A 144,179-nucleotide genomic window follows, 5' to 3' on the forward strand; every position below is an offset into this window, starting at 1 on the left:
ATGGAAGGTGCTTGAAAAGAGATGATTGCTTATCAATTCCCCTGTCTTTTGGCAGTACCTCACCCTGGTACTTTACTAGGCCTGGTTAACTGAGCCTAGAGCTGCTGCTTTTTTTTTTTTTTTTGAGACGGAGTCTTGCTCTGTTGCCCAGGCTGGAGTGCAATGGCGCGATCTCAGCTGACTGCAACCTCCACTTCCCAAGTTCAAGAGATTCTCCTGCCTCAGTTTCCCAAGTAGCTGGGATTACAGGTGCCTGCCACCACGCCCGACTAATTTTTTTTTTTTTTTTTTTTTTTTTTTTTTTTTTGAGGCAGAGTCTCGCTCTGTCGCCCAGGCTGGAGTGCAGTGGCCGGATCTCAGCTCACTGCAAGCTCCGCCTCCCGGGTTCACGCCATTCTCCTGCCTTAGTCCTCCCCAAGTAGCTGGGACTACAGGCGCTCGCCACCTTGCCCGGCTAGTTTTATTTTGTTATTTTTTAGTTAGAGACGGGGTTTCACCGTGTTAGCCAGGATGGTCTCGATCTCCTGACCTCGTGATCCGCCCGTCTCGGCCTCCCAAAGTGCTGGGATTACAGGCTTGAGCCACCGCGCCCGGCCACCCGACTAATTTTTGTATTTTTATTAAGGGTTTCACCATGCCAGCCAGGCTGGTCTCAAGCTCCCGACCTCAGGCGATCCGCCACCCTTGGCCTTACAAAGTGCTGGGATTATAGTCGTAAGCCACCGCACCCGGCCGCCGAGAGCTTCTTGTATTCAGTTTCACCATAGAAAGGGATGGGTTTAAAATGCTATTCATACAGTTGTTGATACAATTCTCTTGTTTTCGTCCTTGTTTTACCCCTACCTTATGTGGTACCTGGTATTTCACATTCCTGAGCAGAATTTCTGCAGTTCTGCTTAGTTGATTGACTTGCTTCTTGTTACTTCATCTTTCAGTAAGCACTTTACATGTTCTGTTTAGTCAGTTACCATTGCTCTATCTTTGTCTCCCATCTTAAAATATTATGGCTCTGGGTTAGAGATGTCAAACCCAGAGTTTGCATTGTAATTTCTTTTTTCTGGTTTTGGAATGGTTTCAGAAGGAGAAGAAGACAGAACATCTTTATCTTCCTAAAACCGGAAGTTTGTTCGTTTTCCCTGTGATGTTGTGGCTTATAATGTCACTCGATAGTTTGAGCTACAATTTCTGTAATTATTTCGATATCTTTTGATTTTATGTAAAATGAAGTCCCAATTACTTTGTATTAATTGAAAAGCCGAAGAAATGTTCACAGAAAGATATTTTCTCTTGGCTTCTTTGGCAAGTTACAGTTTGGCTGTGCAGTCTGTTGGTATTTCAGTGCAAACAGTGTTGGTCTCACTTTTCTGTCCTAAGATGCTCTGTTCTTTATATAAACAGCAGTAGAGGCAGTTGTTCTCTTCTACTCTGAGAGTGATTATCACTTAGTTAGCAGGTGGAGTGATTCATTTGCTTGTACATCTTAGAGAAGACTTTATTATTTGTGGGGGATAGAGTGTGGGGAGAGGAGAGCTCCAGCAATGTGTCAGATTTTATACATTCTGGACTAGCATAAAAAGAAGCAAGTTCTTCCCCCACTGCAATTTCAAAGCCTGGAAGTAACACCTCACTTACAAGGCTCTGAGAAATCACATTATTCATAACGGGGACCATGATTCACATGAACAGAACAAAATGGAATTATCAAAAATAGATTCTGTAGATCAATCTGTAGCAAAAATATCTTTTGACTTAGCTATTCATTGGCTATAATTACAGAAAGGAGCATTCCATTTAAGTTCTACCACCTTCTCCACTTTGACTGAATAATCTTTATTCTCCAATGACATGTCCTTATAGGAAAAAGTATTTGGAAAACAGGTTTTAACGTGACTCCTCTCCACCTTTATTTTTTGTGGTCTTTTAAAAATGAGACTTACTTCAACATATCTTGTGTTAATTGTACTCATTTTATTGGTCACCTTGAATTACTGAGCATTTGTCATTTTTATGCTTTGTATATTGACCCACTATTATTTTTAGTAGCAATGATTATAATACCCTGCAGTGTGGGTTAGAAGGGCTTTGCATTTGATGGAATTTGAATTCCTGCCAGAGCTATTATTTGTTTCAAATGTGAGCAATATGATTTCAGTCCTTTTACCTGGACAGTTTTTCTCCTTCTATTGATTTCCTGCCTCTCCAACAGTAATAAATCCCTTTTTAGGGAGTACTAAACAGAAAAAGGCAGTTCCCATTTGATAACTACTACTTTATATATGCACATACGATATTGAGTGCCTAATAGTCAAGCAACTATGCAAGGTGTTTTAAGGGATCTAAAGATGAGAATGTCAGCTCCCAGTAACAATAACAAAGAAGTACAAAGACACATAAAGGCATTATTAAATACAAAGACATTTATTATGTTACTAAAAAGAAATCCAGAAGAAGGCCAGTTCCAGGGTTGGTACAGTGGCTTCCTGCTTAGCCATCATCAGTGATTGGCTTTTTTCATTAGAATTATATATTAATGTTCAGAAGAGCTATCTTAGCTCTAAATATCATGTCCTTACACAGCCACATCAATGACAGAAAAAAGGCGGTTTTTTCTTATTTATTCCTTTTCATCAAGGAAGAAAATATGTCTGTCTATATCTCTTCTCTTAGAATAAAAAAGGCTCTAGCACATTTCCTTCATCTCCCACTGGCTCAGATGGACTCATGTGCCTATACCTTAGCTGAAGGGAGGCTAGAAACACATCTGTCATCTCTAGTATATATGATGGATGTGTGTGTGTTATGTGTGCATTGCTGGATATGCAACCAATAGTGTCTGTCGCTAAGAATAAGATGAAATTGACCGGGCGCAGTGGCTCACTGCCTGTAATCTCAGCACTTTGGGAGGCCAAGGCAGGCGGATCACTTGAGGTCAGGAGTGTGAGACCAGCCTGGCCACCATGGTGAAACCCCGTCTCTACTAAAAATACAAAAATTAGCTGGACATGGTGGCACACTTCTGTAATCCCAACTACTCAGGAGGCTGAGGCAGGAGAATCGCTTGAACCAGGAAGTGGAGGTTGCAGCGAGCCGAGATCGCACCACTGCACTCCAGCCTGGAGAGAGTAAGACTCTGTCTCCAAAAAAAAGAAAAAAAAGAAATTTCAGCCGAGCGCAATGGCTCACGCCTGTAGTCCCAGCACTTTGGGAGAACAAGGCAGGCGGATCATCTGAGGTTGGGAGTTCGAGACTAACCTGACCGACATGGAGAAACCCCATCTCTAGTAAAAATACAAAATTAGCCGGGTGTGATGGCACATGCCTATAATCAGGAGGCTGAGGTAGGAGAATCGCTTGAACCCGAAAGGCGGAGGTTGCTGTGAGCCGAGATCATGCCATTGCATTCCAGCCTGGGCAACAAGAGCAAAACTCCGTCTCAAAAAAAAAAAAAAAAAAAAAAAATCAGTCCTCCTGCAAGAAGCTTTGTGTCTCTCAGGGCAGAAGATAAGCTATAATTTTATTACAATTTCTGTGTGATAGATTCCCTACATACTCCTGGGCTTCAATTTAGATATCACCTTTAAATTGATAATGAAAGCTGCTTTAGGTACTGTGAATTTGGAGCTGTGAAGCCTGTCCTCTCCCATTGTTGCTAATTTTTAGTTACAAGATCTGTTCTCAGCATCTTTTTCATAAGTAATGGTTTAGGAAAGAAGTATCAAATTACATGACATATTTTTGGGTAATGTTCTCTTTCTCCAAAATGCTCTTAACTTTCCTTCTCTGCATGCCCAAATCCCATTCATCCTTTGAAGATTGTGAAAAATAATTCCTCTTTTATTTCATTTTGTCAGCAAACATCTGCTGCATGCTTACTATGTACTAAGCACTCTTCAAGCACTGGGGATACAAGATGACATCTGACCTCATGGAGGTTACAGTCAAGTAGGGAACATTGACAATGAACAACAATTAAGAATAGGGTACAATAGGACAGGCAAAGGTACTTATAGTGTTGGTGGGGATGGGAGCAGATGGGAGTAAGACTTGTGCAACAGACTGAATGTTTGTGTCTCCCCAAGGACCTCAGGGAGGTGATTAGGTCATGAGGGTGGAGTACTCATAAATGGGATTAGTTCCCTCATAAGAGGGACCCCAGAGAACTTTCTTGCTCTCTTTCTGCCATGTGAGGGTACAGTGAGAAGATGGTTGTCTATGAACCAGGAAGTGGGCCTTCACCAGACACCATATCTTCTGGTACCTTGCTCTTGGACTTTCCAGTCTCTGGCTGTAAGAAATAAATGTTTGTTGTTGAAGCCACCCAGTCATGGTATTCTGTTATAGCAGCCTGAATGGACAAAGACAGCTTCTTTAAGTGGTAAGCAATTTAAAATTAAAAAAAAAAAGACAATTTCTTTAACTGAAGGATGAGTAGGAATTGGGGAAGAGTGGGGAAGGGAGGGGAAGAGTGTTTGCGGTAAAGAGAAGTGAGTGTAGGAAATCATGAAGGTGAAAATATTGGTGAAAATACTCTTGAAAAGGGCCTAATTCCTCTTTCTCCTGAGTAATTTTTCCATTTGCTATACACTACAGCACTTAATATGCAATGTTTAGGCCATAAAGTCTCTGAAGACAAAACTTACGCAGAGTACTTGGTAAATACGAAGGCAGCTTCAGAGGATAATGAGGCTCTACATGTGTCAATGCAAAATGAAAGCTTAAAACATTAAAACATTTTAGGTAAGAGGTGGACTATACCATGAGGCCCTTCAAAATGACAGGGAATAGTACCACCTTTCTAGGTGACTACAGAGACCAAAGCAGCAGGGAGGACTGATTCATAAAGTTCTGTAGGAAGTACAAAATAATTATAGTTCCAGTCCTCAGATGTTACTTTACAGTCTATTTCAGGAAGCATAATGAAAACTTGGTACTCATCAGAAATAAAATAGCTACTCACTTCTGTTTGCATAATCTTTTTAAAAAGTTTCTTGATTTAAGCTGCTCTTTGTATGTGCCAGGGTTCTGGGTTAATGGTGGAGAGGACCCTATTAGACCTGACAAACTACTTGTAAAATCAAATGTCCATGCCACAAGCCATGGACATTTTTTACCATTTTATTTTAGATGCATGTTCTACCTGCACGTGGTTGGGAGAGGAACCAGAAGGGAGTAAATTTTGATAGAGATGGTTTGAGGATATAGCTGTTGTCTTGATAAGCCAGACTAGATGACATTTTAAGAACTCCCTGTAATTTATTCTAGGTCAGCAATTCATCCCTAGGCCTGAGAAGGCACTTTTTCGATCCTGTCATTTCTACAGCTAAGCAAATAACTCCTCAATAATGAGAAAATGTACATAAATGTTTTTGTGAATGATATAAGATACTATACACAAATGTAAGGACTTTTTTTATTATTAACTTAGAAAGTTTTTTTTTTTTTTTTTAAGACAGGGACTTGTTCTGTCGCCCAGATTTCAGTGCAGTGGTGCCATACTTCAGCTTCCAACTCCTGGACTCAAGCAATTCTTCTGCCTCAGGCTCCTGAGTAGCTGGAACTACAGGGGCACACCACGACATTCGGCTAATTATTTTATTTTTTATAGACCAGGCTTTGTTGCCCAGCCTGGTTTCAAACTCTTGGGCTCAAGTGATTCTACCGCCTCGGCCTCTGAAAGTGCTGGGATTACAGGTGTGAGCCACCGCGCCCAGCCGCTTTATGGACTTTTTTTTTGTTTGTTTTTTGACAGAGTCTGGCTCTTGTTGCCCAGGCTGGAGTGCAATGGTGTGACCTTGGCTCACTGCAACCTCCGCCTTCCGGGTTCAAGGATTCTCCTGCCTCAGCCTTCCAAGTAGCTGGGATTACAGGCACCCACCACCACACCACGTTAATTTTTTGTATTTTTAGTAGAGATGGGGTTTCATCATGTTGGCCAAGGCTGGTCTGGAACTCTTGACGTCAGGTGATCCACCCAACTCAGCCTTCAAAGTGCTGGGATTACAGGCATGAGCCATCACGCCTGGCTTTTTTTTTTTTGAGATGGATTCTCGCTCTGTCGCCAGGCTGGAGTGCCGTGGTGCGATCTCGACTCACTGCAACCTCTGCCTCCCAGGTTCAAGGTATTCTCCTGCCTCAGACTCCCGAGTAGCTGGGGCTACAGGCGCGCGCCACCACGCCCAGCTAATTTTTCTACTTTTGGTAGAGACAGGGTTTCACCACATTGGCCAGGATGTTCTTGATCTCTTGACCTCGTGATCCACTCGCCTCCGCCTCCCAAAGTGCTGGGATTACAGTCATGGGCCACCGCGCCCGGCCCGCTTTACGGATTTGGCAAGTCATTTTCTCCCTCTAGGCTTCAGTTTCCTCATGTGCAAAATTGGGAGGCCCTGATTCTGACAGTTATACAATTCCTGGGAGCAATGGAAGATAATGTTATTTAGTAAGATGCCGTGAAAGGAATTATGATGAGAGGATGAAAAAGGTGAGGTGGGTGCACGGGTGAAGAACGGATCTGAGGACTGTGAGGCACGGTTGAGGGCTCAGGAAAGAGGCTCCTCTTACAAATTTTAAGGCTATAGGACCACCCACACTTTTTGGGGGATCATATTCCACCTTTGTCCAGGCCCCGCCTCCGCCCCACCCTTCCTTCCCCCTCCTCTCCGCCCCACCCTTCCTTCCCCTCCTCTCCCGTAAGACTAAGAAGCGCCACACTTCCTATGGCCGCCACAGTGGTCCGCTTTCCACTGCTCTAGGGTTGCGCGCGCGCTCTCACGCTGCCACCTCACTCGCGTGTCTGCTCGCCCTCGGCCCCTTCCGATTGGCTCATTGTGTAAGTGACGTAAGGGCTCTAGCCTCCCCCCCCCCCCCCCAACTTATCCCTGGCTTGCCCCGCCTCCTCCTGGCTTCGTCTGGCGCGAGTGGAAACCTAACCTGCCCCGTCGCCGCCATGCGGGAGGAGCCAGTAGAGGTGTCCAAACCAGGAAGGCGCTGGCGATGGCGGTGGCGCGCACGCACGCACGCACGCACGCCAACGGCCGGCGGGGCCCCAGGCTCGCGCCCGGGCTCGCCCCGCGCAGCGCCAGAGGCTCGCGCACTCAGCAGGTTGGGCTGCGGCGGCGGCGGCAGCTGGAGAAGCTGAGGCGCTGCGCGTGAGAGGTCCCAGATACATCTGCGGTTCCGGCTCCGCCACCCTCCGCCTCTCTCCCCCAGGTGTCGGAGTCGAGTGCGGAAGGAGGGTACTGCCCTAGCCTAGGGAAGCCAGAGCACACCCCTGGCTCCTGCCGACACCGCCCTCCCCTTCCCAGCCGCGGGCCTCGCTCGGTGGTAGGCTACTCTGCCGGGAGGCGGCGGCGGCTGCCAGTCTGTGGAGAGTCCTGCAGCCCTCCAGCCGGGCTTCTCCACCGGGCCTTGCAGGGGCCGAGAGAGCTCGGGGCTCGCCCTTCCGCTTGCCTTTTTCGTCAGCCGGCTGGAGCAGCATCGGTCCGGGAGGTCTCTGGGCTGAGGCGGCGGCAGCTCCTCTAGTTCCACCATGTCCGCGGGCGGAGACTTCGGGAATCCGCTGAGGAAATTCAAGCTAGTGTTCCTGGGGGAGCAAAGCGGTGAGTGCGTGGCTCCCCCACTCCTAGCAGCTGGCCGCAGCGTCTCCGCACCGCCCCCGGTGCGGCCCTTCCGTCCGCGGAGGCTCCCAGCCCGCCTAGCGTCCGCGCTCGTTGCCACCGCAGCCCTTCCCGCTGTGCCCCCCCCCCCCGGTGCCATTGGCTCTCCGCCTGAATCTGTCGGCCGAGATTTTACCCTGTTCCCCGGGTTCTTCAATCCTTGACTCGCCGTCTCCGTTCCCTGCAGTCCGGCCATCTCCGGTCGATCTGCCCCCCCTCCTCAGCCCTCACCCCGCCCAGCCTCTTGTCCATCCCTTTCTTCCTCCGGTCTCCGTCGTTTCCCCTACCCCGGCTCCCTTTCTTGAGCCCCACCCTTATTCCTTGCTCTTTTCCCAGTTCCTCAGCTCTCTGAGGCCCACTCAGGGAAGCCCCACTCCTGAGAACGGGCCCTCTTCAACCTTGGCCAAGGAGGGTGGGATCTGGGCGTTGTTTTCCCCAGAGGCTTGGCCCTGAGAAGTGCTGATGTCGTCGAAGGTGGGAAGGGGTGGTCGTAGAAAAAATTATTAAATGGTTTTCACCTGGGTGGGAAATGATCGGGCCATAGAGGAAACATCTGAATTTGAGACGACTTGAGCATGGGGTGGTTGGGGGTGAAAGGGGTAGCGTCGGCAGTGGAGATTTTTGCCTCTTAGGTTAGATGGGGCTGTGGCTTGTCGGAAAACCTCATTTTGTTCTGTTGACTTCCATCACTGACAATTCTTTTGGCAGTGTTGATGATTTTTCAATCTCTGCCAGATGCTATGTCATGATCATTTTACTTGGAATATTTCTCATCTCACCTACCCTTTTTCTCGTTTCAACATGAAGCAGCGTCTGAGTTTCATGGTGGTACAAACGGGAATTACTGGGGAAATGTTAATTATTCATTTCTTGAGTATTTTCCAATGATATGTTGAGGATTCATGTGAGAGAAGGCTTGGAATAACAAACATCTTTGTTTTGTCGGATTTCCTTTGGAAAATGGAGTAGAGTAGGAATAGACTCAACTAGTTATCTAAATTAGATTTAAATACCATTTGGGCTAAATAATTCTTTTATGCTTCATATTCCGTACTATCTGATGAGTGAAATTGTTATGTCATTCACCTGGTCAGGTTCTGCTGTCACTGTACTTCTGTATTAGATACAAGATCCTAATTTTGTGATGGTCGTTTCTACGATTACTTCTTGTAGTAATTTCAGTTTTATGCTGTATTATACAAACTTGACACTCGACAATTCAGGGACGATTACCCTCCTTTGTTTTTCTCACACTTTGCATGACCGTCTTTAAAATTCAGACATTGAGAGATTAGTTCTGAGTCATCAAACATTGAGTACCTACTAGGTGTTTTAGGTGAGGTTATAGAAAACATGAATTATTTGTTTTGACTGGAGGGCATATAAGTGACACAAACTCATAGCTTTTATTACTACTTTGAACTATTTATACTAACTTGTATGCCATTGCAGAGGTTAATAATCTTGCAAAATTGCCTCCCGTTAGAACTGGGAAATCATTTTTCTCCTTTCATATGTAGATTATCTTCCCCTCCTCCCTTTTGGGGGTAAAAATACGATCTCCTTGCATTTTGCTTACATATTTTCCTGAGGTAAGTATAAACTTGTGTCTTTAGGTGAGTAACTTGGTAGAACCTATGGAGTTGATCCTGGTCCAGCTTTTATATGTCAATTTCAGGATCGTTCCCAAACATAAAATAAAGCTTATTGATCATTATTGGTAAAAAGGATCCAAAGTACTTATTGTGCATCTCGCTCTGTCACCCAGGCTGGAGTGCAGTGGCCAGATCTCAGCTCACTACAAGCTCTGCCTCCCGGGTTCACGCCATTCTCCCGCCTCAGCCTCCTGAGTAGCTGGGACCACAGGCGCCCGCCACCTCGCCCGGCTAGTTTTTTGTATTTTTAGTAGAGACGGGGTTTCACCGTGTTAGCCAGGATGGTCTCGATCTCCTGACCTTGTCATCTGCCCGTCTCGGCCTCCCAAAGTGCTGGGATTACAGGCTTGAGCCACCGCGCCCGGCCGTTGCCTTTCTTATGTTGTGATGCACAGCTATTTAGTTTGCATGAAAAAACTCATTCATCTCCCTGTCTAAAAATATTTTAGCATGAATGGAGTGCTTAACTTCCTAAGTATCTTCAGGTTTCCTTTGAATTTCTTGAGTATTTGTATATGTTCTAATTCATAATGGAGAGTTTTATGGCTTCTAATTTCGTACCTTGTTTAAGCCTCTACTACCCTCCCCCGTCCATTACTGAAGCCTGGTTAGATTTTTTTTGTAATAGACTTCATTTTTTAGAACAGTTTTAGACTTGCAGAAAAATCGAAAAGATAGTGCAGAGTTCCCATATATCCACACATCTAGTTTCCCTTGTTATTAACATCTTGTATTAGTGTGGCACATTTGTTACAATTAATGAACTAATATTGATATGTTGTTATTAACTGAAGTCCATAGTTTATTTAGATTTTTAGTTTTTGGTTTTTTTTTTGAGACGGAGTCTCGCTCTGTCGCCCAGGCTGGAGTGCAGTGGCCGGATCTTGGCTCACTGCAAGCTCCGCCTCCTGGGTTTATGCCATTCTCCTGCCTCAGCCTCCCCAGTAGCTGGGACTACAGGCACCTGCCACCTCGCGTGGCTAGTTTTTGTGTATTTTTTAGTATAGACGGGGTTTCACCGGGTTAGCCAGGATGGTCTCGATCTCCTGACCTCGTGATCCGCCCGTCTCGGCCTCCCAAAGTGCTGGGATTACAGGCATGAGCCACCGTGCCCGCCTAGATTTTTAGTTTTAACCTAATGTCCTTTTTCTGTTTCAGCATTCAATTCAGGATGTCAAGTTAATTATCTTTTGAAGTTACTATATTGCCAAGTAATGGCATTCAGTAGCCTTGACCATGAAAGATTGATCTCTGTTTTCATGGTCAGTGTCTATAGTTTTCTTATGCATTAGTAGAGGTCTGTAGACTCCATGTCGTTTTGATGTAACGCTTCATGAATTATTTATTTTTAGGTCTGGTAGAATTCCACAATTCAGCTTTCAAAGAGTGTAATTTGTGGCAAGTCTTGTTTTTTCCTTAATAGCATTTACCACATTTATAATTATCTTATTTTTTGTGTGTGTGTTTTTATTTCCCACAGAAGAATGCAACTCCCATGAAGATGAAAACTGTTATCTTTTTTGTTCAGTGTATCCCCATTGCCTAGCATAGAGCCAGGCTCATAGTAGCTGCTCAGACATGTTGGGTGAATGAATGGTGGATGAATCTAATAGTAACGAAAGCTAGTAGCCTATATTACACTCTTTGACATGGTGAAGTTCACATTTTTTCCTTATGCAGTTGATAGTTTAACAATAACACTTAAAATTTACATCATTTGATTGTATACAGGAATGTATCAGATACTTAAGTGGATAGAGAAACCAATCATTTAAAGGCCCAAGCATTTCATTCAAAAAATAGGACTGACCTGAATTTTGTACTTTTTTGTTTTTGAGTTGAGCAGAATTAGTCTTCCTTTGTTAAAGTTGTTGTTAAATTATTAATATAACACATGAAAAGTATTCAAATTATACTAATGATGTGCTCATGTGCTTATGGAACTGATCTGAAATTAGGTTTTATTTGGCTTGTCAAAAATTTAAGATACTAGGGTGGGTGCGGTGGTTCATGCCTGTAATCCCAGCACTTTGGGAGGCTGAGATGGGTGAATCATCTGAGGTCAGCAGTTCAAGACCAGCCTGGCCAACATGGTGGAGGCTCACCACCCTACCCCCGGCCCGGTCTCTACAAAAATACAAAAATTAGCCAGGCATGATGGTGGGTGCCTATAATCCCAGCTACTCAGGAGGCTGAGGCAGGAGAATCGCTTGAACTCAGGAGGCGGAGGGTGCAGTGAGCCGAGATCATGCCATTGCACTCCAGCCTGGGCGACAGAGCGAGACTCTGCCTCAAGGAAAAGAAATATATATGTATATATATTTAAAATACTATGCTCTATGATGAAAATGAATTACGTCAGTACATGAAGCAGATTGAGTTAATGACATCAATCTTAACCTTGGATAAATTCTTACAGTTTAATAAGGGAATGTTTGGCCAGGCGTGGTGGCTCACACCTGTAATCCCAGCACTTTAGGAGGCCCAGATGCATGGATCACCTGAGGTCAGGAGTTCAAGACCAGCCTGGCCAACATGGCAAAATCCCATCTCTGCTAAAAATACAAAAATTAGCTGGGTGTGGTGGCGTGTGCCTGTAATCCCAGCTACTCAGGAGGCTGAGGCAGAAGAATCACTTGAACACCCAGAAGGTGGAGATTGCAGTGAACTGAGATCGCCCCACTGCACTCCACCCTGGGCCTCAGAGTGAGACTTCGTCTCTGAATGAATGAATGAATGTGGGAATACACAGTTGGAAGTTTCCTTGAGGAGTCTGTTTTGTTACTACCTCTGGCTATTGTCTTGAGATGCGGAGGCACTTTTAGTAATGTCACTGAGTGATTTACAGTAGAAGATTTTACTATGTATACATGTTACCAATTATAAATTAGGAGAGGTAGTGACAGAGAGAAGCGCACACTCAGCCTACTACTGCTTTTTTCATTTTATATTGCCTTTTCTTTTTTACATCAATGTTGACTGAATTGCAGTATGTTAGATAAGGAAAAATGTCTTACTGTCAGAGACTAGCAGTACTGACCAGGTTGTTGTTGTTTTTCTTTTGAGACAGGGTCTAACTCTGTCACTCAGACTGGAGTGCAGTAGTGCGATCTCAGCTCACTGCACCCTCTATCTCCCAGGCTCAAGTGATCCTCCCACCTCAGCCTCCCAAGTAGCTGAGACAGCAGGCATGCACCACCACGCCTGGCTAATTTTTGTATTTTTTTGTAAAAATGGGATTTTACCATGTTGCCCAGGCTGGTCTCAGACTTTTGAGCTGATCCTCTGGCTTCAGCCTCCCAAAGTGCTGGGAGGCAGGTGTGAGCCACCATGCCTGGCCAGTATTGAACATTTTATATTGGCTAGATCAGTGGTTTTTAAACTTTTTTTTCCCAAAACCTCTTTCTGCTCTTACAGATTTTTGAGGATCCTAATGAGCTCTGTTAATGTGGTTGTTATTGTTCTTCCTCTTCTTCCTCCTCTTCTTCTTTCTCCTCTTTGTCCTTCTCCTCCTTGTCCTTCTCCTCTTGTTCTTTTTCTTCCTCCTCCTCCTCCTCTTCCTCTCACCTTCCTTCCCCCTTCCTCCCCCTTCCCCCTTCCTTCTTCCCCTTTCCTTCCCCCTTCTCCTTGGATGCAGTGACTGTTCACAGGGGCTATTATGGCCAACTACAGCCTTGTCTCAAGCTCTCCTCCTGCCTCAGCGTCCCTGGTAGCTGAGACTATAGGCACATGCCACTGTGCCTGACTTTTGTTTATGTTTGTTATGTTATGTATTTTATATCAACATTTACTGTACTGAAAAAAATTAAAAAATATTTAATATGTTAAAAATAATAGGGCCAAGCATGGTGGCTCATGCTTGTAATCCCAGCATTTTGGGAGGCCGAGGCAAGCAGATCACTTGAGGCCAGAAGTTTGAGACCAGCCTGGCCAACATGGTGAAACCCCGTCTCTACTAAAAATACAAAGAAATTAGCCTGGCATGGTGGCAGACGGTCCCAGTGGTAGTCCCAGCTACTCAGGAGGCTAAGGCAGGAGAATCGCTTGAACCCGGGAGGCGGAGGTTGCAGTAAGCCAGGATCACGCCATTGCACTCCAGCCTGGGCAACAAGAGCAAAACTCCGTCTCAAAAAATAATAATAATAATAAACCCATTGCATGTTAACACCTTTTTTTTTTTTTTTTTGACAGCCTCCCTCAGTTGCCCAGGATGGAGTGAGTGCCTCCCGGGTTCCAGTGATTTTCATGCCTCAGCCTCCTGAGTAGCTGGGACCACAGGCACATGCCACCATGCCTGGCTAATTTTTCGTCTTTTTAGTAGAGACAGGGTTTTGCTATATTGGCCAGGCTGGTCTCAAACTCCTGGCCTCAAGTGACCTGCTTGCCTTGGTTTCCCAAAGTCCTGAGATTACAGGCATGAGCCACCGTGCCTAGCCTTCATGTTAACATCATTTCTGAAATGAAAAAGAATTATTTTCCAAACAGAGATTTAGTGAGAGTGACATTGTTTTACATATTTGCAAGTCTCTTTAATGTCTGACTTGATAGAGGACAATTGGATTTGCATAGCTGTTTATGCATTCAATCCTGTAATATTACACATCATATAGGCCCTGGGGAACTCCACAATACATTTCAAGAGAGTAAGAGTGAAAAATTCAAATAACATCTTAATATTACAAAAATGATTTTGACATCCAGGAGTTTGTGGACCTCCCCAAGGGTCTTGGGAGATCCCAAGGGGTCAGTGGATCACTTTTTGTAAACTGCTGGGTTAGGTAATACCTAGCCAATTGTATTTCCTGTTACAATGTTGCCAGTTTTTCATGTCTTGTTCTGAGGCCTTAAAACTAAATGGTAGAGTTAATGATTTAGAGCATTAAAGGACTGGTAGAGATGGAGACTAGATTGCATGTTTCAGCAGTGGCTACTGACCTTTGGCAGATTGTTCAACATCTCTTTATGCTCCATTTTTCCTTATGTATAACATAAAGATAATAGACCTACCATGGAGTTATTGTGACGTTTAAACTAGTCAAATAATGCAAAACATTGAGAAGAGTGCTGGCCACATGAGAAGGGCTCAGAAAGTGTTTTAATTTAACAAATGTTTATTGAAAATTGCTACAGTGTCAGGTGGTTTGTTAGTGCCTACTTTTAAGGAATTTATATTTTATCAGGGAAGAAATATACAATACCTAATACAATATAGTATGATGAGTGCAGCTGCTTTTAAAAGTAGAGCTAAGGCTGGGTGTGGTGGCTCACACCTGTAATCCCAGCACTTTGGGAGGCCTAGGTGGGCAGATCACTTGAGGTCTGGAGTTGGAGACCAGCCTGGCCAACATGGTGAAACCCTGGCTCTACTAAAATACAAAAAATTAGCTAGGCATGATGGTGCATGTCTGTAATCCCATCTACTCAGGAGGCTGAGGCAGGAGAGTCACTTGAACCCAGGAAGTGGAGGTTGCAGTGAGTGGCCATGTTGGCCAGGTTGGTCTTGAACTCCTTGCTCTCTCACCCAGGCTGCAGTACAGGGGTGCTATTATAGCTCACTGCAGCCACGAGCTCCTGGGCTCAAGTGATCCTCCCACCTCAGCCTCTGGAGCTGTTGATATTAGAGGCATGTGCCATTGTGCTTAGCTGATTAAAAAAATTTTTTTAGCAAATGAGGTCTTGCTGTGTTGCCAGGCTGGTTTCCAACTCCCGGCCTCAAGTGATTCTCCCGCCTCAAGCTCCTGACTCTGGAATTACAGGCTTGCACCACCTCACCTGGCTTGGACTTTTTATTAGACTTCCTAATTTTATTTCATCTGGTCTCTTCCGTTTCCTTATGCTTCTGTTTTAATTCTTATAAGATTTTTCTCAACTTTCTTCCATTCTATTATTTTTTTCTGCTGTCATTTTAATTTCTTTTTTTTTTTTTGAGGTGGAGTCTTACTCTGTCACCCAGGCTTGAGTGCAGTGGTGCAATCTCAGCTTACTGCAACCTCCGCCTTCCAGGCTCAAGTGATCCCTCCCATGTCAGCCTCCGGAGTAGCTGGGACCACAGGTAGCTGGGACCACAAGCATGCGCCACCAAGCCCGGCTGTTTTTTGTATTTTTGGTAGAGATGGTGTTTCACCATGTTGCCCAGGCTTGTCTTGAATTCCTGAGCTCACATGATCTGCCTGGCCTCGGACTCCCAGAGTGCTAGGATTACAGGCATGAGCCACTGTGCCAGCCCTTATCATTTTAATTTCAAAGAGCGTTTTTGTTCATTTTCTGAATGTTCCTTTTCTGTAGCATCTGTTTTTTGTTTTTTGAGACAGAATCTCGCCCTGTCACCCAGGCTGGAGTGCCGTGGCACAATCTTGGCTTATTGCAACCTCCACCTCCTGGGTTCAAACGATTCTCATACCTCAGTCTCCTGAGTAGCTGAGATTACAGGCATCCGCCACCATGCCTGGCTAATTTTTGTATTTTTAGTAGAGATGTGATTTCACTTTGTTGGGCAGACTGGTTATGAACTCCTGACCTTCAGTGATCTGCCCACCTTGGCCTCCCAAAGTGCTGGGATTACAGGTGTGAGTCACCACACCCAGCCTTCTGTAACATCTTTTTAATTCCCATTTTTACCTTTTCTTGTCATTTTAAAGATATTAATAAGCTATATGACTTTTCTTCCTGCATATTTAGTTTTTGTACATTGTTTTTCGTCTCTGCTTGTTTTAGTTTCTCTATTTCCTGTTTGATGTGGTCCTCAAAAAACTCGTGTTTCTTGGCTATTTGCTTCTATTTAAGAGTTGAGCAGTAATTTTTTTTTTTTTTTAAGCTCTTGTGTGGGTTTGTGGGTCTTTACTGCAGAATGATCTTGCTGAGTTCCTTTTTGGGAGTCTCTAATGTTAGGTCTTTAAGTCTTTTTGCTGGTCAGATTCCCTGAAGAATTACTCAGTGCACTGCTGGAGAGAAACTTGGTTGTCAGTGTTCTTGGAAGTGAATGGAGAGAGGGTTTGAAGTCATAACATACAGTAAATGCATTTAGTTTCTTTGCTTTTAATATTGTTTATACTCTATCCCTCAGCTGTACCTTGTAATCCCTAGTACAGAAACCCTGTTTTTCTTTCTCAGCAGCATTATCTTCTAATTTTCTGATGAAATGGAGGAGGGACCCAGCTGTGTTGAACCAAAGAGGGAATATAAGAGAGTGTTAATCTACTTGTTAAATAGACTTTCATCCCTTCCTTCTGTTTTTAGTTCCATCTTCACCTTTATTTCTAGATGTACTTGGCCCAGACAATTCCTAAATCAATGGGCGTTCTGTGGTCCAAATCAGCTTTCTCAGCTTTCCCCATTGTCGGTTTAAAATTGATCATTATTGAGTCTGTTAGGTCAATTACTACTTTTCCATTTGCTTTCTACCTTCTAACTTGGGTGATTTAGATTTTCTGAGAACCAACACTTAATACTTGCTTAATACTTGTTTAGGGTTGGTTGGTTGGTTTTTTGAGACAGGGTCTCTCTGCGTTGCCCAGGCTGGAGTGCAGTCTGTTCATAGGTATGATGATAGCACACTACAGCCCTGAACTCCTGGGCTCAAGTGATCCTGCTGCCTCAGCCTCCTGAGTAGCTGTGACTATGGACTCAGGCTACTGAGCCTGGCTCTCTTCTTTTTTTTTTTTTTTTTTATTGAGACGGAGTCTTGCTCTGTCGCCCGGGCTAAAGTGCAGTGGCCGGATCTCAGCTCACTGCAAGCTCCGCCTCCCGGGTTCAGGCCATTCTCCTGCTTCAGCCTCCTGAGTAGCTGGGACTACAGGCGCCCGCCACCTCGCCCGGCTAGTTTTTTTTTTGTATTTTTGTATTTTGTATTTTTTTTTTTTGTATTTTGTATTTTGTATTTTTGTATTTTTAGTAGGGTTTCACCGGGTTAGCCAGGATGGTCTTGATCTCCTGACCTCGTGATCCGCCCGTCTCGGCCTCCCAAAGTGCTGGGATTACAGGCTTGAGCCACCGCACCCGGCCTCTCTTCTTTTTTAAAAGTACATTTTGGCTGGGGGGCATGGACTCACACCTGTAATCCCAGCATTTTGGGAGACTGAGGCGGGAGGATTGCTTGAGGCCAGAGGTTTGAGACCAGCCTGGGCAATATAGTGAGACCCTTTTTTTTTTTTTTTTTTTGAGACGGAGTCTCGCTCTGTCGCCCAGGCTGGAGTGCAGTGGCCGGATCTCAGCTCACTGCAACCTCCGCCTCCCGGGTTCACGCCATTCTCCTGCCTCAGCCTCCCGAGTAGCTGGGACTACAGGCGCCCGCCATCTCGCCCGGCTAGTTTTTTGTATTTTTTAGTAGAGACGGGGTTTCACCGTGTAGACCAGGATGGTCGTGAGACCCTATTTTTACAAAAAAATTTAAAAAATGAGCCAGGTGAGGTGGCACATGCCTATAGTCCCAGTTACTTGGGAGGCTGGCTTGAGCATAGAAGATTGAGGCTGCTGTGAGTCTTGATTGTGTCACCTCACTCTAGCCTGAGAGACAGAGCAAGACCTTGTCTCAAAAAAAAAAGTACATTTTATAAAATTAAAACTAACTTATTTTGCCCCCATATTCATAGTAGCATTATTCATAGTAGCCAAAAGGTAGAGGCAAACAAGTATCCATCCACAGATGAATGTATAAACAAAATGTGACACATGCATACAATGGAATATTAGCCTTAAAAAGGAAGGAAATCTTGGCCTGGTGCGGGGGGCTCACGCCTGTACTCCCAACAGTTTGGGAAGCCAAGGTGTGAGGATCATTTGAGGCCAGGAGTTTGTGACCAGCTTGGCCAACATGGAGAAACCCCGCCTCTACTAAAAATACAAACATTACCTGGGCGTGGTGGCACATGCCTGTAATCCCAGCTACCCTGGAGACTGAGGCACGAGAATTGCTTGAATCTTGAACCTGGAAGGTGGAGGTTGCAGTGAGCTGACATCATGCCACTGTACTGCAGCCTGGGCGACAGAGTGTGACTCTGTCTCAAAAAAAAAAAAAAAAGGAAGGAAATCTGACACATGCTACAACGTGGATGAACCTTGAGGACGTTATGCTAAATGAAATAAGGCAGTCACAGGCCGGGCGCGGTGGCTCAAGCCTGTAATCCCAGCACTTTGGGAGGCCGAGACGGGCGGATCACGAGGTCAGGAGATCGAGACCATCCTGGCTAACATGGTGAAGCCCCGTCTCTACTAAAAACTACAAAAAACTAGCCGGGGGACGTGGCGGCGCCTGTAGTCCCAGCTACTCGGGAGGCTGAGGCAGGAGAATGGCGTGAACCCGGGAGGCGGAGCTTGCAGTGAGCTGAGATCCGGCCACTGCTATCCAGCCTGGGTGACAGAGCGAGACTCCGTCTCAAAAAAAAAAAAAAAAAAAAAAAAAAAAAAAAAAAAAGAAATAAGGCAGTCACAAAAGGACAAATATTTTATGATTTTTTAAATTAATAAGTACTAAATAAACCTCTTTGTTATCCTGTCCATTGTGAGATTGACTAAACCTTGCCAAAACATCCCAGCAGACTTCACTTTTGAGATGAAATCCAAACTCTCTTCTCTAAGTTAAAGGCTTTCATAGTCTGGCTTCTACCTTTGTATCGCTTATTTCTAACACTCGTCTTTACCAGGCCAAGATTTCCTTCCTTTTTAAGGCTAATACTCCATTGTATGCATGTGTTACATTTTGTTTATTCATTCATCTGTGGATGGATACTTGTTTGCCTCTACCTTTTGGCTACTATGAATAATGCTACTATGAATATGGGGGCAAAATAAGTTGGTTTTAATTTTATAAAATGTACTTTTTTTTTTGAGACAAGGTCTTGCTCTGTCTCTCAGGCTAGAGTGAGGTGACACAATCAAGATTCACAGCAGCCTCAATAAGGCAGACTTTTTAAAAAACATTTTTTTTAATTCTTGTTTTAAAATGTTGTAATTAGAGATAAGATCTCGCTATATTGCCCAGGCTGGCCTTGAACTCCTGAACTCAAGTGATTCTCCTGCCTCAGCCTGCCGAGTAGGTGGGACTACAGGCATATGCCACCACACCCTGCCAGTTTGTTTTTTCCTTACAGTCAGGGTCTTGCTCTGTTGCCCAGGCTGGCGTGTAGTGGTGTGATCATAGCTCACTGCATCCACAAGCTCCTGGGCTTAAGCAGTCTACCTGGCTTAGCCTCCCGAGTAGCTAGGACTATAGGCACATACCACCACAGCTGGCTAATTTTTAAGTTTTTTCATAGAGACAGATCTTGCTTTGTTGACCAGGATGGTCTCAAACTCCTGCCCTTGAGTGATCCTCTGGCCTCAGCCTCCCAAAAGGCTGAGATTACAGTCATGAGCCACTGAGCCCAGCCTAGTTTGGTTTCTTAAATTGTCATTAAGTTGTGTACTGTACAGAACATGTCTCTGCCTTTTATTTTTCAGTAGTTTTGGGGGAACAGGTAGTGGGTGTTTGGTTGCATGGAATAGTTCTTTAGTAGTGATTTATGAGATTTTGGTGCACCTATCACCCGAGCAGTGTACACTGTACTCAGTGTGTATGTAGTATTTTATCCCTCCCCCACTTTCCCCTGAGTCCACAAAGTCCATTATGTCATTGTTTTGCCTTTGTGTTATTATAGCTTAGCTCCCTCTTACATAAATGAGAACATATGATGTTTGGTTTTCTATTCCTGAGTTACTTCACTTAGAATAGTGGTCTCCAACTCCATCCAGGTTGCTGCGAATGCCATTACTTTGTTCCTTTTTATGGCTGAGTAGTATTCCATGGTAGATGTATACCGCATTTCTTTTTTTCTTTTTTTGAGATAGAGTCTTGTACTGTTGTCCAGGCTAGAGTGCAGTGTCGTGATTTCGGCTCACTGCAAGCTCTGCCTCCTGGGTTCAAGAGATTCTCGTGCCTCAGCCTCCCGAGTAGCTGGGATTACAGGCGTGTGCCACCATGCCTGGTTAATTTTTTTATTTTTAGTAGAGATGGGGTGTCATCATATTGGCGAGGCTGGTCTCGAACTCCTCACCTCAATCTGATCTGCCCACCTCGGCCTTCCAAAGTGCTGGAATTACAGGTGTGAGCCACAGTGCCCACCAACCTAATCCATAATTTTTTAAAGTTAGTTTTGGTAGAAATTTGGGGGGATGAAGGAGGATTCAGAAATAGACAACAGGTATAAATGGCATATTTGAAGAGTGAACTTGTGATTTAACTAAATACTGTGTTCTGGGGTCCTTAAAATATTTGACTCTTCATTACAGAAAAATTTGAACGTATAAAGAAATACAGAGACTCGCATCAGGAGCCCCTGTTAGCTGTTACACAGCTTTAATAATTATTAACTCATATCAGTTTTTTTTTTCATCTATATAGCATTCCCAACCTCTGTACCAAAGTGGGTTATTTTATATATTTATTAATTTTTTAGAGACAGGGTCTCACTCTGTCACCTAGGCTGGATTGCAGTGGTGCAGTCATAGCTCACTGTAACCTTGAACTCTTGGGAAAAGTGGGTTATTTTAAAGCAAACTCCACACGTCATATTGTAACTATTTTGCTATGGCTGCTCAAAGAGGAAGACCTCGTTACTGAAATATTCTTGACATTTTTGTATATAATTGCTCATAGAGGCCTTTATTTTTGGGATACTGTTCGTTCCTTTACATATTTTTGAGCTTAATATTTCAGGAGCTCTCTATTGGAGAATTAAAATATCCATGAGTTCATAATAATATAAAGAAGTGACAGCTCTTCCTTAACAATTGGAATTGTTAAGAATTCCAATTAACAAATACAGACCGAATGAGGTAAATTTTAAAATCACCATTAGAATACCACAGTAGTAATTGCTGCAGGTAAGATCCCTTTGATGAATTTTAAAATTGGTGGGCAAAAAGTTTGAGAACACAATGCGTCGTCTCAAAGTGTCTTCCCCAATGTAGTTGTTATTTACAAAGGGAAAAACATTAACTGTAGGGTGAAGAAACACTGTAGACACCACCAGTAACCACGTGATTAAGGTTGACGTGATTAGGAATAAGATAATGAGCCATTATGTATCCTCTGTTATAATGCACTGAGAAAGGCACATTAATTCTGTGGTAGTTTTGCCAAGAATGCATGACCTCTGTCTAATCTTGAGAAAACATCAGACAAATCCAAATTGAGGAACATTACCTGAAACAACTGACCAGTATTATTCGAAAGTGTCCATGTCACAAAAACAAGGGAAAATGGCAAAAATCTCACAAATCAGAGGAGCCCAAGGAGACATGACAACTAAATGCAATATGGGATCCTGGATGACATCTTGGAACAGAAAAAGGGCATTAATAGAAAAATGGGTGAAATTCTAAATCAGTTGCATAGTTTAGTTAATAACATGATATCACTGTTAAGTTTTGATAATTGTGCTGTGGTTATGTAAGATTTTATCTTAGAGGCTGGCTGGGCTTGGTGTCTCACAGCTGTAATTCCCAGCACTTTGGGAGGCCAAAGTGGGCCAATCACGAGCTCAGGAGTTTGAGACCAGCCTGGCCAACATGGTGAAACCCAGTCTCTACTAAAAATGCAAAAATTAGCCGAGCATGGTTGGGTACCTGGAATACCAGCTACTTGGGAGGCCGAGGCAGGAGAATTGCTTGAAGCTGGGAAGTGGAGATTGCAGTGAGCCAAAATCATAACATTGCATTCCATCCTGGGTGACAGAGCAAGACTCCATCTCGGGGGAAAAAAAAAAAGATTTTATCTTAGAGGAAGCCAGGTAAAAGGTATACTGAAATTCTCTGTACTATTTTTATAACTTTTGTATAAGACAAAAAAGAATTTCTTTTTTTTTTTGAAACGGAGTCTCGCTCTGTCCTCCGGCTGGAGTGCAGTGGCGTGATAACGGCTCACTACAAGCTTCGCCTCCCTGGTTCACGCCATTCTCCTGCCTCAGCCTCCCGAGTAGCTGGGACTACAGGCACCCGCTAGCTACCACGCCCGACTAATTTTTCTTTTGTATTTTTAGTAGAGACGGGATTTCACCATGTTAGTCACATCGTCCCAATCTCCTGACCTCGTGATCCACCCACCTCAGCCTCCCAAAGTGCTGGGATCACAGGCGTGAGCCACCGCGCCGGCCTTTTTTTTTTTTTTAAGACAGAGTCTTACTCTGTCGCTCAGTCTGGAGTACAATGGCGCAATCTTAGCTCATTGCAACTTCTGCCTCCCGCATTCAAGCTGTTCTCCTGCCTCAGCCTCTCCAGTAGCTGGGATTACACGTGCCCACTACCACACCGGACTAAATTTTTTTTTGGAATTTTAGTAGAGATGGGATTTCACCATGCTGCCCAGGCTGGTCTCAAACTCCTGAGTGATCTGCCTGCCTTGGCCTCCCAAAGGGATTACAGGCGTGAGTCACTGCCGTACAGTGCTTTCTTATCTTGTTCACTCTCTTGTATGTGTGCATGCTTGTTTTCTTCAGTGGATTGTAAGCTCCTTTCAGGTCAGGGCTTTACTTGTATTTGTTTTTGCATTCTTATCCCCCACCCTCCTTATTTCCTAGCATTTAATAGTTTTGGAATGAAGTGAGAAATAAATAGCCATTCGAACATTAATATATTTGTTTACTTTTTTTTCTTTTCTTTCTTTTTTTTTTTGAAATGGATTTTCACTCCTGTTGCCCAGGGTGGAGTCGATGGGGCGATCTCGGTTCACTACAACCTCTACCTCCCGGGTTCAAGTGATTCTTCTGCATCAGCCTCCCAAGTAGCTGGTATTAGAGGCATGTGCTACCACGTCCGGCTAATTTTGTATTTTTAGTAGACACGGGGTTTCTTCATGTTGGTCAGGCTGGTCTTGAACTCCTGACCTCAGGTGATCCACCTGCCTTGGCCTCCGAATGTGCTGGGATTACAGGCATGAGCCACCACACCCAGCCTGTTTTTCTTTGATAAGAGTAATCAGTAGTTTGTCTTTACCATTATGTATCTTTCTTGTCTGCAACTTTTATGTAAACAGGTTTTTTTGTCTAGGTGTGGTGGCTCCCGCCTGTAATCCCAGCACTTTGGGAAGCATAGGTGAGATGATCACTTGAATCCAGAAGTTTGAGACAAGGCTGGGCAGCCATAGCCAGACCCTGTTTATATTTTGTTTTGTTATTTATTTATTTATTTTTGAGACAGAGTCTCGCTCGGTTGCCAAGGCTGGAGTGCAGTGGCACAATCTCGGCTCACTGCAACCTCTGCCTCCTGGGTTTAAGCAATTCTCCTGCCTCAGCCTCCCAAGTGGCTGGGATTACAGGCACCTGCCACCATGCCCAGCTAATTTTTGTATTTTTAGTAGAGACAGGGTTTCACCATATTGACCAGGCTGGTCTCGAACCTCTGACCTCAAGTAATCCTCCTGCCTCGGCCTCCCAACGTGCTGAAATTACAGGCGTGAGCCACCATGCCCAGCCTATTTTAATTTTTTCTTCTTTAATTTTGTTTTTCTTTTTAAATCATATTCCCTTCTTGTGTAAAAGAAATAAAACAAAATGAAAATTTTTAAGATTTCATTTTCTAGATCAGTTTTAGGTTCACAGCAAAATTGAGAGGAACTTACTGATATTTCCTGTGTATCTCCTACTTCCACACATGCATTAATCTCCCTCGTAATCAACATCCCCTGCTAGAATGATACATTAGTTAATGAACTGATATTGACACATCGTTAATCACCCAAAATTCATTGTTTGCATTAGAATTTATTCTTGGTGTATATTCTGTGGGTTTGGGCAAATAATGACATGTATCTACCATTATAGTATTATATGGACTATTTTCACTTCTCTAAACATCCCGTTCTCCGCCTACTTCTCCCCACTCCCAACCTCTAGCAACCACTGATGTTTTACTTTTACTGTCTCCTCAGTTTTGTCTTTTACAGAATATTATGTAGCTGGATCATGTATGCATTCCTTTTTAGATAGAATATTTTCATTTAATAGTTCACATTAGGTTCTGGCATGTCTTTTTATGATTTGATACCGTATTTCTTTTTGTTGTTGAATGATATTCAATTGTGTGGCTATACCACAGTTTGTTTATCCATTTGCCTACTGAAGGACATTTTGATTGCTTTCGGGTTTGCCAGTTACGAATAAAAAGCAGCTGTAAACATCCATGTGCATCCTTTTTTTTTTTCTTGTGCAGATTTTTGTGTGGACACAACTTTTCAGCTTTTTTGGTTACATACCAAGGAGCATGGTCACTGGATCATATAGTAATAGTATATTTTGGGCCAGGAACGGTGGCTCATGCCTGTAATCCCAGCACTTTGGGAAGCCGAGGTGGGTGGATCACCTTAGGTCAGGAGTTCAAGACCAGCCTTGCCAACGTGGTGAAACCCCATCTCTACTAAAAATAGAAAAAATTAGCCAGGCGTGGTGGCATGCATCTGTAATCCCAGCTACTTGGGAGGCTGAGGCGGAAGAATCGCGTGAACGCGGGCGTCGAAGGTGCAGTGAGCCAAGATCGTGTCATTGCACTCCAGCTTGGGCAACAAGAGCGAGACTCCCTCTCAAAAAAAAAAAAGTATATTTTGTTTTGTAAGGTAAATATTTTTTGTTTTTACTTTGGATGTCTCTTTCATCGTACTGGAAACTCATACTGTAGATCTGATAAATACTATTGTGGAGAAATCACTTTTATTAAAAACAACTTTTGATATATAGATGTGAAATTGAAATTACTTGTTTTAATAAATTTTCTATACAACCAAATTCATTCTCTCAGGTTTTAAATATGATTGTATAGGTGTAGTCTAGGGTTTTTTTTTTTTGTTTTTTGTTTTTTAAGACAGTCTCACTCTGTCGCCCAGACTGGAGTGCAGTGGCGCGATCTTGGCTCACTGCAACCTCCACCTCCCAGGTTCAAGCGATTCTCCTGCCTCAGTCCCCCGAGTAGCTGGATTACAGGCACGTGCCATCATGCCGGGCCAATTTTGTATTTTTAGTAGAGACGGAGTTTCACCATGTTGGCGAGGTTAGTCTCAAACTCCTGACCTCAGGTGATCCGCCTGCCTTGGCCTCCCAAAGTACTGGGATTATAGGCATGAGCTGCCACTCCTGGCCAGCTAGTTTTTTTTTTTTTTAAATTCAGGAGAAACAAAAAATCTTGATTCAGTTTAGGTCTCTTGGAGAAAAGCTACTAGATTTTTAAACTTTAGTGTTACTGACTAGGTAAGCTACATTGAAGTAGCATTAGTTTGGTTTAATTGATTCTGTTTTCTTCTAGAATTGCATCACCTAGGTGAGACGCCCTTGGATATGATATTGCAGTGAGTTTTGCTTGCCGCTGAGCTTTTCTGTTGTGATCCCTAGGTACTTTTCTCAACTGTCTTTGTTACCAGGATGGAACAATGACTATAGGTAGTGTTTTTTGCTTGGCTTTTGTTGCTACAATCATAGCATATGATTTAAGCTACCATTGTCATAGCGGATTAATTTTTTATAGTTTTTTTGTGGGAAAAATTCAAAAATATAAATATCTACTTGGTCTAGTTCAATACTATCTGGCCAATGTTATTGACCAAGAATTATGAAGCAGGTCAGAATTGATCATAGTTATAGCTTGTAGAGTAATTGAGGCTTCTCTTTTTTTTTTTTTTTTAGACGGAGTCTTGCTCTGGTGTCCAGGCTGGTCTGCAGTGGCACGATCTCTGCTCACTGCAACAATCTGCCTCCCAGGTTCAAGCAATTCTCCTACCACAGCCTCCCGAGTAGCTGGGACTACAGGCGCATGTCACTAAGCCCGGCTAATTTTTTGTCTTTTTAGTAGAGACAGAGTTTTACCATGTTACCCAGGGTGGTGGTCTCCATCTCCTGACTTCGTAATCCGCCCACCTTGGCCTCCCAAAGTGCTGGAATTACAGGCATGAGCCACCGTGCCAGCCTGAGACTTCTCTTTTTTATGCAAATACCAGTCTTAGATTCTGTGAATCCTAGGTATCCTTCAAGAATATATTATGTGCCGGGCGCGGTGGCTCACGCCTGTAATCCCAGCTCTCAGGGAGGCAGAGGCGGGAGGATAGCTTGAGCCCAGGAGTTCAAGACCTGCCTGGGTAATACAGCGGGTCTCCACAAAAAGGAAAAAAAAAAAAAAGACAAAAAAAAGAATATATTATGTGAGGACTTACTTTACCACTTATAAAAATTATCTTCTAAATTAATACACCTCGATTTTCTTGAGGCCCCAATAATTAGATAACTTTTAATAATCAACCTTAGAGGTGGCAGGATTTCTTAAGCCCAGGAACTTGATGCTGCAGTGAGACATGATGGGTGTTACTGCACTCCAACTGGAGACAGAACAAGACCCTGATTCAAAAAAAATAAATAAATAAAAATAAAAAATCAGGCTGAGTGCATTGGTGACTCACGACTCTCATCCCAGCATTTGGGAGGCTGAGGTGGGAAGATCACTTGAGCCTAGGAGTTCGAGACCAACCTGGGAAATATAGTGAGACCCCATCTCTTAAAAAATATTTTTTTAATCAACTTTTTTTAGTTTACTTTTTAGTTATCTTTGGTGTTCCAATATTATATACATATATATATACACACATATATATATATATATTTTTTTTTTTTTTTGCGGAGTCTCGCTCTGTCTCATAGGCCAGAGTGCCGTGCTGTGGTCTTGGCTCCCTGCAGTCTCCACCTCCCAGGTTCAAGCGATTCTCATGCCTAAGCCTCCTGAGTACTAGAATTACAGACATGCACCACCACACCTGGCTAATTTTTGTATTTTTAGTAGAGACAGGATTTCACCATGATGGCCAGGCTGAGCTTGAACTCCTGACCTCAAGTGATCTGCCCACCTTGGCCTCCCGAAGTGCTGGAATTACAGACATAAGCCACTGTACCCAGCCCCAATATTATATGTATACGTGTATATACACATATATAGATATATATACACATATAAACATATATATACACACGTGTATGTGTGTGTGTGCGTATATATATATATATATATATTTTTTTTTTTTTTGAGACAAGAGTCTCACTCTATTGCCCAAGCTGGAGTGCAGTGGCTCAGTCTTGGCTCACTGCAGCCTCTGACTCCCAGGCTCAAGCAATCCTCCGGCTTAGCCTCTCAAGTAACTGGGACTACAGGTGTGTGCCACCACGCCAACTAATTTTTGTATTTTTAATAGAGACGGGGTTTTGCCATGTTGCCCAGGCTGGCCTCAAACTCCTGAGCTCAAGTGATCTGTCTGCCTCGTCTTACCAAAGTGCCACCGCACCTGGCCTCAATATTGGATATTTATTTTATTTTTCACTTTGAGATAGGATCTTACCCTGTTGCCTAGGCTGGAGTGCAGTGGCACTATCGTAGTTTACAGTAGCTGCAAATTCTTGGGCATGACTCTTCCTGCCTCAGCCTCCCAAGTAGCTGGGGCTACAGGTCTTCTCCACCATGCTTGGCTAAATTTATTTTTAAAATGTTTTTGGAGATAGAGTTTTGCTGTGTTGCCCGGCTAGCCTTGGACTCCTTGCCTCAAGCGTCCTACAGTTTCAGCTTCCCAGGTATCTGGGTTTGCAGGCAGGAGCCACTGTCTCTGGCCATTTTAGCCATTTTTAAGTGTGTAGTTCAGTGACATTAAGAACATTCACATTGTAGTACTGGCTAGGCATGGTGGTCCACGACTGTAATTTTAGTACTTTGGGAGGCCGTGGTGGGAGGATTGCTTGAGCTCAGGAGTTCAAAACCAGCCTGGGCAACATAGTGAGACCTTGTTTCTATTAAAAGTAAATAAATAAGTAAAACATAAATAAAAAGTAACATTCACATTTAGTACAACCATCACCCATATAAATTTTTATAGCAACTTTATTGAGCTAAAGTTTACATATCATACAATTTACTTGTATCAAGTGTACAGTTTAGTGGCTTTTAGTATATATTAATAATATGTGGTCTTTTTTTGAGATGGAGTCTCCCTCTGCTGCCCAGGCTGGAGTGCATGGTGTGATCTCAGCTCACTGCAACCTCCATCTCCCGGGTTCATGCTGTTCTCTGCCTCAGCCTCCTGAGTAGCTGGGATTACAGGTGCCCGCCACCACGCCCAGCTAATTTTTGTATTTTTTGTTAGCAGAGAGTAGCTGGGATTACAGGTGCCTGCCACCACGCCCAGCTAATTTTTGTATTTTTTCATTAGTAGAGACGGGGTTTCACCATGTTGGCCAGGCTGGTCTTGAACTCCTGACCTCATGATCCGCCTGCCTTGGCCTCCCAAAGTACTGGGATTACAGGCGTGAGCAACTGCACCTGGTAATAATATGTGGTTTTTAGTGACTGGCCTCTTTCAGTTAGTGTAGTGTTTTCAAGGTTCATTCATTTTGAAGCATATTATCAATACTTCATCCCATTGTATCTATATACCACATTTTGTTTATTAGTTGATGGTCATTTGGCTTGTTTCTGCACTTTGGTTCTTATGGGTAGTGCATGCCATATGTTATAATGATTTCATTATCATTTAGCTCAGATGATGATGATTTTTAGAAACAGGGTCTTGCTCTGTCACCCAGGCTAGAGTGTGGTGGCATGATCATAGCTCACTGCAGCCTCAAACTCCTAGGTTCAAGCAGTCCTTCTGCTTCGGCCTGCCAGGTAGGGGACTACAGGTGCATACCTGCATGCCACCACACTCTAGTAATTTTTAAATTTTTTTGTAGAGATAGGGTCTTGCTTATTTGCCCAGGCTGATCTTGAACTCCTGTATTCGCTCGATCCTTCTCAGCCTCCCAAAGTGGTGGGATTACATACATGAGCCAACACACCAAGCCTAAATTTCCATTGTGAGTTCTTCTTGAACCTCTGGGTTAGAAGTACATTACGTTATTTTCAAACATTTCAACATTTTCTGGATATCTTTTAGTTATAAATTTCTTGTTCAGTTTCGCTGAGGGCAGAGAACACGTTCTGTATGATTTCAAACATTTGAAATTTGTTGAGACTTGCTTTGTGTCCCGGCACTTGTTTTCTTTCTTTCTTTCTTTTTTTTTTTTTTGAGACAGTGTCTCACTGTGTGATCCAGGCTGGACTGCAGTGGCATGATCACGGTTCATTGTAGCTTTGACATCCTGGACTCAAGCATTCCTCCCACCTTAACCTCTCAAGTGTCTGGGACAACAGCATGTACCACCACACCCAGCTAGTTTTTTTTTTTTTTTTTTTTTTTTCTTTCTCGAGACGAAGTCTCACTGTGTTGCCAGGCTGGAATGCAGTGGCGTAATCTTGGCTCACTGCAACCTTTGCTTTCCAGGTTCAAGTGATTCTCCTGCCTCAGCCTCCCGAGTAGCATTACAGGCATGAGCCACAATGCCTGGCTAAGTTTTGCATTTTTAGTACAGACAGAATTTCACCATGCTGGCCAGGCTGGTCTCAAACTCCTGACCTCAGGTGATCCACCCACCTTGGCCTCCCAAAGTGCTGGGATTACAGGCATGAGTCTCTGCACCTGGTCAAATGCCTTGTTTTCAATTAGGAAATACCATAATCTAAAATTACTTTCACTCGTGAATTTCTTTCTTTTTTTCTTTTTTTTTTTGGAGACGGAGTCTTGCTCTGTTGCCCAGGCTGGAGTGCAGTGGCTCAATCTCAGCTCACTACAACCTCCGCCTCCGAGGTTCAAGCAGTTCACCTGACTCAGCTTCCCAAGTAGCTGAGATTACAGGTCTCTGCCACCACGCCCGGCTAAGTTTTTTTGTTTTGTTTTGTTTTGTTTTTTTTGAGACGGAGTCTCGCTCTGTCACCCAGGCTGGAGTGCAGTGGCTGGATCTCAGCTCACTGCAGGCTCTGCCTCCCGGGTTTTACGCCATTCTCCTGCCTCAGCCTCCCGAGTAGCTGGGACTACAGGCGCCGCCACCTCGCCCGGCTAGTTTTTTGTATTTTTAGTAGAGACGGGGTTTCACCATGTTAGCCAGGATGGTCTCGATCTCCTGACCTCGTGATCCGCCCGTCTCGGCCTCCCAAAGTGCTGAGATTACAGGCTTGAGCCACCGTGTTTTGTTTTTTTTTTGAGACAGAGTCTCGCTCTATCGCCCAGGCTGGAGTGCAGTGGCCGGATCTCAGCTCACTGCAAGCTCCGCCTCCCAGATTTATGCCATTCTCCTGCCTCAGCCTCCCGAGTAGCTGGGACTACAGGTGCCCGCCACCTTTCCCGGTTAGTTTTTTTTGTATTTTTTAGTTGAGACGGGGTTTCACCGTGTTAGCCAGGATGGTCTCGATCTCCTGACCTAGTGATCCGCCCGTTTTGGCCTCCCAAAGTGCTGGGATTACAGGCTTGAGCCACCGTGCCCGGCCTAAGTTTTGTATTTTTAGTAGAGATGGGGTTTCACTATGTTGGCCAGGCTGATCTCAAACTCCTGACCGCAAGTCATCTGCCCGTCTTGGCCTCCCAAAGTGCTGAGATTACAGCTGTGAACCACCGCACCTGGTCTTAAAAGGGTGAATTTCTCGTATCTGTAATCCCAGCACTTTCTACCTGTAGCATCTGCTACTCTGGAGGCTGAGGTCAGAGGATTATTTCAACCCAGGTGGTTGAGGCCATGGTGAGCCATGATTATGCCACTGCACTCTGTTTCAAAAAAATATAGGTGAATTGTATAGTATGTGATTTATCTCTCTCTCTCTCTCTCTTTTTTAAGGCATTGTTGGGATTCCAGAAACTGCCACCTCAAATATTGCTTATTCTCTCAAGTAGACGTTTGAGGTTGGGATAGGTTTGATACTAGCAGCAAAATCCTGTTAGAGGACCTGTAACTTCAAGGTTATGTCCTGCATATGACTCATTACAGATTTACTTGTCTGATTTATTCTTGAAGAATTTAGGTAATCTCATATAAGTAGAGTTACATATTTAAATTTATTTCTTTCCAAATAAGATTGGAAAAATAAATAAAGCTTCCTAAGTTAGCTGTCTAATACTCACAGTACTTGTTAAAGGCCTGAGATACATTCTTTTTCTTCTAGCTAAAGTCTCTCCTTCAGACCTCAGGTTTAAAGTCACTTTTCTCTGAAAAATTTTTCTTTACCTTCTCGCCTCATAACAGAAGACTGCCCTGTTCACAACATACTCTTGTACTTTTTATCACACTGCAGTAATTTTTTTGTCTCTCTTACTTAACCTTAGCAAGTACTGTGTTCTGATTGTTTTTATATCCCCAGCCATTTTTCAGTCCCTGGCATTTAATATGTTCTCATTAAAATGAAGAAAGATAAGTGAGTAGGATTATTTTTCTATTATATTTGCCCTGGGCTACAAATGTTTCGAAGATTTAGCCCTATCATTTGATTCAGGATTTATACCCAAGTTGTTTGCCGGTGGTTGTTAATACAGTCAAATGGAATGTGAATCCCACTGAGATCATTGTCATGTCTGGCCTTCACAGAATTACAAGAGTGTGTAATTAGCATGGTGCAGATGGTGTGATTTCAGGAATGTTATTATAAATGTTGAAATTGTGCTAGAATTTCTATTTTGTTTCTGAAGATTGCATTGAGGCAGCATAGTGAATGCAAATGTAGTTTTTAAGAGATGATTTACAAATACATGCATCAAAATTTTATATTTAGACATGACTTTCAAAGGAAATGCTCTTTGGAGCATTTCTCATTTCAGGAGTTTGGATTAAGGATGCCCAAGTATAATGCACATTTTCCAAAATCTGAAATATTTATGGTTCTGAGCATTTTGGATAAGAGATACTAAACTTGTAGTTTTCTTGTTCCTACCTACTTTTACTGAGAGACATTCTCCTTTAGTTTTTTTTCTCCTAGATTCTGAATTTCTCCTATTAGGAACCAGGCCTCACTGCAGAAGGTGAGCAGTGGGCCTGAGCTCCACCTCCTGTCAGATCAGTGCTGGCGTGGTATTCTCATAGGAGCGAGAACCTTATCTTTTTTTTTTTTTTTTTTTTTGAGGCAGAGTCTCACTCTGTCGCCGGGGCTGGAGTGCAGTGGCCAGATCTCAGCTCACTGCAAGCTCCGCCTCCCGGGTTTACACCATTCTCCTGCCTCAGCCTCCCGAGTAGCTGGGACTACAGGCGCCCGCCACTTCGCCCGGCTAGTTTTTGTATTTTTAGTAGAGACGGGGTTTCACCGTGTTAGCCAGGATGGTCTCGATCTCCTGACCTCGTGATCCGCCCGTCTCGGCCTCCCAAAGTGCTGGGATTACAGGCTTGAGCCACCGCGCCCGGCCGAACCCTATCTTAAACTGTGCGTGTGAGGGATCTAGGTTGTATGTTCCTTATGAGAATCTAATGCCTGATGATCTGAGGTAGAACAGTTTCATCCTGAAACCATCCACCGTTCCTCCTCCCCCACACCCATAGAAAATTTGTCTTCCACGAAACAGGTCCCTGGTGCCAAAAAAGTTGGTGACTACTGCTGTAGATTTATCTCCAATTTGGGTTTGTCAGTTTTTTTTCTCACTATGAAACTGGATAAACTGACCAGGTGCAGTGGCTCAAGCCTGTAATCCCAGCTCTTTGGGGGGCTGAGGCAGGTGTATCACCTGCGGTCAGGAGTTCAAGACCAGCCTGGCCAACATGGTGAAACTCTGTCTCTACTGAAAATATAAAAACTAGCTGGATGTGGTGGCGGGTGCCTGTAATCTCAGCTACTCAGGAGGCTGAGGCAGGACAATCGCTTGAACCTGGGAGGCAGAGGTTGCAGTGAGCTGAGATCGTGTCACTGTACTCCAGCCTGGGTGACAGAGTGAGACTGTCTCAAAAACAAACAACAAAAGAAACTTGATAAAATGGGTAAATTTTTCTCCGCCATTAAACTGGAGTTTTTCTCACTTCACGAGGTGAAATGCCCTTCTTGTCACAGTATATCAGGGATACTTGATAGCCACATACATATATACACTTTTTATTGGGAATGATACATATGTAGTAAAGTGTTTTACTCTTTGAGAAAAAGATTTTATTTTAATATGTATAACATCCAGTAAAGGGCATAAAGTAGGCAAATCTTATGTATATGGCTTGTTGGAAATTTTACCTTTTTATTCACCCTTGTAACTATTAATACCAGCACTTAGGAGATTCCTTGGCTCCCTTTCTCAGATAGAAACCCTTTACAACTTTTCTGACTTCTATCAGCATTAATTCTGCCAGTTTTGAACTTCATATACATAGAATTATAGAGTATATATTCTTTTGTATCTGGCCTCTTTCACTCATGTAGTGTCTGAAATTTGTTCATGTGGTTTTACATATTAGGATATTTTGCCATTGTAATATTTCATTTTATGACTATGCCACAATTTGTCCATTATCTTTATTTATTTATTTATTATTTTATTTTATTTTTTTGAGATGGTGTCTTACCCTGTCGCCTAGGCTGTAGTGCAGTGGCGCGATCTCAGCTCACTGTAACCTCCACCTTCTGGGTTCAAGGGATTCTCCTGCCTCAGCCTCCTGAGTAGCTGGGATTATAGGCGCGCATCACCACGCCCGGCTAATTTTTGTATTTTTAGTAGAGATGGGGTTTTGCCATGTTGGCCAGGCTGGTCTCAAACTCCTGACCTTAGGTGATCTTCCCGTCTCAGCCTTCTAAAGTGTTGGGATTACAGGTGTGAGCCACTATCCCCGGCCTTATTTATTTTATTTATTTACTTGTTTTTTGAGATGGAGTCTTGTTCTGTAGCCCAGGCTGGAGTGCAGTGGTGTGATCTCGGCTCACTGTAAGCTCTGGCCCCTGAGTTCAAGCAGTTCTCCTTCCTCAGCCTCCTGAGTAGCTGGATTACAGGCACTTGCCACCATGCCTGGTTAATTTTTGTAATTCTGGTAGAGACGGGTTTTCACTATGTTGGCCAGGCTGGTCTCGAACTCCTGACGTCAGATGATCCACCCACCTCGGCCTCCCAAAGTGCTGGGATTACAGGCATGAGCCACCGCACCTGGCCTATTTATTTATTTATTTATTTTTAAAATTATTATTATTATTTTTTTGAGACAGTCTCATTCTGTCACCCAGGCTGGAGCTGCAGTGGCACGATCTCGGCTCACTGCAAGCTCCACCTCCCGGGTTCACGCCATTCTTCTGCCTCAGCCTCCCTAGTAGCTGGGATTACGGGCACCCGCCACCACAGCCAGCTAATTTTTTTGTATTTTTAGTAGAGACAGGGTTTCACCATGTCAGCCAGAATGGTCTCGATCTCCTGACCTCGTGATCCACCTGCCTCGACCTCCCAAAGTGCTGTGATTACAGGCGTGAGCCGCTGCGCCCGGCCTGGCCTATTTATTTTTAGAGACTTGGTCTCTCTGTGTTACTTAGACTGGAGTGCAATTTTGTGATCTCAGCTCACTGCAGGCTGGACCTTAGGGGCTTATGCGGTCCTCTCACTTCAACCTCCTGAGTAGCTGGGACTACAGGTGCACACCAGCATGCCCAGATAACTTTTACAATTTTTTATAGAGACGGAGTCTTACTATGTTGCTCCAGCTGGTCTTTAACTCCTGTGCTTAAGCAGCTCTCCTACTTAGCCTCCCAAAGTGCTTGGCTTACAAGTATGAGCCACTGCTCAAGGCCTAAAATATTTTTATTTTTATAAGAACATTTTACCTGCACCTTCCTAAGTTCATCTAAGTTTTTCCATAAAATAAGCTTTTTTTCTTTTTATTATTTTTTTGAGACGAGGCCTGGCTCTATCACCCAGGCTGGAGTACAATGGCATGATTTAGGCTCACTACAACCTTTACGTCTTGGGCTCAAGCCATCCTCCTACCTCAGCCTCCCAGGTAGCAGGGACTACAGGGTGCACACCACCATGCCTGGCTAATTTCTGTATATTTTGTTGAGGCAGAGTTTCACCATGCTGCCCAGGCTGGTCTTGTTCTTATGAGCTCAAGTGATCTGCCCACCTCGGCCTCTCAGAGTGCTGGGATTACAGGCATGAGCCACCATGCCCGGCTCATAAAATAAACTTACTTAGGCTGTAGATCTTACTACAGTTTTTGAGGCAAACTCCCAGAACAAGGATGTGATCTTTAATTCTAGGTGTGGCTTTCATCAGTGAAGAGTATTTTGAAAAGGATTGGGGCAATAAGGAAGTAGGGTCAACTTAAGATTTCTCTGAAATCATCTTCTTTTCTACCTATCAGTTAAAAAAATTCATTTGATCAGATTAACTGTATAGCATAATCCCATTTCAGTGGTACCTTTTTGTTGCTAGCAAAATCAAAGCTTTTTCTTAAGCAGAAGTTGTCAGAAAAGAATTAGATCTTTAGGCCGAGCGCAGTGGCTCAAGCCTGTAATTCCAGCACTTTGGGAGGCTGAGGCAGGCCGATCACGAGGTCAGAAGATCGAGACCATCTGGCTAACACAGTGAAACCCCGTCTCCACTAAAAAAACAAAAAAATTAGCTAGGCGTGGTGGTGGGCACCTATAGTCCCAGCTACTTGGGAGGCTGAGGTAGGAGAATGGAGTGAACCTGAGAGGTGAAGCTTGCAGTGAGCTGAGATTTGTGCCACCACTGCACTCCACCCTGGGTGACAGCAAGACTTGTCACAAAAACAAAAACAAAAAACACACAAAAAAAGGTCTCTACCTTACTTATTTTGGAAAGCTTAAGGATTAGGATTAAAGTATATACACTTGACCCTTGAACAATAGGAGTCAACTCCCGCCCTTTTTTTTTTTTGGAGATAGGATCTCATTCTTTTGCCCAGGTTGGAGTGCAGTGGCATGATCCTGGCTCACTGCATCCTCAAAGTCCTGAGCTCAAGGGATCCTCTTGCCTCAAATGCCTAAAGTGCTGGGATTACAAGCATGAACCACTGCTCCTTGTTTATAGCACTGGTTTGAACTGCAAGAGTCCACTTATATATGGATTTTTTCAATAAATACATTGGAGTTTTTTTTGTTGATTTGTGACATTTCGAAAAATTTGTGAACTGTGTAGCCTAAAAATATTGAAAAAGATTAAGAAAAAGGTATTTTGTAAATGCATAAAATATATTTAAATACTGGTCGATTTTATCATTTACTACTATAAAATATATAGACAAATCTATTATAAAAAATTAAAATTTGGCGGAGCTCAGTGGCTCATACCTGTAATCCCAGCACTTTGGGAAGCCGAGGCAGGTAGATCACTTGTGGTCAGGAGTTTGAGACCTGCCTGGCCAGCATGGTGAAATCCCATCTCTACTAAAAATACAAAAATTAGCTGGGTGTGGTGGCATAGGCCTCTGATCCTACTCAGGAGGCTGAGGCAAGAGAATTGCTTAAACTCAGGAGGTGGAGACTGCGTTGAGCTGAGAGTGTACCACTGCATTCCAACCTGGGCAACAGAGCAAGACTCCATCTCAAAAATAAATAAATAAATAAATAAAATTTACTATTATTTTTTGAGACGGAGTTTTGCCCTTATCACCCAGGCTGGAGTCAAATGGCACGATCTCGGCTTACCACAACCTGGGTTCAAGCAATTCTTCTGCCTCAGCCTCCCTAGTAGCTGGGATTACAGGCGCCTGCCACCATGCCTGGCTAATTTTTGTATTTTTGGTAGAGATGGGGTTTCAACATGTTGGCCAGGCTGGTTTTGAACTCCTGACCTTATGTGATCCTCCTGCCTCAGCCTCCCAAAGTGTTGGGATTATAAGCATGAGCCACAGCACCCAGCAAAAATTAAATTTATTAAAACTTATGTATACGCTATGCTTACAGACCATACATGGTACCATTTGCAGTGGAGTGAAATATAAATAAACATAAAGATTCAGTATTAAATTATAATTGCATAAAACTGGCCGGGCGCGGTGGCTCCAGCCTGTAATCCCAGCACTTTGGGAGGCCGAGGTGGGCGGATCACGAGGTCAGGAGATCGAGACCATCCTGGCTAATACGGTGAAACCCCGTCTCTACTAAAAAAAAATACAAAAAAAAAAAAAAAAAACTAGCCGGGCGAGGTGGCGGGCACCTGTAGTCCCAGCTACTCCGGAGGCTGAGGCAGGAGAATGGCGTGAACCCAGGAGGCGGAGCTTGCAGTGAGCTGAGATCTGGCCACTGCACTCCAGCCTGGGCGGCAGAGCGAGACTCCGTCTCAAAAAAAAAAAAAAAAAAAAAAAATTATAATTGCATAAAACTAACTGTAGTACCTACTGTAATTATTTTGTGGCTACCTCCTGTTGATGTTGTGGTGAGCTTAAGTGTTGTGAGTATTAGTTTAAAATGCCTATAACTCTAATCATCTCCAAGTGAGCAGTTGTCTCTCCAGTAAACATCATATTGCAGTAAAGAGTGATCAGAATGATTGATCTCTCCTAGTTCTTTCATTTTTCTCATCATGTTTAGTGCAGTGTACTACAAACCTTGAATAACACAGTGGGACCCGTATGAAGTGCCGCTAGTGATGCTGGAAGTGCTCCCACAAGGCAGAGAAAAGTCATGATATCACAAGAAAAACTTGTTGAATTGCTTTATATATACCATTGCTCAAGGTCTGCATCTACAGTTACCTGCCATGACAAAGTGAATGAATCTAGCATAAGGACCATTTTTTAAAAAAAGGGGAAATTTGTGTAGTCATCCGTATAGCTATGCTGGCAGGCAAAAATCTTGTACTCTTTTAAAAATACAAAATGTCTTGCATTAAAAAATACAGCTTTTATTTTATTTTATTTTTTAATTTTTAAAAATTTTTTTGAGACAGAGTCTTGCTGTGTCGCCCGACTGGAGTGCAGTGGCACGATCTCGGCTCACTGCAGCCTCCGCCTCCTGGGTTCAAGTGATTCTCCTGCCTCAGCCTCCCAAGTAGCTGGGACTACAGGCACGCACCACCACACCCAGCTAATGTTTCTGTATTTTTAGTAGAGACGGGGTATCACCATGTTGGCCAGAATGGTCTTGATCGCTTGACCTCATGATCTGCCTACCTGGGCCTCCCAAAGTGTTGGGATTGCAGACGTGAGCCACTGCGCCTGGCCCTATTTTTTATTTTATTTTACTTTTTTTTTTTTGAGAGGGAGTCTCACTCTGTCGTCCAGGCTGGAGTGCAGTGGTGTGATCTCAGCTCACTGCAACGTCTGCCTCCTGGGTTCAAGTGCTGCCTCCCAGCACTTTGGGAGGCCGAGGCAGGCGGATCACGAGGTCAGGAGTTTGAGACCAGCCTGACCAACATGGTGAAATCCTGTCTCTACTTAAAATACAAAAATTAGCCGGGCGTGGTGGCACACACCTGTAATCCCAGATACTCTGGAAGCTGAGACAGGAGAATTGCTTGAACCCACAAGGTGGAGGTTGCAGTGAGCTGAGATCGTGCCACTGCACTCCAGCCTGGGTGACAGAGCAAGACATTGTCTCAGGGAAAGAAAAAGAAAATCATTGAGAAGAAAGGATAGCTGCCTGAACAGGTTTGTTTGTTTGTTTGTTTGCTTTGAGACAGAGTCTCACTGTGTCGCCTGGACTGGAGTGCAGTGGTGCACTCTTGGCTCACTGCAATCTCTGCCTCCCAGATTCAAGTGATTCTGGTGCCTCAGCCTCCTGAGTAGCTGGGATTACAAGGTGCCCGCCCCCACACCCGACTAACTGATTGATTGATTTTGAGACAGAGTCTTGCTCTGTTGCCCAGGCTGTAGTGCAGTGGCACTATCTCGGCTCACTGCAGCCTCCACCTCCTGGGTTCATGCCATTCTTCGACCTCAGCCTCCCAAGTAGCTGGGACTACAGGCGCCTGCCACCACACCTTGCTAATTTTCTGTATTTTTAGTAGAGACGGGGTTTAACCGTGTTAGCCAGGATGGTGTCAATCTCCTCTCCTGACCTCGTGATCCTCCTGCCTCGGCCTCCCAAAGTGCTGGAATTACAGGCGTGAGCCACTGCGCCTGGCCTGATTTTTGTATTTTTAATGGAAATGGGGTTTCACCATGTTGGTCAGGCTGGTCTCGAACTCCTGACCTCAAGTGATCCACCTGTCTCGGCCTTCCTAAGTGCTGAGATTACAGGCGTGAGCCACCACGCCTGGCCTGAACAGGTCTTCAGTACAGACAAGTATACCCTGTTCTGGGGGGAAAATACCACAAAAGACATTTATTGGTAAGGAAGAGAAACAAGCACCAGCATTTAAGGCAAGAAGGGATAGGCTATTTTACTCTTTTGTGCAAATGCGGTTGAGTTTTTTTTTTTTTTTTTTTTTTTTTTTTTTTTTGAGACGGAGTCTCGCTCTGTCACCCAGGCTGGAGTGCAGTGGCCAGATCTCAGCTCACTGCAAGCTCCGCCTCCCGGGTTCACGCCATTCTCCTGCCTCAGCCTCCCGAGTAGCTGGGACTACAGGCGCCGCCACCTCGCCCGGCTAGTTTTTTTTTTTTTTTGTATTTTTAGTAGAGACGGGGTTTCACCGTGTTAGCCAGGATGTTCTCGATCTCCTGACCTTGTGATCCGCCCGTCTCGGCCTCCCAAAGTGCTGGGATTACAGGCTTGAGCCACCGCGCCCGGCCTGAGTTTATGATCTCGACTGCCCTTATCTATAAAGCTGGTAACCCCCCCAAGCCTTGAAGGGAAAAGATAAAACACCAGTTGCCAGTCTTTTGTTGTACAACAAGAAGGTCTGGACAAGAACTCTTTTTCTGGAGTGGTTCCATTGGTGCTTTGTTTTTAAATTCATTTTAAAGTTCTTTTGATATTGGACAATGCCCTTGGCCACCTAGAACCCCAGGAACCTAGGGTAAAGAATATTCCAGGCCGGGCATGTTAGCTCATGCTCATAATCCCCGCACTTTGGAAGGTCAAGGCAGGTGGATCGCTGGAGCTCAGCAGTTGGAGATCAACCTGGGCAGCATGGTGAAACCCCATCTCCACCAAAATATAAAAAATTAGCTGGGCATGGTGGCGCATGTCTCTGGTCCCAGCTGCTTACAAGGCTGAGGTGGCAGGAATGTTTGAGCCTGGGAGACAGAGGCTGCAGTGGGCCATGATTGCACTACTGCACTTCAGCCTGGGTAACAACAGAGTGAGACTCTGTCTCAAAGGAAGAAAAAAAAAATAAAGTGATTTCTTCCCAAATATGAGTTTGCTTTTGCCTAGCATCTGGGGAAGCTAGTTATAGCTCTTCTCTTCAACCTGCTATTTTAGGCTCTTCTAAATAAGATATTTTGGTGTAGGTGATTTTGTGGGCCTCTTTGTTGTTTGGCCTAATTTTTTCCTCAGGTTTTCATATGGCATATAAGAGGGAGAGATAGAGGCCAGATCTGGTCTCTAAAAATTGCTTTGAAATCAAAAGTTGCTTAATTCACAATAAAATATGAATGACTAGGTATGGTTCTTATCCTCCCAAAAAGTACATTTTGGGAAGTATTAGAGATGTTGATTTACCCAGTTCCTTTCTAATCAATCAATTTTTTTGCATTCATTTTGTATTTTGAGTCTGTGCCAAGCCACTGGCAAAATAGAAAAACAATCAGATGTGGTTTTTGCCCTTGGAGAATGTGCTTATTGGTGAAGAAATTGCCAGCATTCCACTACTTTTGACCTTGTGACACTTTCATGTGGATTAACCTAAAAATATCAATACAGGACAGGCACAGTGGTGCACGCCTATAATCCCAGCACTGTGGGAGGCCAAGGTGGGCGAATCACAAGGTCAAGAGATCAAGACCATCCTGGCCATGGTGAAACCCCGTCTCTACTAAAAATAAAAAAAATTAGCTGGATGTAGTGGCATGTACCTGTAGTCCCAGCTACTTGGGAGGCTGAGGCAGGAGAATCAGTGAACCCGGGAGGCAGAGGTTGCATTGAGCCGAGATCATGCCACTGTACTCCAGCCTGGCAACAGAGCGAGACTCTGTCTGAAAAAAATAAATAAATAAAATAAATAAATATATATATCTCACAATACAAAGTAAAGTTATGGGTCTTTGGGAATTCTCTGCCAGAGAAGTAGAGAGATCTATCTGGTTTGAAATGAATTTTAAAGTGCTTCTCTTGTCAGTTTTTCTCACTCTTTTTTTTTTTGAGATGGAGTCTCTCTCTTGCCAGGCTGGAGTACAGTGGCATAATCTCAGCTCACTGCAACCTCCATCTCCCAGGTTCAAGTTATTCTCCTGCCTCAGGCTCCTGAGTAGCTGGGACTATAGGCGTGCACCACCCTGCCCAGCTAAGTTTTGTATTTTTAGTAGAGACGGGGTTTCACCATGTTGGCCAGGATCGTCTTGATCTCTTGACCGCATGATCCACCCACCTCGGTCTCCCAAGATGCTGGGATTACAGGCGTCAGTGAGCGCGCCTGGCCACTTTTTCTCACTCTTAAACAGTGTAGTTCTTGTAGCCCTCATACCCTTTCTAAGACTCTCTATCTTTTGCCTTTCTACTCCCAGGGATTATATTTTGATTTGCTAGATGAAGTGGACCTAAGCCTCCATTCTTTTTGTTAGGGCCAAGTAAACACTTACTTGGCCTTTTGTGAATTAAGAATGTCAGTATATAATAACAGTGTTTTCAGCTTTTAACTATATACTGTTTACCTGTGCTTTTAAATTGGGAATTGGTTGTCTGTGTTTGGAGAAAGTCATTTTGGCAATCTTGGGGCTATATGGGTTTTAATTATTCTTAGTAGAACCATTGCAGATATTTCCCATTGACTTTAATTGCAGTTCTCTGTAGAAAAATTTGCTGAGAACCCAATGTAATGTGTTCACTGAGGAAATCTTTTCATTTCATTTCAGTTGGAAAGACATCTTTGATCACCAGATTCATGTATGACAGTTTTGACAACACCTATCAGGTATTTTGTTTTTGCCTATTTATTTGTTGTCTATTTTGCGTTACAAGTAATATTCAAGATATTTTTAAAAAATTATTTATTTACATGCTGTTATGGATGTAAAAGTACTTTTTGTAATCTGTAAAATGCTGTATAAATACATGTATAAATGATTTTGTCCAGTCCTAGGATAAATCATACTTTATCGTTTGATTTTGTCTCTTCCAAAGTGTTGAAATAGATCTCTGATATCATCTAGGATGGCATTAGAAGTAATGGTGGATATTCTCTGTAGACTTTGTCCAAGCCTAAGATTCTGTGATATTTTTATCTACACTTGAAATTAAGAATAAATAAATAATGAAATTAGAAATCATTAACAGAAGGAAATTTGGGAAATTCACAGATTTGTGGAAATTAAACAATTAACTCCTAAATAATTAACGTCAAAGATGAAATCACAAGAGAAATTAGAAAATGCTTTGAGATCAATAAAGAAAACACAGCATACCAAAACTGATGGTATAAAACTAAAGCAGTACTATACAGAAAAGAAAAGAGATATTAAATAAATAGCCTAACATTATCCTTTAAGAAACTTGAAGAATACTAAACCCAAAGCAAACAGAAGGAAGTGGCTATTTTAAAATTGAGGGTTTTTTTTCTTTCTTTTTTTTTTTTTGAGATGGAGTCTTGCCCTGTTGCCCAGGCTGGAGTGCAGTGGCACAATCTCAGCTCACTGCAAGCTCCGCCTCCCAGGTTCATGCCATTTTCCTGCCTCAGCCTCCCGAGTAGCTGGGACTACAGGCGCCCACCACCTCGTCCAGCTAATTTTTTTTTTGTATATTTAGTAGAGACGAAGCTTCACCATGTTAGCCAGGATGGTCTCGATCTCCTGCCCTCGTTATCCACCCGCCTCGGCCTCCCAAAGTGCTGGGATTACAGGTGTGAGCCACGGCACCCGGCCAAAATTTAGGTTTTATTATTCCTGTATGGTGAGGCCAATAGATCAGGAGATGATTGCCATTGAAAAGATAGTTTGTTACACTCACAGATCCCAAGGAGAGGGCATGCCATGCCAGAGGGGGCCATGTGTTGTACTCACAGATCCTGAGGAGAGGGCATGCCATGCCAGAGGGGGCCACGTGAGGAAGCACTGGGTCAGTTAAAAGGCAGGTGACTGGGGAACTGTGGACAAAAGTGTTGACTGTGGTTTTCAAGGGAAGAGGCACACAAGACAGGGTAAGCAGGTTTAGGAGTAGCTAGTTCGAATAATTTCAGGGGTTCTGGGGTTGAGGGGCTGTTCTTAGTTGTCTAGTACCTGGCCCAGGTGATTAGGGCAGTGTAGTATTGGCTCTCAGTGTTATAGAGGAGGTGCTGGGTTATTGACTTTGGACTTGTTGGTTTGCCTATGAAAGGAGTACTCACAGGTGAGTTTACTATCTCTAAGGAAAAAGCTAATCCTGGCGGGGGCAGTCCCTCCAGTGTCAGCAAGGACCCTGATGTCAAAACATCAAAACTATAGAAAGTAAAAAGACATGCTTAATACAGAAGCTAATAGAGGTTAAAGCAGAAATATATGAAAGAGAGAACAGAAAAACAATGGAGGAAATCAATGAAACCAAAAGCAGTTCTTTGAAAAGATTTTTAAAAATTGACTAGCTAGACTGATCAAGAAAAAAAAGAAGACTCAAGTTCTAAAATCAGAAAAGAGGGAACATTACTATCAACCACAGAAATAAAAAGGGTTGGCTGGGCGCAGTGGCTCCTGTCTGTAATCCCAGCACTTTGGGAGACTGAGGTGGGTGGATCACCTGAGGTCAGGAGTTCAAGACCAGCTTGGCAAACGTGGCAAAACTGCATCCCTACTAAAAATATAAAAATTAGCCAGGCATAATGGTGGGCGCCTGTAATCCCAGGTACTTGGGTGGCTGAGCCAGGAGAACAGGAGAATCTCTTGAACCCAGGAGGCGGAGGTTGCAATGAGCTGAGATTGCACCACTGCACTCTAGCCTGGTGACAGAGTGAGACTCCATCTCACAAAAAAAACAAAGAAATTAAAAGGGTAATGATGGAATGCTATGAAGAATTATATGCTAACTAATTAGATGACAGATAAAATGGACCAATTCCAAGAAAGACACAATCTACTAAAACTATCTCAAGAAGAAATAGAAAATCTGAATATATCTATAATAAGTAGAGATAATTAGTAATTAAAAAAACTGCCCACATAGAAAATCCCAGCATCAGATAGTTTCGTTGGTCAATTCTATGAAACATTTAGAGAACACCAATACTTTGTAAAACTCTTATGAAAAATAAAGGAGAACACTACCCAACTCATTCTGTGAGGTCACTGTTACTCTAATACTCAACCCAGAGATATCAAAATTAAACTACAGACCAATATCTCTTATGAATATAGACACAAAAATTGTCAACAAAATACTATCAAACTGAATCCAGTAACATGTTAAAAAAGATTATACACTATTATTTTTATTTCTGTTATTATTATTATTATTATTATTATTATTATTATTTAAACAAAGACTCTTGCTATGTTGCCCAGGCTGGTATTGAACTCCTGGGCCCAAGCAACCCTTTCATCTCGGCTTCCCAAAGTGCTGGAATTACAGGTCTGAGCCACCACACCCGACTTGTGTGTCATTTAACAAGTGGAATATACAAAAAGCAATCAACATAATGCATTATTTGAATAAAATAAAGGACAAAATCACGTGATCATTTCAGTGTACACATAAAAGGCATTTGACAAAATCCAGCAGCCTTTCATGATAAAAACGTACGACAACAAACTAGGAATAGAAGGAAACTTTTTTTTTTTTTTTTTTTGAGACGGAGTCTCGCTCTGTGGCCCGGGCTGGAGTGCAGTGGCCAGATCTCAGCTCACTGCAAGCTCTGCCTCTCGGGTTTACGCCATTCTCCTGCCTCAGCCTCCCGAGTAGCTGGGACTACAGGCGCCCGCCACCTCGCCCGGCTAGATTTTTTTTGTATTTTTTAGTAGAGACGGGGTTTCACCGTGTTCGCCAGGATGGTCTCGATCTCCTGACCTCGTGATCCGCCCGTCTCGGCCTCCCAAAGTGCTGGGATTACAGGCTTGAGCCACCGCGCCCGGCTAGAAGGAAACTTCTAAATGGTAACGAGCATCCGTAAAAATGCCACATCTGATATGCTTAATGATGAAAGGCTGAATGCTTTCTAAGATCAGGAACAAGTAAGGATGTCTGCCCTCACAACCTACACAGCTTCAGTACAAAAAATCAAAGAACAAACAAACTAAAAGGAATAAATTAGTAATCTTAAGAGCAAGTACTTTGAGGCACTCAGCACGTTGTAAATCTTTTACCGTATTAACTCTTTGAAAAGATTTTTTTAGACAATCGGGGAGCATAGATTCAAATTGCCTTGTTAAATGAATTAACAAAAATTTTAAGTTAAAAAAAGAAAACAGGTTACTCTTAATCTACTTATCCATTTTATATGTATTATAATGTAGTTAGCATAAAAACTTGATTTCATTTCTCATTTATAGATTAAGGAAAAAAACTTGATTTCAATTGCTTTGTCTTTGTAATATAGCAAATGTTAATCTGATTAAGGCTGTCGTTAACTTCTGCAGTCTTGATTATCATCAAACCATTTTTATTTTTCAGAAAGCTTTTAGGGTAATCTTAAAATCTGAATCCTCTTAGTATGTATTTTTCCACATTTGAAGTATTTATTTCAGGAATATGGCTTCTGAATTGAATCTTCCTGAAAAACAAACACACGGGCATTTCTTTTCTAGGAAAGCTATGTAATGAGCCTTAGAGTTGGAAGCACCTTTATTTATGTCTTAGTTCTACCATTTAGTAGTTGGATGGGTTTGGATCAGTTATTAAGTTTTTCAGAATCCGTATTTTCACATCCGTTAAGTGAGAATCATAATCCCTATGGATGGTGACTCCATTCTTTTTTGGGGAAAAAAAAAAACTATTCTTTTTTTTGTTTGTTTTTAAGAGATGGAGTATTGCTTTGTTGCCTAGGCTGGAGCGCAGTGGCATGATCATAGTTCATTGCCACCTTGAATTCTTGAGCTAACGGGATTCTCCTGCCTCAGCCTCCTAAGTAGCTGGGACTACAGGTACACGCCACCACTCCCAGCTAATTAAGAAAAATTTTTATTGTGCAGATGGGTTTTTGCCATCTTGCCTAGGTCTTCATCCCAGGCTCAAGAGATCCTTCTGCCTCAGCCTCCCAAAGTGCTGGGATTACAGGGATGAGCCATCACGCCTGGCCACAAGCTCTGTTCTTTTGTGATTATTACCATTTACCATTGAGAACAACATTGATTGTTTTATTTCTTTCTTTGAATAGCACTTGTTTTCATAGTTCTCCTCTTCATTATAACCTGTCGGCATTTTAGACAACTATAATAGTCACTTAGGCAGTCTACTAGCCTCCTGTACTTTTCCATAATCTCAAACCTTCTCTAAAAATCATATATTCTTTTCTCAGACCACAATATTGTATCCTTCCAATTTTTTAATTCAGGTACTTTTACTATAATAGTTTCTATTCCAGTGGTTCACATCAAAACCTTCAACCCACTAATTCCTCCATGTTATTTTTATTTTAATTTTTCTTCTATTTTTTTTTTTTTTTTTAAAGACAGGGTTTCATTCTGCCACCCAGGCTGGAGTGCAGTGGTGTGATCTTGGCTCACTGTAGCCTCCGTCCCCCCAGGCTCAAGTGATCCTCCCACCTCAGCCTCCTGAGTATCTGGGACTACAGGTGTGCACCACTATGCCTTTTTGTTTTGTTTATTTTTCTTTGAGACGGAGTCTCACTCTGCCACCCGGGCTGGAGTGCAGTGGCACGATCTCGGCTCACTGCAAGCTCTGCCTCCCGGGTTCATGCCATTCTCCTGTCTCAGCTTCCAACGTAGCTGGGACAACAGGCACCCACCACCATGCCCGGCTAATTTTTTGTATTTTTAGTAGAGACAGGGTTTCACTGTGCTAGCCAGGATGGTCTCGATCTCCTGACCTTGTGATCCACCTGCCTCAGCCTCCCAAAGTGCTGGGATTATAGGCGTGAGCCACTGCGCCCGGACTTTTTCTTTTCTTTTCTTTTCTTTTCTTTTCTTTTTGACATGGAGTCTTGCTCTGTCGCCCAGGCTAGAGTGTAGTGGCACAGTCTTGGCTTACTGCAACCTCTGCCTCCTGGGTTCAAGCGATTCTCCTGCCTCAGCCTCCCAAGTAGCTGGGACTACATGCGCATCACCACACCTGGCTAATTTTTGTATTTTTAGTAGAGAGGGGTTTCACCGTATTGGCCAGGCTGGTCTCAAACTCCTGACCTTGTGATCTGCCTACCTCGGCCTGGGATTACAGGCGTGAGCCACCGTGCCCAGCCTTTTTTGTATTTTTAGTAGAGACAGGTTCTTGCCATGTTGACCAGACTGATGACAAACTCCTGAGCTCAAGCAATCTGGCTGCCTCGGACTCCTAAAGTGCTGGATGTATAGGCATGATCCACCACGCCCGGCCCTTCCATGTTGTTTGTAAATATCTGGTCCTGTGTCTTCTGTCTTACCTTTCTCCTTTTTTAGCTTAGACTTCATGGGAAATTCTTTAACTTTCTAGCCTCTTGATGTGGTTTGGCTATGTCCCCACCCAAATCTCATCTTGAATTGTAACTCCCATAATTCCCACATGTTGTGGGAGGGATCCAGTAGAAGATAATTGAATCATTGGGGGTGGTTTCCAGCATACTGTTCTCATGGTAATGAATAAATCTCACAAGATCTGATGGTTTCATAAAAGGAAATCCTTTTCACTTGGCTCTCATTCTCTGTTGCTGCCTCCACGTAAGAACCTTTCGCCTTCCACTGTGATTGGGAGGCCTCCTCAGCCATGTGGAACTGCAAGTCCATTAAACTTCCTTTTCTTTATAAATTACCCAGTCTCGGGTATGTCTTTATCAGCAGCGTGAAAACACACCAGTACACTTCTCTTTGGTTCAATCACATATGCCTGGCAAAATTCGCGTTATGAATCCAGTCATCTCATTTCTCCTCATTGGTTCTTAAATACATTAATGTTGCTAGTGTCAACTAGGTTATCAGTTTTACCAAGCACTCTTTGGAGTAACTATTTCATACTAACTCCATACTCCTCAAACTCGAACTTTACCACTTTTACCACTCTTCTTCGACCCTTACTTTGAAGACTTTGCTTCTTAAAGAAATGGGAAGTGGCCGGGCGCGGTGGCTCAAGCCTGTAATCCCAGCACTTTGGGAGGCCGAGACGGGCGGATCACGGGGTCAGGAGATCGAGACCATCCTGGCTAACACGGTGAAACCCCGTCTCTACTAAAAAATACAGAAAACTAGCCGGGCGAGGTGGCGGGCGCCTGTAGTCCCAGCTACTCGGGAGGCTGAGGCAGGAGAATGGCGTAAACCCGGGAGGCGGAGCTTGCAGTGAGCTGAGATCCGGCCACTGCACTCCAGCCTGGGCGACAGAGCGAAACTCCGTCTCAAAAAAAAAAAAAAAAAAAAAAAGAAAGAAATGGGAAGTATAAGACAGGAATGCCCTTTTTTATTTTTCTTACCACCTCATCTGTGTACATGTAACAGTATTTTTACTAATCCTCTTTCATTCCAGTATACTGTAGTAAATGCCCTCTTCCTATCAAAAGCCAGTCCCTAACTGTGCTAAATCTTATCTTCTCTGGCGTTTTTCATTCTCAACACCTTCATTATTCTTTATTACCTGGAGTTTTTGTTATGTACCAGGCACTATTCTGCATCTTGGGTATATAGCATACTGCAGTGAACAAACATACCAACCTTACTCTCATGGAACTTCTAGTGGGGAGAAGTTGGATAATTAACAGTTAATCAAACAATTTATTAATCTAGTCAAAAGTGCTATAAAGAAATACATTTAGGAAAACATGATCTTAGCATGATAATGATTGTGGCCTTTGTAGTACTACCTAGCTGCGTAATTTGTAGGTCACAATTTGCTATTTTCAGAGGAGGAAGAGAGAACTGTTCTTGACTTATATATTGTAAAATTTACTTTCAGTCAACTTTGTGATGTTGCCTATGTATATTAACAAATGTACTTTGATGTTCAAATTAATATATTCTCAAGTGAATGTTTTTGTCATGGAAGAGAAAATGAAGTGTTCAGTGGGATATCTTTTTCTTTGCTTTTGAAATCACCTTTTGAAATGCTGTTGTTTTACATGCTTTACAGAGCTGTTCTTGAGTGTGAACTTTCTGCAGCCTATATGCAGTAATCCTATGTTAAGTCAGAGTGAATGAGAAATGCATAAGTGTTTATATGGAATTTGAGAAACAGTTCAATTTTTTCTTTAAAAACCTATTTGTTAGAAATATTTACTGTACAGGAATTGACATACATAAAGGTTTTGGTGTTTTATTTATGTAACTGAAAAAACCAAATTCATATATTGAAATGCAGGGTACTGGTTTTCAGTATATAGATATGTGAGTAGGAGTGGTGAGAGTCATTTTCTTAGCCTTTATTGAGTATCCTATCTAAAAATATCGACACCATACCATAATTTCTATCGTCCTTTTCCTGGTTTTTTTCTCTTATGCTACTCTCTAACATACTATTTTACTTAATTAGCTTATTGTCTGTCTGTCTTAGCAGACTGTAACCTCTGTAAGGGCATAGATTCTTGTCTGCTTTTTATTCTTTTACCACAGATTCTTAGCTCCTAATGATGTTGACTAGTAGGCAATCAATAAATATTTCTTTCTGCCAGGCGCAGTGGCTCACGGCTGTAATCCCAGCACTTTGGGAGGCCAAGGTGGGTGGATCACTTGAGGTCAGGAGTTCAAGACCAGCCTGGCCAACATATAGTGAAACCCCGTCTCTACTAAAAAATACAAATATTAGCTGGGTGTGGTGGTGCACATCTGTAGTCCCAGCTTCTTGGGAAGCTGAGGCAGGAGAATCGCTTGAACTAGGAGGCGGAGGTTGCAGTGAGCCAAGATCACCACACTGCACTCCAGCCTGGGTGATAGAGCAAGAGTCTATCACTCAGAAAAATAAAAATAAAAATAAATAAATAAGTAAATAAATAAAATCTTTCTCCCCCCCAGTATTAGGAAGGAATAGAGTTCAATAAATGTTTCTGATGAATATGGACAGGTTTACATGATTTTTAAATGTGCTAATTTGAGTAGAGACCAACTGCATGTTTGTTCATCACTCTGTCTCTAGTACCTTACACAGTATTTGCAAGTACATGCTTAATAAATATTTGATGAGCAAGCTGGGTGCATTGGCTCATGCCTGTAATCCCAGCATTTTGGGAGGCCGAGGTGGGGGGATCACTTGAGGCCAAGAGTTTGAGACCAATCTGGCCAACATGGCAAAACCCCGTCTCTACTAAAAATACAAAAATTTGGCCGAGCGCTGTGGCTCACGCCTATAATCCCAGCACTTTGAAAAGCCAAGGCGGGTGGATCAGGTCACGAGATCGAGACCATCCTGGTTAACATGGTGAAACCCCATCTCTACTAAATATACAAAAAATTAGCCAGGCATGGTGGCACGCACCTGTAGTCCCAGCTACTTGGGAGGCTGAGGCAGGAGAATGACATGAACCCGGGAGGAGGAGCTTGCAGTGAGCCGAGATGGTGCTACTGCACTCCAGCCTGGGTGAGAGAGCAAGACTCTGTCTCAAAAAAAAAAAAAAAAAAAAAAAAAACAGGGCTTGGTGGTGAATGCCTGTAATCCCAGCTACTTGAGAGGCTGAGGCACTACAATTGCTCGAACCCAGGAGGCAGAAATTGCAGTGAGCTGAGATCACGCCATTGCACTCCAGCCTAGGCAGCTGAGCGAGACTGTCTCTAAATAAATAATGGATGAATGAATAAATGAGAACTAAATGAGGCAATGTGTATAAATTGGCACTTAGTAGATAATTAGTTTATATAATTTACTGTACCTTTCATTCTTGAATATATGTAAAAACATGTAAAGACTTAACAACATTACATTGGTTTGTCATATAAAGATATTATCTTTAGGTGGGGCGCAGTGGTTCATGCCTACAATCCCAGCATGTTGGAAGGCCAGGTGGGGAAGATCTCTTGAACCTAGGAGTTGCAGATTAGCCTGGACAACATGGCAAAACCCTGTCTGCAAAAAAATTCAGAAATTAGTGGGGCATGGTGGTATGCACCTGTAGTCCCAGCTACTTGAGAGGATCGCTTGGTTCAGAGGGTTGAGGCTGCACTGAGCCAAAATTACACCCCTGTATACCAGCTTGGGCAACAGAGTGTGAGACCTTGTCTCCAAAAAAAAAAAAAAAAAGAAAGAAAAACATTTTATTTAAATTTTATTTGCGGAAGCTTCAGAAAAGAATAAAATACTTAGGAACAAATTTAACAAACAGCATAAGACTATACAAAACACTGCCAGGAGAAATTAAAGGAGACACATGTATTAGTTTGTTCTCACGCTGCTAATAAAGAGATACCCGAGACTGTAATTTGTAAAGGAAAGAGGTTTAGTAGACTAATAGTTCTGCGTGGCTGGGGAGGCCTCAGGAAGCTTACAATCATGGCAGAAGGGGAAGCAAACATGTCTTTCTTCACATGGCAGCAACAAGGAGAAGCACAGAGCAAAGAGAGGGGAAATCCTTTTATAAAACCATCAGATCGCTTGAGAACTCAGCTATGACACACACAGAATTCTATTTTTCTGCCAGCAGAAATAAAATCCCCAACTGGATGGACCACTTTTCTGATCTAGTTTTTGATTGTTTTTTAGGAACTTAAAATTCTTAGTGATTCATATTTTAAATGCACAGACTCAACTAGTTTCTGTTTTAAGGAATATGGCACAAAGATATTTAGGGAAAAAGTATGTATGTACCCACACACACATACATAGTATATGTGCACACAAACGTTTATTAATGAGGTGATTAAACTTCTAAAATAGAGTCCATATCAACATCCTCTTTCTGGGGTCATTTGTCTTTCTTCCATTCTTTTTATTTATCTCCCCTAATTAATTTTGGACTCTTTTTTAACTTGTATACTTTTTTTTCCCTCTTTTTCCTAGTCTGCCTTCTTTCTATTCTCTTATTATTTCACCATTTTCTCTTGATAGGGAAAATAGCAGCCAGGCAATAGAATTTTACATGTGTTTTCACCACAGAAGGAACCTATCATTGTGTGGTACACAGTAAAACTTGTTTTCCTTACCTAATGACTTTTATTTTATATTGGAAAAATCATGTCTCTTATGGAAGGTTACGATATTTGTGAGTCTCTGGCTGTCTATGGCATCAGGACAGTTGACAAACCACTATGTAGGAGGTCATGACAGCAGATAGTTGTTTACATCAACAATATTTTATAAAACTGCTCTTGGGGCAGATATGCACCATTCTGAATGGGGAGCAATCAGATACTCAAACTAAAGTTCAAATACAAATACTTAAACCAAAGTTGCCATTATCTTATTATTTGTAAAATGAGAAAAATAGGATGAGAATAAGCTCCTTGGCAGGAATGTATAAAGATTAGAGATGATCATGTAAAAAGCTTAAAACAGTCTCTAATATTAAGCAAGTGCTGAATACGTGGAAAGTGTTATCACTGGAAGTTTTGTTTGTCCTTAATTGGCTATGTTGTATTGGTTTGTTTATTCATTATTTCTTCCACAATTAATGAATCCCATTTGAATCCTAAACTGCTGGCCACCATTAAACAGTTATTATTTGTTAACTTCTTTGTTTTGTTTTACAGGCAACAATTGGCATTGACTTTTTATCAAAAACCATGTACTTGGAGGATCGAACAGTGAGTAATATTTTCAGTGTGCAATTTTCTGCAACATTCCAGGTTAGAAAACTGTGATCAAAATAATCAATGATTGTCACCATAAGAAGTACTTAGCAGAGTTACCAAAGATAGTTTACAGTTGTTGAGAAAAACTCTTATTACTGAGTGAGTAGTACTTGGCAGTTATCTTGATTTGGAAAAATGAAAACAAAGAACTTTACAGAGAATTAAAGGAGAATTTTTATGAAGAAATTAAAGCTGCTAAAGACCTTCTAAATACCACTCTTGAGGCATTCAGTAAGATTTCAATTTGTGAACTTCAGTATTTTTTTGTCAGGATAGGATGCATGTCAAAGTGACTGACTAAAAAGAAATAATGTGAGCTGGGTACAGTGGCTCACACCTGTAATCCAAGCACTTTGGGAGGCTGGGGCAAGTGGATCACCTGAGGTCAGGAGTTTGAGACCAGCTTGGCCAACATGATGAAACCCCGTCTCGGTTAAAAATACAAAAAATTAGCCAGGTGTGGTGGCAGACGCCTATAATCCCAGCTACTCGGGAGACTGAGGCAGGAGAATCACTTGAACCCAGGAGGCGGAGGTTGCAGTGAGCCGAGATTGTGCCATTGTACTGTAGCCTGGGCAACAAGAGTGAAACTCCGTTGGAGAAAAAAAAAGTAATGTGTATTTATTTGTTGGATTTCTGTCTTTCATCCTTTGGAATGTTTTCTTTAAATATAGTGTAAAATCTGTATTCTAGCCCACTACCCCTTGAAGAGATTCTTGTCACCTAAATAGTGAGTATCTTAAATGCAGTATTTTGAGACCTGCACCCAAAAACATTATTTTGTTTCCAGTGTTATTTCTTGTGTGTTTTTTTTTCCCCTGAATATTCTCTTTTATGTTTTGATATATAGCATGTCATTTCTTAAAATTTGTAAGCAGCTGGGTGCAGTGGCTCACGCCTGTGATCCCAGCACTTTGGGAGGCCGAGGTGGGCGAATCACCTGAGGTCAGGAGTTCGAGACTAGCCTGGCCAACGTGGTGAAACCCCATCTCTTCTAAAAGTACAAAAATTAGCCGGGCGTGGTGGTGGGTGCCTGCAATCCTAGCTACTTGGAAGGCTGAGGCAGGAGAATCGTTTGAACCCAGGAGGCAGAGGTTGCAGTGAGCCGAGTTCGCACCACTGCACTCCAGCCTGAGCGACAAGAATGAGATTCTGTCTCAAAAAAAAAAAGAAAATTGAAAGCTTAGAAATGACTTTGTCATGATGCAAGAACTTGATGCTTGTTTTCAGGCTTTTCTTCCTGTAATATAGATATGAGATAGTACGTAAAGAAATTTTTATGTAGGGCTGCAAAAAGGTATTCCTCCTTTTTTTTTGTTTTTCTGAGACGGCGTCTCGCTCTGTTGCCCGGGCTGGAGTGCAATGTTGTGATCTCGGCTCACTGCAAGCTCCGCCTCCCGGGTTCAAGCCATTCTCCTGCCTCAGCCTCCCGGGTAGCTGGGACTACAGGCGCCTGCCACCACACCCAGCTCATTTTTATATTTTTAATAGAGATGGGGTTTCACCATGTTGGCCAGGATGGTCTCGATCTCTTGACCTCGTGATCCACCCGCCTCGGCCTCCCAAAGTGCTGGGATTACAGGCGTGAGCCACTGCGCCTGGCCCTCCTTTTTGTTACATTACACACACACACACGCTCGCGCCTGTAATATAGATATGAGATAGTAGATAAATTTTTATGTAGGGCTGCAAAAAGGTCTTCCTTCTTTTTTTTTTTTTTTTTTACATTACACACACACGCACATGTTCTGGGGAGAAATGTATGGGAGAAATACAAACACAGTAGTTAAAGACCCAGTTTTAAAGTATTCTAGACCCAATAGGAAAGAGACACATTTTAGCTTAAGAGAAGCTTTCAAAGAAGCATTAATTCCTTTACTCTGATAGCTTAGGCTGTTCCTTTCATTGACATTTACCTTAGTTTTTTTTTTGTTTTTGTTTTTGTTTTTTTTGTTCTGTTTAACCATCAGCAGTCTACTTTTTGACCCCTGGAAGGCATAGGGATTGAAATAGGTTTTAGGTAGGGAAAAAGGGAAGCCATATTTCTGATTCTGTGAAACCTTTCCCGGTGGCATTTTCCAGTCATTTACCTTCGGAGTACGTAAAATTTTAATATTTCTCCCTTTTGAAAAAGGAGTTTTGTGTTATTTTTGTTCCTCACTCCCTGCAACCTCTTGCATGAGTCTTCTTTCTACTTCCTTCCCACCCTCTCCCTTTTAAAAAAACATTGTTTTTTTTTCTTTTTAGTATTAGTTTCGTTTTTTTTTTTTTTTTTATTTATTTTTTCCCATCTCACAGATCAGGCTTCAGCTGTGGGATACTGCGGGTCAGGAACGTTTCCGTAGCCTCATTCCCAGTTACATCCGTGATTCTGCTGCAGCTGTAGTAGTTTACGATATCACAAGTAGGTATATTGCAACGGGTTGACCTTTCTTATTTTTCTTGCTTGTTTGACTGATTTTGTTGTTAGGTACGATTGCAATTATGGGACACAGCAGGTCAAGAGCGGTTCAGGAGCTTGATTCCTAGCTACATTCGTGACTCCACTGTGGCAGTTGTTGTTTATGATATCACAAGTGAGTGGAGGGAATTATGCATTTCTAATCTTCTTTCAACCTTTAGCTTAGCTGCATGCATGTTCTTGTCTTGTGCTTGTTTTCCTTACTGGCATGTAAAAATAAGTTTTATCGTAGTAAACCACATATCAGCCAGGTCAGAAATATTTGCTTTGGTGTTTATACCAGTATGCTTTATATCTAACTGTGCCAGGTTTTTTGCCCCAGAAATTTTCTTTTGGGTCCAATTGTGAATCCTTTTCAAGGGTTTCTTAGTATCCTATTATTCCTAAACCATACCATAATTATAGTTGGAGGAATGTCTCCTTTTAATTTAATTTGATCTCAGATTTCTCTAAAATAAAATAATCTGCGTTTAAGTCTCTTGCCAAGTTTTCCAAAATTCTCCAAGCTTTCTATTGAGGCTATTACAAGCTTCTGCTAGCCAGCTTTTCTCTGCTTTCCCCTTCCAGCCATTCTCTCTCTATAGAGGAAGACAGAGAAAACATAATGTACAGTTTTCTATTAATCTTTTTTATTTGAATCATATTTTGGTTCTGTGACTGATTTATTTACTTTGTTGCTAACAAATTACACTTTCATTTCTCTCCAAGAAAAAAATTTTAAATAGGAGGTGAAACAACCAGTAGTCTTTTTCTTTTTTCTAAAGATTGAATAATGCCTGTGGCCTTTTAAGTGACTGTAAATTTTCCATGAAGCATTGGTGACTGACAGTAAAATGCTTTCTGATTGAAATTGCCTTTGTAAATTGGTTATAACATATATTAGGCAATATTAAACATTATTCCATATAGTGGTTCATAATTTATAGGAAAACCAGGGTCTTGAACTCCTGGGCTCAAGTGATCCTCCTGCCTCAGCCTTCCAAAGTGCTAGGATTAGGCCAGGCACAGTGGCTTACGCTGGAAATCCCCACATTTTGGGCGGCCAGGGCAGGTGGATCACCTGAGGTGAGGAGTTTGAGACCAGCCTGACCAACATGATGGAACTCCATCTCTACTGAAAATGCAAAATTAGCCAGATGTGGTGGCGCATGCCTGTAATCGCAGCTGCTCGAGACACTGAGGGAGGAAAATCTCTTGAACCTGGGAGTTGGAGGTTTCAGTGAGCCGAGATCGTGCCTTTGCACTCCAGCCTGGGCAACAAGAGCAAAACTCCATCTCAGCAACAACAACAAAAACCAAAGTGCTAGGATTACAGGCATGAACCATTGTGCCCAACCCAGTATCTGGGACTTTGTTTTTAAATTTTTAAAAAATGTGTACCACATTACACAGTTGTATCTTGGGCTAAAAAACACTTACATAGACAAAGGAACTATTCATTTGGACTAATAAAACTGTTACTATATATTTTTGCATATCTCCTCAATCAGGAATCATATCTAATAATGAATAACTGTACTGGCAAAATTAGAAGATTGCATTCAAGGACTTCTTTTTTTGAAATAGGTGCTATATGCAGTCTTTCTTCTTTTGCACCTTTACTTTGGGTTGCTGTTTGTTTAAAAAAAAAGAAGTATGTTCATATTGTGCATTGACACGTTTTGTAGCTTTAAAATGTTTGTGCTTACTTTAATCACAGCAAGTGAAACCTCGTGTTTTTTTAATCCACAAATGTGATTCAAATATTAGTATATTGTTTTCTTTAGCTGCTGTAATAAATGTTGAAGTACTCTACTTAGAATCCAACACTAGAAAAGATAAATTTTGTTACAAGCGTTTCTGGTGCATTAAACAAATAAATTTTAGGTTAAAGTGATCACAAACTGAGGAAGCTGTGCAAACAGTGGTATTGAAAGCTATTGAAAGGCTTTACAAATTTTCTGGATGTGTTGGGACTTACTGGCTGACATACTTTTGAAAATGCTTTCTTTGTTATGTTTGGTATGTGTAAGTGATAAAAAAAAGCATTGTGGCAATGTGACACCATATTATCTGCCGTAGCTGTCCTTATATTTAAAAAAGTTTTTTTTTTTTTTTAAATTAAATACTACATTGCACTCACTTGGTCATGTTCAAAAAAATTTTAAACTACTCTAAAAGGAACCTTGAAGATTTTATTCTTGTAATTTGTTTAAATTGCTGACAGTTGTAATCAGATAAAATGGAGTTATGTTGCAGGCACATTAAAAGTGGGGTACTAATGTGCCAGCCCCCTTCCAACTTCCAGGGCTTTTTTGGAGGGAGGTGCTCACCACCTGGGGAGGCATTTTTCAGCAACACTAATCTGTTTACCCTCCTATACCAGATGTTAACTCATTCCAGCAAACTACAAAGTGGATTGATGATGTCAGAACAGAAAGAGGAAGTGATGTTATCATCATGCTAGTAGGAAATAAAACAGATCTTGCTGACAAGAGGTATGGAGTTATTTTATGTGTGTGTAATGTTTGATTTCTGTGTTATGCAGCCTTTTGTTTTTGTTCACTGAAAATTTGTTTTGAAAGGAGACATGCTTAATCCTTAAGTTTGTGTCCTCCCCTGCTTTTCTTTAGCATGGGAACCTCAAATATAAATGTAAATATTAAACATTATATTTTACAGTCCTTAAGGGAAAATGAATTTTATTTTGTTTAAGCTCACGTGTAAATAACTCTTGTGCAAGTTTGTTTAGACTTGAAGCCAGTAAATATTTTGCATTTTTGAGATCTTATAAGCATGAATATTGTTTTGTTAAAGAGCAAACCATTTTGGAAAAACCTTATCTTTAAAAATTATTCATAAAGATTAAATGCACACTCTTTTCTTAGTAGTCTTCTTATAAACATTCATTATAATTCAGTGGTGTGGGTTTTTGTTTTTTGATTGTTTTCTAATTGTGTGGTTGAGCCAGATTGTGTAGTTGCACTGAATAGCTTGATTGTGATACCTTAGTCAAATGAGCAAAGCAATATTCAAGTCACAGGATCAAAACATATTAACATTCACTGTAGAACCCATGGCTTGAATATTTGCTTTCAGCATTCTTAAGCGATTTACTGCATACTCTTTCTGCTTTAAATAGTTTTGACCATACTACTTAATAGTAAGAGCTTTTACTGTTTATTATTTGTTTATTCATGAGATGGATATTGAAATTCGGGTAATGAACTTGTGATATTAATTCAAATGTTGCAAGGAAAGCCAGTGTTAAAAGACTTGTGGAGATGTGAAGCCCATTTCTGCCCATGGCACCTCAATTAGGATTGGTAGTACAGGCCAGGCGCAGTGGCTCACAACTGTAATCCCAGCACTTTGGGAGACCAAGGAGGGTGGATCACGAGGTCAGGAGTTCAAGACCAGCCTGGCCAAGATGGTGAAACCCTGTCTCTACTAAAAATACAAAATTAGGTGCTGTGGCAGGCACCTGTAATGCCAGCTATTCGGGAGGCTGAGGCAGGAGAATCACTTGAACCCGGGAGGCAGAGGTTGCAGTGAGCTGAAATCGTGCCACTGTACTCCAGCCTGGGCAACAGAGTGAGACTCTGTCTCCAAAAAAAAAAAGAATTGGTAGTACAGTTGCAAAAAAAGTCTTTCCTAATTTAAAAGTAAATTCAAAGTGATTTCATCTTTTCTTTATAAAAATCTTTTTTGGATATGAATTGCTATGAAGGAAATTTTCACTATTTTATTTATCTTCACTCTAGAGACTTCGTAGGTACCTTTTTGGGGGGGGGAGGGGGGGAAGTGGGGAGATGGAGTCTCACTCTGTCACCCAGGCTGGAATGCAGTGATACGATCTCAGCTCACTGCAACCTCCGCCTCACCAGGTTCAAGCAATTCTCCTGCCTCAGCCTCCTGAGTAGCTGGGATTACAGGCACCTGCCACTGCGTCCTGCAAATTTTTGTATTTTTAGTAGAGACGAGGTTTCACCACGTTGGCCAGGTTGGTCTTGAACTCCTGACCTTGATCCACCTGGCTCAGCCTCCCAAAGTACCCGGAGTACAGGCGTGAGCCACCATGCCCTGCCGGTACCTTCATTTTACTTACTTATTTTTGAGTTGGAGTCTGGCATTGTCACCCGGGCTGGAGTGCAATGGCGCGATCTCGGCTCACTGCAACCTCCGCCTCCCAGGTTCAAGCGATTCTCCTGCCTCAGCCTCCCGAGTAGCCGGGATTACTGGTGCCTGCCACCATGCCCGGCTAATTTTTTGTATTTTTAGTAGAGACGAGGTTTCACGCTGTTGCCCAGGTTGGTCTCGAACTCCTGACCTTGTGATCCACCTGCTTTGGCCTTCCAAAGTGTTGGGATTACGGGCGTGAGCCACCGCGCCTGGCCTCTTCATTTTTTTTTTTTTTTTTTTTTTTTGAGACGGAGTCTCACTCTGCCGCCCAGGCTGGAGTGCAGTGGCCGGATCTCAGCTCACTGCAAGCTCCGCCTCCCGGGTTCACGCCATTCTCCTGCCTCAGCCTCCCGAGTAGCTGGGACTACAGGCGCCCGCCACCTCGCCCGGCTAGTTTTTTGTATTTTTAGTAGAGACGGGGTTTCACCATGTTAGCCAGGATGGTCTCGATCTCCTGACCTCGTGATCCGCCCGTCTCGGCCTCCCAAAGTGCTGGGATTACAGGCTTGAGCCACCGCGCCCGGCCTCTCTTCATTTTTAAATAGAAAAATTGTGTATCTGAATTGTTTCCCTTTATAGCCAGAGTCATCTGAGGAGGATGCTTATAAGGATTAGTTTTGTTATTGCTTAATATTTCAGTTGAGTGCACATATGGTAGAAACTTATCAAATTATATATATACATGTGTGTGGTTTTTTTTTTGAAATGGAGTTTCGCTCTTGTCGCTCAGGCTGGAGTACAATCTTGGCTCATTCCAATCTCAGTCTGCTAGGCTCAAGCGATTCTCCTGCCTCAGCCTCCCAAGTAGCTGGAATTACAAGAGCTCGCCACCACACCTGGCTAATTTTTGTATTTTTTAGTAGTGACAGGGTTTCACCATGTTGGCCAGGATGGTCTCAAACTCCTAACCTCAGGTGATCCACCCACCTCGGCTTCCCAAAGTGTTGGGATTACAGGCATGAGCCACCACGCCCTACCTAAAACTGTAATAATTTTTCTTTAAGGTAACATTTGTCAGTTGCTTTGAAATTACCATCTTTCTTGGTAATCTTTACCAGACTATCATCTCTCAACTGTTCACATTTAAAACAATTAGAGCTTGTTCATTCTACCAAAATGATTTTCAAATGGGTAAAAGACTTAATTTTTTAAAGTATCTTTATATTTGACCTTTTATAAGCATGACATGAAATCCTGAAGCCATAAAGGGAAAGATTGATAAGTTTGAATACATAAAGAGCATATTCACCTATTAGATCGACCATGATTCAGAAGATTTAAATCCACAGTATTTCAAGAGTTTGAATAAACAGGAACTCTCATGCACTGAAAATGTAACTATAAACAATTTTGGGGGGAAACAATTGGATGATATTAGGATTTAAAAAAATGTTATTGAGCCGGTATCCCACAGATGGGCCCACAGAAATGTGAAAAGGTGACTATACAAGAATGTTTTTTGCAACATTATTTATAATACTGAAAAATTAAAAGCAATCTAGATATCCAGCAGCAGTAGATTGGAGATATAAATAGTATTTTGTAAGTGGAATACTTTGTAGCCATTAAAAAGAATGAGAGGAATTTACTGATGTTTTAACATATTTCTAACACACGAAGCTTAGAAAAGCACTTGATCAGTGTGTATAACACGATATCTTTTCTATTTTAAAAAAGATGGCAGGCTGGGCATGGTGACTCACGCCTATAATCCCAGCACTTTGGGAGGTCAAAGTGGGCGGATCACTTGAGGTCAGGAGTTGGAGACCAGCCTGGCCAACATAGTGAAACCCCATCTCTACTAAAAATACAAAAGTTAGCCGGGTGTGGTGGTGTGTGCGTGTAATCCCTGCTACTCAGGAGGCTGAGGCAGGAGAATCGGTTGAACCTGGGAGGCGGAAGTTGCAGTGAGCTGAGATCTACGCCATTGCACTCCAGCCTGGGCGGCAGAGTGAGACTCCATCTCAAAAAAAAAAAAAAAAAAAAAAAAAGATCATGATGGAGAGTAGTAGGCAATAAGGCAAACAAGCAAACAGATCAAATGAAGGCCAGATCATGTACAGCAAAGTGAGGGCTCACTCTTAATGAGATTAGAGGGTTTGAGTAGAGGAGTAACTTTTCATGGATCACTGTTCTATTAAAATTAAAGAGGTAGGCTGGCACGGTGGCTCGCGTCTATAATCCCAGCACTTTGGGAGGCAGAGGCGGGCAGATCACTTGAGGTCAGGAGTTCAAGACCAACCTGGCCAATATGGTGAAACCCCATCTCTGCTAAAAATACAAAAATTAGCCCGTCATGGTGGTGCGTGCCTGTAATCCCAGCTACTCAGGAGGCTGAGGCAGAAGAATTGCTTGAACCCAAGAGGCAGAGGTAGCAGTGAGTGGAGATTGCACCACTGTGCTCCAGCATGGGCAACAGAGTGAGACTCTGTCTCAAAAAAAAAAAAGAATTTAAAGGGGTAATAATGGGAGTGAGAAGACTAGTGAGGAGGCTAATTCAGTCTGTCATCCAAGCAAGAAATTATGACTTGGACTAAGACAGTAATAGCTTATACAGTGATAAGTGGTTCAATTCAGATGTATTTTGAAGATAGAGCTATCAGGGTATACTTATGCAGTGGATGGATTACATACTGATGGGTGGAATGTGGAGTGTGAGTGAAGGAGCAGTTGGGGATGATACCTAGATTTTTGGCCTGGGTGACTGTTATTAACTTGAGATAAGAGCGACTGTCTAAAGAGCTGTTTTAGGAGAGAACACGACCTGAGTTTTGGTCATGTTAAGTTTAGAATGGCCATTAGAAATCTTAGTGAAGGTGTCAGATACGCAGTTGGATGATATGTGTCTGGGGTTCAGAGGAACAGTCCAGGGTAGATATATGTTTGGGAGTCATCAGCATATAGATGGTATTTAAAACCATGAGACTGTATGGGATCAGCAAGGGAGTAATTGTAGCTAGAGAAGAGGACCAAGGAGTACATTTTAGGGTATTTTTTATTTAAAACAGGGTCTTTCAGTCTTGGCACTATTGACATTTTGGGCCAGGTAATTCTTGTCCTCTGCATTTTAGGATATTTTAGGGTATTATAGGATATTTAGCAATATCCTTGGCTTCTTCCCAGTAGCCAGTAGGTTATGTATGTAGCACACACATAACCAGGTTGTGACAACCAGACTCTCTCCCCAGATTGCCCCTGGTTAAGATCCACTGACTGAGAAGTTAAGGAAGTAAAGAGGAACTGGTGAAACAAGTAAGAAGGAGAAATTGGCCACAAAAGTAGGAGGAAAACCAGGTGGATACAGTGTTCTGAAAGCCAAATGAAAATAAATGTTTTAAGGAGAAGACAGTTATTAACTATGCCAAATGCTCTTTAAGGTCAAACCAAATGAAGACTGAGAATTAACCCATTGGATTTAGAAGTTTGAAGGTTATTAATGTTGTTGACAGGTAGTCACACTGAAGTGGTGGGGTTGAAAATCTCACTACAGTAGGTTCAAGACAGAATGCCCCCTCACCTCTGAAGTTATAAGATAAGATGAACAAGATGACCCTATTTATATTAATAATAGTAAAAGAAAAATCTGGCCAGCGTGGTGGCTCACACCTCCCAACACTTTGGGAATCCGAGGCAGGCAGATCACTTGAGGCCAGGAGTTTGAGACCAGCCTGGGCCAACATAGAAAAAGCCTGTCTCTACTAAAAATATAAAAATTAGCCAGGCAAGGTGGCACATGCCTGTAATCCCAGCTACTTGGGTGACTGAGACATGAGAATCACTTGACCCCAGGAGGTGGAAGTCAGTGATCTGAGATCGTGTCACTGCTCTCCAGCCTGGGTGAGAGAGTGAGACTGTCAAAAAAAAAAAAAAGCCTCTATAATTAAAGCAATGTGGTCTTGCTGCATGAATAGTTACAGAAAAGTAAAACAGAGTAGAAAAGCTAGAAAGAACCGGGCATGGTGGCTCATGCCTATAATCCCAGCACTTTGGAAGGCCAAAGCAGGCAGATTACCTGAAGTCAAGAGTTCAAGACCAGCATGGCCAACATGGTGAAACCCCGTCTCTACTAAAAATACAAAAATTAGCTGGGCGTGGTGGCACGTGCCTGTAATCCCAGCTACTCGGGAGGCTGAGGCAGAAGAATTGCTTGAGCCTGGGAGGCAGAGGTTGCAGTGAGCTGAGATCATGCCACTGCACTCCAGCCTGGCTGACAGAGTGAGACTCTGTCTCAAAAAAAATAAAAAAGAAAGAAGGGGTAGAAACAGACCCGGTTTCATATAGAAAATAAGTATGAAAGTGGTACCTCAAATCACTGGAGGAAATGAACTATGTAATAAATTGATTGGAGTAACTGGTTAACTGTATAGAAAAAGATAAAATTGGATCAAGTTCTCATATTACACTAGGACAAATTCTGAAGGGATTAGAGATTTAATTGTGAAAATAAAATAAGGACTAACTGAACTCCGGTTCTTAATGATACTAATGCTATGACACAAAATAAGGGAAAATGTTAAGTTTGATTACATAAAACATAAACAAAGCAAATGGCAAACTAGGGAAAAGTATTTGTAAATCGTATCAAAAATGGCTAATATCCCAAATATATAAGAAACCTCTAAAAGTAGAGAAAAGATAAACATCACTATAGAAAAATTGACTAGAAATATGAACAGTTCACGGAGAAAGTAACATAGCTCTTAATTATCTGAAAAGAAGCTCAATCTTGCTGTTACTGAAGTACTGATTGAAACTACACTGAGAAATATTTTTGCCTCAGATTCAGACTGCCAGAATTCCAAGTTTGTTGAAATCCTCTGGTAGCAAGGCTATAAGGAAAACAGTTACTCTCATAAATTGCTGAGGCAATGCAGAATGGTAATACTCCTATGGAGGAGAGAGAGTTGCTTTTTGGCAATATCTAACAGAGACGTTTAGCCTTTGACCTGGAAATCCCACTTCTAGGAATCTCCTCAAGATACATTGGTAAGAGTACAAAAAGACATATATACAAATCTATTTCCTATAGCATTATTTGTAATATCTAAAGACTGTAAACAACCCCGATGTCCACAAAAGGAAAATGGTTTGACAAACTTAACAAACATTCTTTTAAAGGAGTACTAGACAGGTACAAAAAGGAATGAAGGACGTATATATTACTATGGAGTTAATCTCCAGGATATGACTAAGTGAAAAAATACAATACAAAAAAATTAGCTGGGTGAGGTGGCGGGCGCCTGTAGTCCCAGCTACTCGGGAGGCTGAGGCGGAAGAATGGTGTGAACCCGGGAGGCGGAGCTTGCAGTAAGCTGAGATCCGGCCACTGCACTCCAGCTTGGGGGCAGAGGGAGACTCTGTCTCAAAAAAAAAAAAAAAAAAAAAAAAATACAAGGTGAAGTCATCTGTAACGTGGTACAGTTTACTTAAGAGAGAAATACAGTTGTATATACACATTACCCAAAACAAAATGAGGACTCTACTGGGCTGCCATCCCAGCTGGACTGCTGCTGTGGAGCTCAGCATCAAATACTTTAGGAGAAGCTGCAGGAGGGACCTGGAGACAGAGCATGGTGGAGGTAGAGGATACAACCCTCACACCACTGTGCTGTATGTCCATCTTTCAAGTCCTGGTGGTGTCCACAGAGTTTGAAGGGAAGCCACTGCTTCAGAGATACCAAGTGGTAAATGTATGCGTAGTGGAAGTGCGCTCCTGTGCATCTATGCCTTTGAGCAGAAAGCCTTTGAGACCCAATTAGTGGGCCCATGAGTGGCCAAAATGAGGGACTGGGACCTGTGTAGCCATTAAACTATAAATAAGGGCCAAAAAGGAAAGATAAATCATAAGTTTAATGAAAATGGGCTGGGCATGGTGGCTTACTACCTCTATTCCCAAAGGAAGCTGAGGCAGAAGGATCATTTGAGGCCAGGAGTTCGAGGTTACAGTGAGCTACAATCCTGCCTGCACTCGTGTGCAACAGAGCAAGACCTTGTCTCAAAAAAAAAAAAAAAAAAAAAATTAATTTTTTACTTACTTTAAGTAAGACTTTACTTAAAGTCTTACTCTGTCGCCCAGGCTGGAGTGCAATAGCACAACCTCAGCTCACTGCAACCTCCGCCTCCTGGGTTCAAGTGATTCTCCTGCTTCAGCCTCCTGAGTAGCTGGGACTATAGGGATGCCTAGCTAATTTTCTTTTTTTTTCTTTTTTTTTTTTTTGAGACGGACTCTCACTCTGTCACCCAGGCTGGAGTGCAATGGCGCAGTGTTGGCTCACTGCAAGCTCCACCTCCTGGGTTCGAGCCATTCTCCTGCCTTAGCCTCCTGAGTAGCTGGGTCTACAGGTGCCTGCCACAACGCCCAGCTAATTTTTTGTATTTTTAGTAGAGAAGAGGTTTCACCGTATTAGCCAGGATGGTCTCAATCTTCTGACCTTGTGATCCACCCGCCTCGGCCTCCCAAAGTGCTGGGATTACAGGCGTGAGCATCTGTTCCCAGCCATGCCCGGCTAATTTTCATATTTTTATTAGAGATGAGGTTTTACCATGTTGGCCAGGCTGGTCTTCAACTCTGACCTCAAATGATCCACCCACCTCACTGGGATTACAGGTGTGAGCCACCACACCCAGCTAGATCTTAACTTTTTAGTAAACATATTGGTGGTGATGCTGGATATTGTTATTTCAAAATGATTGTCTCTATTCTGCATAAAATAAATGAATACTTTGCTTAATGATTGTCTTGGGGAACTGGGATTTTGGACACGGGAGATGGAAATACAGATATAAGATTAATAAAGTTAAATATAAATAACAAATATAAGCATGAATTCATTACATTTTTTAGCATTTGAAAATTTTTAATATTTTCCAGCTCTGTCTACTGAAAGGGCTTAAACCAGGAGAAATGAGCCCACATTACCATATGTAAATACTGTTTCTTTCCAAAGGAACCAGGGCTACTTAAATGACAAATTTGGCATCTGGGACAGAAAATGTACACAATGGGGCTGGAACATCATGTCATACCATAAATCAAGGAAGTTATTAAAGACCATTGAGCCGGGCGTGGTGGCTCACGCCTGTAATCCCAGCACTTTGGGAGGCCGAGGCGGGCGGATCACAAGGTCAGGAGATCGAGACCATCCTGGCTAACAAGGTGAAACCCCGTCTCTACTAAAAATATAAAAAATTAGCCAGGCGTGGTGGTGGGCGCCTGTAGTCCCAGCTACTCTGGAGGCTGAGGCAGGAGTATGGCGTGAGCCCGGGAGGTGGAGCTTGTGGTGAGCTGAGATCGTGCCACTGCACTCCAGCCTGGGTGACAGAGAGACTCTGTCTCAAAACAAAACAAAACAAAAAAAGACCATTGAGGTTATGTCAGATTCAGGAGAGCCAACTCAAAGAAGCTCTACTGGTCAAACTGTAGGAAAATTTGAAAATCAATAATTACTGTAAAATATGTTTAAATCCACAAGTAGTAATAATAATAATAATAATAATATAGTTAAGGAGAAAACTCATTGGTCACCTTTGGAACATGCCAGAGACTGACTCGAGCATTTATCCTCCTTTACTCTCCCTGCCTCCGTCACTCCTTCCCTCCTTAAGTACCTCAGGATAAGCAAATAATTGAGAAAGTTTATTTCTAAAGAAGTATTTAATTTGCTATAAAGGACATTGGAATAACTGGCAGTAAAGGACATTTAAAAGTGTTTTAGAAAATTTATATACACGGAGAGAATGAGAAGATAAAACAAGCAAATGTAAAATCTTAACAGTTGGAGTGTTATGTAAGAGAATGTTCTTGTTTTTAGAGAGTGGAGAATTCTAGAATAATAATTTCTTGTAGGCAAGAAGGGAATGGGATCTAATACATAGATGTAAGTTTTGAGAATAAGGACAATTCTTTCATAGTAATAGGACTAGAGGTAGAATATAAGGGCACATTTGCAAGTAGATGGAAGCTTGTGGAAGTTCTCTTCCATTGCTCAGTTTTCTGTGTTGTAGGAAGCAGGGTTTGTCAGCTGATAGTTTAACTAATTAGAACATTTGTATATTTATGGAATACTTACCTGTCAGCTTAGGCATTAGGAATACCAATATAAATGATATGATCTTGCACTTGAGAGTTCACAATTTCAGACACAATGTTAGTTGTAATGCATCACAAAATACCCTGTAAAGGAAATATTAAAGTATTAATATTTTCTCTCTAGAGGGTTTACCATACATGTGTTTGACTCATTTCACTTAGAGAAATCCACAAAATCGGCCAGGCACAGTGGCTCATGCCTCTAATCCCAGCATTTTGGTAGGCTGAGATGGGTGGATCACCTGAAGCCAGGAGTTCGAGACCAGCCTGGCCAACATGGTGAAACCCCGTCTCTACTAAAAATACAAAAATTAGCCAGGCATGGTGATAGGCACCTGTAATACCAGCTACCCAGGAGGCTGAGGCAGGAGAATCGCTTGAATCCAGGTGGTGGAGGTTGCAGTGAGCTGAGATCATGCCATTGCACTCCAGCCTGGGCAACAAGAGCAAAACTCTGTCTCAAAAAGAAGAAATCCACAAAATCTAACCTAAGGAAATGATTTACAGTGCACAGAATATCAAGCACAAATATTTAGGGCAAAAATTTTCATGGTAGTGTAAAATTGGAAAACAACTTGCATTCTGATAGTTTGGGAATGGTCACATAAATTCTAGGAGCAAATTGACAGAAATTGTCTAGCCATAAAAGTTATTTTACACTAAATAGGCTAAAAGCCTATGGTCTGATACTAAGGGAAAGAGGCAAGCTATTAAGCGTTTTTTGTTTTATTTTTAGCTTTTTCTTTTTTTGAGACAGGGTCTGTTGCCCAGACTGGAGTCCAGTGATGTGGTGGCCTAATAATGGTTCACTGCAGCCTCCACATTCCTGGACTCAGGCATCCTCAAGCTATTAAGTTTTTAAAAGTAAAAAAATTACAGGATGAGCCCAGTCAAGTGAAAGCAAATCAGTAACAAAAAGTCTTTTAAAAAAAAGTATACACACACAGAAACACACAAATTTCAAAAGTGTGGCAGATTAATGAATTTTCAAACTAATCTGACCTGTATAACCAGTCCTTATGTCAAGGAAAGTTATTTTCAGAGCTTTCTTTATAATCTTTATAATATTGTCTATGTCTCAAAAGTAAGAAGTTTGTTTGTTTCTTTACAGGCAAGTGTCAATTGAGGAGGGAGAGAGGAAAGCCAAAGAGCTGAATGTTATGTTTATTGAAACTAGTGCAAAAGCTGGATACAATGTAAAGCAGGTAAGTTGAGTTGAGGTTACCAAATTGAAAAAACGTGAAACAATTGTGTGAGTATTCTGTTCTCTGATGTATGGTTTTCTTCCACCTGGCAAGAGCAGGCCTTACAAACTAGCAGTGTATTTTCCAACAGTGAAAAATACAAATGTGGCATAGTTTTTGGAAAAAGAAAAAACTTGCCAAACTTCAGGTTGTGAACGGAACTACCGCAAAGTGGTAAATCTACCATACTCTCCTCTCATTACATTCCTACTGCATTGCTTTAAAGGTAAATTTTCTTTCTTTTCTTCTATTTTGAGATGGAGTTTCTGTCTTATTATAATGCAATGGCATGATCTCAGTTCGCTGCACCCTCCACCTCCTGGGTTCAAGCGATTCTCCTGCCTCAGCCTTCCGAGTAGCTGGGATTACAGGCATGCGCCACCACGCCCGGCTAATTTTGTATTTTTAGTAGAGACGGGGTTTTTTCCATGTTGGTCAGGCTGGTCTCGAACTCTCAAGCTCAGGTGATCCACCTGCTTCGGCCCCCCAAAGTGCTAGGATTACAGGTATGAGCCACCATGCCCGGCTGGTAAATTATCTTTATTTCAGAGTTTGATGCCAAGACTGAAATAAATGAAAATAAATATTTGCTGTCCGTATTTCTGAGTTTGATGCCAAGACTGAGATAAATGAAAGCAAGTATTTGCTGTCAGTAATGGTGTTCTTCTACTTGTTGTAAAAGTAAATTCTGATTACTTTATCCTTAATAAACTACTGGTGTTTGAACAATGTTTACAACAGGTCTTTTTGGAGGAAGGCAGGAAAATATAGGGAGATGTCAAATTATCAAGTCATTTACTACAAGATAGGTCAGCCAGAGACTCACCTGCTTAACTCTTCAAGACTATATATCATATAGAGTAGTGGTCCCAGATTTATAAGATTTATGGACATATATATATAAATAAAATATATATATATATATTTAGGTTTTTTTTTTTTTTTTTTGAGACGGAGTCTTGCTCTGTCGCCCAGGCTGGAGTGCAGTGGCGCGATTTCAGCTCACTTCAAACTTCACCTCCCAAGTTCCTGCCATTCTCCTGCCTCAGCCTCCCAAGTAGCTAGGACTACAGGCGCCCGCACCATACCTGGCTAATTTTTTGTGTTTTTGGTAGAGATGGGGTTTCACCGTGTTAGCCAGGATGGTCTCAGTCTCCTGACCTCGTGATCCATCTGCCTCAGCCTCCCAAAGTGCTGGGATTACAGGCGTGAGCCACCATGCCCAGCTTAGACCAATAATTTTCTTAATTGAGGGTGATCAACAGAGGGTAACAGTAGCATCTTTTAAATAATTAAAGCTTTATGATAAAGTCTTTATTTTTTATACTTTATTTTCCTCCATGCCTTGAACCATTATGTAAGTAATATTGAATGATCACTCATTCTTTCCTCATTAACATATTGTTTCATGGTTTGATATTTTTGCTCATGCTTTTGTTTCCTTTGCTTAGAATGTTCATTTTTTTTCCTTTCCTAATTGTACTCCTTATAAGTTTCAGTTTAGACGTCAGCTCTTCAGCAACATTTTCTGACATTTCCCATCCTACCTCCTGTCTGTGACACTTCATTCTCTTACGTGTTTTCACAGACCTGATCTCAGTGTCATACTTACCACAGTGTATTGAAAATCTCTCTCTCTCTCATCAGTATTATATATTCCCAGAACCTAGCAATGTGTATGGAACGTAGTAAGTGATAAGTAAATGAACCCATAGGAGCCACAGACAGTTAAATAATTTGTGTAATACCATTATATTAGCCATATGCCACTATTCTAAGACAAAGCAGTGGGTAGCTTCATCTGACTTTCTCTTTTCTATTTCTTACATATTTTTCCTTTTATATTTATTTATTTTTTGTTTGAGACAGGGTCTCGCTCTGTCTCCCAGGCTGAGTGCAGTGGTGCAATCTTGGCTCACTGCAACCTCTGCCTCCAGGGTTTAAGTGATTTTCATGCCTCATATTCCCCAGTAGCTGGGATTACAGATGTGCGACACCATGCCGGGCTAATTTTTGTACTTTTAGTAGAGACAGGGTTTCATCTTGTTGGTCAGGCTTGTCTCAAACTCCTTGCCTTAAGTAATCTGCCTGCCTCTGCCTCCCAGCGTGCTGGGATTACAGGTGTGAGCCACCAAACCCAGCTGGCTTTCTCTTTTAGAGAGATTTTGATAAGGGTGTGAGCTAGTTGCTTCTATATCCTGCTTCCAGGCTATCCTTTTCTTGGTTAATAGCTGAAGAAGGCATTGCTGTAGTACCCTAGCCCCGACCCTAAGTAGCCTCATAGGTTTAGAAGCTCTAGAATTATCAGATAGCATATAGTAAGCACTACTGATGTCTAGTGTCTTCATGATGTTTGATTGCTTCTGATTTTATTTTTATTATTTTTATTTTTTATTTATTTATTTGAGATGGAGTCTCACTCTGTCGCCAGGCTGAAGTGCAGTGGCACGATCTTGGCTCACTGCAACCTCCGCCTCCCAGGTTGAAGCGATTCTCCTGCCTCAGCCTCCTGAATAGCTGGGACTACAGGCGCCCACCACCATGCCCAGCTAATTTTTTTGTAATTTTAGTAGAGACAGAGTTTCACCATGTTGGGCAGGATGGTCTCCATCTCCTGACCTCATGATCCGCCCGCCTCGGCCTCCCAAAGTGCTGGAATTGCAAGTGTGAGCCACCATGCCCTGCCCCTCTTACTTTTATTTTTTTGAGATGAGGTCTTGCTCTGTTTCCCAGGCTGGAGTGCAGTGGCATAATCACAGCTCATTGTAGCCTTGACCTCTCAAGCTCAAGAGATTCTCCCACCGCAGCCTCCAGAATAGCTGGGACTACAGGCATGCACCACCTTGCCCAGCTAATTTTTAATTTTTTTCCAGAGACTATGTTCTCGCCATGTTGCCCAGGCTAGTCTTGAACTCCTAGACTCAGGTGATCCTCCCACCTTGGCCTCCCAAGATGTTGGGATTATAGATGTGAGCCTCTCTGCCTAGCCAATTTTTAGTAAATTTATAGCATTGTACAACTATTACCATAATCTGATGTTAGAACATTTTTATTACTAGGTAAATTTTTTTTTCCAAAAGCCTAACCCATACAGGCAGATATAGCTGTCTAGTGATAATGAGGAGAGATTTCTTTTACAATCTTGTTCTGAATTCAAAACCCATTTGCGGCTGGACGCAGTGGCTTACACCTGTAATCCCAGCACTTTGGGAGGCTGAGGCAGGAGGATCCCTTGAGTTCAGGAGTTTGAGACCACCCTAGGCAAGATAGCAAGAACCCCTTCTTTATAAAAAATACAAAAATTAGCTGAGTGTGGTGGCATGCACCTGTGGCCTCAGCTACTCATGAGGGTGAAGTGAGAAGATCGCTGGAGTCCGGGAGTTTGAGACCAATGAGACATGATTATGCCACTGAACTCAGCCTGGGTAACAGAGTAAGACCCTGTCTGAAAAAAAACAAAACAAAACCCACCATTTGCTACTTTACTGTTTTTCCTTATTTAGATTATCTATCTGAACATCTCATCGTGGTGAAGTTCCTGATGCTGTTGGTGCTTGATTTTATTGTCTTTTAAATATAAATGTAACCAAAACTTCTATTTTATAACTTTTGAAACTGAATTGACTTAATTTTTTGTAGCTTCCTTCTTAACTCACAAAAACCATTACTTGTCTTAAGTTTTGTAAGGGAGTGCCACAGTATTTTATTTCACTGTTTAGAGACCATGCTTTGTCTGCTCATATAATTCAGCCAAGGAAGACAAAGTCCTGGAACCCCCAAATGAGAGAATGAAACCAAATAAAAAATTAAAATATTAGGTTAATAAGCACATTTAGGTCAGGCATGGTGGCTCACGCCTGTAATTCCCGCACTTTGGGAAGCTGAGGCAGCAGATTACCTAAAGCCACGAGTTCGATACCAGCCTGACCAATATGGTGAAACCCGGTCTCTACTAAAAATAGAAAAAATTAGCCGGGCGTGGTGGTGGGCGCCTATAATCCCAGCAACTCGGGAGGCCGAGGCAGGAGAATCACTTGAACAACCCGGGAGGTGGAGGTTGCAGTGAGCCAAGATCGCGCCATTGCGCTCCAGCCTGGGCAACAATAGTGAAACTCCAGCTCCAAAAAAAAAAAAAAAAGCACATTTAAATAATTGGTTAACATCTTCCCCTTTCAACTGGCAGTGGTTAATCTTATAGAATAATAGAATATATTTTGTCATTTGGGAAAATGACTTGCTGATTTGAAGTATTAGCTAACAAATAACGTTACTGTTTAATGGATTGTTTGTTTATTGATTTTTTTTTTTTTTTTTGAGACGGAGTCTCGCTCTGTCACCCAGGCTGGAGTGCTGTGGCTGGATCTCAGCTCACTGCAAGCTCCGCCTCCCGGGTTCACGCCATTCTCCTGCCTCAGCCTCCCAGGTAGCTGGGACTACAGGCGCCGCCACCTCGCCTGGCTAGTTTTTTTGTAGTTTTTAGTAGAGACAGGGTTTCACCGTGTTAGCCAGGATGGTCTCGATCTCCTGACCTCGTGATCCGCCCGTCTCGGCCTCCCAAAGTGCTGGGATTACAGGCTTGAGCCACCGCGCCCGGCCCTAAGTTAAGTCTAAATCAAATCTGCAAATAACCATAGTTCAACTCTTTATTCTAGACAATGCACTTAATGTGGTTGGAGTTCAGTGCATATGTTAGAAATCTAATGTTTACCATGCCATTGGAAACTTTAATAAAAAATATATGACAAACGTTTCTTATATTTTATAATTTTTAAAGATATATAGTTAACCATTGAGGCTGGGAATGTAATCTTCCTTTACTGTCCTTGGCACAGTAAAGGAATACCTAATATCCAGACAACAATAAGAAAGGACAGTTTTAGGCCTGAGCTTGGTGGCTCATACCTGTAATCCCAGGACTTTGGGAAGCCAAGGTGGGAGGATCACTTGATGCCAGGAGTTCAAGATCAGCCTGGTCTTGAATAGTGAGGCCTCGTCTCTATAAAACATCAAAAAATTAGCCAGGTGTGTTGGTGCACACTTACAGTCCCAGCTGCTTGGGAGGCTGAGGCAAGAGGACCCACTTGAGCCCAGGGGATTGAGGCTACAGTGAGTCCTGATCATGCCACTGCACTGCAGCCTGAGTGGTAACATAACAAGACCCTGTCTCAAAAAAACCGGAAAGGACGAAGGTGGATTGGAGAATTGTTTAATGGGTCTAAACTTTAATGTACATAATTGTTACCTGGAAGTTAATTTAAGATACAGGTTCTAGCACTTTGGGAGGCCAAGGCAGGCAGATCACTTGAGGTCAGGAGTTCAAAACCAACCTGGCCAACATGGTGAATTCTCGTCTCTACCAAAAACATACAGAAATTACCCAGGCATGGTGGTGTGCCCCTCTAGTCTCAGCTACCTGGGAGGCTGAGGTAGGAGAATCACTTGATCCTGGGAGCCTGAGGTTGCAGTGAGTCGATTGCACCATTGCTCTCCAGCCTGGGCAACAAAGTGAGATGCTGTATAAAAAAAATAAAGAAATAGGCCAGGCGTGGTGGCTCACGCCTGTAATCCCAGCACTTTGGGAGGCCCAGGCGGGCAGATCACAAGGTCAGGAGATCGAGACCATCCTGGCTAACACGGTGAAACCCCGTCTCTACTAAAAATACAAAAAATTAGATGGGCGTGGTGGCACACGCCTGTAATCCCAGCTACTTGGGAGGCTGAGGCAGGAGAATTGCTTGAATCCGGAAGGTAGAGGTTGCAGTGAGCAGAGATCGTGCCACTGCACTCCAGCCTGGGCAACAGAGCGAGACTCTGTCTCAAATAAATAAATAAAACAAACAAACAAACCGGTTCTGGGGTACTTATGGATATTGATTCCAGTAAGTTTAGTATAGTGTCCTAATACATCTACATTTTAAACAAGAATCTCAGGGAATTTCTTGGCTGGTTGTTGTGGCTCAAGCCTGTAATCCCAATACTTGGGGAGGCCGAGGCAGGCAGATCATGAGGTCAAGGGATTAAGACCATCCTGGCCAACATGGTGAAACTCCATCTTCACTAAAAATACAAAAATTAGCTGGCCGTGGTGGCACTTGCCTTGTGGTCCCAGCTACTAGGGAGGCTGAGGCAGGAGAATTGCTTGAACCCGGGAGGTGGAGGTTGCAGTGAGCCGAGATCATGCCACTGCACTCCAGCCTGCTGACAGAGCGAGACTCTGTCTCAAAAAGAAAAAAAAAGAAGAAAAGTATCTCAGGGAATTTCTCATGCATGATATACTTTTTTAAAAAGACTGGTATAAAGTCATAGAGATGGATCAGCAATAGTCTCAAATCTATTCAGTTTGTTGTTTGAACAAGTAAGTACTGTTTTCCTAACCCCTGCTAGATACAGAAGGCAAGCTTCCTACATTCAAAATATAATAGCCAAATTTGTACACAAGGAATTAAATAGTTGTTATGTAGCCAGGTGTCAAAATAAGTCTTCATGAAGTAGGAGAGAAAACCTAGTGAAATCCAGAAGCTCTTTGACTCATCTGCATTCATACCTTGGAAACAATCATTTAGATACTGAGTCTTAACTACTCTTCCTACTGGTATATTGAGGCCCTTGCTATCTAGTAGCCTTGCCTGTTACCATAGCTTTTTAACTGATAAATGCCTTTAGTCTTGCCCCATTTTAGTTTATTTTACATCTTGTTACCAGAGTGATTATTTTAAAATGCCAAGCTGATCAGTTTACTCTGTGAATTTTATTATGAATGTTAAACTCCTTGTAGGCCAGGACATGCTGTTCAATAATACCATTGATATAGCCCCCTCATACCTTACTATCCCAATCTTTGGCCACTATATACGTGCTTGAAGTACTCCACATAGACCATTTTCTCATATTTTTATTGTATGTTATTGTCCTTCTTCCTAAAATAGTTTCTTCCCTATCTAATATTTGTAACTCTGTTCAAACATAATCAAATTTAGATTAAGAGCCTTTCTGGGTTGGGCATGGTGGCTCACGCCTATAATCCCAGCACTTTGGGAGGCCGAGGCAGGTGAATCACAAGGTCCAGGAATTCAGGACCAGCCTGGCCAACATGGTGAAACCTCGTCTCTACTAAAAATACAAACATTAGCTGGGCATGGTGGTGCGTGCCTATAATCCCAGCTACTCAGGAGGCTGAGGCAGGAGAAATGCCTGAACTGGGAACCAGGAGGCAGAGGTAGCAGTGAGCGAGATTGTGTGACTGCACTCCAGCCTGGGTGACAGAGCAAGACTCTGTCTCAAAAAAAAAGAGCCTTTTCTGATTATTGCAATAGTATTCCTTCTTACTCTTTTTTTTTTTTTTTGAGACAGTCTTGCTCTGTCGCTCAGACTAGAGTGCAGTGGCACAATCTTGGTTCACTGCAACCTCCGCCTCCTGGGTTCAAGCAATTCTCCTGCCTCAGTCTCCCAAATAGCTGGGACTACAGGCGCATGCCACCACACCCAGCCAATTTTTGTTTTGTTTTGTTTTGTTTTTTGAGACAGAGTCTCGTTCTGTTGCCCAGGCTGGAGTGCAGTGGCGCTATCTTGGCTCACTGCAAGCTCTGCCTCCCGGGTTCACGCCGTTCTCCTGCCTCAGCCTCCCGAGTAGCTGGGACTACAGGCGCCCAGCACCTCGCCAGGCTAATTTTTTGTATTTTTAGTAGAGACGGGGTTTCACCGTGTTAGCCAGGATGGTCTCGATCTCCTGACCTCGTGATCTGGCCGTCTCGGCCTCCCAAAGTGCTGGGATTACAGGCTTGAGCCACTGCACCCGGCCAATTTTTGTATTTTTATTAGAAACAACGTTTCACCATGTTGGCCAGGCTGGTCTCGAACTCCTGACCTCATGATCCACCTGCCTCGGCCTCCCAAAGTGCTGGGATTACAGGCATGAGCCACCACACCCAGCCCTTCTTACTTTTAATTTAGATTTTTGTTTTTGTTTTTTTTTTTTTTGTTTTTTTTTAAGACAGAGTCTCGCTCTATTGCCCAGGCTGGAGTAAGAGGCATGATCTCGGCTCACTACAACCTCCGCCTCGCCTCCCAGGTTCAAGTGATTCTTGTGCCTCAGCCTCCTGACTAGCTGGGATTATAAGGGCACGCCACCATGTGTAGCTAATTTTTATATTTTTTGTAGAGACAGGGTTTTGCCAGGTTGGCCAGGCTGGTCTGAAACTCCTGGCCTCAAGTGATCCGCCTACCTCAGCCTCTCAGAGTGCTGAGATTACAGGCGTGAGCCACTGTATCTGGCCAGAAATTTTTTAATTGTCAGTTTATCCTGCTTCCCCACTAAACAACAAACTCAATAAATGTTCATTGAATTAATGATAATATACTTTATTTTTTTTGGCAGATTCTTAGAGCTGCATTGTTTTGCCATAAAAATAAGATTTATTTCATGGCGTTGGTTCTGTCTTAAGAATTTTCTAAGCTAGACTGAACAAACCCTAGAGAAGCCAGGTTACTTGGGGAATTGCCCTTCATTTGCTGTTTTGACTACACGTTAGACATAGATACAGTTCATCTTCCCTTTCTTTGCATTCACCTGATGCACGTTGAATTTTTTTGTCAGGCTAGGCATGGTTGCTCATGCCTATAATTCCAGCACTTTGGGAGGCTGAGGCAGGTGGGTCATTTGAGGTCAGGAGTTCTACTAAAAAATAAAAAAATTAGCTGGGTGTGGTGGCACACACGTGTAATCCCAGCTACTCGGGAGTCTGAGGCAAGAGAATCACTTGAACTCAGGAGGCTGAGGTTGCAGTGAGTCAAAATCACGCAACTGCACTCCAGCCTGGGTGACAGGGCGAGACTGTCTCAAGGAAAAAAAAATTATATATATATATATATATAAATTGAGATAAACATTTATGTACAGTGAAATGTATACATCTTAAGTTGACTATTAGATGAGTTTTGATAAATGTATTTACAGGTATAATGACCACAGCAGTGAAGATACAGACATATGTATGTTGTTAATTTCCCAATGTTTAGGGACATTCCTAGATAATCTTAATTGTTACTGGCTTCTAATTTAATTCTGTATTAATTATAGTCAGAGAATACACTCTGTAATATTTCAGTCATTTGTAATTTATTGAGACAAGTTTTATGGCCTATCATATGGTCTATCTTTTTTTTTTTTTTTTTTTTTTTTTTTTTTTTTTTTTTTTTTTTTGAGACGGAGTCTCGCTCTGTCGCCCAGGCTGGAGTGCAGTGGCCGGATCTCAGCTCACTGCAAGCTCCGCCTCCCGGGTTTACGCCATTCTCCTGCCTCAGCCTCCCAAGTAGCTGGGACTACAGGCACCCGCCAACTCGCCCGGCTAGTTTTTTGTATTTTTTTAGTAGAGACGGGGTTTCGCCGTGTTAGCCAGGATGGTCTCGATCTCCTGACCTCGCGATCCACCCATCTCGGCCTCCCAAAGTGCTGGGATTACAGGCTTGAGCCACCGCGCCCGGCCTGGTCTATCTTATTGAATGTTCTTATATGTAATGGAAAAAGGATTTTTTTTTTTACAGTTGTTAGGTATACTAGTTAACATGTTTGATAGCATTCTCAAATCTTACATAGCCTGGCCGGGCACAGCGGCTCATGCCCATAATCCCAGCACTTCAGGAGGTGGATGTGGGAGGATCACTTGAGGCCAGGAGTTCAAAACCATCCTGGTCAGCATAGTTGAAACCCTGTCTCTACAAAAGAAGAAAAATTTTTTTTGAAAATTAGCTGAGCATGGTGCCATACACCTGTAGTTCCAGCTACTCAGGAGACTGAGGCAGAGGATTGCTTGAGCCCACGAGTTCAAGGCTGCAGTGAGGCATGATTGTGCCACTGCATTCCAGCCTGGGCAGCAGAGCAAGACTCTTGTCTGTCTCAATAAAAACAACAACAACAAAACACCTTATATATCCTTTTTTGTCCAGTTCTGTCAGTTACTGAGAAGGGGATATTGAAATCTACAACAAAGATGTATTGTTCGCTTTGCTGATTAGTTCTGTCAACTGTTACTTCTTCTGTTTTGAAGTTATGTTAGTACGTGTATACATATTTAGAACCATTATGTCTTCATTATCTGTTGACTTTTTTATGTGAAGAACTGTCCCTCTTGGGCTGGGTGCAGTTGCGCACGTCTGTATTCCTAGCACTTTTGGGAGGCCAAGGCCAGGTAGGCTGATTGCTTGAGCCCAGGAGTTGGGACCTGCTTGGGTAACATGATGGAACCCTGTCTCTACAAAAAAACGGAGAAATTAGCCCAGTATGGTAGTCCCAGCTACTTGGGAGGTTGAGCTGGGTGGATTGCTTGGCCCAGGAGGTTGAGGCAGCAGTGAACCAAGATCACGCCACCACACTCCAGCCTGGGCAACAGAGCGAGACCCTGTCTCAAAAAAAAAAAAGAAAAGAAAAAGAAAGAAAAAAGAAATGTGCCCGTATCCAGAGTTAATCATTGCTGAGTGTTAGTCTTATACAAGCTGCTGTGCTATTACAAAGCTAAAGTCTGCACTGAACTTATAGGGGTAAAAATTAAATTCCTTTGACTACACGTTAGACATAGATACATGTTCATCTTCCGTTTCTTTGCGTTCACCTGACGCACGTTGAATTTCTGATAAAGGAAATAAAACTGATTATCGTGAAATAATCTCTGACCCCTTCTGAGTTCTTGTTGTGCAGGTCAGTCATAATTCAGAAGTTGTGCTGGTCAATTCAGGACTTTCCGAGGTAAATTTCACAGTGTAGTCACTGTCTTAGAAAACATTGAGAATCAAAGTCTTATATGCCTGTTATTACCATTGTGTGTTTGTTCAGCTGTGTATGTTTGTAAGCAGAACTATTTTTTATTTTTGCATTGTACTCATTTTATTTGACAAAATCATGCCTTTTTACCAGAAGATACACAGAAGTCTTTCTGTATATAAGATATATATTTGTCAGTACTAAAGGTACTATGTAGTTCTGCTTTTCTATATACAGAGATGTTTCCTAGCTTTCTGCTAATCTGCTAACTGGATTCCTCTTCCACATTCCCTCATTTACTAGATTATAATGCACATCACTTAATAAAAGCTTAAAAATGGGCTTTCTCTGTTGCTGTTTTCTTTTTAAATAATTGTGAGAGCTTTTACATTTATCTGATCATGATTCAAGTGATTAGGCTGTAGCACCCAAGAAATGTCCTGTGCCTAACCCTTTTGCTCTTTATTTTGATTTAAGCACTTGACCCTAAAGTACTGCTTCTGTCTTACAGAATATTGTTGTCATTTTTACAATAAAACAATCAGTACTAGAACTAGCATAAATAGTAATATCTAACATGATCATTTGTATTATATAGGATATTTAAGTAAAATGTGTTTCATTCCATTCAGTATTTCATAAAAAGACAGCCTCTGAAAAATAGTTTTACTCCTTAGATTTCTCATTCTCTACCCCCCCCACACACACCCCTTTTTTTTTTTTTTTTGAGACAGGGTCTTGCTCTGTTACCCAGGCTGGAGTATAGTGGTGTGAACACGGTTCACTACAGCCTTGAACTGCTGGGCTCCAGCAATCCTCCTGCCTCATCAGCCTTCCAAGTAGCTACGACTACAGGCACCCACTATCACACCCAGCTAATTATTTATTTTTCCTAGAAATGGGTTTTGCTATGTTGCCCGGGCTGGTCTCAAACCCCAGGCCTCAAGTGATCCACCAGCCTTGGCCCCCCGGAGTGTTGGGATTACAGGTGTGAGCCATGGTGCTTGGCCCAAATTCTTTTTTTTTTTTTTTTAATGCAAAAGTATTACTTTGTTTTTGGAAGTGGTATGGTGTTTAAATTGCTGAAGAAATGATAATGATAAGGTGATTAGCCTTCACCTGGCTTTTCATCTAGGGATTAGCACATTCTTTTAGTGAAGTAATAAGTGTATGATGTCACTTTATTATTTATTTTGAAGTACTGAAAAATGGAAAAAGGAAAGAAAAACCCCTTGATCTTTAAACTTCTAAAATCATTAGTACTTATCATAAAAAGAAGATTTGTTTGAAAGAGAGAAGACTTTATGAGAAAGTAGTGATAGCTGATGGGCATCAGCTCTAACAGGTCAGTGAAAGCTTGTGTACATACTAACCATGGAGTTGCAATGATATATATGTATGGGACAATTATTTTATATTGGCTGAAATAGTATATGTACCTTATGCATTGGTGGTGATCATATCTTTTCCTCATCACTGTATCTTCCATGTCTACCACAGCTGGGTTATAGCAGGTGGTAATCTTGGACTTTTATCATGTACCTTAATCCATTAGGTATCAAGTATGGTGTGCTAGACCACTGTAGGTACTTTGGAAAATAAAAAGTTATGTAAAATGTGGTTCCTGACTTCAAGAAACTTATGATATTGTTGGGAAGAAGAGTCACATTCTCATGAAGACTATGCAGTAAAGAATGGGTCATACATGATAAATTCCTAGCAAATGCTGCAGATGGTAAGATACACAGTAATTATTGAAATGCAAGGCCAGGTGCGGTGGCTCACACCTACAATCCTAACACTTTGGGAGGCTGAGGTGGGAGGATTGCCTGAAGGCCAGGTGTTTGAGACCAGCCTGGGCAAAAAAGGGAAAACTTGTGTCTACAAAATAATGAAAAATAAATAGAAATTTAAAAATTAGCTAGCTCTGGTTGAGTGTCTGTAGTCCCAGCTATTGAGGAGGCTGAGAGAAACTGAGATGGGACCGTCACTTGAGCCCAGGAGTTGGAGGTTGCAGTGTGCTATTGGCATACCACTGCACTCCAGCCTGGATGACAGAGCAAGACCCTGATTCAAAAAAATAAATAAAAAGGAGAGAACCAAAATGAATGCTGGCACAAAGAGATGTATTGAATAATTGAATGAGATCACATATAGTTAGACTGGTCAAGGAATGCTTTGTTTAAAAAACAGCATTATCAGCTGGGCACGGTGGCTCAAGCATGTAATCCCAGCACCTTGGGAGGCCAAGGTGGGTGCATCACCTGAAGTGAGGAGTTCGAGACCAGCCTGACCAACATGGTGAAACTTTGTCTCTACTAAAAATAAAAAATTACCTGGGTGTGGTGGCGGGCGCCTGTAATCTCAGCTACTGGGGAGGCTGAGGTAGGAGAATCACTTGAACCTGGGAAGTAGAGGTTGCAGTGACCTGAGATCATGCCATTGCACTTCAGCCTGGGTGACAGAGCGAGACTCCATCTGAAAAAAAAAAAACAAGAAAACAAAACAAAACAAAAAAACAGTATCTGAGCTGAACTGAGTGTATTTGATTTGGATAGGTAACCGGTGATGCTTCTAGGAAGAAGAAAAATTAACATAAGTATGATACAAGACTACCTAGCACACATAGTGTAAATACTATGCCATGAATGTTAACTTAAAGTCTTTCATTATTGCCTTCCTAGCAAGCACTTCATATATAACATCTAGGTGCTTAGATACTTGTTGAATACAAGAAGGAATCTATGTAACAATCCTATGAGTCAACTGCTATTGTTGGTCTGATTTTAGGGAGAAAATCTGAGGCATATAAATTATATAACTTGCCCAGAATTGCCTAAATACTGTCTGCTAGATCCACTTAATATACCAAGTGTTTAACTTAATTCTCACAATATCCCTATGAAATAGATAAGCATATTCATTTCATTGATATGAAACCAAAGTTTTAGAGGTCAAATAACTTGATTAAGATTATAACTTGCCGGGCGCAGCGGCTCACGCCTGTAATCCCAGCACTTTGGGAGGCCGAGGCAGGTGGATCACGAGGTCAGGAGATCGAGACCATCCTGGCTAACACGGTGAAACCCCATCTCTACTAAAAATACAAAAAATTAGCCGGGCGTGGTGGTGCGCGCCTGTAGTACCAGCTACTTGGAGGCTGAGGCAGGAGAATGGCATGAACCCGGGAGGTGGAGCTTGCAGTGAGCCGAGATGGCACCACTGCACTCCAGCCTGGGCGACAAAGCGAGACTCCGTCTCAAAAAAAAAAAAAAAAAAAAAAAAAAAAGGATTATAACTTAAACTACAATGTGAGCCCAGGTCTATTTAGTTCCAAAATCTGAGCTCTTAAGCCTTATATTATTCTGCCTCTCTCAAGTTCAACCTCACCCCTAATTTATCCTTTTGTGTTTCATATCCTTAACACAGTAAGACTTTTATTTTTATTTTTATTTTATTTTATTTTATTTTTTGAGAGAGAGTCTCACTCTGTCACCCAGGCTGGAGTGCAGTGGCACAATCTCGGCTTACTGCAACCTCTGCCTCCAGGGTTCAAGTGATTCTCCTGCCTCGGCCTCTTCAGTAGCTGGGATAACAGGCATGCTCCACCACACCTGGCTAATTTTTGTATTTTTTAGTAGAGATGGGGTTTTGCCATGTTGGCCAGGCTGGTCTTGAACTCCTGACCTCAGGTAATCTGCTCACCTCAGCCTCCCAAAGTGCTGGGATTATAGATGTGAGCCACCACGCCAGCCCACAGTAGGACTTCAATATCACTGAATGGTCAGAAATCTATGTATATGATGAATATGAACTGACAGAGAAATTATATTGATCAGGTTTTATTCAGTCATTAATGAACTCAGATATTTGTTGATCCCCTCCTGCATGCCTAGTTATGTTATAGGCACTGGGGATACAATAGTGGAACAAAATAGCCTAAGTCCATGCCATTATGGAGCTTACATTCTGGTATGGAGAGTTACACAATTAGTGAAATATAATCCTTAAGGAGGTTATACATTCTATAGAGAAAAATGAGGTAGGGGCCAGGCACGATGGCTCATGCCTGTAATCCCAGCATTTTGGGAGACTGAAGCAGGCAGATCACTTGAGGCCAGGAGTTCAAATTCAGCCTGGCCAACATGGTGAAAACCGTCTTTACTAAAAATACAAAAATTAGCTGAGGGTGGTGGTGCACACCTGTAGTCCCAGCTACTTGGAAGGCTGAAGCACAAGAATCACTTGAACCTGGGTGGGGGAGGTTCCAGTGAGGCAGAGGTTGCATTGAGCCAAGACCATGCCACTTCCCTCCAGTCTGGGAGGCAGAGTGAGACTCTGTTTCAAAAAGAAAAAAAAAAAAAGAAAAGAAAAATAGAAAAATAAAGTAGGGTAAGAAGGATAAAGACTACTGGTGAAGGGAATGATGATATATTGATGTCTTATAAAAGGAGGAAAAGCCTGTCTGATAAGGTGATATTTGAGCAAAGAACTGAAGGAATTGAGAAAGTGAGCCATTTATACATCTAGGGAAGAGCGTGCCAAGCTTCAAGTGCAGTGACAAATTCAAAGAAACTTGGCATATTTAAGGAATAGTAAGGAAATTAGTAAGGTTAAAGTAGAGTGAAGGAAGGAGCATATGATAAGAGAAGAGCTCACAGAGATAGTTATGGAGAACAGTGGTCTAAATCCATGTAGGCAGTAGTGAGGATTTGGCATTTTATTCCCAGTGAGAGAGGAAGCCATTTTCATCAGAGATTTGACAGGATCTCACAATTTAAAAGTAATCAGGCCAGGCACGATGGCTCATGCCTTGTAATCCCAGAACTTTGGGAGGCCAAGGTGGGAGGACTGCTTGAACCCTGGAGTTCAAGACTAGCCTGGGCAGCATAGGGAGACTGTGTCTCTGCAAAAATAAAAATAAAAAATTGCCGGGCATGGTGGTGTGCAACTGTAGTTCAAGCTACTCAGGAGGCTGAGATGAGAGGATCGGTTGAGTCTGGATGGATGAGGCTGCAGTGACCCATGATCATGCATGGGAGACAGAGCAAGACCTTGTCTCAAGAAAGGAAAAAAATCACTGGCTCTTGTGTAAAAAATGATCTGTTAAGAGTAATTGAAAAAATAAATACAAGTAATAAAACAATAATATTTTATTTAATACCTTACTACCAAAATTAAGATGGAGATCTAGCAAAAAGTCAGAAGCAGCTGGGCGTGGTGGCTCACGCCTGTAATCCCTACACCTTGGGGAGGCTCAGGCGGGAGGATCACCTGAGGTCAGGAGTTCGAGACCAGCCTGGCCAACACGGCCAACGTCTCTACTAAAAATACAAAAAGTAGCTTGATGTGGTGGTGAGCGCCTGTAATCCCAGCTGCTCCGGGGGTTGAGGCAGGAGAATTGCCTGAACCTGGGAGGCAGAGGTTGCAGTGAGCCACTGCACTCCAGCCTGAGCGAGAACAAAACTCTGTCTCAAGAAAAATAAAAATAAATAAAAGTCAAAAGGCCACAAATAATGAACACTCATATAAGAATTCAGTTATGTATAAAACACTCCTTACTCTGACGTTTGCTTTCATAATGGAATTTTTTCTGTAAGTTGGTAAAACTGATTAGCTTAGTTTGCTCTTTGAAGGGTGGTATTTCTGCCTATAAAATACTTAGTTAACTTCATAAGGTAAGAACTGGTAGTCATAGTGATATTATTTTGAAATCTCCTTCTCCAGTGTATCCCTTTACATTAAAATTATCCCTAAAAAAAATTTTAACCCTAAAATAATGGACTAAAATATTCAACTTGAAAGTTTCTACAGAGAACCATATTCAACTTGTCATCGTCCCTGAACTAATTCCTATACTAGCTGTCACTGCAACTTAAATATGTCTGTTGTCCCGTAGAAATTACAAATAAAAGTTTCTTGGGGAAAGAAGCTGTTCCAGCAAGGATGCGCTAGAATGTCTTCTAGAAAGTGGATACTCAATTGAGACCATCCTGGCTAACTCGGTGAAACCCCATCTCTACTAAAAATACAAAAAAAATTAGCCGGGCGTGGTGGCGGCCGCCTATAGTCCCAGCTACTCGGGAGGCTGAGGCAGGAGAATGGCGTGAATCCGGGAGGTGGAGCTTACAGTGAGCCGAGATCGCGCCACTGCACTCCAGCCTGGGCCACAGAGCGAGACTCCGTCTCAAAAAAAAAAAAGAAAAGAAAAGAAAGTGTCTACTCGGCTGGGCGCGATGGCTCACGCCTGTAATCTCAACACTTTGGGAGGCCGAGTTGGGTGGATCATCAGGTCAGGAGTTCAAGACCAGCCTGACCAACGTGGTGAAACTCCGTCTCTACTAAAAATACAAAAAAATTAGCCGGGCGTGGTGTCACACGCCGGTAATCCTGGCTACTCAGGAGGCTGAGGCGGCGCTTGAACCCCCTGAGGCAGAGGTTGCAGTCAGCCAAGATTGTGCCACTGTATTCCAGCCTGGGCGACAGAGCAAGACTCCATCACACACACACACACACAAAGTGGATACTCAGTAAATATGAGAATTTTTTTTTTAAGTATTATAAACTGTACTAGTCTCATACTTAGTCATCTGTGATTCCTAATATAGCAGAAGCCTTTGTTTTGTTAGCACGTCATTGGCATTTAAGAAGTAGATTTTTCTTTTTTTTTTTTTTTTTTTTGAGAGGGAGTCTCGCCCTGTCGCCCAGGCTGGAGTGCAGTGGCCGGATCTCAGCTCACTGCAAGCTCCGCCTCCCGGGTTCACGCTATTCTCCTGCCTCAGCCTCCCGAGTAGCTGGGACTACAGGCGCCCGCCACCTCGCCCAGCTGGTTTTTTTGTTTTTGTTTTTGTTTTTGTTTTTAGTAGAGACGGGGTTTCACCACGTTAACCAGGATGGTCTTGATCTCCTGACCTCGTGATCCGCCCGTCTCGGCCTCCCAAAGTGCTGGGATTACAGGCTTGAGCCACCGCGCCCGGCCAGATTTTTCTTTTATTTAACCAAGAAGTAAGTTGGAATTTGAAAACCTTTGTAAAGTTTTTTTGGCCCACTTGGGGATGTCCTGAGTTGAGTACAGATTAGTGACACTGATTCTTTTAATCTAATTGGAATATTTTGGAGAAAGCACCAAGTTTGTTAAATACATTGATTAAAACTATAGATTAAAAAATTTTGGATATATTTTTATTTTTATTTTTTGAGACACAGTCTTGCGTGTTGCCCAGGCTTGAGTGCAGTGGCACGATCTCAGCTCACTGCAACCTCAGTCTCCCGGGTTCAAGCAATTCTTGTGCCTCAGCCCGCCGAGTAGCTGGAATTGTACATGTTTACCACCATGCCCAGCTAATTTTTTGTATTTTTTGGTGAAGACAGAGTTTTGCCATGTTGGCCAGGCTGGTCTCAAACTCCAGGCCTCAAGTGATCTGCCCACCGTGGCCTTCCAGAGTGCTGGGATTATAGGCATGAGCCACTGTGCCTGACCTGGTATATTTTTACAGTAATTTTCTCTAGAGACAGGATCTCCTTATTCCCAGGCTGATCTCGAACTTCTGGGCCCAAGTGATCTTCCCATTTTGGCTTCCCACAGTGCTGGGATTACAGTCATGAGCCACTGCACCCACCCTAAAATTTTTGTCATAAAAAAATGGATTAGCTTTTTATGTCTCTCACTTATGTGTAATAGTAGTATTTTTACAAAACAAATTATTCTTACCCAAGATTGTTAGCTGTTTCTTCACATAGCCCTTTCACAGTGCTTTCCATATAAAAAGTACTCCATTTATACTAGGCAGCTTAGGTATTATAAAAAATAAGAGCTTTGGAGTCTCAGCTCTGCCGTTTATTTGGTCTGTGGCAAATACTTTCTTTAGCCTTAGATTTGTATAAAATGGGGTTATTAACATTTTCCTCACAAGTAAGTACTCAGTGTTAGTGTCTTTCTTCCCTTATTTGATTTGATTGTTTCATATACCCTTACAAATTATTATTACAGCATTGGGTTTCTTACTTTTTTTTTTTTTTGAGATGTCACCCAGGCTGGAGTACAGTGGCGAGATCTCAGCTCACTGCAAGCTCCGTCTCCCAGGTTCACGCCATTCTCCTGCCTCAGCCTCCCAAGTAGCTGGGACTACAGGCGCCCGCCACCTCGCCCAGCTAATTTTTTGTATTTTTTAGTAGAGACGTGGTTTCACTGTATTAGCCAGGATGGTCTTGATCTCCTGACCTTGTGATCCGCCCACCTCCGCCTCCCAAAGTGCTGGGATTATAGACGTGAGCCACCGCGCCCGGCCAGCATTGGTTCTTAACCCTAGCTGCACATTAGAATCATCCAGAGATATTTAAATAAAACACGAATGACTCAGCCCCACCCCACATCAGCTGAATCAGTCTTTGAGGGTGAGGCCCAACCATCTGGTGTTTTGTTTGTTTTTAAGCTTCCCAGGTAATTCTGATGCCCCGTGGGTATTGAGAACCACCGGTCTAGAGGGAAAGAATTCACACATAGCCTTTCAAGGAAGCTTTCCTGAGGTATTTCTTTGTAATAACTTTCAAAGTTAAGAATGGGGGAGGGCCTATGGGATCACTTTAACCTATTACTCTTATCTAGCCTTTTTTGTTGTTATTGTTGTTTCAAACAGTCTCATTCTGTCCCTGAAGCTGGAGTGCAGTGGCGCCATCATAACTCACTATAACCTCCATCTCCTGGGCTCAAGCAGTCCTCCTACCTCAGCCTCCCAAGTAGGGACTACAGGTGTCTACCACCACACCTAATTTTTTAAATTTTTAGTAGAGACAAGTTCTCACTATGTTGCTAGGCTGCTCTTGAACCCCTGCACTCAAGTGATCTCCTGCTTTGGGCTCCCAAAGTACTGGGATTACATGCCTAAGCTACAGTGCCCAGGCTGTCACTTTCTTTTATTTCTTTTTTTTTTTTTTTGGAGATGGAGTCTCGCTCTGTCGCCCAGGCTGGAGTGCAGTGGCTGGATCTCAGCTCACTGCAAGCTCCGCCTCCTGGGTTTACGCCATTCTTCTACCTCAGCCTCCCGAGTAGCTGGGACTACAGGCGCCCGCCACCTCGCCCAGCTAGGTTTTTTTTGTATTTTTTAGTAGAGACGGGGTTTCACCATGTTAGCCAGGATGGTCTTGATCTCCTGATCTCGTGATCTGCCTGTCTCGGCTGATCTCGTGATCTGCCTGTCTCGGCCTCCCAAAGTGCTGAGATTACAGCCGTCCTTTTTTTTTTTTTTTTTTTTAAGAGACAGTCTTGCTATGTTGCCCATGCTGGTCTCGAACTCCTACACTCAAATGATCCACCCACCTCAGCTTCCCAAAGTGTTGGGATTACAGGCGTGAGCCACCACACCTGGCCCTGTTGCTTTCTTTAAACACATATTTCTCTGATTCATATACCTACTGGTCAATCTTTTAGTCTCTTTCATTCATTCCAATTATATTTGCTTATGTTAATTAAATCCTTTTTAAAATTTTTTTGGAGATGGAGTCTCGCTCTGTCGCCCAGGCTGGAGTGGTGCAGTGGCGCAGTCTCGGCTCACTGCAAGCTCCACCTCCTGGGTTCACGCCATTCTCCTGCCTCAACCTCGTGAGTAGCTGGGACTACAGGCGCCCGCCACCATGCCCGGCTAATTTTTTTTTGTTTGTTTTATTTTTAGTGGAGACGGGTTTCACCATGTTATCCAGGCTGGTCTGAATCTCCTGACCTTGTGATCTGCCCACCTCAGCCTCCCAAAGTGCTGGGATTACAGGCATGAGCCACTGCGCCCGGCAGGCATTTGTTTATTATCAAGTTGAAGTTTATCTAATTTAGTCAGAGTTTTCCCTCACCGTAACCCTGTTATGCGTGTGAATTTGAAATCCTTTTTATACTTCTTTTTCCGTTAGAACTGAATAAATTGATTTCTTTTTTTGCTCTGTTTTTGAGGTCAGGAGGATTCAGTGGGTGTAAGTATTGCCAGATTTTCTTTGACTTAATATGAAAATAACCTCTCTCAAGTCTGTGTTGGTCTGCTACGTAGTATTGTGAATAGTTATACCCAAAGAATTAATCTGACAATTCACATTTAATAGGTACCCAAAACAGCCAGCAAGTAAAGGCACTAATACAAACATTTGTACTGCACTTTTTGCTTTTTTTTTTTTTTTTTGGAGACAAGAGTTTCGCTCTTGCAATGGTGTGATCTTGGCTCATTGCAACCTTTGCCTCCCAGGTTCAAGCACTTGTCCCGCCTCAGCCTCCCTAGTATCTGGGACTACAGGCACAAGCCACCACACCCAGCTTTTTTTTTTTTTTTTTTGTATTTTTAGTAGAGACGGGGTTTCCCCATATTGTTCAGGCTAGTCTTGAACTCCTGACCTCAGGTCATCTGCGTGCGTTGGCCTCCCAAAGTGCTGGGATTACAGGCATGAGCTACTGTGCCCGGCCACTGTTTACTTTCTAATGTGTTTTCACACTTGTTAATTACTATTTTAGCTAACATTTTGAAAAATATCTACTGCATGTCAGATACTGGGACAACAAAGATGAAATGAGAACCTTGCTCTCCAGAAGTTTAAAGTCTAGAGGGAAAGAGAAGTAAAAATAGGCTATTGCAATCAGTGCAATAAATACTTTGAAAGAAGAACTACTGGTGCTACTTGGGGTATATATTTTAGTGCCGGGCATGGTAGCTCATGCCTGTGATCCCAACACTTTTGGGAGGCCAGGAGTTTGAGACCATGGCAATATAGCAAGACCCCCATCCCTACAAAAAATAAAAGAATTAGCTGGGTGCCTTGGCACATCCCTATGGTCCTAGCTACTCAGGAGGGTGAGGCAGGAGGATTGCTTGAACCTGGAGTTCCAAGCTACCGTGAGTTATGATCACATTTTCATTGCACTTCAGCCTGGCAACACAGTGAGACACTGTCTCTATTTTTTAAAAAGAGTTTATTGGAGAGGAGAGAGAAGACTTAAGGAACTGGGGAGTGAGTTAGAGAAGCTTTTTAAGGAGTTATCAGGGAATGGGTCCTGAAGGAGGAGTGTCAGCTGGGCAGATTGAGCTGGGAGGGTGTTCCAGGGAGAAGCAGCATCATTGTGTCCTTTGAACTTCACAACGGTATCCCCTTTTTATTAGAATGAATCTAAGAATTAGAGATAGTAAATATCCTTGAGATTACAAAGCTGTAATAATGAGGTAGTTAATACTAGAGTTTCTTTCCGGGCTTGTACTCTATGCTCTTTCTATAGCACATTAAATGCTGTATTAAATTATGGAAAAAGGCTTTTTCCCCTTCTGCCTTACACCATGTGAAAAGAAGTGTTCTCCAGAGTGTTGACAAAAAAAGTGAAACTCTGTAAAATATTTAAAGAGGTCTATTATGAGCCAAATATGAGTGATCACACCCAAGTCGGTCTTTTTTTTTTTTTTTGAGACAGAGTCTCGCTCTGTTACCCAGGCTGGGGTGCAGTGGTGCAATATCCACCCACTGCAACCTCTGCCGAGGCACAGTCAAGAGGTTCTGAGAACATCTGCCTAAAGTAGTTGGGTTACAGCTTGGTTTTATATATTTTAGGGAAACATAACACCTCAGTCAGTACCTATGATGTATACATTGGTTTGGTCTGGAAAGGTAGGACAAATAAGAGTGGTGGTGGGGGTTGAGGGGAACTGTAGATCATAGTTGGATTCAGAGATTTTCTGAGTGTCAGTTGATTGAAAGAGTTATCTAAAGACCTGGAATCAATAGATAGGAGTGTCTGGGCTAAGATAAAAGGTTGTGGAGACCAAAGTTCTTACGATGTAGATCAGGGGTCCCCAACCGGGCCACACAGCAGGAGATGAGCAGCGGGTGAGCCAGCATTACAGCATGAGCTCTGCCTCTTGTCAGATCAATGGCAACATTATATTCTCCTAGGAGCACAAACACTATTGTGAACTGCACATGGAGGGATCTAGGTTGCACATTCCTTACAAGAATCTAAGTAATGCCTGATAATCACATGTGGAATGGTTTCATCCCAAAACTATCTGCACCCCAGTCCATGGAAAAATTATCTTACAGGAAACCAGTCCCTGGTGCCAAAAAGGTTGGAGATCGCTAATGTAAATGAAGTCTCATAGTTGGCTGCCCTTAGAAGCAATTTTTTTTTTTTTTTTTCTTCTTGAGACAGGGTCTCCCTGTGTCTTTCAGACTGGAGTGCAGTGGCATAATCACAGCTCACTACAGCCTCAACTTTCTGGGCTCAAATGTTCTTCCCACCTCAGTCTCCTGAATAGCTTGGACTACAGGAGCCTACCACCACACCTGGCTAATTTTTTGTAGAGACAAGGTCTCCCTGTGTTGCCCAGGCCAGTCTGGAACTCCTGGACTCAAATGATCTAACCACCTCGGCCTCCCAAAGTGCTAGAATTACAAGAGTGAGACACTGCCTGGTGGCAAGTGTTTCTTATTTAGACCTTTAAAAGGTGCTAGACTCTGAGTTATTCTCTTCAGGATTAGGAGGACCTGGAAGGGGAAATATCTACTTATGTAAATAGAAATGTTTTACAGATGCAAGTTTTCTCTTCACAAAATGGCCCTTTGCAGGGCTATTTATGGCAAAAATAATGTTATTTTGGGGTAAGATATTTTGATTTCCTTCTTTATCTGTAATGTGATGCTATAGTAGAGTCAGGTGGCAAATCCTTAGCAGAAGACCCAGGGACAAGATCTCTTAGAGTTCAAGATACAGAAAGTATGCAAAATGGCACCAACTCATTAGCAATTCTCTTATTGCTCTGGAGCCAGAACATGGTAGACACAGAGACAAATTCATTGATATAAAATATCATCAACTAGGCTCAAATCTCTCTCACTCTTCCTGGGAGTCAACCCCTCTGCTGAGACTGCAAGCTAAGCCTTCCAGAGACAATAAATAGAACTTCAAGAGACAGAGACAGGCACAAGAGGCACTGCATAGCCCTACTGACCCAGCCTAGCTCCGGAGTTCAGCAGACCATGAGACAATGAAAGGAAATTTAGTAATCTTTTTTCAGATGTCACAGTAATGATTTATTTGGGCAAAAATCACCAATTGATATTAAAACCTTAAGTGAAAATTTAACAAAGAATAATAAGATGTATACACAATCACAAAGAATCTCCTCTCATACTTATTACTTACAAAAGGAAAGTTGGTTATTTGGCAGTGAAGAAACTTGACCAGCTCTACCTTAATTTTACCAAATGGCTGAAATTCACTTCACCAGTAAGGGCACAAGCCAGCATAAGGTGCCTCCTGATATTGATACACTAAGAATCTGGACACTATCTCTTCTGTAGTATTACTGACAAAAAGTAAGGCAAAACTAAACGTTAGGAAGCAACAAGCAAATCCAAATTAAGAGTCAGTCTACCAGGTAACATTCATGACTTTTCTTTTCTTTTTCTTTGAGACGGAGTTTTTCACTCTTGTTGCCCAAGCTGGAATGCAATGGTGCAGTCTCGGCTCACTGCAACCTCTGTCTCCTGGGTTCAAGCGATTCTTCTGCCTCAGCCTCCCAAGTAGCTGGGATTACAGGCATCGGTCACCACATCTGGCTAATTTTTTGTATTTTTAGTAGAAATGGGGTTTCATCATGTTAGCTAGGCTGGCCTGGAACTCCTGACCTTAGGTGATCCGCCCACCTCAGCCTCCCAAAGTGCTGGGATTACAGGCATGAGCCACCATGCCTGGCCCCATGTACTTTTCAACAATGAATATTGACAATAGGAATGGAGAAAAAAATAGACTAGTCCGGAAAATATTTAGCGAGTGCCACTCTTGGGCTAGGCATAGTGGCTCATACCTAAAATCCCAGCATTTTGGGAGGCCAAGATGAGAGGATTGCTTGAGGCCAGGAGTTTGTGCCTAAGATTGTGTTCATTATCCTAAGATTGTATCCATTTTCCTTAGACAAAATAGGATTGTTTTTAAGTATGTTCACACTATTGTGCAAAAATCAGTATCCAGAACCCTTTTCATTCTTGTAAAATTGACATTATGTACCCATTAAATAATAACTCCCCATTTCCCTCTTCCCCAGCCTTTGACAGCCAGCCATTCTACTTTGTGAATTTGATTACTCTAGGTACCTCATATAAGTGAACTCATATAATATTTTTACCTTTGTGTGTGGCTTGTTTCACTTGCATAATGTCCTCAAGGTTCATCCATATTGTATTAGGTGTCAGAATTTCTTTCCTTTTTAAGGCAGAATAGTACTGCATTTTATGGATATACTGTGTATAATATATAGTATATACTTACATATTATATAGCACGTGGGTTATTTCCACCTTTTGGCTATTGTCAGTAATGCTGCCATGAACATTGGTATGCAAATATTTGTTTAACCATTGCTTTCAATTCTTTCGAATATATACCCCCAAGTAGAATTGCTGGACCATATATCAAGGAATGTTAAAATAGATGTTATGAAGCAGTGTATGTATATATAGAATGAAAATAAGTAGGTATATGTGAATATAACAGTACATGCCCTGGAATACTTTGTTACATACTTTTCACTAAAGAGAACCTATTTTAATTACTTAAAAGTCTGAAAACTTGTAAACCTAATTTTTTTTTTTTTTTTTTAAGACGGAGTCTCGCTCTGTCGCCCAGGCTGGAGTGCAGTGGCCGGATCTTGGCTCACTGCAAGCTCCGCCTCCCAGGTTCACACCATTCTCCTGCCTCAGCCTCCCCAGTAGCTGGGACTACAGGCGCCCGCCACCTCACCTGGCTAGGTTTTTGTATTTTTTAGTAGAGACGGGGTTTCACTGGGTTAGCCAGGATGGTCTCGATCTCCTGACCTTGTGATCCGCCCGTCTTGGCCTCCCAAAGTGCTGGGATTACAGGCTTGAGCCACTGCGCCCGGCCCTGTAAACCTAATTGTATTCCATTTTCACAAGCTCCACTCAAAGTAGCCAAACCTTTCCTATGCCTCCCTCTTGAAAAGATTTTCAGTTTTCAAGCTAGCTGATAATAAACTTAGTTTTTGTTCTGTTTTGAGACAGAGTCTCACTCTGTCAACTAGGCTGGAGTGCAGTGGCACAATCTCAGCTCACTGCAACCTCTGCCTCCCGGCTGCAAGCGATTCTCCTACCTCAGCCTCCTGAGTAACTGGGATTACAGGCACCCGCCACCACACCTGGCCAATTTTTGTATTTGAAGATGGAGTTTCACCATGTTGGGCAAGCTAGTCGAACTCCTGACCTCAAATGATCCACCCACCTTGGCCTCCCAAAGTCCTGGGATTACAGGCGTGAGCCACCGCACCCAGCCTAAACCTGTATTCTTGAGAGCCGAAAAGATTATGCATCTTGAATAGGCAAGCAGTTTAATAAATATTTCATGTCAGAAGTAAGTTGTAATATTATGGGGACAATTTCTAGATATTCCTAAGTAAGAAAGTTTCAGTTCTGCTGTAATATTTTTAAAAAGGTCTCCCCCAACCCCCACACCTTTCCCACCAGTTTTTTATAGTTCTTTTTAAAGCAGAATTGAGCCTGTGGGTGTTTTGCTCTAGTCCTAGAATTCACTGCAGAATTGTATACCATTTGGCAAAATTCTCTGTTCTGCAAGCCTGCAGGCCCATGAGTTCATTTATCTCTAATAGAGTTATTGTCTCTGGTAGAAATAAAGCTGCTTTTTTGTTGTTGTTGTTGTTGTTGTTTTGAGACGGACTTTCACTCTTGTTGCCTGGGCTAGAATGCGGTGACACAGTCTTGGCTCACTGCAACCTCCACCTCCCCAGTTCAAACGATTCTCCTGCCTTACCCTCCCAAGTAGCTAGGATTACAAGCATCTGCCACCACACCTGGCTAATTTTTTTTTTTTTTTTTTTGAGACGGAGTCTCGCTCTGTCTCCCGGGCTGGAGTGCAGTGGCCGGATCTCAGCTCACTGCAAGCTCCGCCTCCCGGGTTTACGCCATTCTCCTGCCTCAGCCTTCCGAGTAGCTGGGACTACAGGCGCCCGCCACCTTGCCTGGCTAGTTTTTTGTATTTTTTTTTTAGTAGAGACGGGGTTTCACCGTGTTAGCCAGGATGGTCTCGATCTCCTGACCTCGTGATCCGCCCGTCTCGGCCTCCCAAAGTGCTGGGATTACAGGCTTGAGCCACCGCGCCCAGCCTTTTTTTGTATTTTTAATAGAGACGGGGTTTCACCATGTTGGCCAGGCTGGTCTCAAACTCCTCAGGTGATCCACCCGTCTTGGCCTCCTAAAGTCCTGGGATTACAGGCGTGAGGCACCGCACCTGGATGCTGCTTTTGTTTTTTTTGTTGTTGTGTTTTTTTAAAGATTTTCAGGCCGGGTGCGGTGGCTCACAGCTGTAATCCCAGCACTTTGGGAGGCTGAGGCAGGCAGATCACGAGGTCAGGCGATCGAGACCATACTGGCTAACACAGCGAAACCCTGCCTTTACTAAAAATGCAAAAAATTTGCTGGGCGTGGTGGCTGGTGCCTGTAGTCCTAGCTACTTAGGAGGCTGAGGCAGGAGAATAGCTTGAACCCAGGAGGCAGAGGTTGCAGTGAGCCAAGATCGCCCCACTGCACTCTACAAAGCGAGACTCCATCTCAAAAAAAAAAAAAAACTTTATATATAGCAGGTCAGTACTAAACACTTTGCATAATTATTTCCCTGAACTTTCACCATAATCTAGTCAGGCAAGTATACTATTATTTTAAGCCCATTTTACAGATCAGGGAACAGAGGAATGAAGATTACATGATCTGTTACATAAGTGACAACCTAGGGCCCAAGCCCAGGTTGTTGACTACTATGCTGTACTGCTATCCACACGTTACCTTTTAGTTTTTTGCTTTTCCCATTCCACTTAATACCTTTCAATTTCACTATGTGATTTGTATGTCTCTTTAGCCATATTTAAGACAATGGAATTATTGATGGAAGTCTGAGAGCAAACTACTATTTTTAGTGGCTTCTTTTGCCACTAAAAGGATGTGAGAGAAGGCCTTTCTTAGTCTGGCCTCCAGTGTATATATCCTTATCCTAATTCTTTTACATATTCTATGCTCCAACCAGTCTGGACTACAAAAGCATATTTAAGTATACCTTGTACTGTTCAATCTCTGAACATGTGTTCAGGAAAATCTTCCCTGTGAAATATTTCCCACTTCTCCTTTGTCCTCATCTCTACTGAAAGAGAAATGTGCTAAATATACATTCTGACTAGATGGCCAGGTGTTAAAATCATTGAGGCCAAAACTGCATACAGGTATACCTCAGAGATACTGCATTCTGGCTCTAGATCATTGCAATAAAGTGAATATATCAATAAAATGAGTCACATGAATTTTCTGGTTTCCAGTGTGTGTGAGTTATGTTTACACTATATTGTGCTCTGTTAATAGCATTATGTCTGTAAAAACAATGTACATATCTGGCCAGATGTGGTGGCTCATGCCTGTAATCACAGCACTTTGGGAAGCTGAGGTGTGATCACTTGAGGTTAGGAGTTCAAGACCAGGCTGGCCAATACAATGAAACCCTGTCTCCACTAAAAATACAAAATTTAGCCAGGTGTGGTGGCCGATGCCTGTAATCCCAGCTACTCAGGAGGCTGAGGTAGGAGAATCACTTGAACCCGGGAGGTAGAGGTGGTTACAGTAAGCCGAGATAGCACCACTGCACTCCAACCTGGGGGACAGAGCAAAACTCTGTCTCAAAAAATTTTTAAAAAAAGGGGGCCAGGCGCGGTGGCTCACGCCTGTAATCCCAGCACTTTGGGAGGCCGAGGCGGGCGGATCACAAGGTCAGGAGATCGTGACCACGGTGAAACCCCGTCTCTACTAAAAATACAAAAAATTAGCTGGGCGCAGTGGCGGGCGCCTGTAGTCCCAGCTACTCAGGAGGCTGAGGCAGGAGAATGGCGTGAACCCGGGAGGCGGAGCTTGGAGTGAGCCGAGATCGCGCCACTGCACTCCAGCCTGGGCGACAGAGCGAGACTCCATCTCAAAAAAAAAAATAAAATAAAATAAAATAAAATAAAAAAATAAAAATAAAAAACAGCAAGGCCGGGCTCTGTGGCTCAAGCCTGTAATCCTAGCACTTTGGGAGGCCGAGACGGACGGATCACAAGGTCAGGAGATCGAGACCACCCTGGCTAATACGGTGAAACCCCGTCTCTACTAAAGAATACAGGCCGGGCTCGGTGGCTCAAGCCTGTAATCCCAGCACTTTGGGAGGCCGAGACGGGCGGATCACGAGGTCAGGAGATCGAGACCATCCTGGCTAACACGGTGAAACCCCGTCTCTACTAAAAATACAAAAAACTAGCCGGGCGAGGTGGCGGGCGCCTGTAGTCCCAGCTACTCGGGAGGCTGAGGCAGGAGAATGGCCTAAACCCGGGAGGCGGAGCTTGCAGTGAGCTGAGATCTGGCCACTGCACTCCAGCCTGGGCGACAGAGCGAGACTCCGTCTCAACAAAAAAAAAAAAAAAAAAAAAAAAAAGAATACAAAAAACTAGCTGGGCGACGAGGCGGGCGCCTGTAGTCCCAGCTACTTGGGAGGCGGAGGCAGGAGAATGGCGTAAACCTGGGAGGCGGAGCTTGCAGTGAGCTGAGATCCAGCCACTGCACTCCAGCCTGGGTGACAGAGCCAGACTCCGTCTCAAAAAAAAAAAGAAAACAGCAATATACATATCTTAATTAAAAAATACTTTATTGCTAAAAAAAATGCTAATGATCATCTGATCATAGCCTTCTGCAAATCATAATCTTTTTGCTCTCACCGTGTCTTGCCTTGATGTTGATGCCTGCTGACTGATCAGGGTAGTAGTTGCTGAAGGCTGGAGTGGCTATGGCAATTTCTTAAAATAATACTATTAATACAATGTAGTTTTCTGCATTGATTGATTCTATCACAAATGATTTCTCTGTAGCATGCAATGCTGTTTCATAGTATTTTACCCATAGTAGAACTTCTTTCAAAATTGGCGTTTCAGGCCAGGTGAAGTGGCACATGCCTTTAATCTCAGCACTTTGGGAGGCCAAGGCAGGCAGATCACCTGAGATCAGCAGTTTGAGACTAGTCTGGCCAACATGGCGAAACCCCATCTCTACTAAAAATACAAGAATTAGCCTGGTGTGGTGGTGCATACCTGTGGTACCAGCTATTCAGAAGGATGAGGTGGGAGAATCACTTGAACCCAGGAGGCGGAGGTTGCGGTGAGCTGAGATTGTGCCATTGCACTCCAGCGTAGGTGACAGAATGAGACTCCATCTCAAAAAAGCAAAAAAGAGCCGGGCGCGGTGGCTCAAGCCTGTAATCCCAGCACTTTGGGAGGCCGAGACGGGCGGATCACGAGGTCAGGAGATCGAGACCATCCTGGTTAACATGGTGAAACCCCGTCTCTACTAAAAAATACAAAAAACTAGCCGGGCGAGGTGGCGGGCGCCTGTAGTCCCAGCTACTCAGGAGGCTGGGGCAGGAGAATGGCATAAACCTGAGAGGCGGAGCTTGCAGTGAGCTGAGATCCGGCCACTGCACTCCAGCCTGGGCGACAGAGCCAGACTCCTTCTCAAAAAAAAAAAAAAAAAAAAAAAGAAAAGAAAAAAAGTCACCAGGTGAGGTGGCGGCACGTGCCTGTAATCCCAGCACTTTGGGAGGCCGAGGTGGGCGGACCCCTTGGCTCACGAGTTAGAGACCACCCTGAGTAACATGGCAAAACCTCTTCTCTACAAAAATTTACAAATATTAGCCAGGTGTGGTGGCACGCCCCCATAGTCCCAGGTACTTGGGAGGCTGAGGTGGGAGGATTACTTGAGCCCTGAGGTTGAGACCTCAGTGAGCCGTGATTGTGCCACTGGCACTCCAGCTTGGGTGACAGAGCAAGACCACATCTCAAAAAAAAAAAAAAAAAAAAAAAGATAGGCCTATATCACTATTATAGAGTAAATTTCTTTTTCTTTTTTTTTTTTGAGACGGAGTCTCGCTCTGTTGCCCAGGCTGGAGTGCAGTGGCGCGATCTTGGCTCACTGCAAGCTCCGCCTCCTGGGTTCACGCCATTCTCCTGCCTCAGCCTCCCCAGTAGCTGGGACTACAGGCGCCCGCCACTGTGCCCGGCTAATTTTTTGTATTTTTAGTAGAGACAGGGTTTCACTGTGGTCTCGATCGCCTGACCTTGTGATCCGCCCGCCTCGGCCTCCCAAAGTGCTGGGATTACAGGCGTGAGCCACCACACCTGGCCTAGAGTAAATTTCTATATGCAAAAATAAAAAACATCCCCAAAACACTGTTAAAGTTTGATATAGTGTCACATTGTCAGCTACTAGATTGTTTCTGTAGTCACTATACTTACTGCCTATTTGTGATAATAAATAGATGATTATTTTCAAGTTTTCAGCTGATGTTGGAGGGAGAACACTTTTTTTGAGTCAATTTCTATAAAATATGTTTTCCTTCATACCCTGTATTCTTTATGTCTTGATGAAAGGTGATTTATTAATGGACATTGGAGTTTTTCCTGATGCATGAAATTTTGAGTTGACAAAGTTTGTATTCTGCTTTTAATTCATTGTTGAATGCTCATTAAAAAGATCAGAATTGCCTAGTCTTGTATTAAACTTTTAGAAACCCTTGCTGGTTTAAACAAGGTATAATAGTTCACATCTGTAATCCCAGCACTTTGGGATGCCAAGGTGTGAGGATCCCTTGAGCCCAGGAGGTCAAGGCTGCAGTGAGCTATGATTATGCCACTGTACTCCAGCCTGGGTGACGGAGCAAGACCCTTTTAAAATGAAGATTTTTTTTTTTTTTTTTTTTTTTTTTTTTTTTGAGACAGAGTCTCTCTCTTATTGCCCAGGCTGGAGGCTCACTGCAGCCTCCGCCTCCCGGGTTCAAGCAGTTCTCCTCCCTCAGCTTTCCTAGTCGCTGGGACTACAGGCATGTGGCACCATGCCCAGCTAATTTTGTGTATTTTTAGTAGAGATGGGGTTTCACCGTGTTAACCAGGATGGTCTTGATCTGACCTTGTGATCCACCCGCCTCAGCCTCCCTAAGTGCTGGGATTACTGGTGTGAGGCACTGTGCCTGGCCAAGATTTTTTTTTTTTTTTTTTTTTTTTTAAATTTAAAAAGGGTATAGGAGGCCGGACACGGTGGCTCATGCCTGTAGTCCCAGCACTTTGGGAGGCCGAGGCAGACAGATCACGAGGTCAGGAGATTGAGACCATCCTGGCTAACACGGTGAAACCCCGTCTGTACTAAAAATACAAAAAAGAAATTAGCCAGGCATAGTGGCTAGCGCCTGTAGTCCCAGCTATTCGGGAGGCTGAGGCGGGAGAATGGTGTGAACCCGGGAGGCGGAGCTTGCAGTGAGCTGCGATTGCGCCACTGCACTCCAGCCTGGGTGACAGAGTGAGACTCCGTCTCAAAAAAAAAAAAAAAGGTATAGGGCCGGGCACCCTGGCTCTTGCCTGTAATCACAGCACTTTAGGGGGCTGAGGCGGGCAGATCACTTGAGGTCAGGAGTTTGAGACCAGCCTAGCCAACATGGTGAAACCCCATCTCTACTAAAAATAAAAAAATTAGCCAGGCTTGGTGGTAGGCACCTGTATTTCCAGCTATTCTGGAGGGTGAGGCAGGAGAATCACTTGAACCCGGGAGACAGTGTTTGCAGTGAGCCAAGATGGCACCACTGCACTCCAGCCTGGGCGACAGAGTGAGACTGTGTCACAAAAAAAAATAAAAAATAAATAAAAAGGGTATAATACTCTTTATCTGAAAGTTAAAGGGTTATCTGAAAGTTAAAAAGTTGTCTGACTAGGCTGGGCGCGGTGGCTCAAGCCTGTAATCCCAGCACTTTGGGAGGCCGAGACGGGCGGATCACGAGGTCAGGAGATCGAGACCATCCTGGCTAACACGGTGAAACCCCGTCTCTACTAAAAATACAAAAAACTAGCCGGGCGATGTGGCGGGCGCCTGTAGTCCCAGCTACTCGGGAGACTGAGGCAGGAGAATGGTGTAAACCCGGGAGGCGGAGCTTGCAGTGAGCTGAGATCCAGCCTGGGTGACAGAGTGAGATTCCGTCTCAAAAAAAAAAAAAAAAAGTTGTCTGACTAATGCACTGTATTTCTCTATTCATTTAACTTATATCAGGGTTTTTTTTTTTTTTTTTGATGGAGTCTGGCTCTGTTGCCCAGGCTGGAGTGCAGGGGCACGGTCTCGGCTCACTGCAAGCTCTGCCTCCTGGGTTCACGCCATTCTCCTGCCTCAGCCTCCCGAGTAGCTGGGACTACAGGCGCCTGCCACCATGCCCAGCTAATTTTTTTGTATTTTTTTAGTAGAGACTGGGTTTCACCATGTTATCCAAGATGGTCTCAATCTCCTGACCTCGTGATCCGCCCACCTCGGCCTCCCAAAGTAATGGAATTAGAGGCGTGAGCCACCGTGCCTGGCCTACTTATTTTTGTTCATAAAATTAACAGCTTTCACAGTCATTAATTGTTGCATTTAGAATGGTTTTTGTTTGTTTTTTAAAACGAGGTCTCTCTGTGTTCCCAGTGGTCTCAAACTTATGGGCTCAAAATTGCTTGATTCTCCCATCCCAGCCTCCCAAGTAGCTGGGATTACTAGCTTGTGTCGCCACACTTAGCTAGAATATTTATCTGTGTTTCAAACCTAATGTTTACATATTAATCCAAATGGACCCACCGTATGTACAGTTAATGTTATATTGATTTGACATGATGGTAATTTGTACGTCTACATGATCTTTCATGGTGTACCAGAAATTGTAAGATAAATGTTCTGCAATTCAAAGTCTTATAGCTGATTTGGATTGAATATTGGGGTAAAGCCTAATTTTGGTACATCTCTAAAAAAGCTACTGAACCTTATAGAACCAAGACAATTAGAGTTTTCCCCAATCTTCATACTCCCTGCACCTACCCTATCAGGCTTTTGTCTACTAGATCAAAATTTTACAATTTGCTCCTTTATACATTTTTTGTTGTTGTTTTTCCAGACAGAGTCTTGCTCTGTCGCCCAGGCTGCAGTGCAGTGGCACGATCTTGGCTCACTGCAACCTCCAGCTCCTGGGTTCAAGTGATTCTCCTGCCTCAGCCTCCCAGAGTAGCTGGGGATTACAGGCATGTGCTACCACACTTGGCTAATTTTTGTTTTGTTTTGTTTTGTTTTTTGAGGCAGAGACTCACTCCATTGCCCAGGCTGGAGTGCAGTGATGCAATCTCGGCTCACTGCAAGCTCCGCCTCCCGGGTTCATGCCATTCTCCTGCCTCAGCCTCCTGAATAGCTGGGACTACAGGTGCCTGCCAACATGCCCAGCTAATTTTTTTGTATTTTTAGTAGAGACGGGGTTTCGCTGTGTTAGCCAGAATGGTCTCGATCTCCTGACCTTGTGATCCGCCCGTCTCGGCCTTCCAAAGTGCTGGGATTACAAGCGTATTTTTGTATTCTTAGTAGAGATGGGGTTTCACCATGTTGGCCAATCTGGTCGCGAACTCCTGAACCTGGTGATCCACCTGCCTTGGCTTCCCAAAGTGCTGGGATTACAGGCGTGAGCCACCGCGCCTGGCCGGATACATTTTTAAACGTATTATTTATAGTTCCAGTCTCTTATCTCTGCCCTTCTAGGCATTCTGTTCTTTCTTTGTTTAATTCAGTGATACTTATAGAGCACTTAAACCCTGAGCATTTTATGCATGTATTTCAGCCAAGTGAGGTTTTAAGACTGCCTTTAACTCTCAACTCAGATATTACCTCCTAAAAGATTTTTTTCAGCTTCCAGAGTTGGACCTTGTTACATCCGTATTCTCATAGTATTTTACACTACTTTGTTTGTAGCATCACATTGTAACATAAGGAATTGTTTATCTCCTTTACCAGATTTTGAGCTCCTTGAATTAAAAAACTGTTTTTTCTTGTTAATTTCTGTGTCTCAGAGACACAGAATGAGGCAGCCTGAAACACTGCCTCAAGTAAGCAAGTACTTGGTACAAAGGAGTTACAGCACACATGCATTTAATTTATGGTTATACACTGTGTGCTTAATTAAAAGATAAGTAATTGAAACAATCAGGCAGTTTCACTTGGTGTTGTACCCAGTATTTGTATGACTAAGATTGGAACAATGTAAGAAGTATAAACTGTTGTTCCAGTATCTATTCTCATATGCCTCTCAAAAGTAAATGTCTCACCAGGCTTGAGTGCCTTTCTCTTGTTGAAGATACTTTTCATAGCTTCATACCTCAAACACAAGTCAGCCACTCCCACTGGCACTCATTCCAATGATGGAAGAAAAGCCAGCTGTGTTGGACTTGAGGGATGGTGTATTAATCTCTAACATAGTGCTTTTCTAACAAATGATGAAGGATAATTTTGACTGGACTGACTTTCACAATATATTATACACTGACTTCAGAACCTAATTCTTCCCCCCCCCCCCCCACACCCCCGCTGAGACGAAGTCTTGCTCTGTTGCCCGGGCTGGAATGCAGTAGCGTGATCTTGTCTTACTGCAACCTCCGCCTCCCAAGTTCAAGTGATTCTCCTGCCTCAGTCTCCCAAGTAGCTGGGATTACAGGCATGTGCCACCATACCCAGCTAATTTTTGTATTTTTAGTAGAGACAGGGTTTCACCATGTTGTCCAGGCTGGTCTTGAACTCCTGACCTCGAGATCCACACCCCTTGGCCTCCCAAAGTGTTGGGAGTACAGGCGTGAGCCACTGCCCCCAGCCCAGAACCTAACTGTTTATATGAAAGACAGGAATTCTATATAGTTTTGTTAAATGAATGATCTGTCCTTTTTCTGGGTTTCTGTAATACTTTATTATTCAAATGACATTTTTGCTGCTTATAGCTATTTGTTCATGTCTTATCTCACCAGTTAAAAAAACAGGAATCATGTCTTTATATCTCTTTGTATTTGGTATATTGCTTTTTATATAATACTTGTTTATAGAATGAATAGACATTTTATTCTATTTTATTATTTATTTAGAGACAGCGTCTCGCCCTGTTGCTCAGGCTGGAGTGCAGTGGCATGATCTCAGTTCACTGCAGCCTCCACTTCCTGGGCTGAAGCAGTCCTCCAGGCTCAGCCTCTCCAGTAACTAGGACTACAGGCGTGTGCCACCATGCCTGGCTAATTTTTGTGTTTTTTGTAGAGACAGAGTTTTACCATGTTGCCCAGGCTGATCTCAAACTCCTGACCTCAAGTGATCTACCCACCTCGGGTGGATCCCAAAGTGCTGGGATTACAGGTGTGAACCACTGTACCCAGCATTAGACAGCTCACTGTACAGTGATCATAAACCTCAATACCCTTCTGCGCCTGCCTTTAGACAGCTCACTGTACAGTGATCATAAACCTCAATACCCTTTGCTAAATGTTCCCTCTCAATTATCACTTTTCTCTCCCACAGCTCTTTCGACGTGTAGCAGCAGCTTTGCCGGGAATGGAAAGCACACAGGACAGAAGCAGAGAAGACAGTATCCTTTTTGTTTTATCAGACATTTTTCATTATTAACACTAGTCTTTAGAGCCCTGCTTGCTTGGCTAAAGAATATTGTGCCATTGCCTTTTACAACCAGGAACTGATGACTTAGAGGCATAGAAATTCAGAGGTTTTCTATAGCAAATTATATATAGTTTCTGTATAGTTATCCAAGTGTACCCTTTGCAGCCTGCTTCTCATTGTTGATCAGTGAGAGGGTTTGTGTTTGTTTGCTTGCTTTTAAATGAGCAGGAAACTCTCAGAGTCTCTGTCTCCTTGCCTCTTCATTTTGAGTCCCATTGATTCTAGGCTTTTTCCTCATAGAATATCAAATTTTCATTTCTTTTTCTAACACTTGAGCTGTCTGCTTGACACAGGCAAGAAATAGAGTGGAGCTTTATTGTAGCCTTTGGTTTCAGAAGCAGGACATAATATTAGTTTATTTCCAAGGATTGGAACATCTAATATTAGTTAATACTAAGGATTTTTAATTTGATGTTTTCAGTGTTTCATCTTTACCTTCTAGTGTTTTTCCATATGCAGACATTTTTATTAAGCAGTATAGTTTATAGCACTTTGTATTCAGCTCTTCCCACTTGTAAATGTTGCATGTTTTCATAAAAAAACATAAAACAGGCCAGGTGTGGTGGCTTATGCCTGTAATCCCAGCATTTTGGGAGGCCAAGACAGGTGGATCACCTGAGGTTGGGAGTTTGAGACCAGCCTGACCAACATGGAGAACCCCGTCTCTACTAAAAATACAAAAAATTAGCTGGACATGGTAGCACACGCCTGTAATCCCAGCTACTAGGAGGTTGAGTCAGAAGAATCGCTTGAACCCAGGAGGCAGAGGTTGCAGTGAGCCAAGATCGTGCCATTGCACTCCAGCCTGGGCAGCAAGAGCGAAACTCCCATTTCCAAAAAAAACAAAAAACAAAAACAAAAAGCATAAAATATGTTTCCAAAAAAAAAAAAAAAAAAAAAAAAAGTTCTATTGAGTTGAAGTCTGCCCCCTCCCCACTTTTTTTTTTTTTTTTTTTTGAGATGGAGTCTCACTCTGTCACCCAGGCTGGAGTACAGCAGTGCAATCTCGGCTCACTGCAACCTCTGCCTCCCGAATTCAAGTGATTCTCCTGCCTCAGCCTCCCAAGTAGCTGGGACTATAGGCACAAGCCACCACGCCCAGCTAATTTTTGTATTTTTAGTAGAGATGGGGTTTCACCATGTTGGCCAGGCTGGTCTTGAACTCCTGATCTCAGGTGACCTGCACACCTCAGCCTCCCAAAGTGTTGGGATTACAGGCATGAGCCACTGCGCCCGGCCTGAAGTCCCATTATTTATTAAATGCTTCTCCTGCTGTTGGAACTCTCTTGTAGGCTATTTTCAGATTTATATTATAGATGATTCTATGAGGAACATCATCTTCATATCACTTCTTGCTGCTATAGAATAAGTTCCTTAGGATAGATACCCATAAATAGAGCTTGTACCTCCTTCTGACCCTTGTTGCATACAGTAGATATAAGCAAGTTTATTCCATTTGAGCACCTTATATGGTGAGGTGGCTATGTGGAAAATAGTGACTGTGTAGGCTCTGAAGACAAATAGGAATATAAGGGCCATCCCAGAAATGCTAGTGTTTGTAAGAATTGAAATTGTACTTTCCCATTTATGGCTCCTTAACTTTTGTTTCAGTGATTGACATAAAACTGGAAAAGCCTCAGGAGCAACCAGTCAGCGAAGGAGGCTGTTCCTGCTAATCTCTCATGTCATCTTCAACCCTTCTTCAGAAGCTCACTGCTTTGGCCCCCTTACTCTTTCATTGACTGCAGTGTGAATATTGGCTTGAACCTTTTCCCTTCAGTAATAACGTATTGCAATTCATCATTGCTGCCTGTCTCGTGGAGATGATCTATTAGCTTCATAAGCACAAAAAAAGTCAGTGTCTTCATTATTTATATTTTACAAAAAGCCAAAATATTTCAGCATATTCCAGTGATAACTTTAAAAATTAGATACATTTTCTTAACATTTTTTTCTTTTTTAATGTTATGATAATGTACTTCAAAATGATGGAAATCTCAACAGTATGAGTATGGTTTGGTTAATGAGCAGTGTGTTCACAGCCTACTTTATCTCTCCTTGCTTTTCTCACCTCTCCCTTACCCCCATTCCCTATTTCCTATTCTTACCTAGCCTCCCCCCACTTCCTCAAACAAGAGATGGCAAAGCAGCAGTTCAACCAAGCCCATTGGAATTATCCTTTAATTTTACAGATACCACTTGCTGTAGACTATGGACCAAGATGTCCAGAATTTTTCTTGAGCACTGATATAAATTACTTAGATCTTCTTTGAGATCAAAATTCAGCCATCATGGTAGGCAGTGCTTGAATGAGAAGGCTCCTGATGCATCTTCAAAATGAGTCCTAAAGAACATACTGAATACTTATAATAAGTAGAAGAGCAAAAAATGTATTTCTGACTAACACAAATGGCTCTTTCACATGTGCTTTATTAGACTCTGGGAGAGAAAAGTAACCAAGTGCTTCAGAACAGGTTTTTAGTATTCTTCATGGTAAGATAATGAAGTTCTAATGAACTATTTCTCCCAAGGTTTTAAAATTGTCAAGAGTTATTCTGTTTGTTTAAAAAATAAGAAACCTCTTTAAGCAACAGATTTTGCTTGAGTTTTCTTTTTTTAAAAAATAATACTATGCAGGCAAGGCACTATAAAAGTTTAATTCCTTCTAGAAGAACCACTGGAAGAATTTAAATTTGGCACTACAATCAAAACTACTGAATTAGTAGAAACAACGATATCTAAAGCTTACCAACAAAAGAACCCTCAGCAGAATAGCAAAAACTTTGCTCAGAACATTTGAGGTCAAATTGAAGACGGAAACCGGAAACTGTTTTCTTGTAAGCCCCTAGAGGCAGATCAGGTAAAGCATACATAGTAGAGAGAAAGGAGAGAATGGAAATAAAACTCAATATTATGCAGATTTATGCCTTATTTTTTAGCATTTTTTAAGGTTGGGTCTTTCAGGCTGGTTTTGGTTTGTATTAGATCTGTATAGTTTAATTAACTAGTGATTTAATTTTATATTTAAACTACAATTAATCTTTTTTCTTTGGTGATATTTATTTCTTTGCCTTTTTTTTTCTTTAACAACTTTCAATTTTTAGATGTTTCATTGAATCTATTTAGAGCTTCACCATGGCAATATGTATTTCCCTTAAAACACTGCAAACAAATATACTAGGAGTGTGCCCTTTTAATCTTTACTAGTTATTGTGAGATTGCTGTGTAAGCTAATAAACACATTTGTAAATACATTGTTTGCAGGAAGAAAACTTCTGAGTTACAGCTCAGGAAAAACCTGCTGAATTTATGTTGTAAGCATTACTTAACACAGTATAAAGATGAAAAGACAATAAAACTATCTTCATACTTCCTCATCCTCTCATTGCAACAAAACCTTAAACTGGGAGAACCTTAGTCCCCTCTCTTTCCTCTTCCTCCTCCACTTCCCACTTATTGTCACCTTGTAATATTCAGAGAGCACTTGGATTATGGATCTGAATAGAGAAATGCTTACAAATAATCATTAGCCCACATACCAGTAACTTATACTTAAAAGATGGGATGGAGTTGTAAAGTGCTTTTATAATACAATATAATTGTTAAAAGCAAGGGTTGACTCTTCGTTTTATTTTGACATGGCATGTCCTGAAATAAATATTGATTCAATATGGCAGATGGGTCATATTCTTTATTTGGAAGAAGCTGTGACTTCTGACATGGGGGTGATTGTCTTCCTACACTGTTGGATTTGATTCTTTTTATGTATTTTTAAGTAACCAGTTATACTGCTTTTAATATTGATTGGTCTTTTTATTTGGCTTGGAGTTCTTCAAAGCAGTGAGGTGTGTTCATAGTCCAGAATTTTTTTTTTTAATAAACACAATTTTGCTGCCAAAAATATATAAATAAAACACAAAAGAAAACAATTATTGACTTGGTTTCCCATTCCTGCCAAGATGGTGAATTAGCATATGCTTCTCCCTCCCTAGACCTATAAAGTGGACATGGATAGAATCCAGAAAAATAACAACAGCAAATGTGAGGAACTCCTGGGGAGTCAAAGAATCTTTTTTTGATGGGGGTATTGTTGTGGGGTGGAGGAGAAGGGGGCAACTTGAAAGGTATAGCCCCTGGTGGAGGCAGTAATAGGACATATTAAGAAAAGCATCTTAAGATCTGCTTTTAAGCCGGGCGTGGTGTCTCACACCTGTAATCCCAGCACTTTGGGAGGCCGAGATGGGCGGATCACAAGGTCAGGAGATCGAGACCATCCTGGCCAACACGGTGAAACCCCATCTCTACTAAAAATACAAAAAATTAGCCAGGCGTGGTGGCAGGCCCCTGTAGTCCCAGCTACTTGGAAGGCTGAGGCAGGAGAATGGCGTGAACCCAGGAGGCGGAGCTTGCAGTGAGCTGAGATCCGGCCACTGCACTCCAGCCTGGGCGACAGAGCCAGACTCCGTCTCAAAAAAAAAAAAAGATCTGCTTTTGCCTCCTTACTCCTAACTATACCCTTGCTTTGGGACTGGAGCCAGCAAACTGTGGCCCTTCCACCAAATCCAGCCTGGAACCAGTTTTTTAAATTAAGTTTTATTGGAACTCAGCCATCCTTTCTCACTGTAACGGCAGAATTTAATAGCTGCCACAGACCTTATGGCCCTAAAAGCCAAAAAAGCCATTTACTATCTGGCCCTTTACAGAGAAAAGGGCAATCCCTGCCTTGGGATAACCATAACTGAACACCTTACCGTAAAATGAAGGCCACAGGCCAGAATACTAGTGCAAGTGTCCACGAGAGTAATATTAGGGCAGTACAAAAGCCATAATAAGTCGATGGAAATAAAGGCAAGGCCCTGAAATAAGTTATGGCTTGGGGGGATGATACTGATACTGAGTGGGAGTGATTGTATGTGGTCTTAGAGTTCCTAGAGCTCTTTGCCCCAAAGTTTGTCCCCTCCTCTACTTGACAGTCTTGTCCCCTGTGCCTTCCAGATTAGTAGTCTATACCCTGAGGAGAATTTGAACTCACACAGCAATATAGTTGAATACCTAAAAACTGCCTCAAAAGTAAAAGTAAATATCTGAAGCAGAAATACTTTGGGAAAGAAAACCAATAATTTAAGGATGACATGATAAATATTAAGGAGATAAGATATGAAACAAGAATTTAGAATCATACATGTGAAAAGTTTTTAATTGTTGAAATGAACACAGCCAGGTGCAGTGTTTCATGCCTGTAATCCTAGCACTTTGGGAGCCCGAGGTGGGAGGACAGCTTGAACCTAGGAGTTCAAGACCAGCTTGGGCAATATGGTGAGACCCCATCTCTGCAAAAAAATTTAAAAATTAGTCAGGCGTGGTGGCACACACCTGCAGTCTCAGCTACTCAGAAGACTGAGGTGAGAGGATCTCTTGAACCCAGGAGTTCAAGGCTACAGTGAGTTCTGATTGCACCACTACCCTCCAGCCTGGGCAACAAAGCAAGACCCTGTTTCTAAAAGGAAAGATAAGGAACACATAGATGGGATAAATGGTAGAATGGATTCCGTTAGTTAGAATGGAGTTAGTAAGCTGGAACATTAAATTGAGGAACTCATTCATTAGAAAACAGAATTAGCTGGCCTGGCACAGTGGCTCATGCCTATAATCCCAGCACTTTGGGAGGCTGAGGGCGGCAGATAACAAGGTCAGGAGATCGAGACCATCCTGGTTAACACGGTGAAACCCCGTCTCTACTAAAAATACAAAAAAATAGCCAGACACAGTGGCGCATGCCTGTAGTCCCAGCTACTTGGGAGGCTAAGGCAGGAGAATCGCTTGAACCCGGGAGGCGGGCGTTGCAGCAGTGAGGCAAGATAGCGCCGCTGCATTCCAGCCTGGCAACAGTGCAAGATTCCGTCTCAAAAAAAAAAAAAAAAAAAAAAAAAAGGAAAACAGAAGTAGTATTCTTGTTCTTTTGCAATGCGATAAAAAGCAGGGCAAAGATCCCCTTTGCCTCCTGCCATGATGGTAAGCTTTTTGAAGCCTACCAGAAGCAAATGCTGGCACTGTACTTCTTGTACAGCCCGCAGAGCTGTGAGCCAATTAAACTTTTTTTTTTTTTTTTTTTTTTTTTTGAGACAGAGTTTTGCTCTGTCACCCAGGCTGGAGTGCAGTGGCCCGATCTCAGCTCACTGCAAGCTCTGCCTCCTGGGTTCATGCCATTCTCCTGCCTGAGCCTCCCGAGTAGCTGGGACTACAGGTGCCTGCCACCACGCCCGGCTAATTTTTGTGTGTTTAGTAGAGACAGAGTTTCACCATGTTAGCCAGGATGGTCTCGATCTCCTGACCTCGTGATCCACCTGCCTCGGCCTCCCAAAGTGTTGGGATTACAGGCGTGAACTACCACGCCTGGCCTTTTTTTTCTTTTCTTTTCTTTTTTTTTTTTTTTTTTGAGATGATGTCTTGCCCTGTCATCCAGGCTAGAGCGCAGTGGTACGATTTCTGCTCACTGCAGCCTCTGCCTTCCAGGTTCAAGCGAGTCTCCTGCCTCAGCCTCCTGAGTTGCTGGGATTACAGGTGCACACCATGACGTCCAGCTAGTTTTTGTATTTTTAGTAGAGACAGGGTTTCACCATGTTTGCCAGGCTGGTCTCGAACTCCTGACCTCAAATGATCCACCCGCCCCAGCCTCCCAAAGTGCTGGGATTACAGACGTGAGCTACCGCGCCCAGCTTAAACCTCTTCTTTATAAATTACCCAGCCTTAGATATTCCTTTATAGCAATGCAAAATGTACTAACAGAAAATTGGTACTGAAAAGTGGGGCATTGCTATAAAGATACCTGAAGATGTGGAAGAGACTTTGGAACTGGGTAATGGGCAGAAGTTGGGAAAGAGTTTGGAGGGCTCACAGAAGATGGGAAGATGAGGGAAATTTTGAAATTTCTTAGAGACTGGTTAAATGGTTATGACCAAAATGCTAATAGAAATATAGACGGTGAAGACTGGGCTGATGAGGTCTCAAATGAAAATGAGGAATTTATTGGGAACTGGAATGAAGATCACTCTTGTTAACACCTTAGCAAAGAACATTAGCATTGTGTTCATGTCCTAGGGCTTTGTGGAGGGTTGAACTTAAGAATGATGATCTTCTGGCCAGGCATAGTGGCTCACACCTGTAATCCCAGCGCTTTGGGAGGCCACGGCAGGTGGGTCACTTGAGGTCAGGAGTTCGAGACCAGCCTGGCAAATATGGTGAAACCCCATCTCAACTAAAACTACAAAAATTAGCTGGGTGTGGTGGCGCACGCCTGTAATCCCAGCTACTCCTATTGGGGAGGCTGAGGCAGGATAATCGCTTGAATCCAGGAGACAGAGGTTGCAGTGAGCCGAGATCGTGCCACTGCGCTCCAGCCTGGACGACAGAGTGAGACTCCATCTCAAAAGAATAAAAAAAACAGTGATGACCTTCAGCTAGGGTGTCTAGCTAAAGAAATTTCCAAGCAGCAAAGCATTCAAGGGGTGGCATGCCTGCCTCACAGCCTGCAATCAGATATGAGAGCAAAGGAATATCTTAAAGTTGGAAGGTACATTTAAATGGGAAGAGGAGCATTAAAATTTGGAAAATGTATATCCTAGCCTTGTGGTAGAGAAGGAAAAAACATTTTCAGGAGAGGAATACAAGCAACAGCTTGCTAGGGAAATCTGTATGACTAAACGGGAGCCAAGTGCTAATAGTCAAGACAGTGGGAAAAGGCCTCAAGGCCATTTCAGAAGTCTTTGGTCAAGTCCCTCCCATCAGAGGCCTAAGAGGAAAGAATGGTTTCAGGGCCCAGGCTCAGGGCCCTGCTGCCCTGCACAGCCTCAGGATACTGCTCAAAGGGCCTCAGATACAGCTCAAGCTGCTATTCCAGGGGGCACAAACCATAAGCCTTGGTGGCTTTCACGTCATGTTAAGCCTGCAGCTGTGAAGAATGCAAGAGTGAAGAAGACTTGGAAGCTTCCAATGAGATTTCAGAGGATGTGTGGGAAAGCCTGGGTGCCCAGGCAGAAGCCTGCCACAGGGCAGAACCGCCACAGAGAGCCTTTACTAGGGCAGTGCAGAGGGAAAATGTGATATGGGAGCCCCCACAAAGAGTCACTACCAGGGCAATGCCAAGTGGAACTGTGGGAAGAGGGGCTACTGCCCTCCAGACTGCAGAATGCTACAGCCACGAGCAGCTTGCACCCTGAGTTTAGAAAAGCTGCAAAAACTCAACTCTAACCTGTGACAGCAGCCACAGAGGTGGAGCTGCCTAAGGACTTGGGAGGCCAACCTTTGCATCAGGGTGCCTTGGATGTGGGATTTGGAGTCAAAGGAGATTATTTTGGAGCTTTAAGGTTTAATGTCTGCCCTTCTGGGTTTCAGACTTGCTTCGGGCCTATTGCCTTGTTCTTTTGGCTGATTTCTCCCTTTTGGAATGGGAATATTTACTCAGTGCCTATATAACCCTTGTATCCTCAAAGTAAATAACTTGTGTTTTGGTCAAAGTAAATAACTTGTATCCTCAAAGTAAATAACTTTGGTGGTGGTGGTTGTTTAGACAGGGTCTTACTCTGTCACCCAGGGTAGAGTGCAGTGGCATGATCTCAGCTCACTGCAACCTCTTCCCTCCCAGGCTCAAGCAATCTTACCACCTCAGCCTCTCAAGTAGCTGGAACCACAGGCATGTGCCACCATGCCTGGCTAATTTTTGTAGTTTGGGTAGAGATGGGGTCTCACTATGTTGCTCAGGCTGGTCTTGAACTCCTGGGCTCGAGCAGTACACCTGCTTTAGCCTCCCAAAGTGCTGGGATTACAGGTTTGAGCCAATAACTTGTTTTTAATCTTACAGAAAATCATATGAGGAAGGAACTTGCCTTCAGTCTCAGATGAGACTGTGGACTTTGGACTTTTGATTGAGTTGATGCTAGAAGAGTTAAGCCTTTAGGGGATGATTTTTTTTTTTTTTTTTTTTTTTAAGACAGAGTCTCGCTCTGTTGCCCAGGCTGGAGTGCAGTGGAGCTGAATCATGTTGAGGTCAGAAGTTTGAGACCAGTCTGGCCAACATGGTGAAACCCCGTCTCTACTAAAAATAAAAAAATCAGCCAGGTGTGGTGGCGCATGGTGGCGTGTGCCTATAATCCCAGCTACTCCGGAGGCTGAGGCAGGAGAATCGCTTGAACCAGGGAGTCAGAGGTTGCAGTGAGCCAGGATCACACCACTGCACTCCAGCCTGGACAACAGAGTGAGACTCCATCTCCAAAAAAAAAAAAAGTTACTCTTCTCACCTACTGCCTTTCCGTCTATTCTTTGAAGGATATCTGTATGTGCAGCCCATACTTAAGGAGTTGGGATTTGTTCTTCTTTAGGGGGGAATAGCTATGTAAATTGTTTGGAATTCTGCAAGGGAGATTTGTCTCTTCTCCCCCATTTATTTATCTGTTCAATAATTTATATCAGTATGGACTCATGGATACTTATTTTATACTTTGGGTTATAATCTAATACTACTTTATTTGGTTGCCCAAATTGTTCCAGCTCTTTCCGTTCTTTTGCCCCTTCGATGTACCCCCCATCGATGTGCATTTGTTTTGGTCTTTTGAGTACTTCTTTATGGCAGTACATGATGATCCAGACTCATAATGGATACTTCTTTATCCAGTCCTGTAACCAGCCATTTCTCCAAGGATCTCTGATTTCTTTGACTGGAGAACTGGTATTAGAAATGAAGATGTGGGGGCCAGGTGTGGCGGTTCATGTCTGTAATCCTGGCACTTTGGGAGACTGAGGCGGGCGGATCACGAGGTCAAGAGTTGAGACCATCTCTGTCTGACATGGTGAAACCCCAATCGTGCCCAAATACAAAAATTAGCGGGGCGCAGTGGCTCACACCTGTAATCCCAGCACTTTGGGAGGCAGGCAGATCACGAGGTCAGGAGATCGAGACCATCCTGGCTATTACGGTGAAACCCCGTCTCTACTAAAAAATACAAAAAATTAGCCAAGCGCAGTGGCGGGCGCCTGTAGTCTCAGCTACTCGGGAGGCTGAGGCAGGAGAATGGCGTGAACCTGGGAGGCGGAACTTGCAGTGAGCTGAGATCTCGCCACTGCACTCCAGCCTGGGCAACAGAGTGAGACTCTGTCTCAAAAAAAAAAAAAAAAAAAAAACGAAAATTAGCTGGGCATGGTGGTGTGCGCCTGTAGTCCCAGCTACTTGGGAGGGTGAGGCAGGAGAATTGCTTGAACCTGGGAGGCAGAGGTTGCAGTGAGTCGTGAGTAGAGATCGCGCCACTGCATTCCAGCCTGGTGACAGAGCGAGACTCCGTCTCAAAAAACAAACAAACAAACAAACACAAAAGATGTGGGGCTAGGTGTGTTCATTTCTTTTTTTTTTCTTTTTTTGTTTTTGTTTTTGACACAGAGTCTCGCTCTGTCACCCAGGCTGGAGTGCAATGATGTGATCTTGGCTCATTGCAGCCCCTGCCTCCCAGGTTCAAGTGATTCTCCTGCCTCAGCCTCCCAAGTAGCTAGGACTAAAGGTGCGTGCCACCACACACGGCTTTTTTTTTTTTTTTTTGAGATGGAGTCTCGCTCTGTTGCCCAGGCTGGAGTGCAGTGGCCGGATCTCAGCTCACTGCAAGCTCTGCCTCCCGGGTTCACGCCATTCTCCGGCCTCAGCCTCCCGAGTAGCTGGGACTACAGGCGCGCGCCACCTCACCCGGCTAGTTTTTTTTTTTTGTATTTTTTAGTAGAGACAGGGTTTCACCGTGTTAGCCAGGATGGTCTTGATCTCCTGACCTCGTGATCCACCCATCTCGGCCTCCCAAAGTGCTGGGATTACAGGCTTGAGCCACCGTGCCCGGCCATACACGGCTTTTTTTTTTTTTTTTTTTGAGACAGAGTCTCTCTCTGTCACCCAGGCTGGAATGCAGTGGCACGATCACAGCTCACTGCAACCTCTGCCTCCTGGGATCAAATTATTCTCCTGCCTCAGCCTCCCCAGTAGATGGCATTACAGGTGCACGCCACCTCGCCCAGCTAATTTTTGTATTTTTAGTAGAGATGGAGTTTCGCCATGTTGGCCAGGCTGGTCTCGACTTCAGGTTATCCACCTGCCTTGGACTTCCAAATTGCTGAGATAACAGGCATAAGCCACCGCGCCCAGCCTAGGTGTGTTCATTTCCACTGAGGTGTTTTCTTTGAGGCTCTCTCAGCTGGCAGATGAAGGAAATATATGTATGTGCTGACATGCGTGTAGACACATATCTGTAAATATTTCTGTATATAATCCCGTCTCTATGTCAAGCTAGACATGAGTTCATACTGATGTCTCCAACTCTAATCCATTACCACATGAATCATTCTAGCTTCCTCCCTTTGCTTATCTGTAAATTTCTACTTCACCACTGAGAAACCTGGCTTCCAGTTGATCTAGGGACTCCAATGTGCATGTTTGACTTATCAGCATATACTTAATATTGTACTACTTCACATAAGGTACAGGAAACTTGCCAGAGTATCATTCTATTGTCCCACCCCCACTCCCTGTCCTCTCTGCTTTTTTGATGTATTTTTTATTACATTCATAATTTTGCATATACTTGTGAATAATTCTATTGACTATCATTCCATTTTGTGATTGACTATCATTCCATTTTGTGAATATTACCAGTGGATTTATCCTGTAGAATTTAAGTTTTTTCCATTGCTATTATAAACACTTTTCTACCTACCTTTTGGTGAAGGTAAGTACACAATTCTGTTGGGTGCACCCTAGGAGAAGAGTTGATTGGTTATAATGTATGCATATGCTTGGCCTTACCAATCAGTTTCCAAAGCAATTGTATCAGCTTAACTTTACAGTTATTCCAGCCGTGTATGAGATTCCATATCAGTACTTAGTGTCGTCTGTCTTTTTCATCTTTGCCCATTTTAATTCAAAACTTTTTAAAAACCATGTGTTGACCAGACAAAACAATGTTTGGGCCAGATGTCGTCCATTGGCCACCTCCAGATTAGACTGTTTAGTCTATGAGGATTAATGTCTGTCTTAATATGTGTGTGAATAATTTAAAAATTATCTACTGGACAGCTGGAAGGATTAAAAATTCATGTTACAGTCCTACTAGTCGAGAGATTTTGAAGCAAACTGCATTGGGAACATCTATTTGCACTCATTGCTTTGTTCAGCGAGCTGACTGGAAAGCACCACTGGCAGAAATGTGGAGAGGTTTTTGGAGAAAGCCAGAACAGAGGACAGGGGTTTGAGGTGAGGAAGTAGGAACTTCTGCAAGTGAACTAAAAACCTGTGCCCTTACTGAGGGGATAAAGAGTAATTTTGTTTTATTTTTTCATTTCCTCCTTTTTCCTTTGTTACTCCACCATTTCTATGAAGTCTGATGCACATGCTTTGATGGGGCTGGTGATGACATGGAGAATGAAAACTAGGACAGTAAAGGAAAACCACCCCACATTGATCCCATACTTGGTGTCCAGTTAGAGAGAACAGGCATCCATTTAAGAGAATCTTGCTAAGATGTCCAAATGGTAACCAGTAGGGTGTGGGGGAGAGCAGCTGGCCAGTGGAGAAGGCCTCCTTCCTCCCCTGATATACTAGAAGAAGGTGATGTGTGTTTTTTTGTTTGTTTGTTTGTTTGTTTCATTTTGTTTTGAGAAGGAGTCTCGCTCTGTTGCCCAGGCTGGAGTGCAGTGGCGCCATCTCAGCTCACTGCAACTTCCGCCTCCTGAGTCCCAGCAATTCTCCTGCCTCACCCTCCCAAGTAGCTGGGATTACAGGTGCCCACCACCACACCTGGCTAATTTTTGTATTTTTAGGAGAGACGGGGTTTCACCAGGTTGGCCAGGCTGGTCTTCTACTCCTGACCTCAAGTGATCCACCTGCCTCAGCCTCCCAAAGTGCTGGGATTACAGATGTGAGCCACCATGCCCTGCCAGAAGGTGACAATCTGAGAAGACAGAGGCTGACATCTGCTTTGCAGTTGGAACTCTTTCTATATTCAGCACGTTCCTGCCTAAGCATATCCTGGCCTTAACTTGTTACCTCTTTTCATCCCCAAGGCTGGTGACCAACTTAGAAAGGGTCAAACCTCAAGGTTCTGTGCTTCAGGTTTAAGGGTGATAGACTGATTGGACCATGATTCTGACAATGAAGTCTCCTGATGACCACTTAAGATGTCTCCAAACCTCTGTGGGAAGTTCTAAGGTTGGGGAACACTGTGATATGAGGTCAGAAGTAAATCTGGGACCCAATCCTGGGAGGTCTCAGGAGGCAGATCTCAACTCCTGACGAAGGAGGTCTCACAGACTGAGCTATCCCACAAGGGCAGAAAAGGGAAAAGGTAAGAGTTATCCCAGTCCCTATGGGTGGCAGAAAGCAGTAGAATGGTCCCTATCAGGTGGGGCAAAGGGGAGACAAATCTGTTTTAGAGGGCATCTAGGGTCATTTCCAGCCAGGTATTCTGAATGTAGGGCTCTAGTTCTGAGACTGAGTCATATACCTGATTTTGGAGAAGCACTCACTGCCGGGATGCTCAGAGTGCCACAGACCCTCGCTGTCTATAGAATCTCCTCTAGTAGGGGCTGATGGAGGCAGGTGGTCTCAGGAATGGATGTGGAGTTGAGCACCCCCAGTGAGCTGGCTATGAGCAGCCAGGCAGTACCTGGGCTGCCCAGACAGTTTGCAGAGATGGTTTTGTCTGGGTTAATACTGTGTTGTCTATGAGAATGAATATCTTTGTGTGTGTGAGATCGAACTTCCAGGTTCAACCATGTCCTTCCATTGCTTCACATTTTTGGAGGCATTCCATGGCCTGGGAGTTAGTATATAGTTCAAGCTCTTTCCCTGGCATCCAAGGCCCCTGATGGTTTGACCCTGCTGACCCCCGTTTCCACCCATCACACTGCAGATCCAGCCTCACCCAGAGACCTCTTGGCACTGACTGAGTGCTGCTTTAGTTCTTGTTTCCTCTTCATCTAAGTTAACAACTCCCACAAGACCATAGTTGGAAGAGCATTTGTCTTTTCAGTCAGCTTAAGACACTTCCACCCATACCTAGGTTAAGGGCTCCTTTCTCTGTGCCCCTACAACCTCAAGACTACCAGTTCCCACAGCCCATGTTGTCATAGTCTGTGTCCATGTCTAGGGTAGACAGACAGACAGACACACACACACACACACACACAAAGGCACATGCACAAACTCCTTGAATGTAGGGCCCCAATCTCATTCCTCTCCCAGTACCCAGCTCTCAGCCCTGTCTGCCCACAAAACCTCTCAGGAAAGCATTTGCTAAAGGAAAAGAGAAGAGATGTTTGTGTTATACAGTTGACCTCCTCTCTGGGAATTATTTTCCTGCCAGGTAATGAGCCACATAGGATTTATAGTGCAGAAGCAGTGTGCTATGGTAGACAAGGTCAAGTGACCTGCATTTGAATCCAGATTCTGACACAGCATGCATGACTTGGACAGTCTACTTTCTTTTTCTGCATCTGTTTCTTTGTAGGTAAAATAGGGATAGTAATGCCAGGCCCATGGGGTTCTTGCAAAGACCTATGAGATAAAGCAGGGGAAGCTTTGGGTAATGAATGGCAATGCCCCCAGCTCTGTCTGATCTCAAATGCCCTGCCCAGCCAGCTCCCTGATCCTTGTTTAACCCACATTCTTGGGAAAGGACTCTGGACAGCTTGGGCTCTTCCTACATATTGATCTCTAAAAGTCCTGAGGCTGTGCCGGAGAGGTCATTCCCAGAGCCAAACTCAGAGATGTCCCTGCAGGGGCATGCAGGACACCCTCTAATGAGAAGGCGTAATGGGGATGCCACTAAAGGACTGACAGGGTAACTGGGTCTATCTGGGAGAAAATTAAGGCTGAGGCTGGGCTGAAGGTAGTGAGTTATCTCAATTGACTATTCAGTCAGTTACAGATCAAACTCTGTTCTCTCTCCGCACTTGCCAGTGCTGCCAAGGAAGGAAGGAAGGAAGGAAGGAAGGAAGGAAGGAAGGAAGGAAGGAAGGAGGAGGAGGAGGGAGGGAGGGAGGGAGGGAGGGAGGGAGGGAGGGAGGGAGGGAGGGGAGGAAAGACAAAAGCAGAAAACATTAAGGCTGTGGGGAGGGGAGGGGAGGGGAGCAAAACAAAAGAAAAGAAAAAATTAAGGCTGAGGTTCCAAAGTATGCAGTGGGTCTGATGCACTGCTGGGTCCCCTGAACACAGTACAGGCCTTAGGACAACCAGGGTATGTAACCTCTGACTGCACAAATGCTAACAGACCTTGGTCTTCTCAAGAGGCTCCTTCTTGCATCTATGCTTGTCCTTAAGCTGGTGCCACATACTGGACTATGCCCTGTGTTCAGTAGCCTGGCCCAAGAGGTTCTTTATAGTTTGACCTCATTCACCACCTCTCACCATGCAACCTGTTATAGCATGAGACTGGTTCCTGAACTTCATGGTGCTCTCAAGCCTCTAACGCCTTTGCTCATACCATTTCTTCCATTTGTTCTGTGTGGAAAGCTCACCCACCTTTTTCAGATTGGCAAACTCCTACTCATTTTTCAAGGTTCAGACTAAATTTCCACTTCCTGTCCCAAATCTTTCCCTAGTTCCCTTGGCAGAGTTGCGTGCCTGCTCTTCAGAACTCTAACTGCACCATGTTCCTCTGTAACCTCATTCAATCATTGCTGTTTTTATATATGTCTTACCTCTAAGTTGGTGTCTCTGGAACTGTGGCTGAGGTGGATTCCTGATATTTTTGCCAACCAGCTTTCATCTATTCATCCTACTTCTGGGAACAGTGCCCTAAATTTCCTCTGGGACACCATCCCACCCCTGCTGTAAGCCCTGTTATTTTAGACCATCCGTTTCCAGACCACTGGGGTTGATGCAGGGATGGCCACAGGACCCAATTTGGACTGATGTCCACCAAGCTCAGGACTTTCAGTCATACTGTTAGAGGAAGAGAAATTCTCTTGGCTGGACTTGAACTCAGGAGGGCATTAGCCTGGAGCTGCTGACCATCACTGCAGCTTCCAAATGAGCCAGCCCCGCAGGTGTAAAGATGGAAATGAAGCAAAGTCTAAGTGACACTGTTTAAGCCCCTGGATCACACAGCTTTTGGACTTCTCAGTTATGTGGCTCAACCTTTTCCCTTTGGCTTAAATCAGTTTGAGCAGGGAGTTTCTATCTTACAGCCCCAAGAGGCCTGATGCAGGATGGTGGTGTTTCCTTCCCTGGCCACCTGGTTTTCTATGAGAACAATTCACTGATTCAACTCTAGAAGGATGGGAACCTACTGGAAAAGACCCCAACATGAACAGGATTCTCAGAAAGCAGGCAGGACCTGGCTTGGATCATCCATCAGCTCAGACAACAGAGACTCCAAGGCAGTCCCCCCTCTTGAGCCCTCAGGAATGGTCAACTGCAACCAGCTACCTTAAGTGTAGGGGAAACAAAATCCAGAAAGGTTAAGTGACTTGCCCCAAATGACTCAGTTAATATGCTGTCATCAGTTCCACCTGATCTCAGAATCCGCACTCTTTTCACTAGACCAGATAAGGCGCTAGTAGCTGCTGGGTCACAGAGAGGGAAACAGGGCCTTCTAGGGGAACAAAGCAAGCCACAGTCACTGCTAAAGCCAACCAAATCTTTATTAGTCTCAGCAGCAGAACTAATGGAGCCCCCATTTACAGGGAGCTTTAGTGGGCTAGTCTGGCTACCAGGCAGGGATGTTAGAACTTCTGTTGGTGACTGGGATAGACAGAGGGAAGAGACTGGAAGGGGACCAAAGATGGAGACTGCTGGGCCACCTCAGGGCAGGCACAGATGGGGCTTCCTGGGCTGGTGTAAAGGTGGATCAGGCCCCAGAGAAGAACACTGCCATCTCCCTCAGAATGAAGGATGAGACAAAGCCTGAGAGGGTGACAATCACAGCTATGAAAAGGGGGCCGAGCTCCTGGTATGAGAGCCATTTCCGGACGGAGGCAGCTTTCTGGGGCTAGAAGTCTCAAATAGAACTCACCTGTTCCCCAACGAGGGGCCCCAAGGTTCAGGTCAATTGTTATCATGGGTACCAGCCAGGAAGCTGGTTGTGGGAAGGATGGGACTTAACTCAGGGGTGTTTTGAGTATGAGCATATGTCAATATTCACAAAACAGGCAATATATTTATTATAGATGCAATCATGAAACTTCCCTCCAGAGAACGCTCACATCTCCCCTTTCACCCAGGAAGCTCCTTATCTACAAGACCCACCATGGTCTGATCCTGGCCTCCACCCCAACCCAAATGAACTCCCATTTAATTCCTTGGACATGCCATGACGTTCACGGCTCTGCACACTTGCCAATAACTGTTCTTCCAGCCTACCTGCCTTGCTCCCTGCCCCACCTGTCCTTGTCAAAGGACTGATAACTCTGCAGCTTTGTCAAGTGCTTGTTTACTCCTGCTCTCCCCACCAGGCCTCGAGCTCCCTGACGAGAGAGCAGAGAGCCCGATTCATGTGTCTACGGAACTCGAAGCCAAATGAAGTCGTATTTGCTGTGCCCTGGTGTGTTGAGAGGAAATGTATCAATAAATGCCTATAACAGATTTGGGGGTGTCTGGCAGTAGATGTGAAGACTTCAAGCGGCATTTGTACCTAGGATGATAGCTTCTTCCCATGTGGGGAGTGAGGGTAGTGAGTGGGGGGAATGGTCCAAACCCAGAAGGAGCTAATGGAGAGGTGAGGGCCAAAGTGGGACAGGGCTTGGATGGTAGAGAGCGGGGTCCAGGAGGAAGAAGAGTCTAGCAGTCCAAGCGCAGGGGCCAGTGCTGCAGGTCCCAGGGCTCAGAACCAGCAGGGCGACCACATGAGCGAGCCAAGCGCCGCCCCAGTGGCGGCTCCTGCAAGCATGCCCATGGCCAGAGGGGCGCCGGTGCTGTAGCAGGGATCCTCCCGCACTATCACGTGCGTCACGCCGGGGCCTGCAGAGTGAGACAGCCCAAGAGGGTCAGCGACTTAGGATGGAGTAGAGTGATCTTCGTACCCTTCCTGCATCACTCCAGCCCAACCCAGTGTAAGGCGCCGAGCCCACTCTTCTGCTCCCCAGTCAAAGAAACAGATCTAGACGCAGGAAGAGCTCCACCCCACGGCTCCCAGGCCTTGGATCTGCTGCGGCTGTTCCGGAACCTACGGGTCCACTACGGCACGCTAGGGCGGAGCAGCGAAGAAACCCTGAGATCGCTAAGCACAACCACCAAGCACCTAACGGTTCCCAACCGCCAGGCCCCAGAGCGGGGAGGAGGCGGCCGTTCCCACAGTAGCCACCAGGGGCCGCTACCGGCTCAGGAATGGGTATTGCCGACCGCAGGGCTGAGAAGCCAGTCTGGAGGGGTGAGGTCAGCTCGGGACGAACACTGGTCCCAGGGCTCTCCCAGTCTCAGGATGGAGAGGGGCTTGCGGAGGGTTCTACCTGAGAAAATCCGTGCACGCTAAAAGGATGAAGCCTGGTCCAAAACTGACGGACCGTGGGCTGGGCACAGCGCTGAATCGGCGCAGGATCAAGGCAAGCCCCGGGGCACGCTGGAGACTTACCTGCGTAGGGCGGTCCGTAGTAGCTGCGGACATACGTGGCTTCGTGTGCGTTGGGGGGCACCACCTCGTAGTAGTCTTGGTACGGGCTGTAGACACGCACCTGGGGAATCCAGCCACGTCAGGTGCCCAGGAACTCCCTGGCCTGGGTTTGGTCCCCTACCCACACGCCTGGCTCAGGCCTCTCTGGGATGCATGGAGCCGCCTCCCCAAGTTTAGAAATGGGCCTCCAGCCACTAGCAAGCTATTGGAGAAAGGCCCTGCCTTCCCCACAAGGTCCACGGTCCTTGTCCTCTAAAACTTCCGCCCTACATCCAGCTCCCGGTGACGCCCATTCTCCTACTCTGGCCTCCCATCTAGCTCAAAAAATTCTCTATGGCTCCCAACTTCTCCTCATAGATAGTCTAATATTCGCTAGCAGCTCTACAATGATGCCACTTGGAAAGACCCAGTTCTACTAGTCACAAGGAGGGGAACATGGCTAAGCCGCAACCCAGGAAATAAACAGGGGTTGGGGAGGAAGGAAGGGAAAGGAAGGATAGGGATGGGAAGTAACTAAAATACAGTTATGCGTCTTTTAAATAACAGGGATACAGTCTAAGAAATGTGTCCTTAGGCAACTTTAGTATGTGAATATCATAGAGTGTACTTACACAAACCTAGAGTATGTGGTATAACCTATTGCTCCTAGCCTACAAACCTGTTCAGCAGGCTACTGCCCTGAATACTGTAGGCAAGTGTAACACATTGGTAAGTATTTGTTAACTAATCATATATAAATGTAGAAAATGTAATGCATTGCCCTATGACATTATGATGGCTACAACATCACTAGGTGATAGGAAATTTTCAGCTCCATTACAATCTTATGGAACCACCATCGTATATGTGGTCCATCACTGACCCAAAATTGTTAGGTTGCACTAGACTGTAACGATTATTGAGCACCTACTATGTACCAGGTCCTGAGGGAAGTAATCAAATGTGTTACCGCCTCTAATCCTTAAAGCAGGTATTAGCTCCACATGACTATAGGGTTGGGGACTGAGGCTCAGAGAATGGTCAGTGTTCTCTCTGGAATACACTCCCTGTCCTCCCTCTCTCCCATTAGATTTCTGCCCACCCTTCAAAGCCTAGCTCAGCGGTCACCCACTCCACTCCGGGAAACTCTCCTGCTCTCAGGAAGAATGATTTTCCCTGAATTCTCTGGATCTTGCTTGTGCCTCTTGTTACTATCCTTTCTCCTGGCCTTTCTTGCAGCCCAAATGTGAGCTGCTTATAGGCAAGGACTCTGATTTGTTTGTGTCACCAGCAGGGCCTAGTGCGTATCAGGAACCAAGAACTATGTGCTGAATTAAATGGAAGCTCCAAACCCCTCATTTTACCCATGGGGGAGCAGACCTGGAGAGGGGTCAGGATCCCCTTCTCTTCTGGATCTTTCCACTTAGCCTCCCTCCACCCTGTGTCTCTCTCTAACTGGGATTCACACCTGAACAGTCCAGCTCCCCTTAGAAGTCCAGGTGTCTCAGACTCCACTCATCTCAAGGTGATTGCAGCATTTCTCCATCTGCTAAAACTGTTGCTCTTCCCATAAATCCATTTTTCTTTCTTTTTTTTTTTTTTCTGAGACAGAGTTTCATTCTTGTTGTCTAGGCTGAAGTGCAATGACACTGTATCAGCTCACTGCAACCTCTATCTCCTGGATTCAAGCAATTCTCCTGCTACAGCCTCCCAGGTAACTGAGATTACAAGTTCCTGCCACCACGACTGGCTAATTTTTTTGTATTTTTAGTAGAGACAGGGTTTCACCATGTTGGCCAGGCTGGTCTTGAACTCCTGACCTCAGGTGATCTGCCTGCCTCAGCCTCCCAAAGTACCCAGCCCCATAAATGCTTCTCTCAATACATGCCATCACCATGCACTCAAATCAAGAAAGGCTAGGCACAGTGGCTCACGCCTGTAATCCCAGCACTTTGGGAGGCCGAGGCGGGAGGATTGCTTGAATGCAGGAGTTCGAGACCAGTCTGGGCAACATCGCAAACACATGGCTCTACAAAAAATTAAAAAATTAGCTGAGTGTGGTGATGCATGCCCATGGACCCAGCTATTCGGGAAACTGAGGCAGAAGGCTCCCTTGCGCCCAGGAGATAGAGGCTGCAGTGAGCAGTGTTTGCACCACTGCACTCCAGCCTGGGCAACAGAGGGAGATCCTGTCTCAAAAAAAAAAAAAAAAAAAAAAGGAGAAAGAAGGAAAGAAAGCAGATTGTTGCCCTTGTCTTGTCTTCACACATTCACTTTCCACACAGCAGCCACCAGTTCTCGTGATTTTATCTTCTAAATATGTTCTTCTGTCCATTCTTTTGGTCAATTCCAAGAGAATAGGCCACTGGGTTTTAGCAACTTCGAAGTTGTGAGTGACCTTGAAAAAACTTTTCAGAGGAGTTGCTGAGTAGGAAAAGCCAAGTTATGGAGAGTTGAAGAAAGGCTGAGAGGTGAAGGATGCAATCCCCATGTCATGACATCTCTTTCAAGAAGTTTGGTGGTAAGGGGAAGGTCTCCAAGCGCACCTTGTGATTTCAAGTCTCCAGGCCATTTTCCTTTGATAGGGGTGCGCTTCTCACCTCATTCAACTACCCAAGCTGTCTTTCAGATTCAACTCAATTATCACTCTCCCTGAACCTCAGGTTCTGTTGGGATCCCATCTGGATACCCACAGCCCTTGGATGTCCCTGCATTACAGCACCGATCATGCTGTCTTCCTGTTGTGTCCCTGTGTCTCTCCCATCAGATATGGAGACGCCTGTGAGGGCAGAGACTGGGTCTAATCAGATCTGACTAGAATGTGGCAGGTACCTAATATTTATTGAACTCATTCCAGCAAATCAAATACAGGGCCAGACTGGAACTAAGGTTGCCCAACTCTGAGTTCAGTTTCAAGTCAGGGAAAACAAATAGTCCCAAGACAATGCAAGAGGCTCAGACAAGCAATGCTGTAGGTCAGTGAACTCTCTGGTGCTCCCTTCCCATCAGTGATCCAATACGGATTTCTGGTAGGCAGTGCCAGGATCCGGGCTCCAGGCCCAAAAGGGGCTAGAGGGATTTAAGCACTCAGGTCCAATTTTATTGGTGGGGAAGTTGAGATCCAGAGCCTCCACCTTGCCCTGCTGCTACGCAGTAAGCCAGTGGCCTTGGGAGGCCCTGGAGAGGGTGGAGCACCCCATGTCCCTCTAGGGCACCTGTTTTTACTCTCCAGGTCTGGGAGGCCCAGAAGTAAACTCCTATAAGTCACCTGGCAACAAGTAGGGACAGCCCAGAGACCCATGGGAAGAACCTGAGGGTTTGAACCTGCCTCTCCCTCTCCAGAGGCCCAGCTACTTTGTTGGTACAACCAGTGTTGACCAATCAGGGGGTCGCATGCAAATGACTCCCCTTAGCTGAGCTGTTGTGTTATTAGGTTTACAGTCCGTTAAATCCTAGTTTTTGGCTTCCCCACTTTAAACAAACTTGTATTCTAGTTTGGGCATGGAGAATACCTCAGAACGATGGGCTGGGAGTCCCAGACCTGCCACTGATGAGCTGAGTGATCTTGATCAAGTTAGGTAACCTCTGCAAGCCTCTGAGGATCTAACAGTGCCACACCTATACAACTTGGTGGCCCAAGCACTTCTAGGCTTAGTGATTCTGCATATCAGAGTCATCAGGAGACTTTTTTTTTTTTTTGAGACGGAGTCTTGCTCTGTTGCCCAGGCTGGAGTGCAGTGGTGCAGTGGGGCAATCTTGGCTCACTGCAACCACCTCCACCTCTTGAGTTCAAGCCATTCTCCTGCCTCAGCCTCCCGAGTATCTGGGATTACAGGCACCCACCACCACATCTTACTAATTTTTGTACTTTTAGTAGAGACAGAATTTCACCATGTTGGCTAGGCTGGTCTCGAACTCCTGATCTCAAGTGATCCGCCCACCTTAGCCTCCCAAAATGCTGGGATCACAGGCGTCAGCCACCGGCCCCGGCCGGGAGACAGGTTTAAACTACAGGTTTCCTAGGCCTAGGCCCCATGCCAGATTAGAACATCCAGAGGTAGAACTTGTTGTTAGTGCTTGTAAGTTCCTAAGCAATCCTGATACATAGCCACACTGAGCACCACTGTGTAAGAAGAGCTCAGAGTTGACTGTCAGATCACAGGTACTCTCACTCAAGACCCCTCCTGCCACCCACCCCATGCCAGGCCCTGTGCTGAGCACTGGGGACAGAGAAAAGATTCAGGCTCAGATCCTGCCTTCAAGAAACATTCAGGTTGAGGGGAGACAGACCTAAATTATTTGACTATGTAGTAGTATTGCTATAACAGAGGTTTTTCACTCCTTCCTTCCTTCCTTTGCTCACTCAGTGAACATTCCCTGAGCCCCACTGTGTAAGAAGGGTCAGCATAGACTCCCCATCACTGAGCACTAAGTGAGCATGTGCCATTTGCCTAGCCTTGTGCCAAGCTCCATAGAGGCAGCGCAGTCAGGCCTTGTCCTTGCCATGGAGGGTTCTAGGCCTCATGGAAGACTACACAGACAAGAATAAACCAGTTCTGAAACCAGGCAGAATGAAGAAAGCACTAAGCCTTAGTGCCACTAGGCTGTGGGAGGGAATGACGATGGCTGGTGGTCTAGGAGGTCCCCACCGAGTAGGTGGCAGGCAGCCTCTGAGGTGAGCCTTACAGGACGGGCATCAGTCTGTCCGGTGAACGAGGAAAGTGCAGTCTCGCCAGCAGAGGGAACAGCATGTGCGAAGGCTGGCAGAAGGGAAAGGTCTGGTGTGGCTGGGGGCAGAGGGTACAGCAGAGTCCTTGGTTTTTGTCCCGTGGCTGATAGGGAGCCATGGATCGTTTGTCACAGGGAAGGGATGGACTGGGCCTGGTTTTGGAGGCTCATCCTGGTGGCCAGTATGGAGGCAGGGAGGGCCGAGCCAGCACTTACCCAGATCCGCCTCTCAACCTTACAGGGGCTCCACGAGCGGGTCACACACCTGACCTTGGAGCAAACCCGGCGGCTCCTGGGAGGGACGGTTGCTCCAGCTGGGGCCTGCTCAAGCCACAGAAACCCAAGAAGGGGGAGGGAGGGAGGGGGTGTCAGAGGCCCTCTACACCTAAAGAGACTCAGAGCTCTTTCCAGACCCTACTAGAGCCCTCCGCCAGCTGGGTTGTGGCAGGGAGCTTCCTCTTTCTCCTCAGCTCATAGTAACAGGGGAGGCTCAGAGAAGGCTGACGACTACCAAAGTTACGCAGAAAAGAAGGACAAGTAGTCTCTTTCCAGAATTAGCCCGCCTTCCCCTATTTCATGCTGCTGGGGCTCCCAGTCTCCAGGGAGGACAGGGCAACTCCCATCTATCCTCTAGCCCACCTGGTTCGCTTTACCCCAGCCTCGTCCCTAGCTGTACCCCCGGGCCCTGTGTTCCCAGTAAAGCTGGTGTTAGGGGCTCCTGGAGCCTCCACCTGGAGTGAGGTATGAACTCCAGCATGTCGGAGGACAAAGGGCAGGTCATTCCCACACAGGCTACAGAGAGAAACCCATAAACACAGAGGTGAACACACAGAAACAGGCAGACACAGGCACAAACATACCCGACTCTAGTTAGCCTGGGCCCAGAGGGATGTGTATATGTGCAGTAGTGGGAGGTAGAATAGAGGCCAGGGCAGAGAGAAGGGACAGCAGAGCCACAGGAGATGGACAGAGAAGAGCGAGGCCGCTTCATAGAGTCACAGAGTGCAGACGGTCACCTTTGCTTCCTTCCCTTCGCCTCTCTGTGGTGGAACTGATTCGCCCCACATAAAGAGGCTTCAGAGCTCCAAGCCAGGGTAGCCCGACCTGGGTCCCTCCACCCTGCAGACTACTGCGGTAGCCTCCTTACTGCCAGCTTCCTCCAATTCACCTGCCACTTGGGAGCCTGAGTCTGCCCCCAAAAATCTGACCACAGCCCTCCCTGTTGAATGCCCTTTATTGCTCCCTACAGGCCTCAGGGAAAGTCCATTTCCTCCAACTGGACTTTGAGGCCCATCATGAGCTGACCCTGGTGACCTCAGAGGTCATCTCTCCTGTTTCATTCCCCTCATGAATTGCTCTCCAGCCAGGCAGAGTCTGGGCCCTTAGACGCACACATATGTGCACACGCACTTGTGCACTCACACATGCACACACCACTTCTCTGTCTCTGCTCATGCAGTTACTTCTGCAGATAATGTCCTCCTCTCAAAATCTCACTGACCTAGGTTCCATGATAGGCTTTTCCACTGACTTAAGACTATAAGCTTTGGACAAGTCACCTCCCGTCTCTGAACCTTGGCTTCCTTATCTGTAAAATGGGACTGATAATGCCAATCCCTACCCAGCTGCCCTGCCAGGGTTGTTGGAAGATGCAATGATGTCACTGGTGCCAGGGGCTTAGCATAATGCCTGGCGCTCAGCAGGTGGATGCCTGAGGAGGTTTCTAAATGCATCCAGGTCTCCCCTGCTACTTCCCAATGGACTTTCTCTGTAGGTGAGAGGGGGCTCCATTGTGCCACGCCGAGAAAGAGCAAGCACAGATTCTGGAGTCAGGCAGATGGGGGTGGAGGCCAAGCTGGGCCTTGGGCAGCTCTTCAAACCGCCACTTCCATCAGTCACAAGCTCTGTTGACTCCAAATCCTAAATATGTCCTGTACTCATCAGCCTGTCTCGGCCAGCAAGGCCTTAGTCCAGCTGTCCAGTCTGTTGCTGGGACACTGTCCCAGCCTCCTAAGTGGCCTCCGGGTGTCTACAGTTACCCTCTACAATCCATTCCGTACCTACCAGCCAGATTATCTTTTTTTTCCTTTTCTCTATAATAAAATTTCAGTAACTGATAGACTACTTTTTTTTTTTTTTAATGCCCCAACGTTACAACAATTATCTTTTTAATAATATAAATCGAGCCTGATCTGATCATGCCATCCCTCTGTTCAAAAACTTGTCATGGCTCCCTGGTGCTCTTAGCAGAAACCAATCCTTCATACAGCCCACAAGGCCTGGTCGTGCCAACCCTCCTTCCCCCCTTACCTACTCACTCCCTAAGCACCAGCCACCCCAGCTGTCCTCCTACTCAACTTGCCAATGTCCTAACCTCTCTCAGAGCATTTGCACATGCTGATCCCTCTGCCTGGAATACTGTTCCCTTTACCCCTTCCCCACGCCTTTCACCCAGTCAATTTCTGTTTATCCTTCAGTTCTCAGTTTAAGCCTTGCCTGAACTACCACCTGGATGAAAGGGCCAGACACTGCAAATCTCTGTCAGAGCCATTATACTATTGAAATGGAATAATTAATTGTTCCGTGTCTGGCTCCTCACTAGGCTGAGACCAGGTGGGCAGAGCCCACATCTCCTTGGTTCACCTCTGATCCCTGGCACTTGACACAGCGCCTGGCCCATAGTAGCAGCTCAGTAAATATTTGTTGTGTGGATGAATGAGCTTCAGTCTTATCATCTGCAGAGACAGAACAATAACCCCAACCTCACAGGACTGTTGTGAGGAGCAGCTGGAATGATACCTGCACCACACCTGGCACATAATAGTTGCTCAATAAAAGACAGTTCCTTTTCCCAGCTCATGTGCCACTCCCTCCAGCAAGTCTCCATGGAGGCTTCTCTCTCTCCTCTGAGCACCAGTTGGCTGTCCCTTATCCTTTCCCACTTGGGACTCAGGCATCAGAGTTTGCACAAACCTATCCACATGAGACTGAGAACTTCTGGCAGGTGGAGACCGAGTCTGAATCACTCATGATTCCATGGCATACGGAGGTGGTGGAGAAAGGGGGAGAGAACAGGGGACTCACCGGGGTGGAGTTCGCCTCCAGCAGCGCTGTCTTCCATGCTCTGCAAAGCAAATCCCACCAGACCATGAGGAGGGAGTTTGGGGGTAGGTGAATTGGGGTCCCACATTTTAGACTTTCCTCTCCAATCCAGCCTCAAGCCCCAGTCTCTCATGAAAGGAGAGATCTCTTGTCTCCTTCAGGAAGACAAAAGTGACCCCTCCCCTGCCCCAGTCACATGGATGGAGCACTAAGTTAGGCTAATTCATTCTTCTCGTCCCCTCTAGAAGTTCCAGTTTCCTCATCTATACAGTGGACTGTTGGGCTTGGGTGGTCTCTCAGGGGATGTCAGAATCTGACACTCCTGGGTGGGTACTCTAGCCACAGCCCCCCTCCACATCCCAAATCTACAAACAAAACAGTTCCCCAAAGCTCTGACCCCAGAGCTCCAGGAAGGCCCAGCAGACACGGGACAATTGGGCCTTTGTTGGTTGCCATGGCACCTGGCTGGGTTGGACAAGGCGGCTCTGTGCTGTCTGCCTGGAGCTCAGCCTCCCCCACTCCCACACACCCATCTCTTTCACTCTCCTCCAGCGCAAAGGCCATGCACCCCTCAGCCAGAGGGTAGGAAGGGACGGAATGTGAGCGAGCGGATGGCGCCTGAGGAGGACACACCCAGGCTGGCCGCATGGATATGCATCTGACATTGGGGTGCCCCTGCCTGGGACGCAGCTGACTGCCTTTGTAGGCAGGTGTGGGGCTACCCCTCAGACCAGAGTCCCCCACCAGGGCATCTTCTAAGAAGACAGCAAGGGTGCCACTAGGCTGCTCTGCTGCTTTGCATCACCCTCAGGTGAGGGCTCACCTCAGAGGCTGCTAAAGACCAGGAACCAGACACCCGAGGCAGGTGTGCACACCTCCCCCTCAGCAATCCTGAGTTCATCGTAGACCACATGAGGAGTTCACTGTGTGCCATGCCAGTCACCACGGGCCCTTCAAATCCACTCTACCCACCTCTAATAAAACACCCTTGCTGACTGGCCTTAGTGCCCTCTTCCTACGGTCAGAGAACCAGAAGGCCCAATGAGAAGGGGGCACATGGTAAAACCTTCCCCAAGATTCTACTCCATCCTCTCCTGGGAGTGACTCACAGGGCATCATCCCTGGTGTCCGCACAGAGGTGCAGGCGGCCGCCTTCCCGTAGGTTCACAGTTAGCAGGCCATCTCGGCTCCGGCCCTCTGGGGGCTGCACATCTGGAAGCAGACATATATGGGTTTCCACAGGCACAGCCCCAGCTCCCTCCAGTAAACCAGGAACAGGAATAGGAATTGACTTCTTTGGGCTCTGTTTACTGGCCACTGCCAACCTCCTCTGATCCCATATACTCTCTGAGGGATTCTACTCTATGGTTCCGACCTTTCCAACCTTTCTGACCTTTCCACGCTGACACTTCCCTCAGCATGCCTCCTAGTTACCCGGTTAGAACTGTGGCCTGGGCCTTGGTGGAGGAATATGGAGATTTGCTGTGACCCTGGGCCACTTCGCTTCTTTGGGCCTCCTAATTTCATTTCATCTTCATCCAGTACCGAGCGCCTGGAGGGCAGGAACTGTGCCTGGCTCACCTCTGAGACACAGCACAGAGGAGAAAAGCACTAAAGGACTGATTTCCTTTTCTTTCTTTTTTTTTTTTTTTGAGACAGGGTCTAGCTCTGACCCCAGGCTGTAGTACAGTGCCATAAACACTCTGCAACCTCTGCCTCCTAGGCTCAAGCAGTCCTCCCACCTGAGCCTCTTAAGTAGCTGGGACTACAGGCACACACTACCACACCTGGCTAATTTTTGTTTGTTTTTGTTTTGGTAGAGACAGGGTTTTGCCATGTTGCCCAGGCTGGTCTTGAACTCTAGATTCAAGTAATCTACATGTCTTGGCCTCTCAAAGTACTGGGATCATAGCTTACTGCAGCCTTGAATTCCTGGGCTCAAGCAATTCTCCTGCCTCGGCCTCCCCAGTAGCCATAAGCGACCACATCTCACCAATTTTTTTTTTTTTTTTTAGAGACAGGGTCTCACTATGTTGCCCGGGCTGGTCTAGAACTCCTGGCCTCAAGTGATCCTCCTGCTTCAGCCACCCAAAGTGCTGAAATTACAGGCATGAGCCACCACACACAGCCAAGGACCTATTTCTTAACTCACACCAAACTGAACTGGAGTTGACAGAGGCTCAGAAGCAATGTCTGTGAAATGCCTCTGAAAGCTACAAAGAGGCTTCTAACAGCAGGTGTTCTCAGAGACAGTGGGAGGGCTCTGCCCACAGTCACGGTGCCACAGAGGAAGGGGCTTCTGCTCACCATGGCACTCTTGGCCGATCTTTATGTCACGGACATTGAAGTGGATGAGCACACGGTCCTCCTCGTCCTGAGCTGTCTCATCGTGGTAGTATCCCAGGGTCCCGTCCAGCCACAGGGCAAACCAGTTCCGCTTCCAGCGGCGGAGGATGGAGCCTGTACAATATTCCAGATGCACTAGGCAGGCCAATCCCAGAGCCTGCTGGGGATAGGAGCCCCAGACAGACTCCCAAGTCCCCTCAGCCTCAGTCTCTAGTGTTATAACCACCTTTTTCTTGTCTATCTACCCCCTGAAATGAGGGCAGGACCTCTTTCTGTCTTCTCTCTGTCTTGTTCACCTCCTGCCTCCCATTGAGTCTGACACATAGTAGAAGCTTGATACATGTGCTGAACAGGGAAATGAGTGACTGGGCCCATTACTTGGAAGCTGCTAAGGCCAAGTCCCAGGTCTCTTCAAGGGCAAAGACCTCTCCCTACCTTGGGCCTCTATCTTCTCTCTCTCTCTCTCATTTTTCACTTTGTTCTGTACCTCATTCTGTGTCCAGCCTGGGGCTGGGGGACTGTGGACACACAGAGGGTCAAACCCAGCCCCCCTGGGGTTAGGGGACTGTGGATACACAGAGGGTCAAACCCAGCCCCCTGTCCTTGAGGAGCTCACAGACTGGGACCAGTCTGGGGTCAGGGAGTGGGGAGACCCACAGATAAAGACGGTTCTGTTCTAAGGAGATCACTGTAAGACGCCGTGAAAACCAAGGAGGGAGCCTCTAATCCAGCTTGACGCTATCGCAGGGGCAGGAGTGGGGGCCAGAGGAAAAGCCAGAGAAGTCTCCTCAGACAGGGGCCCATCTAAGATGGGTCGTGACGAACAAGTAGAAGTTTAAACCACGTAGTCGGGAATGGGAAGGACCTTCAGGCAGAGGGAAGAGCGTGGACAAACGAGGGAAGGATGAAAAGGTCCTGGCTTCTTGGGAGAAGGGTTCCCTGTGGCAAGCCCAGTAAGCCACTTCCCTCACCCTGCCCCAGGACCAGGGGCCCAGGATCACTCACTCTGTCTCCACAGCCAGCCGCCCCTCACCAGGGCCATTTCTTCAAAAGGACTTTCCAGGGAGGAGTCAGGCGGGATCTGTCAGAGGAGCCACGGGAGACACAGGCCTCAGCAGCAGCTCCCTGGAGAGAAGCCCCCAGCCCTGCCGTCCTGGGGAGCCACCCAGGAAACGTTTGAGGGAGGGTTAGTAAACAAACAAGGGCCAGGCGGCTTCGGCCTTCTCCCCATTCTCTGCTCAGGAAGAGAATGGGAGCACTGTCACTGTGGGGTCAGCAGGGCAGCCGTTGGTGTGGGGTGGGGGTGGGGACCAGGAGCCTGGATTCCAGCCTCAGCTTCATAACTTTGGCCACGTCCCTCCTCCCTGGCCCTCTGTCCTGGTCTGTTTCTAGATCTGTAGAAGTGTGTCTGTGAGGCAGGCAGAAGCTGGAGGGAGGAGCTGGCTAGCTCAGTCGGTGGAGCATGAGACTCTTAAAGTATTAGAAACCTTGGGATTCTGTAATGTGGAAGTGCAGAATATTAGAATCACGGCAATGGAAAGGCTCCCTCCCATTTGGACCCCACTAGAGCTGTTTCAACAGCAGCTGTGATGTACCGAGCACTCTGTCTGGGTACCCCCTCTCAGTGCTTTCATCCATTATCTCATTTAAGCCTCCCTGCAGTCCTTATTATTCCTATTTCAGAGATGGGGAAACGGGGGCTGGAGAGGTCCAGTCAGTTGCATGGGGCCACTTGATCAGTAAGCAATGGAGCCCAGACTCACACCCAGCAGTCCTGGCTTCAAACTGTTATGCCAGCAGGAGCTTTGAGAACTTCCGATGCCAGGCCACACTGCGTAACAATTAAATCAGAATGTCTGAGGGCAGGAGGCAAGCCCTGGTACTCTTCAAAGATCCTCAGATGATTCCAATGTACAGCTAAGTTTGGACGTCACCGAACATACTACTCCCTCACCTTGTCCCCATTATAACCCTGTTAGGAAGGGAATCTTTACTCCTATGTTACAGATGGACAAACTGAGGGTCGGCAAATGACTCATCCATTTATATGATGGAGCTTGCACTGGAATCCAGGTAGGTGCCCTCTGTTCCTGAGGGCGACTCACTTGCCAGCGGGTGCCTCCGCCCCTCCCCCCACTTGCTCACACCTGTTGCTGCGTAACAAGGGCTGGCACACCTGGGCTGGAAGGCCCGGCCTTGTCCTCTTGCCGCTCCCTCCCGTCTCCACGGTCTTGACACAGATCAGACAAGAGGGCCAGGTGCAGACTCCTTTTCCAGCCCTCCCCTTGATGCACCCACCTTGTCTACACCTGTTGCGGATGTTGCTGCCAAACCGGCCGCTACTCGATGCTGCTGCCACCCAACCTGCTGCGCCTGCGCTTTGTGCGCCCGGGAGAGCCAGGGGCATTTCTCTCCTCCGGCAGCCCCTGGGAGCCCAGCTGCCCCCGGGCCCCGCCCTCCGGACCTGCCCACCCCCAGGGAGAGGGCTTGACGTGAAGAGATGCTGACCCGAGGCATGCTGGGACTTGTAGTCTACCCCTCTAGAGCTGGGCAAAAGCAGCCTCGCCTGCAATTTTACTTTTCTATTAAGACATTTGTTCACTCATTTATCATGAAATACTTTTTCTTAAGAATCAGTGAACTCAGTTCCTAGAAAAAAAGAAAAAGTAAAGTTGCAAGGAGAAGCCAGGCTCCTAGTTTTGCATGTTTTTTTGATGCTTCCCCTTTCCATCCCCAGCTTCCAGTCTAGTGAGGGAGATTACATGGAAACACACAACTGGATCACAGCGTGTGATTTAACAACGGAAACGATGTGCCTGACTTTTCCCAAGGGGTTCAGGAAGGCTTCCCAGAGGAGGCCGAAAGGGGCCTTGGAGGATGAGTGGCAGTTTCCTAGGGCGACCCGAAAGGTCCCCTATGAATACTGTCAGGATGTTGAAGAGAGCCCAGCATTTCCGTGTGTCTAGAACATAGAGCGCAGGGGTGGGGAGGGCATGGGGAGTGGCAGGCGATAGAGCTGCAGGGTTTGCAAAGAAATAGCACAGAGGCCTTGCACGACAGGCGGAGAGCTTGGATGTTAGGATGCAGTGACTGGAGCTGGGGGTGGGAGTTTCAAGATGAGGAGGGAGGTGTGTGATTAGGGGGTCGTAAAGACCCCTCTAGGGCACAGTAAAGAATGGATTGGAGGGGGCCCACCTGGAGAAGGAAGACTTTCTGTATCTCACCTCGGACTGTGATCATTTCCTTCAACAGCTCAGCCCCGCAAACCCTCACCTACCAGCAGCCACAGGATGTCATTCAGAGACCAGAGGCTGTCAGGGCCTAAAAGACTTCTGTCCCGTTCCCTGTGTGGCAAGGGTGCCCACCCTGACCTGGGCCCTTCCTCCTGTCCCAGAGAACTCTTCCTTACCGGGGCTGCAGGGCTCATGGTTCCTGGGCGGCAAGGGCAGCATTTCCCAGAAGGCTCCCGTAGCGGGGCATTTCCCTGAGCGCCTTAGAGATAAGGGGATCAGGAAGGTGCTACCAAGTGGGAGGCTGGAGGGGGAGAGTCAAGGAGGGAGTGCACAGACAGATCCCAAGGAAGGTCGCCCTCTTTCTCAAGGCTCCTCTCAGCCTTTCCAACTGATGGCTCTGATCCTAGGTTCACTGGACAAGTCATCCCTGATTCAGAAGTGGTCTTGGCTCAGCTTCGCCGAGGTTCCTGGGGTGGAATGGGGTCGAGGTTGCGGGGGAGGACAGGAACGGGGCTGGTCGTCCTCCCTAGGTTGGGGGCGGGGCTACATCTTCATTTTCCGGCCTGGCAGGACAGCGCCCATCACCCCAGTCCTGGCTGCGCAGTCTGGCTCTTTAAGCCTTCCTCTCTTGCTCCTGAGTCTCTGTAATCCTGACCTCGAGCTACCCGCGCGCTTCGGCCCTTTGTGTCGTGCGTGCCCTGCTGAGGGATTCGCCATGGCCAATCCTATTAACCACTGAGCTCATCCCCTCTTAGCCGACCCAAGAACCAGCTCTCCCAAACCGCGTTTTCATCTCTGTGCCTTTCACTCTCTCTCTGTCTGGCTCCTGGAACGTCCCAGCCCCAGCTTGTCCTAGCTAAATTTTCCACCTCCACAGTAGAAGGAAGAAAGGAAGGAGTGGGAGGGGGAAAGAGGGAAGGAAAGAGATATGGAAGGAAGGAAACAGAGTAGGAGGAAAGAAGGGAGGGGAAAAGGGAAGGCAGGCAGGCAGGGCTGCAGCTGGCCTCAGAGGATCTGCGCCTGGGTCCTGCCCCGACCCAGCCTCTCTCCAGCTCTCCCTGCTCCCCTCCTAGATGGGCGGTGGGGCATCCTTCATGTCAGGGAGCGGGGATGGTGCAATCATCTGCTAGATTTCATTCTCCGGATTTAGCAACCAGATGAAAAAGGAAGATTCTCCAGCAGCAGTGGAGACTTCAGGGGAAGACTCTTCCCCCCACCTCCCAAAGAGCGGGCACTATGACAAGAAAAAGGAGAAAGGACGTGGCAAACTAAAACCAGACACCACTACCGAATCTAAACGTAGCCGGACTTGGCCCATGTCTCTAAATGTTGGTCAGTGACCCTCTTTGAGAAACCAATAAAAAAGTGTAGGCTGTCCTCAGGAAAAAGTCTGCATATCATTCCTGGGAGTTCATAGACCTCTGAAGCCATGATAGTCATGGTTGGATTGTTTTTAATCTCCAGAGCTGTGTAGATGGGAGGAGAGTGTGGATTGACCAGTGAGAGGTATGACAGTATGTCAGCAATTCCAGCCGCAGCAGTCCTGGCTGTGAGACTTTATCTGTTTGTTTAATCAACTAAAACTTACTGAGACTAATAAGCCAACAAGTAACTTTTACATTTCTTTGTGGCTGTGGTGCACAGAACCATTGGCAGAGAGGAAAAGATTTTGCCATTTCAAGTGTCCCTGGTGAAAGAACAGCCCACAGATTATACATTGTTTAGGAAATAATGGACTGTGTCATCAAATTCAAATTTACTACTTACATTTTCTAGAGAGTACAATATAATAAGAATAATGTATATTATCTTTATTTAAAAAAACTTGAAGTTTATATCAAGATGCAATTTGAGCAAAAGTAAAAGTGCTTATGAAAACATTTTAAAATGATAATTTTAGTGAGATATAATTCACCTACCATAAAATTCACCCTTTTAAAGTATCAAATTCAGTGTTGTTGTTTTTTTTTTTTTAGACAGAATCTTGCCCTGTCGCCAGGCTGGAGTGCAATGGCATGTTCTCAGCTCACTGCAACCTCCACCTCCCAGGTTCAAGTGATTCTTTTGCCTCAGCCTCCTGAGTAGCTGGGACTACAAGAGTGCGCCACCACGCCCAGCTAGTATTTTTTTTTTTTTTTTTGAGACGGAGTCTTGCTCTGCCGCCCAGGCTGGAGTGCAGTGGCCGGCTCTCAGCTCACTGCAAGCTCCGCCTCCCGGGTTCACGCCATTCTCCTGTCTCAGCCTCCCGAGTAGCTGGGACTACAGGCGCCCGCCTCGTCGCCCGGCTAGTTTTTTGTATTTTTTAGTAGAGACGGGGTTTCATCGTATTAGCCAGGATGGTCTCGATCTCCTGACCTCATGATCCGCCCGTCTCGGCCTCCTAAAGTGCTGGGATTACAGGCTTGAGCCACCGCGCCCGGCCTCCAGCTAGTTTTTATATTTTTAGAGACGGGTTTTCACCATGTTGACCAGGATGGTCTCAATCTCTTGACCTTGTGATTCACCTGTCTCGGCCTCCCAAAGTGCTGGGATTACAGGCGTGAGTCACCGCGCCCGGCCTTCAGAGCATTTTTATCACCCCAAAAAGAAACCCTAGGCCAGACATGGTAGCTCACGCCTGTAATTCCAGCACTTTGGGAGGCCAAGTGGGGGGTGGATCACCTGAGGTCAGGAATTCGAGACCAGTCTGGCCAACATGGTGAAACCCTGTCTCTACTAAAAATGCAAAAATTAGCCATGCATGATGGCGCATGCCTGTAATCCTAGCTATTCGGGAGGCTGAGGCAGCAGAATCGCTTGAACCAGAGAAGCGGAGGTTACAGTGAGCCAAGATCATACCATTGTACTCCAAGCCTGGCGACAGAGCGAGTCTCCGTCTCAAAAAAAAAAAAGAAAAGAAACCCTATAGTCTTTAGCAGTCACTCCCAATCTGCCTTCCTCCCAGCCCCTGGCAAAACTAATCTGCTTCCTTTCTGTACAGATTTGCCTATTCTGGCCATTTCATATAAATGGAATCACGGGCCAGGCACAGTTGGCTCAAACCTATAATCCTAGTGCTTTGGGAGGTGAAGGCAGGAGGATCTCTTGAGGCCAGGAGTTTGAGGTTATTGTGAGCTGTTACCGTACTGCTGTACTACAGACTGGGTGACACAGTGAGACCCCGTTTCTAAATAAATAGTTTTAAAAAATAAATGGACTCATCCAACATGCGACCTTTTGTGACTGGCTTCTTTCACTTAGCATAATGTTTTCAACGTTCATCCAGGTTGTAGCATGTTATCAGTATTTCATTCCTTGTTTTTTTTTTTGTTTTTTTGTTTTTTTGTTTTTTTTTTTTCGAGACAAGGTCTTACTCTGTCACCCAGGCTGGAGTGCAGTGGTGCGATCTCAGCTTACTGTAGCCTCAACCTCCCAGGCTCAGTCTCAAGCAATCATCCCACCTCAGCCTCCCAAGTAGCTCAGACTATAGGCACATGCTACCATGCCTGGCTAATTTTTGTATTTTTGATAGAGACAGAGTCTCACTGTGTTGCCCAGGCTTGTCTCCAACTCCTAGGCTCCAGCAGCCCTCCTTCCTTAGCTTCCCAAAGTGCTAGGATTACAGGCATGAGCCACTGTGCCTGGCCCATTCCTTCTTATTGATGAATAATATTCTATGTTATGGATATATCGTGTTTTATTTATCTGTTCATTTGTTGATAGACATTTGGGTGATTTCTACTCTTTAGCTATTATAATACTGCTGTGAACATTTGTGTACACATTTTTGTGTGGACATATATATGCTTTATTTTTTCTTGGGTGTGAAATTTCTGGATCATATGGTAACTCTACGTTTAACATTTTGAGGAACTGTCAAATTATTTTCCAAAGTGATTGCACCATTTTACACGCCCATCAACAACCTCTAAGAGTTCCGATATTTCCATGTCCTAGCCAACACTTGTTATTGTCTGTCTTAAGTATTGTCTCATTGTGGTTTTTATTTGCATTGCCCTAATGACCAATGATGTTGGTCATCTTTTCACGTGCTTATTAGACATTTGTATACCTTCTTTGGGGAAATGTTTATTCTAATCTTTTGTCCATTTTTTAATTGGGTTATTTGGCTTTTGTTGTTGAGATGTAAAATGTTTTTAAAACTAATACAGTAATTTTCTAATTTATTTTTAAGGCTAAGGTGTGGTGGCATGCACCTGTGGTCCCAACTATGAAGGAGGCTGAGGTGGTAGGATCACTTGAGCTTGGGAAATGGAGTGCACCACTGCACTCCAGCCAGGAAGTGTAATGGCTAGTTTTATGTGTTAACCTGGCTAGGCTACCGTCCCCAGTTACTCAATCTAACACACTAATCTAGGTGTTACTGTAAAAATATTGTGTAGATTTGGTTGACCCATACAATCAGTTGAAGTTAAGTAAAGGAAATTCTCTTTGATAATTAGTGGGCCTCACCAATCAGTTGAAGGGTCTGACAAGCAAAACAGGTTTCTCTGAGAAAGAAGAAATTCTGCCTGTGGATTGAACTATAGCCTCAGCCCCAGCCTGAGAGTTTCCAGCTTGCTCTGCAGATTTTAGACTTGCCAACCCCTCAATCATATAAGCCAATCCCTTAAAATAAATCTCTTCGTATATGTATATATCTCCTACTATTTCTGTTGCTCCGGAAAGCCCTGACTAATGCAGGGAAGAAGAGGATGTCTTCCTTCCATTAACTCCCCATTTGAATCAATTGGAAACATCAGGCTTGGGAATGAAGGAGGAAGGCCTGGCAGACAAGGAGATCTGAGGGGAGGGTGTTGAGAGCCTCCCGTCTAGAGGAAATGGTACCCCATGTCTAGAGATGGGGAGCAGTGAAAATGTTCCCTGAACAATAGTCCATCTGGATCATCAGATGAATAAGGACTTCTAGAAGCTCAAGTTTAATCACTGTTTTCTTTATTCTTTGGTTTTTGTTTTTTTGAGACAGAGTCTTGCTCTGCTGCCCAGACTGGAATGCAACGGCGTGATCTTGGCTCACTGCAACCTCTGCCTCCTGGGTTCAAGCGAGTCTTGTGCCTCAGCCTCCTGAGTAGCTGAGACTGCAGGTGTGCACCACCATGCCCAGCTAATTTTTGTATTTTCAATAGAGACAGGGTTTTGCCATTTTGGCCTGGCTGGTCTTGAACTCCTGACCTCAGGTGATCCACCCACCTCGGCCTCCCAAAGTGCTGGGATTACGGGTGTGAGCCACTGTGCCCAGCCTCTTTATTATTTATCTCATCTTTGCTATCTCTAGTTTTGAGATGAGGAGCTTTCTTTCAGCCTCCTGTACTCTCAACTAACGATCATGAGCTTTTAGTTCAAGGGAAATAACTTGGTTTTGAGAAGAACAAATGATCCTGTTGCGCTTTGCTACAAGGTCTTTGACTTGCTTTCTGAAGGTTGTCAGCTCTTTATAACATGCTCATCTTGGCATTTGCTTCAGAACTTTCCTCCTCTTGCTCCAATAATGACCTTCCCAGACAGATCATTTATCAAGAGACTGCACTGCTTTGTCATGACGAAGTTCAGTCACTTCATTTCCTCTCTGCAGAAGATTTTGATCTGCACTTTCAATTGACGTTTGCTCAGCCTGAAGATTTTTTACCTGATCTGTCTTGGCTTTTCTGTTTTCTTCTTTAGCAATGTTGATGTAGAATTGATTTTTCTCCCATCTGGGATGTTTAAATGTACACTTGACTTTTCAGCATCAATTTCCTCCCGGCTCCTCTTGTCTGGTCATAAATACTATCTTCACCTGCAGATTCTAAGTTATTACCCATGTTCTCTTCTCCAAGGGAAGCTGTCACATCTTTTATCTTTAGGCCAGGCATGGTGGCATGTACCTATAGTCCTAGCTACTGGGAAGGCTAACGCAGGAGGATTGCTTGAGCCCAGAAGTTCAAGGGAGCAGTGAGCTATGAGAGCGCCACTGTACTCCAACCTGAGCAAAAAAGATCTTGTCTCAAAACAAACAAACAAACAAACAAATGGAAAAATTCTGCCCCAAACCAAGATTACTGTTAACACATGTAGTATCATAACACACATTAACTCTCTCCCATTGATTCCCCAGGAGAGTAAATCTTAGTCTTACATTGTCAGATACTTCTCCACAGAATTTTGTTGCAGTGGGCCAGGCGTGGTGGCTCATGCCTGTAATCATAGCACTTTAGGAGGCCGAGGCGGGTGGACACTTGAGGTCAGGAGTTCGAGACCAGCCTGGCCAACATGGTGAAACCTTGTCTCTACTAAAAATACAAAAATTAGCTGGCTGTGGTTGTGCATGCCTATAATCCCAGCTACTCAGGAGGCTGAGGCAAGAGAATCGCTTGAGCCTGGGAGGCAGAGGTTGCAGTGAGCCGCGATCATGCCATTGCACTCCAGCCTGGACAACAGAGTGAGGCTGTCTCATTAGAAAAAAAAAAAAAAAAAAAAAAAAGAACTCTGCTGCAGCATCTCTTAGATTTGTCCGCCGTACAGATTCGTGGTGGAGGTTGCAGTGAGCCGAGATCCCGCCACTGCACTCCAGCCTGGGCAACAGAGTGAGACTCCGTCTCAGGAAAAAAAAAGTGAATGAGGGAGTGAATGAAGCCATCATTTGTCATCTATGAAGATTCACATATAATACTTTGTTGACTTGACAGATAATTCTTTTAGAAAAACTTAAAACTCCTTTCAGAACTCAGTGTAGGACGGTGGAGGGAAGACAAGGTGGTGGCAACTTTGGCCTGGGTTCCTCTCTCCCTCTTGCCCCACCCCCCACACCCACTCTTGTCACCTCCACTATGAGACTTTGAACAAATTGCTGAACATTTTTAAGTCTCCTTTCCTCCTCTGTAGGTGGAGACAGCATTGCCTTCCTCATATGAGTG

General features: G+C 44.2%; 2 protein-coding genes across 4 annotated transcripts; one reads left to right on the forward strand and one right to left on the reverse strand.

Moving 5' to 3' along the window:
• Positions 1-7,007: 7,007 nt before the first annotated feature.
• Positions 7,008-109,195, forward strand: RAB6A (RAB6A, member RAS oncogene family). 3 transcript variants are annotated; one of them, XM_010366841.2, is made up of 8 exons: positions 7,008-7,598; positions 42,025-42,083; positions 52,879-52,932; positions 55,279-55,384; positions 57,807-57,918; positions 68,803-68,896; positions 105,114-105,180; positions 106,881-109,195. In XM_010366841.2, the coding sequence occupies exons 1-8, from the start codon at positions 7,529-7,531 to the stop codon at positions 106,943-106,945; spliced, it is 627 nt and encodes a 208-aa protein (XP_010365143.1). In that variant the 5' UTR covers positions 7,008-7,528; the 3' UTR covers positions 106,946-109,195. The 3 variants fall into 3 exon arrangements, with proteins under 3 accessions (XP_010365143.1, XP_010365142.1, XP_030773468.1); XM_010366840.2 differs by lacking the exon at positions 55,279-55,384 and adding an exon at positions 55,451-55,556; XM_030917608.1 differs by lacking the exons at positions 55,279-55,384; positions 57,807-57,918; positions 68,803-68,896.
• Positions 109,196-121,911: 12,716 nt separating this feature from the next.
• On the reverse strand, positions 121,912-136,533 carry PLEKHB1 (pleckstrin homology domain containing B1). Its single transcript, XM_010366842.1, has 7 exons — positions 136,352-136,533; positions 135,059-135,134; positions 134,015-134,167; positions 132,817-132,919; positions 131,690-131,729; positions 123,860-123,959; positions 121,912-123,249 (listed from the first exon to the last, which is right to left on the reverse strand). Exons 2-7 carry the CDS (start codon positions 135,093-135,095, stop codon positions 123,113-123,115), a joined length of 570 nt encoding a protein of 189 aa, XP_010365144.1. The 5' UTR covers positions 135,096-135,134; positions 136,352-136,533; the 3' UTR covers positions 121,912-123,112.
• Positions 136,534-144,179: the final 7,646 nt, after the last annotated feature.

The sequence above is a fragment of the Rhinopithecus roxellana genome, chromosome 15 (genome assembly GCF_007565055.1).
Source record: "Rhinopithecus roxellana isolate Shanxi Qingling chromosome 15, ASM756505v1, whole genome shotgun sequence".
Lineage (NCBI taxonomy): Eukaryota > Metazoa > Chordata > Mammalia > Primates > Cercopithecidae > Rhinopithecus > Rhinopithecus roxellana.

Excerpts from the sequence above, each read along its gene's own strand:
- RAB6A (XM_010366841.2), top strand. The coding sequence starts at position 7,529 with ATGTCCGCGGGCGGAGACTTCGGGAATCCGCTGAGGAAATTCAAGCTA. Across the intron at positions 7,599-42,024 it reads GTTCCTGGGGGAGCAAAGCG|TTGGAAAGACATCTTTGATC; the intron begins GTGAGTGCGTGG and ends ATTTCATTTCAG. Across the intron at positions 105,181-106,880 it reads GGACAGAAGCAGAGAAGACA|TGATTGACATAAAACTGGAA; the intron begins GTATCCTTTTTG and ends CTTTTGTTTCAG.
- PLEKHB1 (XM_010366842.1), bottom strand. The coding sequence starts at position 135,095 with ATGGCCCTGGTGAGGGGCGGCTGGCTGTGGAGACAGA. Across the intron at positions 132,920-134,014 it reads GATCGGCCAAGAGTGCCATG|ATGTGCAGCCCCCAGAGGGC; the intron begins GTGAGCAGAAGC and ends GTCTGCTTCCAG. Across the intron at positions 123,960-131,689 it reads TGGAGGCGAACTCCACCCCG|GTGCGTGTCTACAGCCCGTA; the intron begins GTGAGTCCCCTG and ends TGGATTCCCCAG.